This window comes from Malania oleifera, chromosome 5, assembly GCF_029873635.1.
Source record: "Malania oleifera isolate guangnan ecotype guangnan chromosome 5, ASM2987363v1, whole genome shotgun sequence".
Lineage (NCBI taxonomy): Eukaryota > Viridiplantae > Streptophyta > Magnoliopsida > Santalales > Ximeniaceae > Malania > Malania oleifera.
This window is the reverse complement of record NC_080421.1, coordinates 49,312,479-49,456,657: the sequence shown is the minus strand read 5'-3', so window position 1 is coordinate 49,456,657 and position 144,179 is coordinate 49,312,479. Positions and strand designations below refer to the sequence as shown.

At 35.9% G+C, this 144,179-nt stretch overlaps 1 protein-coding gene across 4 annotated transcripts; it reads right to left on the bottom strand.

The window, feature by feature from the left end:
• Positions 1-66,638: 66,638 nt before the first annotated feature.
• On the bottom strand, positions 66,639-124,334 carry LOC131155742 (uncharacterized). 4 transcript variants are annotated; one of them, XM_058109116.1, is made up of 11 exons: positions 124,217-124,334; positions 122,413-122,588; positions 121,909-122,090; positions 121,156-121,755; positions 120,925-121,002; positions 118,365-118,689; positions 118,056-118,255; positions 98,356-98,432; positions 70,243-70,344; positions 67,311-67,497; positions 66,639-67,226 (listed from the first exon to the last, which is right to left on the bottom strand). In XM_058109116.1, exons 2-11 carry the CDS (start codon positions 122,585-122,587, stop codon positions 67,140-67,142), a joined length of 2,013 nt encoding a protein of 670 aa, XP_057965099.1. In that variant the 5' UTR covers position 122,588; positions 124,217-124,334; the 3' UTR covers positions 66,639-67,139. The 4 variants fall into 4 exon arrangements, with proteins under 4 accessions (XP_057965099.1, XP_057965101.1, XP_057965100.1 ...); XM_058109118.1 differs by having other exon boundaries at positions 120,925-120,993; positions 124,217-124,312; XM_058109117.1 differs by lacking the exon at positions 124,217-124,334 and adding an exon at positions 123,607-123,684.
• Positions 124,335-144,179: the final 19,845 nt, after the last annotated feature.

Genomic DNA, 144,179 nt, shown 5'->3' with positions numbered 1-144,179 from the left:
TGAGCATGATGGGAGAACTTAGTTTCTTCTTAGGTCTACAAATTAAGCAAGCTAATCATGAAACTTTCATATGCCAATCTAAATACATGAGGGACTTGCTAAAGAAATTTAATATGGAAGATTGTAAAATTCTTGGCACACCTATGAACTCTTCCATTAAGCTTGATAAAGATGAGCAAGGAATCCCTGTTGACGTAAAATTATATCATGACATGATTAGGAGTCTCTTATATCTCATTGCTAGTAGGCTTGACATTATGTTTAGTATGTGTATGTGTTCTAGGTTTTAGGCTGCCCCTAAGGAATCTCACTTAAAAGCTGTCAAACGAATCCTTAGTTATCTAGTTGGGACTATAGAGTTAGGCTTGTGGTACCCTAAGCATACTACCTTTGAGATTGTTAGTTACACTGATGCTGACTTTGCCGGTAGTAAGGTTGATAGAAAAAGCACTAACGACACTTGTCATTACCTAGGACAATCTCTTGTTTCTTGGTTCTCCAAGAAACAAAACTCAGTAGCCTTATCCATAGCCAAAGATGAATATATTGCGGCTGGAAGTAGTTGTGTCCAAAATCTTTATATGAAACAACAACTTGTGAATTTTGGATTGCACTATGAAACAATACCGATTAAATGTGATAATACTAGTGCAATCAACATCTCTAAAAATCCTATCTCACATTCACGAACTAAACATATTGAGATTAGACATCATTTTCTTTGTGACCATGTGCAAAAAGGAGATGTGGCTCTTGAGTTTGTATACACTAATGAACAGTGGGCCGATATATTCACTAAACCACTACCCGAGGATAGATTCATACAAATTAGACGTGAGTTAGGCTTAATGCATAGTAGAAAAGCTTCCTAAACTTAAATGTGTCATAACTTGCATAATTTTAGGGGGAGCTCTCTCATGGGAACTTTTCAAGTCTTAGCAACTAATTCTATTGTTGACTTATCTTCTTGTTTGAGACTTTGTGAAAAGTTAATTATTGATTGTATGCACAGTTCATATTTCTATCACATAATTATATTGATTATCATCTGTGTTGCGCAACTTGTCCAATTCATGTTCATATTGATATTTTATTTGTTGTATTGGATCATACTGAACTGTTTGAGTAGTTGTGGATAAATTGTTAGGAAATTTAAACTCAAATAGGTTACATTTATACAGGATGTCTTTTGGAAAGTCCAATTTACAAACGGCACTCTGTCAAAATTTTTCAAAAATCTTTCCAAACCTCATCATGCATAAATGTAATAATCACCCATTGCCTAGGATTTTATTTCAAATTGCCATTTTTTCTGTTGCCAAAAGGGGAGATGGAAAAAGGGGCAAAAATAATGGGTTGGGTTTTGCTTAAAAAAAAAAAAAAATACATTAGATGCATATTATGAGGGGAAGCCGTCTTGGACTTAACCCTATATTTTGTCAATCGTATTTGTCATCATCAAAAAGGGGGAGAATGTTGACCTTATTGGTCATGCCCGATTTTGATAATGGCAAATACTCCTGTATTTAATAAATATCTAGTTCATGTACAGGTCTATATTAGCAGATTCATTGATGGCACGTGAAAGCTCAAAGCTTGAAGACAAATTTATGTTCTCAAATGTAATATTCAATAGTGAAATTTGTTTGTAATAGTAATTAGGATATTTGGTTTGTAATAAGCACACACAACACATGCATGGTTTATTTTGTAAGCTCAAACCAAATACGAACTAAAAAGTGATTGTAGAAAGACCTTAGGGTTTTACCTTTCAGTCGACCGAAGGTCGACAGACACCGGACTTTTTTGGTGTCTTAATTTTGGACATAAATGACCCTAAGACACATACATTTGCATATATGTTTGTGAGGCACTTGAATAGGGTCTGCATGTTTCAAGACGGGATCGAAATGCACACTTGGTGCACTTTCGGTCGATCGTCCAACACAGTTCATTTTGGTCTAGTCGACCAAACCGGACCTGGGTCAACAGTTGACCAAGATCCTGGTCGACCGAATCGGACTTAGGTCAACAGTTGACCAAGGTCCTGGTCGACCGAAACCTCCTTGGGTCAACATTTTGACCATCTGGTCGACCGAGCCCTCTTTGTACTCTAACTACCTGGTCGACCGAGGGTCTTCGGGAAAAATCCCAACGATCTGGTCTACCAAACCAGCCAGTTCAAAATGGCTCGATCGACCAAACCTTGGAAATTTGAAAAATCACCTTCTCCTGGTCGACCAAGCCTTTAGTTCAAAATCCCCCTCGTTGACCGAACCATATGAGACCTGGTCGACCGAAACATTTTCAATCGACCGGACCTCTCAGGTTGCACCTAATTTTTATCGCAGTTAATATTTTTAAACAGGGTTAAACTGCTTTAAACTTCATTAAACTTTTCTAACAATCCCTAATAGGTCCCCAACGGTCAAAAATTCTGATATGTCTATATATACTCTTTCATTTGGGAGAATTAAGTATCGATTAGAAAAAAAAAAAAATCAAATCCTTTCTCAAGCAAAATATTTCTCATTGCTCATACTCTTCCAAATACACTCTAACTTACATTCAAAACTCATTAAATCATCTGTAAGTATTCTTGAGTGTTTAGATAGGAATGTTTGCTCTCTCGTTGTTGTGAGATTGATCCATTTTTATTGAGAGCCAAACCAAAAGGATTCTTAGGGGACTTTGCTAATAAGTTCATCCGAAGAAGACTTTACTAGGTCTTCTGAGATTGCATATTCGTTGCAACATCTTGAGAAGCTCGTATTTTCTTTTGGTTGCGAAATATTTTCAAAATCATTTACAAATATCTATTGCTATTTATTTTAAAAACCATTTGAGGAGATATTTGTTTTTGAGGTGAAACATCTTTATTGCAATATTTATTCACTCATACACTATATGCTGAGAACAAAGATTATATATATTTTGCAGTCCAAGCATATACATATTTATGTGATTGAGATATTCTACTGGTTGATACTCTTGAGGCCTGCTTGATATTTTATGTGAGCCCGTTTGATTGAATATTTTGAAATACACTGATTGTCGTTGACACTCTCACGTACGTACTACACTAATAGAAAATATATTTGAGAGTTGAACTATTAAAACCACACTGAGCTTACATTTTAAATCATCTGTGATGTTTGTGATTGTTCGCATTTGGGGTACAAATCTGCTTTATGTGAAAGCACCCTTGTAATGTACCTTTTGATTGTATATCTGAGAGATTCCAAGCGTGGTTTGAGGGGGCAATAATCCAACCCGGTAAGGATTGGTGTAAAGGTTGAGGTCAGCCTTGTGCTGATTGACCTGGTTTGTATAGGTGCCGCTCCACCCGTTTAAGTGAGCAAGTTACTGTGATAATCCTTGTGCTGGTTAGCCAAGGCGGGGACGTAGGCAGTTGGCCGAACCTCGATAACATATCTGTGTGTCACCCTTTTCTTTACTGCTTTTTGGTGCTTATGTAATTGATTAAACTGCTTTATTTAACTTCTGATATTACTTGCACTAGATTGACCATAGGGTTGTGAACATACTGTTGTTAGGAGGAACACCTAGGGGATAGATTTTAAAAATACCAATTCACCCCACCTCTTGGGATCAAGGTAAATCTAACACCCAGCATCCTTATAACACACTGGGCATGCTAAGTAACCTTTTGTACTCTAACCCGATAGGTTACCGTAAGTAAGGAAATCATTAATTTTTCACAACAATGCAACATGCATCTGAAATGTTGACCCAGTTTCCACATTGAATATCTCCACTCCTTTTTCCTATAGTTCTTTCAACTCATCAATTAATGGCCTCAAGTAAACATTAATATCATTGCTAGGTGCCCTCAGCTCAAGAATAAGTAGAGATATATAAATGAAGGGTTCTTTCATACATCGCCATGGCGGCATATTGTATGACATTATCATAACTGGCCACATGTTATATGAGTTGTTTTTGTTACTAAAAGGATTGAACCCTAAAGTAAGGCCAAGTCTGATGTTATGAGGATCACTAGAGAACCACGGATGCATTTTATCAAACTCAACCCAAGCTTCTAAGTCTTCTGGATGGCTAAGGGTGTTTTCCTCTTAAAGATGTTTCTCTTTATGCCATCTCATATCTACAACAGTCCTTTTGCACATTTACAATCGTTGCAATCGTGGTATTAATTGACAATATCACAAAACTATTTGGGGGATCTTTTTACTCTTATTATGATTAGTTTTATACCTCGGTTCACCACATTCTAGGCACTCGTTCGCATTTTCAAGTTTACTATAAAAGAGTGCACAATCATACCTACACACATGTATTGGAGTGTAATCGAAACTCAATTCACACATGTATGTCTTCGCCTTAGAAAAGGACTTTCGAAGTGTTTCACCATTTGGCAATGCCTCCTTAATGAGGTTTAAATACATGTTGAATGCGCTCTAAGATAACCCATGCATTGTCCTTGCATGAAACAATTTTATCAGGAACTCTAATTTTGAGAACTTTGTACAATTTAGATATAGGGGCACTCGTGCTTCCCTCATGAGATTAGAAAATGGTTTACCAAGTCGATTTAACATACTAGGATCGCAAGTTATGGAACCTACTGAAGTAGATTCATCACCAGAACGCGACACACTGACATCATCCGTGTCCACTGCAATCCCCCTTTACAAATCACCTAACATTTCGATTAACCCTTTCAAATGTGTATCACCATGTACTATATTTTCCCCATCATCTTCATCTTCATCATCATCACTCTGAAGTCAATAATCTTCAGCGTGAAACACCCATGTTGTGTAGCTTTTCTCCGTTCAAAAGTCTAATAGATGTGTATGAACCACATCAATGTGTTTGAATGTTATGTTTTGGGATTTCTTGCACAAACACCTTATTCTACTGGCTTTGTCTGCATGACGACGCGCAAACTCTATAAAATCATGTACCCCTTTCACATATTCGTCCAAAAACCTACCTCAAGCCTTCATCCAACTCTTATCCATTTTCATTAATTACCCTTTAACATGTTTAAGTAAATGGTGTTGATTACATTGTTATAATGTCTATGATGCAAGTATCGTGAATCCTAAAATCAACCATCTTCTGTCTAAAGGGTATGGATCCTATCCCATTCAAGAATGTTGCATTTACATTGCAGTAAAACACTCAAATTCCTTCGTAATAGTCATTCTAAATTCCGGCAGCATCTCCCTGTGGCTCTCCAAGTACACGAGAAGGGGGAAGTGGACATGTTGCTAGTTTTCCATCACTAACAAATTGTCACGACACCCCACTATGCACAGAGAGAACACAAGTGGAGACGTGTTCAAAATATATAATGATAATGAACAAAACGTGAACAATGACAATAATGTAAGTACAACTTCCTAAACTTTCCACATTGGGCAATTCATGAATAATTGAAATACAAACATCACTAATCGTAAATGAAACAAATAATTAAAATGTTCAATTGATTATTAGTCTACATAGTATGACTAATATTCAATTGAATTTTAATAATTGATTTGTCTCACATGTACAATGAGGCATGAGTGTAAAGTAACCATCTTTGAACGAGTCTAAGTTTCAATAAACATATAAAATGTAGTTGTCAATTTGTTTAATTAACCGGCATGCAACATCCTAGTCAACTAGGCAGCGTGCATTTCATAATTTCTGCATCAAGCATGCAGATGCTTTCAACTCAACCAGCAAGCAATATCCTAGACATCTATCCAACATGCATTTCACAATTTCTGCGTCGAGCATGCAGATGCTTACAACTCAACCAACAAGCAATATCCTAATCATCTATCCAGCATGCAATTCTCAATTTCTGCATTAAGCATACAGATGCTCAGTTGTAAAGTCAAGTTCACTCTTTCAGTTACATGTAATTTAGGTATAGAATTAGATGCTTACATTTTCCAATAGAATCCAACACTTCTAACACCGAAGTTCTAATTAAAAATCTTAACTTTTGTGAGTGTAATTGAAAGTCTTAGATTCCAATCTTTTGAGTTGTTTTTAGGTAAGGGATGGGTCATCTTCGTTTTCGTTTTTTTTAAAAAGAAATTCTCCTGTATATGGCCTGATAAGGACATGTTCATAATCACATACCCAAGTAAGTTAACTAACTTGAATCCTTTGCAAGTTATAATTAAATAGCTCAACTTGAATTTTTTGCTTAATAGTATGGGTTTTAACTAATACATACACACACACACACACACACACACACAACACACACACACACACACACACACATATATATATATATATATATATATATATTATTCAATAACCTTGTGGAACTTAATTAACTTTACTAAGAAAGAAGGGAATTATTTCACTTTAATATCATTAGGAATAATTTTTATCCTAGATAACAAAAAAAATTACTAAAAACTTATTGATTTTCAAGGCACAAAAAGTTTGTACCTTGAAGTTTTACCTTTCATGTTATTTAATTGGTTCACATACTATTCACTAAAAGTTTCTAGGCATTGATGAAATTTCTTATTACTAGTTTATATTTAACTAATTAGTGGTGAACTTTGTGGTTTAAATCTTCTTTATGATTTCCTTGATTTATAAATTTTTTTTTGTGAATTCATTTATATTTTTCACATCATGTAATGTTTTGTAATGTTCTTCATCATGTTGTACGAGTTAATGAAAGATGATCAAGTCAAGTAATGTCCAAGGATTTTGCACTTTTAGAATGTCAAGTTTAACTAATTAATTAATGCAATAATTTAGAAATGAAACATGGAATTAATTATATATAAGAGACCATAATTGAACTTTACCATCCCTCTAGAAGTTGCACTTGTTAAAAACATGGCCAAAGCAGTTGTTCCAATAAAAATATCTAAATCCAAAATATTTAAAAAATAACAATGAATATTATGATTATAGAAGTATGAAGTTGAACATTTAAACCTTATATGTATCTAAGAAAGAAGAAAAGACAAAAATGAAGATGTTAAAAGTTGGTTTTTAATGGATCCCTTCGGAATCATTTGGCAAGGTTTACAAAAGTCATTTTCTTGTTTTTAAGCTAAAATGCGTTTGTTTTGGATTTTAAAAGGAATGAGGTAAATCTAGATCCTAACCAAACAACACCTAAATTTCAAATTCAGGTTTTTATCTTTTCGTTTCCCTCATTCTTTCAAAGATCAAAGCAAAGGCTAGCTTGGTAACAAAATTGTTCGAATAACCAAATTTGTTGGCAATCCTTTTTTGTATCAGATTGAACGAGGGGAGAAAAGTGTAAAAAAAAAATTCATATCAAATTCTCATGAGCATTTTATCAAAAACATTACATGCATTATAGCAAGTTCATTTTTTGTGAGCAAAATAACTAATTTAATTCTATCCTTCAATTTAATTCTTTAAAACTAATAAATAAAAATAAAATTTTTTTTTGCACATTTAAAAAGACTCCTTATATTCTACCTTTTTTAATATGAATCATGAAAAACTAAAAAATAAGCTAAGGTATATATAATTTTTTGAAAAGTTAAAAATAAAGAATGGAAAATATTTTACATTACTAAGCGAGTATTTTTTTTTTTTTTTTTTTTGTTCCATATAAAAAAAAATGAGAAAGTTCAATGAAAAAGATCTTTACTTTGCATGTTACTAACTCTTGATTTTTCTTCTTTGTAATCACATTTGTATAATTTTTGTTAATAGTATAATAGAAAGCTGGTCTCATTTCATTTTTTTTCTTCATTTTAGCCTATGAAATTATTGATCCAAACATAACCAAAGAACTACTGTGGAGAAACGAAGAACAAACACCAATACGTTTAAAATTCCCAAATCTCCAGCTAGGAACTAAAATACAAGAGTAGCTAAATTCAAAATACTAATGAGTCAACAACCATCCAGGAACCAAAATACCCAAAGCAGAAGCAACATAATAGTACCAATAAATTATCAAAATTGTAAAAACTACAATTTGCCCACTCCTTTCTCTACTATTCTAAGCAATAAATTATCAATGTATTTTCTAGATTTGCAAAGTTTGGTGGAAAAGTAGGGATCAAATATTGCACACAGTCACACTAATTTTGCAAACAGACAGACATACAGACACACACACACACACACACACACACACATAAACGGACACATGCATGCACCATGCATGCACACACGCACACACTATTAACCCATAGTTTGCAGAAGAAGAAGAAGAACTTGGCCAAGAGCGGAATGACCTCAGGTGAGCAGTAGCAGTGGGATGAGGAGCAGCACCGGAGAGCGGCGGCAGGAAGCAACGACGGCTGCGGGGATGGCCGAAGAGGACGTGCACAAGTTGGAAAGGAAGGAGGGAGGAGGAAAGGGGGGAGGAGGGAAAGGAGGGGGGGATCGAGGATGGGAGATTGGGAAAGGAGGGAGGCTCAAGGAGAGGACGCGTGCAGGAAAGAAAGGAGGGAAAGGAGGGCAATTGGGGAATAATGAGAAATAGGGTTTTAATTAGTTCGACTATTAGTGACGGTTTTAAAACTGTCACTAAAACTCTTAAAAACCGTCACTAATAGTTAAATAAACTCTTTTCACATTTTTTAAATAAAAAAACTATTAGTGACGATTTTCATAAAGCGTCATTAATACTATGCCATTTAAAATCGAAATTAAACATATTGTTTGAATTAAGGGTGAGCATAATTTGGGGAGACCCGAATTCACTGAATTAAGCGACCAATTTCAGTCGGTTCAGTTTGATTACGATTTTACCAATTTTTGATTAATCGGTTATCGATTTGGTTAATAGGAATTTGAACTTGATTAAATGAATTAATAATTAATTAAAATTTAAATATAAATTAAAGCTACTCTAGAGTGTTTTGAGATTGAGAGCGAATTCAAGAATTGATGTTGCTAATGATAGAAGAAAAAAATTAACAATAATCCTCTATGCTTTCTCCATATACTATTGCCATCAATGGCTTGATAACATCTTCAAGCTCATAAAATTCAATCTCTGGATGCTTACTATTTCTCTAGAGAACAAATAACATACAAAAAGCAGTAGCAGTTTGGGAAGGACCAAAGACAGAGGAAGTTACCCTTTCGAAGATAAATTGAAACAGAGATCCTATTTTAAATCCTACAATCTATGTCATCCCATAAAACACAGCATGAAAATGAACCATTTAGTCACTAATTTATATTTTATTAATTTTATTAATAAAATTAATAGATGAGTTGCTTAATTAATTAAGCTGCATGATTAGTGATGATTCTAAAAACTGTCACTAATTAATATAAAGACTATTAATAGTAACGGTCTTTCTCTTCAAGCATTTTACTTAAGGACATGCTATTCTCGTTATATTTTATCTTCAACAACTCATCAAGATTCTCATTTGTAGTGTCAAGCACACTGGCATCGTTAGTCACAACATGATTTCTATATATCCTGTTTTGCTACATATTTGGAAGAGGTTGCTTCTATTAGGAAAAGTGAGAAAAAATCTTTAGGATCTGATTCATTCAAAAAGCTAAAAATGACTTATGCTTCCGTGAAACTTTTACATAATACAAAAAAGTCTGTCTCAAAGAAACTGGAAAAATCTTCCGCAAATGATGAAAATGGGACTTCTTTGGGGGAAAAGCTATATATATATATATATATATATATATATATATATATATAAAAATATATAAATATATAATATGATGTGTAAGGGCTTTGGTCCCATTACACCTAGGACATGCTCTTTTTGTTGTATTTTATCTTCAACTCATCAAGATTCTCATTTGTGGTGTATGCACACTGGCTAGGCTAACCACAACATTATTTTTGTCTTATTTTGCTTCTTGGACAATATCAGCAACTGTTCCTATCTGTCCACTGCTACGAAGATAGCCTCCTACTGGCCCATCTGAATTATAATCATCTTCACGAGCAACCCCCATGCATAGATATTTGAACCAAGCTGTTTCTTTCATGCATCCCATTCCTTTTTAGTACTGTGATAATGAACACCTTCAAAATATCTCTCAAACTCTAATGCATTTAAAAAATTAGTCCAATCATTACAGAATTTCACCACACCTTCCCTAGTCTATACACAGTCATTCCAAAAGGTATGAACTTGAAAAAGTTTAAATTTAGAGAATCTTTTCAACCAATATTCACTATCAATGACAACTCTTCCATTTTTTTTCGTCCACTATGTTAAGAACAATCCCAGTCCATAGCCAGATATATAGATCTTTCCTTCATATTTGAAAGAGGTCACTTCTAGGAAAAGTGAGAAAAGATACTCAAGACCTAATTCATTGAAGAAGCTAAAAATGAGTAATGCTTCTATGAAGCCTTTGTACAATACTACAAAGTCTGTCTAAAAAAAAATTGGAAAAATCTTCCGCTGATGATGAAAGTGGGACTTCCTTGGGGGAAAAGCTATATAATATGATGTGTAAGGGCTCTGGTCCCATTAAACCTATGACATGCTCTTCTCGTTGTATTTTATTTTCAACTCATCTAGATTCTCATTTATGGTGTCAAGTTACTTACTGGACAATATTAGCAACAGTTCTTATCTGTCCACTGCTGTAAAGATAGTCTCCTAATGGCCCTTCTGAATTTGTAATCATCTTCATGAGCAACCCACCCATAGATATTTGAATGAAGCTGTTTCTTAATTTTATGCATCACATCCCTTTTTAATGTGATGAACAACTTCAAAATATCTCTCAAACTCCATTGCATTTAAAAAACTAGTTCAATCATTGCAAAACTATACCACATCTTCCTTGGTCCATACACGGTCATTCCAAAGGGTATGAACTTCAAAAGGTTTAAATGTGAGAATATTTTCAACCAATATTCACTATTATATCAATGACAGCTCTTCCATATTTTTCATCCACTATGTTAATTAAGAACAATCCCCGTTCCGAATTGGCCAGACATAGATCATTCCGCTTTGGAGTTTAAGAGGTCCAACTCATCAGCTATGTCAGTTTCGAAGTATACTGCCAAGATTCTCTTAATTTAATCATTTTGAAGTTGATACCTTTGGAATAACCGTGTATAGACCAAGGAAGTTGTGGTGAAGTTCTGCAATGATTGGATTGATTTTTTAAATGTAATAGAGTTTGAGAGATCTTTTGAAATTGTTCATTATCAAAGTACTAAAACAGAATGAGATGCACAAAATAAACAACTTGGTTCAAATATCTATGCATGGGTGGGTTGGTCGTGAAGATAATTACAATTCAGATGGGCCAGTAGGAGACTATCTTCGTAATAGTGGACAGATAGGAACAATTGCTGATATTGTCCAAGAAGCAAAATAGGACAAGAATAATGTTGTGGCTAACCTAACCAGTGTGTATACACCACAAATAAGAATCTTGATGAGTTGAAATAAAATACAACCAGAAAAGCATGTCCTTAAGTAGAATGCTTAAATAACAGGTGAGGAAAGAGAAGATGTTCCAAAAGGATCATTTGAATTGAACCGAACAACTTCTCTGCCTACCTACCTTGAAGAGATTTCTATTCTTGAAAATTTTGAGGCAGAGGCTTAGAAAGCACAACCCCAATGTTTGTGTTCTAGTGCTTTGGCAGATGAGATAAAGCCCACAATGGGGCACCAGGTGACTTAGAACACTAATGGAGCTGGTATACTTGTCTGGCATGGCGAGGTGATTCCTTGGCCATCTCTGTCTCTGTTGGAAGGCCTAACCTTTAGGTTTGAATTATTTGTAAGCTACACTACTAGTTTTAATTATTAGTGACGGTTCCATAAACCATTACTTATACAAGACTATTAGTGACGGTTTTCATAAATCGTCACTAATGATAGAGTATTAGTGACGGTTTAGAAAAATCGTCACTAAAAACATACTATTAGTGACGGTTAATACGCTATTAGTAACGGTTCTCATAAACTGTCACTAATATAGTTGACTTTTATTGGTCAACAAATGCATTATTAGTGACGGTTCTATAAATCGTTACTGATACCAGACTATTAGTGACGGTTTTTCTAAACAGTCACTAATAAAGTTAAATAAATTATTTTTATATTTTTTAAATAAAAAACACTATTATTGATGGTTTAAAAATCGTCACTAATAATAGGCTATTAGTAACGGTTTTAATAAACCATCACTAATATTGTTGACTTTTTCCCAGTCAGCAAAAGTATTATTAGCGACGGTTCTATAAACCGTTACTGATACGAGACTATTAGTGACAGTTTAGAAGAATTGTTACTCATAATTTATTATTAGTGACGGTTTTCAAGAACCATCACTAATATTGTTGACTTTTTCACAGTTAACATGCATTATTAGTAATCGCATATAGAACCATTACTAATATGATACTATTTGTGATGGTTAATTAACCGTCACTAGTAAGTGCCTTTTAATGACGCTTTAAATTTGTCACTAATACCCTATAAAATGTCTCTAATATTTCCTAGGATACTTTTCACGTGAAAAGTGGTTTCCCGCAATGGTTTGAGCAGGAAAATTGGCTTTTAGTGACAAAAGTATTAGTGACGGTTTTAATTTATTCACTCAAAGTGTCTTATTAGTGACAGTTTTGAAAACCGTCACTAATACTTACACTAGTAGTGACGGTTTCTAAAAACCGTCACTAATAAGGCACTTTTAGTGATGAAATTAAAACTATCACTAATAATTTCTTCACTAAAACCCAGTTTTTTGTAGCAATATCTATAACCAAACATTTTTCTTTATGATTATCAGCATTTATTCCAATTGTGAAGTTGGGATAACACTTAAAATATATTGGTCCGTTTGTTAAAGATTTTTCTGCCATTCCAATTAATTATTTGTAATATGGAATTTGATCATCTCTTAACACTAGGAGAAGAGAATTGTTAAGTCCGCTCTTTACCAATGGTTTGAGTCCTATTTGAACACAACCGACATGTAAGTCAGTAAATCCTAATTTAGTATAATTTTTTAAAGTCTTTTTTGATAGAATATTTTTAGAATGTCTTATCTACGAACTTAACATTGATCTCTTTTGTTTTTTGGCCAATTTTAGACTTAAAATCCAACAATTTTCCCTTTTTGCATATTGTTTCCTTATTGATTTCGGGTAGCTTCCAATTTGCCAACTCTTTGTCATCCCAACATGACTCATGACTAATAAATGTTTTACTAGTTTCACTTCCTTGCGTACTACTAGCACTTGAGACACTAGCCATAAGGAGACCTAGAACTAGTTATTTTATTCCGCAATTCTGTAGGTTATTCTGGACTTATCGCCCTCCAAAATCATCAAAATGGGACTTACTGCCTAACCTTAGAATCTCTAGGTCAAATGACTAATCTTGATATACTTATAACTTGGCTCTAATATCATTCACTCCCAAGAAAACTACGAATGGTAAAACAATTATAATGTTGTCGATAATATAAAAGATGAAATAGCATCATTCACTCCCAAGAAAAAGACTAATGGTAAAACAATTATAATGTTTTCGATAATATAAAAGATGAAACAGCAATACTTCTTTCCAAAGAAAACAAATTGCAACTTACAAATTGTTAACAAGACTTTAAGATGACTGGAAGAACTAAGGAGGTAGACAGGATGGACTTCATTGAGGATCCTTCCCAGCTTTTCCTCTCTCGAAGTAATGAATAAGGAAGTGATCCTTAATGAAGGAAGAAGACTCCTTATATAGGAAAATTGTTTAAGAAAGATACAAAACAACAAACAATAATTATTCGTTTGACAAAAGGAAAAGTAGATGCTCTGCAGCAATAGTTGTTCTTCTTTTTCAAAGATGCTCTACCAAAGCAGCAATAATTGTTCATCTTTTTTCAAAGTGGCAATAATTGTTTTTTCCTACCGGCCCCACTTCACATGTCTTCTTACTGAAATGATAAAGATTTCTTTTCAATAATTGTTCTTTTCTTGCAAGTGCCAAAATATCAGGGGATTCCAAAACAGTCATCTTCATTTTCAGGACCATATGCTTGAGATAAACTTGTTGTTGATGAGATTGTTTCTTTATACTCTCTGAGGATCTTCTTTGTTTCTTCAATTGATTTTGATTGGGCTAGATGGGTTTGGAGTTGGGATTTGTTTGTTAAAAACTCCGCTTGTTGGGGATTATTAAAATTTTTTTTCGAAAACTAGGGATTATTCTTAAACTATCTAATAAATTCTTCTTTTTGGAAAAGATCATTAGAAATTCCTTTCCACCATTGGACTTTAGGTTGGTTGTTGAAGAACATGTGTTGACTCTATGAGTTCAATCCAGTTTTGATAATGACAAATCACTTGGTATTTGATCTGTGCATTGAGATTGTGAATAGGAACTATATTAAGCATGCACGTAAGGATAACAAGTCATGGAAGCCATGAAGATTAAAGCATACATATGTTGGCACAATCCATGGAATCAAAGAGTTGGAGAATGAAGATGCAAGTAGCAAGTTCAAGAACGTCATGGGAATGGGTACTTAGAACCAATGTATTTTCATTTTCATATGATGTAATTTGAGGCTCAACATATACCCTAGAATGACTTTAAGACTCATGCATTTCATGAAAATCATTAGGGGACATTCATGGACATAAAAATATTTTTAAAACCCCGAAAAATATATTTATAAAAGAGCCAAGAAAGAGAGCAAAGAACTTTTTCAAAATAGAAAGAAAAAATTCAAGAAATTGGAACTTCAGTAGATCGAAGTCAACGGTCAGTCGCTTGAAGTTGCCACTTCAGAAGACCGAAGTTAAACTCAGTCGCCTGAAAAATTTCTTCAAAAGACCGAAGATATAGTTCAGTTGCCTGAAAAATTTATGGTGAAACACAGAACCTGACAGAAGCACCTCGGAAGACTGAACTCAGACTTCAGTCGTCTAAACCCGACACTTCAGTCATCTGGGCCTTTATCCTCAATCGTCTGACCAGGTCTAGGTTAATTTTTTTGAAACTCTAAGGAACTTCAGTCATCTGGGCCTTTGACCTCAGTCGTCTGAACTTGCGAGAAAACTTAAAAATCTAATTTTTAATGAGAGAACACGCAAGCTATTTCTTGATCCAACGGTTGAGATATATTCTAAGGGCAAGATACCTATATATTGAACATTTAAACCCTAGTACGCGAACTAAGATCAACAAGAAGAGAAGAGAACATCTTTTTGAAATAGAATTGAGAAACTTGAGCATATCGCTATACGATTGCACGCACCCCAGCTCATACTCATCAAGCTTGGGCAAATCAACTCAGAAAAACAAAGGGATTTCATATACACATCTTGATTTCTTTCTGATATTGAGGTTTGGTAAATCACACTACTTGTTAAGAGTTATTCTTATAGAGTTTCTTCATCTAAACTGATTTGCTGATTAATATCTAGTATTCAAAGAGCTTGTCATTGCAAAATCTACTTTTGAATATTTGTTAAGAGGTTGATCTTAAGTGTGCATATATTAAATCATTTTGATAAGATTACCACTTGAGAAAAGCTTTTGTTATTGATTAGACATTTTTTATTCAAGTGACTTTTCATTCAAAGACTTGATATTTTTAATATTCCAAAATCTACTTGATTGAAAAGTCTAAAGGTTATCTATATACACTTGATATAAATATTATTGTAACAAAGTGTGTTTCAAATCTTTGCAATCTTCAAAGTTTTTTTTTATGTATTCGAAGATTTAATCTAAGTTCTCCAAAGCATTGACTTATATAAATATTTTGGGGAGATTTGATAAAAGGGAAAGTTAGTGAATCATACTCTTGCATATAACGAATATATCGTTACATACATTCTGAACTTCAAGTTTCATCATATGATTATGTATTAAGAATTTCAATTGTACTCACTAGCTTTATTAGAAGCAACATTGAGTGTTTTGCAGATTATATTGTAATTAAGGTTTGGGTTGTGAACTGGGTTTGAGGAGAGAGTTGTATCTCTTGTAAGCAGCGGATTAGGAGGAAGTTGTACGTCTTATAAGCAGCAGATTGTAAGGGAAGCTCTATCCTAATTTAAGGAGTAGGGATTATAGTAGAATCCTTGAGTGGGTTGCTCAAGGTGAGGACGTAAGCCGGGTTGGCTGAACCTCATAAAATCGTGTTTGCCTTCTCTTTTCCCTTATCTTTTTAATTTTTGCAACGCACTTCATTACTTATATTGCATTTATGTTTATTGAATAATCTCACACGAACTTGATAAGTAATTGGTTAAATTTAGACATAGGGATTAAGTGGTGAATAAGTTTTAAAAAAATTTTAAAATACCCAATTCTCCCCCTCTTGGGATTACACCTAAATCAACATTTGGTATCAGAGCGAGTTTACTTAGACTTAATAGTTCATTTGTAGAAAGATCACATGACACGCATCAGTGTAACTCCTTTTGGTGAGGGACACTCATCCACTAGACCACCAATTTTTTGTGGTGTAAATTGCACATATTGGAAACATAGGATGAGCATATACCTGTTAAACGTAGATTGGAAGGTATGGAAAATAGTGACTAAGGGAAACCATGTTCCCATGAAAGTAATTGATAAGGTAAATGTACCTAAAACTGAAGATGAATATACTGAAGAAGATTGGAAATCAATACAAATAAATGCTACTGCTATGAACTTGCTTTTCTGTGCATTATATGTAAATGAATTTTATAGGGTAATGACATGTAACTCTGCTAAAGAAATTTAGAAAAAATTAGAAGTTACATATGAAGGCACTAAGGAAGTCAAGGATAGTAGGATAGACATGCTCACTAGTGAATATGAAGCATTTAAAATGACTGCTGATGAATCTATTCAATTCATGTACACTAGATTCACACACATCACAAATTCTTTAAAAGCACTTGGAAAGAATTATCCTACTTATGAGTTGATCAGGGAAATACTCAGGGGATTACCTCAAGTTTGGGAAGCGAAAGTTACAGCAATAGCAGAAGGGAGAAATCTCAAGGAGATGTCTATTGACGAACTCATTGGATCACTCATCACCTATGAGCTGGCAATAAATGAGAGGAAGAATGAGCAAAGTAAAGCAAAGAAAGCCACAACACTTAAAGCATCGTCAAATAACTCTAGTGAAGAAAGTGATTCAGAATTAAATGACGACATGGCCTTGCTAACAAAGAAGTTCGAAAAATTCTTGAAGAAGAATAAAAAGTTCAACAAAAAATTTCAGAACTCAAAATCAAAAAAGGAGATTCAAGCATGAAGAAAAAGAAGGAAAATCATCCAACTTGCTACAACTGCCGAGAGGTTGGACACATTGAACTTGAGTGTTCCAAACTAGTGAAAGCCTCAAATAAAAAGAAGAAGGCGCTAAAAGTCGGTTTGGATACGCACAACATAAACTGTTCAGAACCTGAACCAGTGATGACGAGATTGTCAATCTGTGTCTAATGGCACATGATGATATGCTTTCATATGATGTGAAACAAGAATATTTGTACTCTATTAAAATGCTTGATAAGAAAACAAAGAAAATTTTTGATTTGAAAAGTAAAATCAAAGAACTTTAAAGCTCAGTAGAACGTCAAAATGAATCTCATGCATCTCTTATGAAAGACAAAAAATTGAAAATTGACGAGTTAGAAAAGGATTTGAAAGATAAATATGAAATTATTTGTAAATTTACTGAAGGAAAAAATAATTTTAAAAAACTCCTAGGAGCTTAAAGAAATTCCCTAAAAAAGGAAAGGGTTGGTTTTAATGGAAAGGAAAATTTAAAGAAGAGACTTCTTTGTATGGGATATTTTATAAGAGAGTCAAAATCATATGTTCCTATCAAAGATTATCATAGAAATATTACATGTTTTAAATGTAAAAGGTTGGGTCACATAAAATTTAACTATCCCTTCAAAAATAAAGATGTCAAAATTAAGAAAGTATGGAAGACCAAAGGAGAATCTAGCATTAACCCCTATGGACCTAAGAAAATCTGGGTATCAAAGCTAGTTGTCTGATTGTGTCTTATAGATATGCTTAAGATCATCATCCTCAAAAGACAGATGGTATATGGATAGCGGATGTTCACGTCACATGACCGGGGATAAAGCGAAGTTCACATCCATCACACCCAAGGATGAAGGATTTGTCACTTTTGGAGATAATGCTAAGAGAAGGATCATAGGTGTAGGTAAAGTTGGTAATGATTCGTCATTAATTATAGATGATTTTTTACTAGTTGATGGTTTAAAGTACAACTTATTGAGTATAAGCCAACTGTGTGATAAAGGTTACAAAGTGTCTTTTGAACATGACAAGTACATTGTAGAACACAAAACTGATAATAAGATATTGTTCACTGCTAAGCGTCATAAAAACGTATATACCACAAGTTTTGATAACTTAACCTCACAGAGTGTGACATGTTTTTCTGCTATGAATGAAATTAGTTGGATTTGACATAGGAGACTAGGACACGCAAACATGGACTTAATATCTAAACTAGTTAAGGGAAACTTAGTTAAGAGACTGCCTAAGACAAAATTCATCAAAGATAAAATTTGTGAGACTTGTGAACTAGGAAAACAAGTAAGAACAAGCTTTAAGAAGAATAAAGAAATATCCACTTCTAGGCCACTTCAAATGCTACACTTAAACTTATTTGGTCCAAACCTAATACAGAGTTTAGGAGGAAAATCATATGCATTTGTCATAGTTGATGATTTTTCAAGATATACATGGGTATTATTCTTAGGTCACAAAGATGAAGCATGTGAACAATTCATAAACCTGTGCAAGAAAATCCAAAATGAAATGGGATATACTATCACTAAAATTCGAAGTGATAAGCGTAGGGAATTTAAAAATCAAAGCATGGAAGACTACTGCAACTCACTAGGAATAGCTCATAATTTTTCAGCTCCTAGAACACCACAAAAAAATGGTGTAGTTGAAAGGAAGAATAGATCTATACAAGAAATAGTCAGAACTATGCTTAACGAACATAAATTACCTAAGTACTTCTGAGCTGAGGCAGTGAATACCATCTGCTATGTTCTAAATAGAGTTTTGATTAGACCATCTCTTAATAAGTATCCATACGAATTATGAAGTGGCCATAGACCAAACATATCATATTTTCATGTCTTTGGCTGTAAATGCTTTGTGCTTAGAGACAATGAACATTTAGGAAAATTTGATGTCAAATCAAATGAAGGTATCATCCTAGGGTATGCCTTAGATAGTAAAGCCTATAGAGTTTATAACAAACTAATATTAATGGTTATAGAATCTATTCATGTAGTGTTCGATGAGTCAAATCCCTACTCCAAAGGAACTGATGAAGATGAAATTGAAATAAACAAGGAATTTGAAGAACTATCCATTAAAGATGATTTAGGAAAGAAAAGTGAAACTAAAGAACCATCCACTGAAACTAATCAAATTGAAAATGAGGTTAATGAACCACCTAGAGAATGGAAGTACATAAAGAATCATCCCATTGATCAAATAATAGGTGAACCATTACGTGGAGTAGCCACACGATCTTTACTTAGGAATATGATAAGTCATTTTGCCTTTCTATCTCAAGAAGAACCTAGGAATGTAAGTGAAGAAATTGAGGATGAATCGTGGGTGTTGTGCATGCAAGAAGAGTTAAACCAGTTTGAGAGAAACAAAGTATGCACATTGGTTCCTAGACTTGAGGATAAGTTAATCATTGGAACAAAATGGATATATAAGAATAAGAAAGATGAACATGGGATAATTGTTAGAAATAAGGCTAGACTAGTAGCTTAGGGATATAACTAGGAAGAAGGAATAAATTTTGAAGAAACCTTGGCACCTGCGGCTAGAATAGAAGCCATTCGAATGCTTTTAACCTATGCTGCTTTTAAGGATTTCAAGTTATATCAAATGGATGTCAAAAGCGCATTTTTAAATGGCTACATAAGTGAAGAAGTATATGTAGAACAGCCCCTAGGTTTTGAAAATCATAAGAATCCAGATCACGTTTATAGACTAACAAAAGCCTTGCACAGTTTAAAGCAAGCTCCTAGAGCTTGGTATGAAAGGCTAAGCATATTTATACTAGAGAATGGATTTATTAGAGGAAAGATAGATACAACTCTGTTCATAAAGACTAAGAAAGATGATATTCTCCTAGTTCAAATATATGTAGATGATATCATATTTGGAGCATCAAATAAAGAATTGCGTAATGAATTTGCTAGTAATATGCAAAATGAATTTTAGATGAGTATGATGGGTGAACTAAATTTCTTCCTAGGACTTCAGATCAAACAAGCAAGACACGGAATCTTTATAAATTAATTGAAGTATATTAGAGATCTACTCAAAAAGTTTAATATGGAAGATGGAAAAAAAACTAAGTACACCTATGAGCGCTTAATTGAAATTAGACAAAGATGAATAAGGTATACTAGTAGATGTCAAGCTTTATTGTGGAATGATTGGTAGCTTACTATATTTGAATGTCAGTAGACCTGATACAATGTTTAGTGCATGTTTGTGTGCAAAATTTCAGGCTACACCAAAAGAGTCACATTTGCTAGCTATTAAACAAATACTTAGATACCTGATAGGAACCGTGGAACTTGGATTATGGTATCCTAAGTACACATCTTTTGAGATTATCATTTATTCATATGCTGATTTTGTGGGTAGCAAAGTGGATAGGAAGAGCACAAGTGGCACTTGTCATTTCTTAGGACATTTGTTAGTCTCTTGGTTTTCCAAGAAGCAAAATTTAGTTGCTCTTTCCATAACTAAGGCAGAATACATAGAGGCAGGTAGTTGTTGTACCCAAACACTGTATATGAAGCAACAATTGACGGATTTTAGATTAAGTTATGAAATAATTCCTATAAGATGTGACAATACGAGTGCAATAAACATCTCAAAGAATTCCATATTACATTCACGAACTAAGCATATAGAAATAAGACATCATTTTCTTCGTGATCATGTGCAAAAAGGAGATGTGACACTTGAGTTTGTATGCACAGACGAACAATGGGCAAACATATTCACGAAACCACTTACGGAGGATAGGTTTATCCAAATTAGGCAAGAATTAGGCTTGATGCATAGTCAAGAGGTTGCCTAAAATTATAGTAGATGACATAATTTAGAGGAAGCAACGTTACTTAATTTTCACAATTGGTATCACATTAATTAACATTTTGTATCCTCACATTATCTTTGAAATTTGGCACACTATGTATGTTCACAATGCAATTTACATTCCGCAACACATATTTATGCATTAGCAAGGGGGATGGTTGATGTCAAAATGGGGAGAAGTTATTTTTTTTAGTCAAATCTGATGGTTGAAAAAGTTTAAAACTTTAAGACTTCAAAGAGGAGAAGATCAGGAGTGTTAAAATTCATGAGCAAAAACTGTTAAAATCAGGAGCAAAAGCAAAAATTGTAGGCAACCCTAATTATACAAAGGGGGAGAAGAATAATAGGAAAAATTATTGGCAACACTAGTTGTATAACGGGGGAGAAAAATCAGAATATAAGAGAAGAATCAGGCTAAACAACTTGTGTATGAACATGAACATATTTCATTTGGAATTAGGCTAAACAATGTATGTAAGAACATGAGCATATTTCATTTGACATGAACATATTTCACTTACTGAATATTTGATGCATTAATTAAGGGGGGGCCTTGTTAGGCGTAACCCATTTTTATTCTATATTTTTACTTGTGTATTTGTCATTATCAAAAAAGGGGGAGATTGTTGACTCTATGAGTCAAATCCGATTTTGATAATGACAAATCATTTGGTATTTGATATGTGCATTGAGAGTGTGAACAAGAACTATATTAAACATGCACAGAAGGATAACAAGTCATGGAAGTCATGAAGATTAAAACATACATATCTTGGCACAATCCATGGAACTCAAAAAGTTGGAGAATGAAGATGCAAGCAACAAGTTCAAGAATGTCATGGGAATGGGTACTTAGAACCAATGTATTTATATTTTCATATGATTTAATTTGAGGCTCAATATATACCCTAGAATGACCTTATGACTCATGCATTTCATGAACATCATTAGGTGACATTCATGGACATCGAAATATTTTTAAAACCCCGAAAAATATTTTTATAAAAGAGCCAAGAAAGAGAGCAAAACAATTTTTCAAAATATAAAGAAAAAATTCAGAAAATAGGAACTTCAGTAGACTGAAGTCAATAGTCAGTCGCCTGAAGTTGCCACTTTAGAAGACCGAATTTAACCTCAGTCGTCTAAAGAATTTCTTTAGAAGACTGAAGATTAAGTTCGATCTCCTGAAGAATTTATGGTGAAACACAGAACCTAGCAGAAGCACCTCAGAAGACTGAACTCAAACTTCAGTCGTCTGGGCCTTTATACTCAGTCGTCTGACCCTATGTCCAGGTTAATTTTTTTGAAGCTCTAAGGAACTTCAGTCATCTGGGCCTTTGACCTCAGTCGTCTGAACTTACAGCAAAACTTAAAAATCTAATTTTTAATGAGAGAACACGCGAGCTATTTCTTGATCCAACAGTTGATATTTATTCTAAGGGCTAGATACCTATATATTGAACATCTAAACCCTAGTACGTGAGCTAAGATCAACAAGAAGAGAAGAAAACATCTTTTTGAAAGAGAATTGAGAAACTTGAGCATATAGCTATATGATTGCCTACACTCCAGCTTATACTCATCAAGCTTGGACAAATCAACTCAGAAAAAAGAAGGGATTTCATATACACACCTTGATATCTTTCTAATATTGAAGTTTTGTAAATCACACTACTTGTTAAGAGTTATTCTTATAGAGTTTCTTCATTTAAACTGATTTGCTGATTAATATCTAGTTTTCAAAAAGCTTGTGATTGCAAAATCTACTTTTGAATATTTGTTAAGAGGTTGATCTTAAGTGTGCATATATTAAATTATTTTGATAAGATTACCACTTGAGAAAAGCTTTTGTTATTGATTAGATATTTTTGATTCAAATGAGTTTTCATTCAAATACTTGATATTTTTAATATTCCAAAATCTACTTGATTGAAAAGTCTAAAGGTTATCAATATACACTTGAGATAAATATTGTTGTAACAAAGTGTGTTTCAAATCTTTGCAATCTTCAAAGTTTTTTTTATGTATTCAAAGATTTAATCTAAGTTCTCCAAAACATTCACTTATATAAATATTTTTGGGAGATTTGATAAAAGGGAAAGTTAGTGAATCATACTCTTGCATATAACGATTATATCGTTACATACATTCTAAACTTCAAGTTTCATCATACGATTCTGTATTAGGAATTTCAATTGTACTCACTAGTTTTGTTAGAAGTAACATTGAGTGTTTTGCAAATTATATTATAATTAAGGTTCGGGTTGTGAACCGGGTTTGAGGAGAGAGTTGTATTTCTTATAAGCAGCAGATTATGGGGAAGTTATATCTCTTGTAAGCAACGGATTGTAAGGGAAGTTCCGTCCCAATTTAAGGAGCAGGGATTATAGTGGAATCCTTGAGTGGGTTGCTCAAGGCGAGGGCATAGGCCGGGTTGGCTGAACCTCGTAAAATCGCGTTTGCCTTCTCTCTTCCCTTATCTTTTTAATTTCCGCAATGCACTTCATTACTTACATTGCATGTATGTTTATTGAATAAGCTCATACAAACTTGATGAGTAATTGGTTAAATTTAGACATAGGAACTAAGTGGTGAATAAGTTTCAAAGAATTTTTAAAATACTCAATCCACCCCTCCTATTGGGATTACACCTAAATCAACAACATGATTTCATGATTTCCAACTATTTAAGTCATAAAGCTGTAATCTATCATGAGAATCCAAGTGAGACTAAAAAACCTAAAAAACAAATATAGATTGGGGAAATAAAGCCATTCATCAGGGAGGCTTAGATGGTCAAGCCAGAACTTATAATTTTCTTTAACCTTGTTGGGCAAAATTTCTTTGATTGGGCCAAACTTTTCCCACCAGTCATGAAACCAAATTGGAGCTTTTCTAGAAAATTCTTTACCAAAATAAATGAACCAAGAAAATGAGAAATTGTTGTTCTGAAAAAGGATTGCCTTATACCATGCATCTCGATAATCCTAATAATTAAAATATTGTGGTTCAAAGTCAATGGAAAACGTTCTTTTAGAGATTGGATCACCCCAAGATGATAACGAAATTATCTTATTCATTTTAAATTTTGAAAATGCGATTTTGGTAGGGTTATCCCTGTCTATATGCTCAAAAATTTCAACAAATTTGGTATCCACCAAAATAAATTCATAAAACATTTGAGTCTTTTTCAGATATTCAGGAATCCTATGAAACTTATAATCAATCATATTTTTGGCGAAATTTCTTGGATCTTGATCATTTTCTGATAAGGCATCTTCTACAACAAAAAATAAGGATGATTGTAATCTAATGATTGGCTGGGAGGTGGTAAAGCTAGTTTAGATGAAGAAGGAATTTCTTTTCCAAGAGCAGCTTTAAAAATTGTTTTTGAAAATTTGAAGAGATCGATGGGAAACTTCCTTTTAATGGAGAAAAATGGTTGGCTAATTCAATAGCTGATATAGGCCTTGAAATAGCCTGGGATTGAGGACTTTTCGGTGACACTGATTTTTGTCTTGTTGAAGAAATTGTTATAGGTAAACCTGTTGGGGAAATTGTTCCTCTGATATTGTTTGAGGGTGACTCTTCTGAACAAGAAGAGGGGCAATTTGATTTTTGCATTGTTGGAGAAACTGTTCCTCTGACATTGCTAGGATAATTCTTGTTGGCACACTTATCTAAGCCAACTTTCCTAGAAGAATCCATCACGAGGTTCCCTGTAAAAATTCTTTTGTTAGAAAATCTGGAAGATAATTATTTTCTCCTTTAATATGCTCAATATCGAAATCAAATAAGCTGAAAAGGGCTTGCCATCTAGCAAAAATCTTTTTAGATGCCAAGTTCTTCACATCTTTGGTTAAAACAAATTTTGTTGACTTCCAGTCAACTCTCAAAAGAAATTTTTATTTAAAAGGTCTTCTTGAAATTTGGTAACAGAAAGGACAATTGCAAAAATTTCTTTTTAAACTATTGAATATTTCTTCTATGTTTCATTCCATATGCAAGAATGAAACCTTACCAATTGTTCCTTACCATTCTTGACTTGTTTTAGATTTCCAGCAAAGTCGAGGTTACTTGCATCTGTCTCAACTATTTTGAAAGCATCTGGATCACAAATGTTCAAACACGTTAACTCTTAACTTGGGCTTTTATTGTTCTTACCGCCTTAATATGATCCTTGGTCTTGTCCGAGGGATTCTTTTTTAATCTTTCAAATAATGGTCCACAAATAATTCTTAAATCCTTATAATATTCAGAGATGTAATTTAAGTATCCCAAAAACCTTTGCAATTGTTTTTTATCCTTTATTTCATTTGGAAATTTATCAGCAAATTCTATGCTTATGTTAATTGGGGTTATTGTTCCATTTTCAATATTGTGTCCAAGGAACCTGACTTTTGTTTGGAATAAGATTGTTTTCTTGACAGAAACTACTAGTCCATTTTCCTTGATAATTCTAAAAAATTGTTTTAAATGTTTAAAATGTGGTCAATATTTTTTGAAAAAAATTAGAACATCATCAATATAAACTATTGTAAATTGAGTAAATGGTCTAAAAATGTCATTCATTATCTTTTGGAATTCACTAGGGGCATTTTTGAGACCAAATGGCATAACATTCCATTTATACTAACCAAATGGTACTGTGAAAGCTGTTTTGTATCTGTCTTTTTCAGCAACCTGTATTTGCCAAAAACCTAGATTCCATATCAAATTTTGAAAACACTTTTGCTTTGTATACCCTTTTAATTAAATCAGTCTTATTGGGAATTGGGTATCTTATCCATTTTAATGCCTTGTTTAAGGGCATATAGTTAGTCACCAAGCGGGGTGCTCCTCTTTCAATTTCCGAAGCCTATTTGTACGTAAAAAGTAGCACAGCTCCACGGTGATCTTGATTTGTGAATTATATTTTTATCCAATAAATATTGTATTTCTTTTTTATTTTTACAATAATCTAATATTTGGGGAGACATTTGGATGGGTTTTGCTTTTGTTGGAATATTCTTATCTGAGAAGCCTTGTCCATAAGGTAACTCAATTATATGTTTCTTTCTTTCCCAAAAGGCATTTGGCAAATCAGAACAAATTTCCTTTTTTATTTCTTGTTCTAATTCAAAGATTTTCTTTTTTATTAAATCATTCTCTAATCCTTTTTTTAATTTTTTCAAAGGCTAGATCTTCTCTAAGATAGTTTAACTGTTTTTCTTTTTCGCAGATTATAGATTGGTCTTTTAGCTGGTTTAGATGTTTTTCTATTGGTTCAAAATAGAATCTGAATATTATTTCCTTTTCCCCAAACTTTGTTACAATCCCTTCATTTTTTATTTGAAAAGGGGTTAAAAGATTCAGAAATGATAACCCTAATATTACCGGGTGCGTAATCATTTTTACCAAGATCAAACTAGTTTTGAAACAAACTCCCTAATTGTAGATTCGTGCAAAAGAAACTTTATATTTTATTTGTAACCTTTGCTTGTTGGCTCCATAAAGAGCTTCAAATGTTTTTTCAAAATATTTATTGGGAATTAATCCTTCTCTTATACAATTTAGATCAACACCTGAATCTATTAAGGCAATAAACTTTTGAGAGAAACTGGACTTTATTCTTAATTCAATTTCACACAACCATTTTTGTATTATTACTTTGTTCATTAGATTTATAAAGGCATCTTGCTCTTCTTCTTTGTCAGAAACAAATTTGTTACTCTCATCTTCTACACTTAACTCATCAAATTCACATGGAAGCTTTTCTTTATGTTTTTGTAGATCATTTGTTACTAGTTTTAATAACTTAATTTCTTGTTTTATGTGGTTTATTTCTGGTTGGAGGTCTTGTATAGTGGTTCTTTTAGGTTTTTAAAATTTCTTTAAGACTTGTTCATTAAAATTTGAAACTTGTGCTGATATTGGGATATTGTCGAACTTATTAAACCTTTTAGCATTATCTTGTTCCCTTAGATGTTTGAGTTTTTTCAAGAATGACTCTTTTTGATAAGGTTTGTCAACATTGTTTACCAGTTTTAAGAATAATTTATAATCTTCCTTTTCTAAAACATTAACTTCTTTATTGCAAAAACACAATTCTTTGCCACAACAGCTTCCTTTCGATTCTGAAGACGATGAAGAAGAAGATCCTAAGTCAATTATTAGAACCTCATTATCATTCTCAAATTCCACCTCACTAGAGGAGGATTCTGACTAGTTGTCTAAAAGGTTAAGAATTTTGTTTTTAAGTTCCTTAATATTAAGATCGTTTAATTATTTCTTAAATTTACATTTATTGGCAAAATGATTTTTATTTCCACAAATGTAACATTTCTTATCCTTTTTTCTCTTCTCTTTAGGGATGTTATTTGGTCTTTCTTCCCTTTTTTTTTTTGGGGGGGGGGGGGGGAGTTTTTTTTCACCTCATATACCTTTTCTAAGGTTTTGGTTTTGATGCTTTTAAGTCTTTTTTCTTTGACCTTTTATGACTATGCTGGGGTAGCTTTTCGAACCCGAATGGTTCACACCAATTTCCTATCTCTTTTCTTTTGGTTAGTCTTTGTTTTTTGAGAAGATTTTTGAATCTTAGGTCAGTGCACACTTCTATTACTGTTAGATTTATTTCGTGTATGATTTCACCATAAGTCCATTTGCCTAAATCCATTTGATTATAAGTGTCTACATTTTTATATTCAGCCATCTTTTTTCTAACCATATTAGCGAATAAAGTAGGCAATCCACTAATGAATTTATCTTTCCAATATTTTGCATCACAATCTTCTTTTAAAAGAACTCTTGTTAAAAAGGTATCCTTATAATACCTAATATCAGATAATTTCCTACACCTGAGATTTTGAAGGAATTCAGTTTGTCTCTCTTCAAAGAAAGAGGGACTCCCAAAAAATGTAACATAATTGAAAGAGCAAGGGTAGTTATTCCCGCATATTCAGCTTGTCCATATTCATTAAAAATTGCCCTTCCATTCTCATCCCCCTTTTGAGCAAAAATTATTTCATGTCTCTGTTCATTAGTCATATAGTTAAACCACCAAGAATGTAACTGTCCTTCCAATCCTATTACAAGAACTTTGACTGCTTCTAGAACTGTTTGCTTTTGTCTTAGAATATAAACATGTCCGACCATAAACATTTTTCCATAGACATTGACAATTTGATATTTATATAATCCATCAATGTTCCACTGGTAGCACATATTGCCTGAATATCCCTTATATGGGATAGGTTCTTTATATTGTAAATCCAGAGGAGATGGTTTAGAATAATAGTTTTTTGTTTGGGATATTGGTATTGTGTTATTATATTTTCTGTTAGTAAATCCTATTGGATTAAGGGATGTCATTTCAAATTGTTTTTTATGGTTAGAAAATTCTTCTAAAAATGATTCAAGATCAGAGAATTCTGAACGTGCCTATAAATCGCTAACTTGTTCATCTAAATTGTTGACTTGTTTTGAAGAAGATGCCTTATTTTGTTCCTCCACTTCCATCTTCCTATTTTGAATTTCTTCCTCCACTTCCTCAACCGGATAATTTGGCTTCACTTCATTTTTTTTTTTACTTCGGCTAACTTTTCCATTATTTCATTAAGGATATCATCATTGGCTGTGTTTAGGAAACTTAAAGGTGGCTGATATTGCTGATTCTTTGGATTCGGCACAGACATTTTAAAAGAAGGGAAAGTTGGTAAGTGATCTAAACGTATCTCTACCCTGTCTAATTTTTCTCTTAACGTAGTGAGATATTCATTTGAGAAATTGTTTTGTTTTACAAGTATTTCTACTTGTTGAGTAGCTGATATATTTGGGTTTTCAAATTCAATTTTACAAAAGGCACCCCTTCTACTTCATTATTCTTATATTTAAAATAAATTTTCTCTGGAGGACGATGGGTGTTAGCTATTGTACTGGTTGCTGTTTTATAAGTCTTTTTTGCTTGATCAATAGCACCGCAATTTTTTATCCTATTACAAAACCATTCAAAAAATCTAAGATTTTCTTTTCTACTATTCATTTTATCACACCATTCATGCTTGTATTTTTAAATCTTTGTTGTAGAGTTTTTTTGAAAAAAATTGTTTTCCAAGAGTTTCGTTTCTTTTTTAGTAGAAATCCTTGTTTAACCTCTTATTATCAATTATAAAAATATTCTATTCAATAACATTTATTTCATACATTTGGGATTTGGTTGGAGATGTGAAATTTTGCTCTTTAAAGACTGGTTGAGCTACTTAATTTTCTGTTCTTATTTCTTTTATTTGTTCAGACTTGGATGAGGAGCTTGATAGGCAAGATTGTTCAAATTCAGAAGTCATTCTTTTGGGCACAAAGTAAGATCTTGTCCTACAAAGTGAAGGCTGGGCTAATTGAAAGTCATCTACTAATTCAACATCCAAAAGTCTATTATTTCGATGGAATGTAATTCCTAGATCCCCATTATAGTTTTTGGTAGATCTTCCAAAATGACTACTAGGGACTTCCAATATTGGGGTAGAAACATTTGGTTTAAGCCATTGTTCTAGGAGATCAATTTCATCCCAATGTGAAACTCTTGGAACCATTGTATGACTTTGACTTCTTGTTTCAAAACATATTGTTTGTCCTGGGGTATAGTTGGGGGTAAAAATGATGGAATTATTCCTAATGTCATTATTCTATAATGAATCCAAAAAATTAGTTTATATGGCGAAGAGCCATGGTGGAAATTGTAATTGTGAGTTTGAATATCTATAACCAAACATTTTTTTTTTTTATGATCATCAGCATTTCTTCCAATTGTGAAGTTGGGATAGCAATTAAAATATATTGGTCTGTTTATTAAAGATGTTTCTGCCATTCCAATTATAGATTATTTGTAATCTGGAATTCAATCATCTCTTAATACTAAGAGAAGAGAATTGTTAAGTCTTCTCTTTACCAATGGTTTGAGTCCTATTTGAACACAATCGATATATGATTCATTAAATCCAAATTTAGTGTAATTTTTTAGAGTCTTTTTTATAGAAGATTTTTAGAATATGTCTTATCTACGAACTTAACATTGATCTCTTTTGTTTTTTGGCCAATTTTAGACTTAAAATTCAACAATTTTCCCTTTTTGTATATTGTTTCCTTGTTGAATTTGGGTAGTTTCCAATTTACCAACTCTTTGTCATCCCAACATGACTCATGACTAATAATTGTTTTACCAGTTTCACTTCCTGATAGTGAAAGCAACCATGGTGGTCGCAAGCTAAGGTAGAAGGGATAAGTTACAAATAGCAACAATGGTTGTGGATTAGGAGGCCACTACAAACAATAGTACTGGCTGCAGATAGGGAGTGTTTGTAACAGACTGAGAGCTAGAATAGAGGAGCTTTGGCCTAGGGTTTTTATCAAGCCAGCAGCTGCAAGCGATTGAAATGGTAGAGCCCTTGCTAAGGTTGGTCACAGGCAACAAGCAATGTCAGAGAGAGAGAGAGAGAGAGAGAGAGAGAGAGAGAGAGAGAGCTATAAATGGTTGTTTCCAAGGAAACCCTAGTCGTGTGTGTGAGGGTAGAAAGGTGGTTGAGGGCATGTTTAAGGCAACAAAAGGGTTGTGATGCCATGGTTTACTCATGGAAAAAGTAGCTATAAATTGGTGGTAGGAGAGCCTCAAATGTAGGTGGCGGCTAGGGTTTGCATGAAACCCTAGTGTGTGAGGAAGAAGAGGATGACATCCAATCGGCTTATGCAAAACCCCTCTTAGACTAGTTCAACTAGTTCTTCCTTACAACTTTGGTATATTTGTTTGTTGTTTTATGATTTTTAATAACTCTCCTTTATTTTTCTTATTATTTGTTTGATTAAATTCCGTTTTAATCCTATATGAGTGCATGAAAAATGCTATTGATAAGGAAGAATGGTAAAAAGGTTAGCCATTTGGAGAAAAAACATCTTCTTTTGAGAGTTTTAAGATGAATGCAGTTATGTTAAGATAATATGGTTCATTATTTGTTTTTTGGGGCCTCTTATTCATGTTAAATATCTTATTAAACGTCTCATCATGCAATTGCAAATTTAGAGTTTGAATGTAACCAAGTGGTAAATATGAATTGACGATGACTTACACAACTTAGTGTGATTTGAATGTTTGTGTGTTAATAATGCTTGGTAGACTCAGTTGTGTTAATGTTCTTTGGTGATTGATTCTAGTCATCTCCATATTCACCCTTTTAAATTCTCAACCATGCTTATGATGGGAGACGGGGAAGATTTCACTATATGGTGACCTTTTCCTTCTCATCCCTAAGAAGCAAGAAGCTCTCTTCCTTAAGTTTGTATAGGTTGTACCATAGGAATAAGAAACTGTGTAATCCCAAGAGGGGGGTGAGTTGGAATTTTAAAAATTTTTCTAACTATTTAACTGATTCACCAACAATATTATGATTAAATTTAAATGTGTATAACAATCACAACAATATAAATGCAAAATACACATGTGGAAAATTAAAGAGAGAAGGGATATAGAGAACAACATCAAGATTTACAAGGTTCGACTATCCCCACCTACGTCCTTGCCTCAAGTAAACCACCTGAGGATTTCCACTATCTTGCTCCTTTAAATCAGGGCAGAGCTGCCACTACAATCCCTCCTTACAGGCGAAGAAGCATCTCCAAGTGATATCCCCTCACTCGGTACGGTACACACCGTAATCCCTCCTTATAGGCGTAGATACCTCTCCAAGTGATATACCCTCACTTGGCATGGTTCAAAATCCAACCCACAAAGAAATGAATGAGAAATAATTTTTTACGTACAATGAATACTCCTTCAAGAGCTGATTTATACAATGAAAAATATTTCTAAAATGCACTCTCGAATGATTTGAAATATGAAGCTCAATATAGTTTGGTGGAAATTTCTCTCAAAAATATTTTTTGCAAGTAAATGAAAGTATGAAAATGATTTTCCCAAAAATAGACTTTTGAAAAATCGAAAGTAAGAAGCCTTTGATGTAATAGATATGAGGGTAAAAATACAAGACTAACTCAAAAGATTTTCTCCAAAGAGATTTTCAAAATAAGAGTAGGAGAAATTTGAAATTGATCTTCAAAATGAGTATACAATATGTTGAAGAAACAAAAGATAATCAAGTAAGCTCTCAAGATGGATTGCTAATCTTCTCCAAGTGTTTAAGTTTGGTATATATAGGCAAAACCAAGATAAATCCATTATATGACCGTTGTGGCTTTAAAATATATGTTTATTTTGAAAATTAGCTACTTTTCGGCCGTTACAGAGCTTTGCCTGAGAGGTTCGATCGAATGAGGCTTAGATCTGGTCGACCCGATGTCAAATCCACGAGTTTCAGTCGACTGAAGTGAAGATCCAGTCGGCTGGATTCTGGGTTTTCGCTATGGACACCCTTCAGTTTTTTTAGCATAACGTTTTCTATATAACTCCAAATTGGACGTTCTTAGTATCAACAAAAAGTTAAGAGAAAATCCCACAACTTTAATGTTAAACACTTTTTAATATGAGAAGTTATTGATTGAGAAAATCGCTCATCAATGAGGCGGCAAAAACATGAAGGGAATTTTCTACTATAGACACCTTTTAGTATTTTGGGCATTACTTTTTCTAGAAAACTCCAAATGGGACGTTCTTGGAACAAAAAAGAAACATAAAAGAAAGTCCCACAACTTTCATGTTGAATATAGTTTAAGATGAGAACTGATTGATCGAGAAAATTGCTTATCAATGCGATGATAAAAACATGAAAGAGATTTTGAAAAACTTGTTGTGGAGTTTTTCATTCCAAAAATGATTTTTACACTTGAAATAATTTTTGTACATTTGTAAAATGATTTTCCATGAAGTATATAGTGCCTATGTTAAGTCTAAGGTTATATAAGAGTTTCACATCAAATCAAATGATATATGCATGCACAATTGAAACCTAAATACATTACAACTGAAAAATACATGTCTTCAAGCTTTGCTCTTCATTTCTCCATGGAATGTGCCAAAATATGTGCTCGATTAAGTGCTTCATAACTTCCATTTTGCATTGGTCATTTGTGCTTTCTAAAACTTAAACTTGTTTAAATACTTAATGCACAAATGAGATGCTGTGATTTGTCATTATCAAAACAAGATAGGACTCAAAAAGTTAATAATCTCCCCCTTTTTGATGATGACATACATAGGAGCAAAATGAGGTCAGCCTGACAAGGCTCTCCTTTACAATATGCATACTTTCAAAAGAATAGTCAATATATTTCAGACGTATTTGAAATGAAGACTTTAGAATTTTTCAAGTTGAGAATTTAAATTCAATTTAGTTCAATTGCATGATTTAACAAAATGTTTAGTTAAGACAAAGTCACATGATACACATAAATGATTCCATTTTTATAATAAGTATCATGTCTAAGTTTTAGCATTAGTGTGAGTTAAAAAAATAAAGATAAGAACAAAGTCACGGTGGCTTTTTGCTTAAAAATCATTTCCAATTTTGAGAAACAAAAGGCAAGAGGACACAAGTTATAAATGAAAATATCATAATTCTGATAAAACTTCTCCCCCTTTTGTCATCAGTAAAAAGGCTAAACTTCTCCCTATTTCAAGAATATTATTTAAACAACAAGACCCTTAAGATTTTTTATTTTCATTACAAAAATATGAGTCGCATAACATTCCTAATACCATATGTTATGAATGCCTATACTTGCTATAAATTTCAAAATGATTTTAACACAAAGTTCAATCAAGCTTCATTTTTCTGGTAAGCATTTAAAGAGATCATGTCAATTTTTATACTTCAACCAGAATGAGCAACCATATAGATCCTAAATATATCAGAAAGTTTAATGCTAGATCATATGACGAAGCTTAGAACAATTGTGCATAAGCATCATAATTCCACCTAACATTATTGTGAGCAAACCGAACAAGTCATTATGCTTTAAAAACACATGCCACAGTATGCTCTAAGTATAAGTCTAAGCCAAAAGTTGGGTGAGTAAGAATCTCCCCCTTTTGATCTAAAGACTAGCTTAGATGCAATGAACTACTTATACTTATCAAGGATAGATTTCTTTTAAGTGTGCCAACCAGTATAAGCAACCATTTTTTTTTTAAACAAATATATCGGATATTGATCAAGCCATTTTTATCATGTAACCAGTATAATCATTCTTGAAGAACATAAATGCATCAGAACACTAATATTAAGGCATATATAGTGTTCATAAAACCTAAAAAAAATCCATATCTGTTCATAGATTCATAAAAGCAGGATATGATGTTGATGGTTTTCAGAAGAACCTTAATACTCAAAAACAAAATATGTATGATGCATGTGAGTCCATAAGATAGTTAATTTAATATCTTTTCTCTGAGGATGGAGCTCAAGCTCCCCTGTATGTTCTCATGCACACATATATGCATTTTCAATCAAGGATGAAGTTCATTTATCCATTCATCACACAATCATCCTTCACAATAAACTTTAGAATGTTGGTAAATTATTAACATTCAACACATAGTTACCTGCATATTGCATTCCATCCAGCATACGATAGCCAACAAGGCTATACTTAGTCATCATGCAATAACTATGTAGTTGGGGTTCAATATGAAAATGACACCACACAAATGACTCAATAAGTGTGTGTGAAATGAAACTTCCCCTATGTTATGCACTTTCTCATAGTTTATGGACTATAATCAAGGTATGTGACATTGAATTTAAATAAGGATGAATAACCATTTAGGTCCTAAAGGAAGTTCAGAATCTTTGGCTTAGACCAAATGGTGTCCATGAACTAGATTTTCCTAAGATTAGAGAACGTGTATGTGATTTAGAGCATTTTAGGAAAAATTCAAAGAGTTTGGACACTACAATGATTGTACATAAGACTTTTAAAGATGTTCGTTTATGAAGAGGAAAGCTTATGTAGTGCTGTGTGTTAGTATGTGTACATGTTCTCAATTTATGCCAAGTATTTAGCGTTTAAGAGTCAACATGCAACAAACTAGTTATTTCTACAGCATGCAATTCACAAAGTTTCTACATCAATCATGCAGATAGCATTGACCTCAATTAGCATGTAGTCACACATTATGCATCAACCATGCAGATGGTATTCAATTCAATTTGCATGTAATCACACATTCTGCATCAGCCATGCAGATGACATTCAATACAACCAGTATGCAACTACCTAGTGATCTCTACAACATGCAATTCTCAAATTCTACATTAGCCATATAGATGGCATTAATACAATCTAGTATGTCCCAATAACAGTTCATGCTATTATAGAAAATGATTTACCATCCATCAGATAAAATAAAGCATTCAGAAAATTTATGGACAGTAAATATTCAGTGTTGTATGAAGGCATAAAATATACACAAAATAAGATAATAAGTGTATTTAATTTACAGAGCCATAAGATTAAATTGTTTATGAGACAAAATAGATTTGCTGCTTCCCCTCACCGTAGCAGCCTAATCATCATCATCTTATGTTCTTCTTTTTCACCTTCTTTATGCATTAAATTCTTAGCCAAGAGTTCTAAATTTTTAATAACTTAAATTTGGCTTTGAATGCTTAGACTTAAATGACCAAAAAGTCTCAAACAATGTCCCTTCAATGAGGTAAGCCTATTTTGCTTCTTTGCAGCATGTGAAAGGCTCAAGTTCGAATGACTTTCTATTTTAACTAATTGTGCATAGGTCTCCTTGAAATTTATGCCTTCTTATAGATTGAAACCTATAGCAACCATCCTAGCTCAATTAACACCATTGTAAAGCTCTAATTGATTTGATTTATAGTCGAGAGCTTATAAGGGGAGTGTGCGTAAATACTCTTAAAAAGTAAGCAATAAATTCAGAAGAGTATTCAAACTAAGTAGGATATTTTTCATGCTAGAGATGAGAATGTCCTAACTACTTAGGCAAAGAGCATTAAGAAGTATATGAATCTTTCTTGACCAATGCTCATTGGTGAGAGAAAGTCTTTTCTCCTGATTTACTACTGATCGGAGGTATCCTTTCAATTTGATCATTACTTTAAGCAATGATACGAAATAATGAAGGGATAATTCTTTACCGAATATGATTGATGTTTGGTGAAGTTCTTATAGAAGAGAAGACTTTTCAAATTAACACTACCCAAGAAATTTATTGCTGATTAAGCACAGAGAAAATATTTGCTTTGATTTTATGAAGGTCTTGAATCCCTTCTTAGATGCTTCTACTTTTATTATGAAATGATGTTATTTAAAAAGAACTAGCAAATTAAGAATTGATGATAATTAGTGCTTATAACTAGGTTTTGGGAAGGAATCACTTAATAGAGTTTGATATGCTAAATTGTAAGTGATGACTGATTTTTCATTTTTGAATGTCTTTGAATTATGATCAAGCATTAAAGCTCCAAGGTGAGTTTAGGGTTAGATGATACATAGTATAAGATTAATTCCCTGAAACTCAAACTTGTGCAATGGACAAAATATGCTTAAATTTAGCTTTTCATATTTAAGTATGAATTAAGCATTAAGAATCATTTACCAAGTAAAGATACCTTTGTCCATTTGGAAGTGGATTTATTCAAGCATGCTTCTGAGAATTTATTTAAGAGTTGATGATTTATGTTATTCATCTTAGAAATATAAGGTTCCAAATATTGTAACCAGTTATATCCTTAACCTTTACTTTGAACATTTCAATGGAATGATATGAATTATGTGGAGATTAATGTCTCATTTAAGCAGATATTATCTCATTCCTTTTCAGTTCAAAGTTAGCATGTTATAGCCAATATTTTCATACTTTAACCAATCATAATGATATATACGTTAAGCGATTAGATTGGACATATCACTTCAATTTTTCATATTGGTCTGCTTCTCTATGGTTCTTAGTATAACAACAGCGTATACTAAGATTTGAAATTTTAAGCACAAACCACTTCCCAAGCATCTAGTAATCACTATCCCCTTTTATTTAAATAACTATTCCTAAGATCTAAGGAAGAACAATTCTATGTTATTCTTTTTTGTACCCATTCTTCCTTGGGTCCTAAGGGGTTTGTTTTCTTGACAACCCATACCATCTTCCTATCTTTGACTCTGGCACCTTTAAATGGGCAAATGTATTGAATGTGCCATTTCTTTTCACAATATGAGTAAGTTTTGTTTGAGGGATTTGACTTCTTAATCCTATTTTTATAAAAATAGTTATGACCATATGGTTTAGAAGATGAATCCTTTTTGAAAAAATTGTTTCTTTTAACTCCTAAGGATTTTTTGGAGTTATTCTTTTCACTTGTAAATTTGAAAATTATTCCAGAATAATCTTCCATTTTTCTTTCCAAGCAAATGATTTTCAAATCCTTTTCAATCTTTTCCTTTTCTAAAGTAGCATGAGATTCTTTTAAATCTTATAATTGTTTTGCCAAATTTTTATTTTCATTTTTCAAAATTGTTTTCTTTTTATACATCTTAACTAGAATCTTATGAGTCCTAATATATTCTTTTTGAAGTTCCTCATAAGAAGGCATGCTTTCATCATTAGATTCATCACATGATTCATCACAATATTTATCACAATATTCATCAAAAAAATCATTACATGAAACATAAATGAGGTAGAAGGCGAAGCATGTACCTCTTCATTGGTCAAAGTTATTAGGCAATAATTTGCCACTTCTTGATCACTTGAGCTTGAATCTTCCCAAGTGATGCTATTCTTCTCTATGGCTCCTTCATATGTCTTTTATAGTTCTTCCCATATTTCCTTTGCACTTTGACAAACCATGATTTTGTTAAACTCATTAGTATCAAAAGTGCAAAATAATACATTCATGGCACTATTATTGATTTGCATTAAATCAATATCATTTTCATTCATTTCATTTTCATGTTTGGGAATTTCATTATTACTGATAATTTTCATCGGTACAAAATTCCCTTTAACAATTACTTTCCAAACCCTCCAATCCATTGATTTGAAAAAAATGGTCATTCTTTGTTTCCAAGAGGTGTAATTTATACCACAAAACATTGGAGGCCTTGTAAAGGATTGACCCTCACAAAACAGGGATACACCAATATAAGCCATAAGATCTTTATACAAATATGGTTAAACTTATTGCAACCGGACTTTAATACCAATTCTGAGAATTTGTGTAATCCCAAGAGGAGGGTGAATTATAATTTTAAAACTTTTGCTAACTATTTAACCGATTCACCAACAATATCAAGATTAAATTTAAAAGTGTATAACAATCACAACAATATAAATGTAAACGTACACGTGCGAAAAATTAAAGAAAGAAGGGAAAGAGAGAACAACACCGAGATTTACAAGGTTCGGCTATCCCCGCCTATATCCTTGCCTCAAGAAAACCACCTGAGGATTTTCACTATCTTGCTCCTTTAAATCAGCTGCCACTACAATCCCTCCTTACAAGCATAGAAGCCCCTCCAAGCGATATCCTCTCGCTCAGTACGGTACACACCATAATCCCTCCTTATAGGCAGAAATACCTCTCCAAGTGATATACCCTCACTTGACACGGTTCAAAACCCGAACCGTAAAGAAATGAATGAGAAATAAATTTTTACGTACAATGAATACTCCTTCAAGAGCTAATTTGTACAATGAAAAATATTTCTAAAATGCACTCTCAAATGATTTGAAATATGAAGCTCAATAGAGTTTGGTGGAAATTTCTCTTAAAAATATTTTTGCAAGTAAATGAGAGTATGGAAATGATTTTATCAAAAATAGACTTTTGAAATATCAAAAGTAAGAAGCCTTTGATCTAATAGATTTGAGTGTAAAAATATGGTCAAAGGCTTTCAAGACTAACTCAAAAGATTTTCTGCAAAGAAGTTTTCAAAATAAGAGTAAGAGAAATTTGAAATTTGAAATTGATCTGCAAAGAAATTTGTTTGAGAAACAAAAGATAATCAAATAAGCTCTCAAGATGGATTGCTAACCTTCTCCAAGTGTTTAAGCTTTGTATATATAGGCAAAACCAAGATATATCCGTTTTATGACCATTAGGGCTTTAAAATATATATTTATTTTAAAAACAAGTAGTTTTTCAACCGTTACGAAGCTTTTCCCGAGAGGTTCTATTGACTGGGGCGTAGATACGGTTGATCGAATGTCAAATCAGTGAGTTTCAGTCAACCAGAGTGAAGATCCAATCGATTGGATTATGGGTTTTCGTTGCGGACACCCTTTAGTTTTTTTTTTTTTTTTTGCATAACTTTTTTCTATACAATTTCAAATTGGACGTTCTTGGTATTAATAGAAAGTTAAGAGAAAATTTCACAACTTTCATTTTGAACATTTTTTAAGATGAGAAGTGATTAATTGAGAAAATCGCTCATCAATGAGGCTACAGAAATATGAAGGGAGTTTTCTATTGCGGACACCTTTCGGTAGTTTGGGCATTACTTTTTCTAAAAAAACTCCAAATAGGACGGTCTTGGTATCAAACGAAAGCTAAGAGAAAGTCCCACAACTTTCATGTTAAACATATTTTAAGATGAGAACTAATTAGTTAAGAAAATCTCTCATCAATGCAACGATGGAAACTTGAAAGAAATTTTAAAAAACTTGCTTTGGAGTTTTTCATTCCAAAAATAATTTTTACACTTGAAATAATTTTTACACATTTGTAAAATGATTTTCCATGAAATATAGAGTGTCTAAGGTCAATCTAAGGTCATATGAGAGTTTCACATCAAATCAAATGATATATGCATGCACAATTGAAACCTAAATACATTACAACTAAAAAATACATGTCTTCAAGCTTTGCTCTTCAGTTTTCCATGGAATGTGCCAAAAGATGTGCAATTAAGTGCTTCATGGCTTCCATTTTGTATCAGTCATTTGTACTTTCTAAAACTTAAACATGTTCAAATACTTAATGTACAAATGAGATGTTGTGATTCGTCATTATTAAAACGGGATAGGACTCAAAAAGTCAATAGAAACTAAGAAAAATTTGGAATTCCTCTCATCAAAATATCATTTAAAAAAAAATCCTTCGATTGTTTCTTTCTATGGCCAATGATGAATTTAGTAACAATTTCAAAAATCTCCCCCGTTTTGTCAAGTACCTATCCTATAAAAGAAACTTCCATTTTTTGAAAGTCAAACATCTCTTTCATAATGATTGATTGCCCAATCAAATAGCCAATCCTCATTTTCAAATCCTAATTGGAAATCAAGAGATTTACCAAACTCTCATTAAAGGGTTGGCTTCAATTATTCAAATCTTGATTAACAATCAAGAGATTTACCCAATCACTAACTAAAGGGTTGACTTCAATCATTTAAACTCTAACTGACAATCAAGAGATTTTCAAATCTCTCATCAACAGTTGACTTCAATTACTTAAACCTTGATTAACAATCACGAAATTTTCAAATCTCTTTCTTTTAAGGGATGACCTTTAACCATTCAAACCCTGATTAACGATCAAGAAAGTTCTCAAATCTCTCATTTAAGGGTTGACTCTAATCATCATTTAAACCCTAATTGCCAATCAGGAGACTTTCCAAATCTCTCTATAAATGATTAATTTTAATCAACATTAAACCCTAATTTGCAATTAGGAGATTTTTCAACTACCTCCTCATTAATTGATTGACTTTAATCAACATTAAATCCTGATTACCAATCAAGAGAAGTATCAACTCTCTTGCTATTAAATGGTTGACTTCAGCCCTTATTTAAACCCTAATGTCAATCAAGATATTTTCAACCCCATCACTATTAAACTCTCAAATTTCAATCATGGAGTTGGGGACCACAACCTCTATTAATCTAAAACTCCCTTAATGATCCCATGTATCCCATCCAACCCCTTTTTGTGCTAAGATATTTTATTGTATACTTCCCCCTAATCATAACTTCTAAAGGAAAGTGTCATCTTTGAATTTGTTCATGGTAAGCAATCAAAAATTCATCATTTCCTTTTTTTTACTTTATTTTCATTTTATAAAAAAAAAATTAGGGTTACCTAAGGCCAACCCTTTTTTAAACAAGAGCATGTTAGGGTTTTCGAATCTATTGTTTGGGCTCTCGGACAGTGATGTTTCACTCAATGAACCAAAATGGGAATTATCCCTTTTTCCCTTTCTTTATCTCTAGTTAGGACATGTACACTATAACGACCCCAATTTCTGCTATATATATATATTTCCATATACTAATAATACTCTGATACCATAAAACGTAGTCTTAGTCAACCCAGACCCATAAGTAGCGGAAATTTACCTATTTATACATACATGTCATCTAAGCAGTGGAAACCATAATATACTTAACTAATATACAATAGCAAAGTTTTCCTATTTCGATACACACACACACACACACACACACACATATATATATACCCCAAAAATCCATCCTGATTTCGGCTCGACTACTTTCCCTGCAACTGAGGTAGTACCAACAAACTCCTCTATTACAGAGCTCGCTCCACTCGTCTATCAGGGTTTCCTAAAATGTTTGTAATACTGGGGGAGACACCTCTTAGTAAGGGAGATAGACTAATATCAGTGTGTGGCAATATGAGTTTTATTGTGTTATAAATATATACTGCAGGTAATATAACTGTAATATATATATTAAGTTGTAACTGATATCACATGGAAATCTGTACTTTTAAACATAAGTATACTATATCCTAATAAATTTTCATATCATTTAAATCATCTGTTAAATCCACATATTACTCTAGCTACGCACGATTGCCCACCCAACCTGGTCCGCTCATCCTACTTGCTGCAACACTTCTTGGGTCGACACACAGTGGGCATTGAGGCAACCCGAATAATAATGGTTTTAAATAATAGAGAGGAAGGGAAATGGAAATAAAAAGAGAAGAAAGCAGTAGACTTAGTCAGCTCCTCATCGACGAACACAGGGGATTTGTCGATGAGGATATAAGAGGGCCTCGTTGACGAGAAGATATCGAGAGAGGATTTTGGGAAGTCTGAAATTTGTCGACAAAGATATAAGTTCGTCGACGAATTTTTCACAGGACTCGTCAACAAGGTGATGTGTCTCGTCGACGAATACAGTCCTATAAATAGCAAAAACCCAGATTTAAATGCCAAAATTAAGAAAAATCTCTCTCTCTCTCTCTCTCTCTCTCTCTCTCTCTCTCTCTCTCTCTCTCTCTCTCTCTCTCTCTCTCTCCCCCTATGGTTTCTCCCTCTTCTCTCTTCTATTTCGGGCCAGATTTCCTCCGATTCGATGATCTGAAGCCACCACGACGCTCCTGGGGAAGTTCTCTCCAAATCTTCTGGAGCGGATCGTTGGTGAAAGCAAGTTGGAATTCATCCCTGAGTTGAGGTAAGACTTTTTATGTCGAATTTGGTCTTAGTGTAGTTATATGAAATGATATACACGTGAAAATACTGAAGTTTAGTACTAGAAGTTTTCATTTTCAGGGTATTGATCAAGAAATCCTACTGGTGTGAGTTCAAGAATACATAGGGGCTTTTTAGTTGCCAGATAAGGGAATAAACTAAAACAGTTATTTTTCCATACGTATTATTATTTTTATCAGCAAAGTAATCAGGGAATATGTATTATATTTGAATATTATTGAGAGATTGTATGTTATTGGGAAAATTCTACTATTTTACAAAAAATGTGATTTTAGAATGACATGTATAAAATTACTCAGCTTTGTGTGGCATGAATGTTATTTTTCATGAAAAATATTATGATGTGACAAATTTTATAAAATACACAAGTTTTCAGGGATTATGAAAATACAATACATTATGATTTTGAAATACATGATAATTGATTTATTTATTCAGAATGATATGTATGAGATATTCGGCGCAAGACTGTGATTGATAGCCGGGGTAAGGCCGTGTTTTACGTATGATTTCGGCGCGAGGCCGTATTTATGAAATTATGAAAAATGCTATAATATCATGTATTATATATTATCAAAACTCAGATGTTAGTTTAGTTCAGTTTCAGGAGCTTGGTACCGTAGCTGTATAGATCAGATATCTATGTTCAGACTTGTGCTAACCACTCCACGAGGGGGTGGGAGATGGATAGTCGATGTGGCTTTCAGTGTAGAGTTGTAGACATCCACCTGACAGCCCGGACCAGGGTGTGGCGGGCCCATCATACTTACAGACATATTTGACTCGATAGTGGTCGGTTAGCCATTGTCAGCTCCCGCCTTCAGGCTGCACAACCCGTCATGGGAGGTAATACATGACACTAGTTAGCTATTCATCTTGAGTATGTTTTTAGTATTATCAGATACAACAGACATTTTATATATGATATGATTTACTAGAAAATATGAAAGTATATGATGATTCAGTATGTTATGATGAATGTTTACAGATATATAAAATGTACTGTATATGTATAATTGCATTAAATGTTCATGTTGCCATACAACTGTATTTAGTTTATTTTCCCTTACTGAGAAGTGTCTTACCCCCGAACATTAAATGATTTTCAGGAAACCTAAAAAAATCGGCGGAGCGTGACCACCGTTGAGTTTATCGAGTTACCTCGTTAGGAGGGTAAGTCATGTACTAGGATCGGGATTATTTTGTTGTGGGATCCTAGATGTATTTTGACACTTTGAGGTTGTATATATAAATACAGTATTTTGGGGATATAGTAGACTTTGGTATTATGAATTATTGATTGATGGTTGTGATTTACATTACAGCTGCCTAGGTTCCGCTGTGTATGATGGGTGTCCCCGCTACCCATGGGTTTGGGTTGACCATTTTATTTATTATATTTCACTTTATATTAAGATAAGCAAGTCATTACAGGTATCCTACTCGCCACAACACTTCGAGGCTAATCGGCCTCCAACCCAATACTTTCTGAATAGTGTAGTTGCACTATCGACTAAACATCCAACTTGGTCCGCCCACCCTACTCGCCACAACACTTCTTGGATTAACACATAAAGGTACATTATCTGATCTGGCTAGCTAGCTACAGTACCGTGCTCGTAACATACGTAAACCATTTGAATTCTATTACTATGTAATTTATTCCACATAATATTTTATAAATAAATATCCTTTTCTGATTTCTGAGAAAAATCTAACATATACATATTTCTATATCGGAACTTGTCATTTCATAGTTTCTGAATATGTCGTCATATTAAAACTGATTACGGCATCTACGCCGACTGAATTATCACGACATCTAGGCCGGCTGTATTGTCATACTATACTAAAAATATCTTAATTTTTGTACTGATTATCATCTTTCTAAAACTATTGTCAAATCATGCTTGTTCTATGAAAAAGTAGAATATTCTGACATGATATAAGTTTGCAATAGAATTATCTATACTCACGCCACACAAGTGTGTATTACTATATTATATTATCTGGCCCGGAAAAACATATTTTACTGACAAAATAATATTAATCTGAAATCAAAGTTTCCTTAATTCAACATCAGTATTCCCAAAAACTATATTAATCACATATATATATTTCTGAATTAAATACTATATATTCAATAATAAATTTTCTAAAAATATCTGACTTAGTCTATCCCCTTACCTAATTCCTGTGAAACCTTCTAAAACCCTAAACCACGCCCACAGCGTCCAGAACTCCAAACTCTGAAATCGCATTAACCTCAGTTCAATAAATTCAAACCCCAGTATATTTATCATCTACACATTTTTTAGGTCCACATATACCAAATAATCATTTAAATCCTAAAATAACTCACTTACCCTGATTTTGAGATGGTGTCCAAGAATCCCAAATCAATAATCCACTCCGGTTATCTTGCAAAGAATCACCCCTAGATCATTTTGGTAACTTCCGAACGTTGAAACAGGGTAAAGCAGAGCCAAAAATGAAGAGAGAACGTGGAGAAACCGAATCCTAGAGAGAGAAAATAGAGGAGAAGAAATTTTTCTCGCTGAAATCCATTTTAAGCATATATATATATATATATATATATATATATATGCTGCTTGCCACGTGGTTTCATCGACGAGACATGTGTACTCGTTAACGAACTTCAGAAGGGTGTTCGTCGATGAAGAAAATGAGTTCGTCAACGAACCCTTAATAGCCTGAGTTTCATGCTCTCTGTATCTTTTCGTCGACGAGACACGTCTACTAGTCAACGATATCAATAAGGGCATTCGTCGACGAAAACTATAAGTTCGTCCATGAACCCCTACTGATGCCCTTTTAAATTTCTTTCCCTTTCTTTTCTTTATCATTTTCATTTTTTATTTTTTTGGGTCTCTACATCCTCCCCTTCTTATAAAAATTTCGTCCTCGAAATTTTTCATTCATCTCTTGCACCAATCCTTAAAGAGAATATTGAAATTTTATTAATTATCCTCACTTATAGCGGAGGAATATCGTGGTTACATTTACGGTTCTGCGATGTTATAATAGTCGAACAAAACTCTCCCAGAACCATGAAAACTAAAAACTATAACATACAATTGATTAACCTACACAAAATTTACTTACTTACATGATTTCTTACCTGAACATTTCCTTCTTCCGATCGATGCTAAATTCCACTAAAACATATGTGGGTATTTTTGACGCATTTCCTCCTCTAACTCCCACAAAACTTCCTCAACTGCGTGATTTCTCTAGAGCACTTTCACTAGTGGGATTTTCTTGATGCGTAATTCCTGCACTTTATAATCTAAACATGAACTAGTATCTCTTCATACAATAAGGTCTCACCAATCTCCAGTCTTTCATAACTTATTATGTGAGATGGATCTGAGATATATTTTTTCAACATGGACACGTGAAATACATTGTGAATTTTGGATGGTGTTGGGGGTAACGCTAACCTGTAGGCTACTGAGCCAACTCTTTCCAATATCTCAAATGGCCCAATAAACCTGTACGCTATTGGGCCAACTCTTTCCCCTTATTACAGCGCCTCTGCTAGCTACACTAAGAGGACCGATTGCATGGCCGGGTCAAATCATTTTTTTTTATTTTTTTCCTTTTTCTTTTCTTTTCTTTTTTTGTTTCTTCTTTTTTTTTTTTTTTTTTGTTCTCCGAGGTACAAGCCCGATTTTGACTATCCTAAAGCTTGTATCTCTCAAAGCTCAAAATATGAAAGTTGTAAAGCTCTTTCTTGACTTTCGACAACATTTTGAATCGTCTCGATCGAAGCTCGAACAAGAAAGTTACACCTAGAATACGAAGTACAGCTGGTTTTTAGCTTCCAATAATTGTTCTCAAAGCTCAAAATACGAAAGTTGTAAAGCTCTTTCTTGACTTTCCACAACATTTTGAATCGTCTCGATCGAAGCTCGAACAATAAAGTTACACCTAGAATACGAAGTACAGCTGGTTTTTAGCTTCCAATAATTGTCCTGTAGTTAAAACATACCAAAAATTCATAAATTATTCAATAAAACCCAAATATTATAAATAGAACACAATGTTAAAATATTTAAAATAATTAAGTATTTAATTAAAAATATAATTCTTAATGCATAAATTAAAACACCTAATTACACATTTTGACGTGTAATCACACCCTTCAACTAACGTTTTGACAGTTCCTAGCAAATAACGTGAATGCAATCAAATCAGGGAAAAATCAACCAAAATTCCAATACTTAGGAAAATTATATGCCATGAAATATGCTTAATGAGTTTAGGAACACAAGACACAGATTAATCCAAGTTAAGTATCAACTGAGAAATTTATACACTATTTAGTAAAATAACCAAGATAATGGAGTGCAACAAAGCTCACGTGTACAAGAGAGGATCAGAATTCCAAGATTGACCACCAGCAAACATTAACGGTTTCAAACACACTAATTAATCTAAGACAACCACATGGTCTTACTCTAATTCAAAACCATTGTACTGGCGATTTTCACACAATTACACTTTAAAAGGCACCCACTTTCTTAATTAGTTAGGACCCCGGTAGTAAATCATGCTACTACATTAAGGTGCCCACTTTTTGTTGAGTTAGGACCCTGGCAATAGGTAGCTCTTTCAAAAACACAATTGTTCCCGTCTATTTGATTTTTTTCTTTTCTCTTTTTTTGTCTTCTTTTTGCTGCTGATCCCTGACTTGTTTCTTATTTTCATTTGCTTCAAGTTTTTTTTTTTTTTCTAATCTATTAGGATATGGTTCATTAGAATATCAAACAATTGAAGTGTATATCAACCAGAAATGATCTAAGGTAGTCTTTCTAAGTCTTCTAACCTGTGTAGTGTGTGTAGCATTTCAACATCCTTCTCTTGGTTACAACTAAATGAAATGGATAAAATTCTCTTTTGATTCAAACTCTGATTGCACTACATCCTACATATTTCATATCCTCAAAAAGAAAGAAAAAAAAAAAAATTGAGCATGTAACGTTCACAAATAAGGAATTCAGCATGCTCTAAACTTAATACCAATATTTCTCAAAAGGTGGACCAACCAACATGCAAACATCACATGCGATTTTCACATTGAAATTCTATCACATGGAAGCACATAATTGCACATGCAAATTCTCTTCCCCCAACTAAAATATTGCATTGTCCTCAATGTTTGAAAAGAGAAGCAAAAGAATGATAATGAGGGAAGTAGAAGAGTACATGGGTGCAGCAGTAAGGGAAAAGAAAAACTAAAACTAAAGGAAAATGTACCTACTAATAAACTAAAATAAGACAAAATAAAACAAAATGAAAAACAAATGAAAGAAAAACATCACAGTATATCTGGTGGAGGCTCAGGAGGAATTTCATCTGATGGGTGCAGGTCTATAAATTGAATTGGCGAGTCTTCAAATTTGAGTCGTCACAAATAATCAGTCTATTATCTCCACAAAAGGTAGCCTCAATTAAATCAATACTCTCAAAGGTACCAGACAAAACATGTGCAAGTTGGTTTCCTTGTTTTAATAGGAAAGGATCCTTATTCAGTATATTTTCCAGGAAATTCAATTCTTTAAGAACCAAACTCTAAGGAAAAAGTGTCAGAACAGTTACCTTCGATTCTTCAGAAATATCAACATCAGAATTTTTACATGGTTTCTTAAAATTTAAGCTCTCACCATTCTGCACATCCTCTTTATTGGGTGTACTAATCACCTTACCACTACGGAGATTTGCTTTAGCATTACACTCCTTGACATTTACTCTAGTAGAGAGAGATGGTTCCACGACTGCCAATCTCTGAGAATAAGGTACCAAAGGTTGGTACTCCTTACTTGTCTCAGCCTCCTCATTAACTAACTTCTTCAATTCTGGGCTTGCTTCCTCTGATTTTTCTTTGATTTCATCCGTCTCAGTTGTAACTTTAGGTGTCGGGACAACTGTTTGTCTGTTAATGAGTATCTCAGGTTGGGAAACTTCTTTTCCACTTCTCGAAGTAATAATGAAATCTGCTGTCTCAAGAGAAACATTATATATTTGTTGTTGTTGTGCTGGTATTCTTGAAGATTAGGCTAAGGTTCTACCGAAAATTTTCCTTTCTTTAAGATATTCAACTCCGTGTTCATCTCATTAATGGTGTCCCGCAATTCATTTACGATCTACATATATTGCTGAAGTGTATCCTCAAGAGACTTCTCCGGTGGAGTAGGTGCTATATTAGATTGAAATCCTTGAGATGCATAGCTCTAAGAAATCTGTTGTGGCTGATACTGGTGCTGAAAAATAGTTTGATGATATGACGACTGATAAGGGGGTGCATACTTGAATAGACTGATCTGTTCCTACAAAAATTGAATTCTCTATGAGCAAAAAAATTTATATAAAAATTCACATTCCATATCAGGCCAATTAGAGATAGAATGAGACATCAAAGAACTAAACCACATCTTCGCTCTATCGTTCAAAGATGAAGTAAATAAACGAAGTCTAGTAAATTCATCAGTTCTAGCACTAGGAAAAAAAATATTGCAAGTTAACTCAAACTCCGTCAGGTGTCGATAAGGACACTCGAATTCCATTCAATAGAACTGAAGTATCAATGACGTCCTCTCACGCTGAGTTATGAAATTAAGTGTGTTATCGGATAAAACAGGGTAAGATGGTGCAGTGGTGCATGTAGGCTGCAAAAAATCCATAAGGTTGTGTTGTGCAGGTGCAACCATATTTTCTTCAAAACTCTTTTTTTTTTTTCTTTTTTTTTTCTTTTTCTTTTTCATGAGAAAAATTAAAATAATGGGAAAAACACTAGTTTGAAACTAAAACTAACATTCCCCGACAACGACGTAAAAAACTTGACTCACTTCTAAAAACTAGTAGCACTATGGCTATCCCAAGTACAAGAGTTACGTCGTGTAATAATTAACCCAAATAGGCCAAGCTGTTTACTCAGGGAATGCATATTAGTTTTAAACTAGCGCAAAACAAAAAAAAAAAATGAGAAAACAATTTTACTAAACATGGTTCAAATTCGAAATCTTGAGGGTTTTGAAAATTTGTGGTGAAATTGAAACAAGTGAATAAACTAAATTTAAACAAAATCCTAAACTAAAATAAATTAACCTACCCAAATTCTTAAACTTAACTAAATACTTAAACAAATTAAATCCACATTAAAAATAAGTTCATATGAAAATAAATCCAACAATAAAGTATTCAATACAATGCATTAAAATGAGCTTTAAACAAACATACTATGCATCAAATAAACGACAATAAATAACCCAAGCTTCAAATACTCAAATAACAAACCAAAGTGAAAATTTCATTAATCTACTATGAGCACTTAACAATTAAAATAAACTCAAACATTAATGCCTTAAACAAACATAAATTCAATCCAACATTAACTCTAAATAAAGTAAAGTAAACTTAACAATAAAGTACTTAGAACAAAGATTTAATTAACTCAAGATAAAAGAGAGAGAGAACTAAAAAATAAAATCTTTAACCATGAAATAAATTAATGCACCAACTAACTTAAATAAACATCTAAACTCAACACTAACTCTAATTAAAAGTATTCAATGTAATAATTAATTGAAACTGAATATTAAAACAAGTATTAAAATGACAAAATAAAATAAACTAGTTAGCAAGAGAGAGAGAGAGAGAGAGAGAGAGAGAGAGAGAGAGAGAGAGAGAGAATGTGCTAGCCGTGAGGAGCTTCTCCTTGGTTGTCCAGCGCCCCCCTGCCCCCCCAAATGCACACAACAGCTCTCCTCCTCAAAACCCTCAAAACCCTACACTCCTACTAACTCCAAAAGCCAAAACCCTTTTTACCCTACCCTCCCTTTATGCCTTAGCCTTTTATCTTCTTTTACTTATTTTATCTTCCCCTTATTACACCGCCTCTGCCAACTACACTAAGTGGACCCAACTGCATGGTCAGGTCAAATCATTTTTTTTATTTTTTATTTTTTCTTTTATTTTCTTTTCTTGTTTCTTCTTCTTTTTTTTTTTTTTTTTTTTTTTGTTCTGCAGCACACAAGCCCGATTTTGACCCTCCTAAAACTCGTATCTCTCAAACCTCAAAATACGAAAGTTGTAGAGCTCTTTCTTGGTTTTTCACAGCATTTTGAATCTTCTTAATCGGAACTCAAACGAGAAAGTTATGCCTAGAATACAAAGTATGGTTGGTTTTTAGCTTCCAATAATTGCCTTGTAATAAAAAAATACTAAAAATTCATATATTACTCAATAAAACTCAATTATTATAAATAGAATACAATGTTAAAATATTGAAAATAATTAAGTATTTAATTAAAAATATAATTCTTAATGCATGAATTTAAACATCTAATTAAGCATCTTTGATGCGTAATCACACCCCCCAACTAACGTTTTGGTAGTCTTTAACAAATAACGTTAAAGCAATCAAACCAGGGGAAAATCAACCAAAATTCCAATACTTATGAAACTACATGTCATGAAATATGTTTAATGAGTTTAGGTACACAGGACACATATTAATTCAAGTTAAGTATCAACTGAAAGATTTATACACCATTTAGAAAAATAACCAAGATAATGGAATGTAACAAAGTTCACGTGTACAAGAGAGGATCAAGATTCCAAGATTGACCACCAGCAAACATTAAAGTTTTCAAACACGCGAATTAATCTGAGACAACGCATGTCATGCCCCAAACCCCGAAATGGGACCCAAAGGTGAAAATGTAACTAACATGTCCTTGCATCTGATAAAACATCCAAAGATACAGTACAATGGATGAGGGTCTGACCCCATGGGGTTCCCAGGCACCCTAAACACATCCAAACACAAATATATACGCAGCGAAAAAACCATACATACATATGCAGTACCATACCAGATTCTATACAAGAGCAGACACAATGCTCTATCAAAACATACAAACGGATGCCCAACACATCCCAAAATGGCAACCCACCAAAATTACAGTCCTAGCACTTACCTAACGCTAAACGCGGTACACCGGCCACTATGCTCCCTACACCAGGACGCTAGTTCTGATTACCCGAAGGACCTATAAAAATGTATGTACAGCAGGGGTGAGACACCTCTCAGTGAGGAAGAACACAGGTTATATCGGTGTGTGGCATTTGAGTGTTATCATGATACACTAACATGCATGAATCAATAGGCAAAACATTCAAAACAGTTCTAGTATTTTCACAAGTCAAGCAATATAATCTGGTGTTGTCACACCCTTCAGCTCAAAGTCGGACTGTTTGGTAGTATTTCACACCCTTGGGTAAAAACCGGTGATTTGGTGGTATTTCACACCCTTCGGCTCGAAGCCAGACTGTCTGATGGTATTTCACACCCTTCGGCAAACGCCGGTGATCTGGTGGTATTTCACACCCTTCAACAAACGCCGGTGCCCCCGATAACCTGGCATAGCATCAGCATTGAACTGGTGCAGATCTAGTGTTCGGCTCAAAAGCGGTCAATCTAATGGTATTGCGCACTCTTCGGCAAAAGCCGGATTTTCAAACCTGGAACAATTCGTAACCCCATTCCTATTTTACCAAAATACAACATATGCATGCTCATATAACCAAACAAATCACACCCATTTGGTCATATAAATCATGATTTTTCAAACAAATACAGTTTAAATAAGTCAAGGCACGGTCATCCCAATATCACAGTATAAATCATACATATACTCGGTTTTCAACAAAACCCGGGATTCAGCCCGTCGCCCTTTTTTTTTTCCAAAACTGTAATAATGAAAAACCCATAGTTTTTCCTGTTAGATCCCCCCAAATGAGTAACCAAAACACACACAAGACTGTGGACCACAATTCCACCGAGTCCGATTTCAAAAATAATCAATATAAACATAGTTCCCCTTACCTTTTCCCCAAAAGCAAATCCCGAACTCCAAGGTCCCTAAACAACGAACCGAGTTCCAAAACCTACAAATCATAGTACAGAATATGCTCACGACACTGTTACCTACAAAACTACCAGATCAAACTTACCTCGATTTTATGCCAAAACCCGAAAATCTCCAAAACGGGATTCCGATCCGTAGAAGTTGTAGAGAATCCTTCCACAGTACTCGTGGTAACTTCAGATTTCCGATTCCATCAACGATTGGACAAGAAATGTAGAGAGAGAGTAGGGAGAGTTTAGAAAGAGAGAGAGAGAGAGAGAGAGAGAGAGAGAGAGAGAGAGAAAGATAGAGAGAGAGAGAGATGAGATTGAGATTTCTTGATGAAGAAGTAATGAAAATTTCTTTTTATAGCCCCTTGACCCGGCCCAATTTCATCAATGAAATGGTACCTTCGTCAACGAATCTTCCACTGGCTTCGTCGACGAAATAGTGGCCTCGTCAACGAATCTGGGATCTCCAATTTTCCCGAGACTCCTCGGCTTCTCCTCATCAATGAGTCTCTGAATTTCGTCAACGAGAAGAACAAAGGCTTCGTCGACGAAATCCGGCTTCGTCGACGAATCTGCTCTTTTACCAAAATGTCCCTCTCTTTATATATATAAACCCATTATCACGGTTCAGGTTCTTACAACACATGGTCTTACTCTAATTCAATATCATTGTACTGGCGGCTTTCACACTATTACACTTTAAAAGCCACCCACTTTCTTGATTAGTTAGGACCCTGATAGTAGATCACATTACTACACTAAGGTACCCACTTTTTGTTTAGTTAGGATCCCGATAATAGGTAGCTCTTTCCAATACACAATTGTTCCCCTCTATTTGATTTTTTTCTTTTCTCTTTTTTTGTCTTCTTTTTGCAACTAATCTCTGGCTTGTTTCTTGTTTTCATTTGCTTTAAGCTTTTTTTTTTTTTTTTTTTCTAAACCATTAGGATATGGTTCATTAGAGTCCCAAACAATTGAAGTGTATATCAACCAGAAATGATCTAAGGTAGTATTTCTAAGTCTTCTAACCTGTGTAGTGTGTATAGAAAGACTTTCAACATCTTTCTCTTGGTTACAACTAAATGAAATGGATAAAATTCTCATTTGATTCAAACTCTAATTGCACTACATCCTACATATTTCATATCCTCAAAAAGAAAGAAAGAAAAAGATTTGGGCATGTAACGTTCACAAATGAGGAATTCAGCATGCTCTAAACTTAATACCAGTATTTCCCAAAAGGTGGACCAACCAACATGCAAACATCACATGCAATTTTCACATTGAAATTCTATCACATGGAAGCACACAATTGCACACGCAAATTCTCTCCCCCCAACTAAAATATTGCATTGTCCTCAATGTTTGAAAAGAGAAGCAAAAGAATGATAATGAGGGAAGTAGAAGAGTAAATGAGGGAAGTAGAAGAGTACGTGGGTGCAGTAATAAGGGAAAATAAAAACTAAAACTAAAGGAAAATGTACCTGCTAATAAACTAAAATAAGACAAAATAAAACAAAATAAAAAACAAAGGAAAGAAAAACATCATAGTATGTCTGGTGGAGGCTCGGGAGGAATTTCATCTGGTAGGTGCAGGTCTATAAATTGAACCGGCGAGTCTCCAAATTTGAGTCGCCACAATGAATCAGTCTTGTTACCTACACAAAAGTTACCCTCAATTAAATCAATGCTCTCCAAGGTACCGGACAAAACATATGCAGGTTGGCTTCCTTGTTTTAACAAGAAAGAATCCTTATTCAGTATATTTTCTAGGAAATTCATTTCTTTAAGAACCAGTCTCTGAGGAAAAAGTGTCGAAACAGTTATCTTCGGTTCTTCAGAAATATCAACATCAAAATTTTTACCTGGTTTCTTGAAATTTAAGCTCTCACCATTCTACTCATCGTCTTTATGGGGTGTACTAATCACCTTATCATTGTGGAGATTTGCTTCAGCATTGCACTTCTTAACATTTACTCTAGTAAGGAGAGACGGTTCCACAACTGCCAATCTCTGAGAATAAGGTACCACAAGTTGGTACTCCTTACTAGTCTCAGTCTCCTCATTAACTAACTTCTTCAATTCTAGGCTTGCTTCCTCTGATTTTTCTTTGACTTCATTTGTCTCAATTGTAACTTCAAGTGTCGGGAAAACTGTTTGTTTATTGATGAGTATCTCAGGTTGGGAAACTTCTTTTCCACTTCTCGAAGTAATAACGGTCTCCACTGTCTCAAGATAAACATTATATATTTGTTGTTGTTACTGCCGGTATTCTTGAGGATTAGGCTGAGTATCTACTAAAAATTCTCCTTTTTTTAAGATATTCAACTTCATGCTCATCCCATTAATGGTGCCCTGCAATTCATTTACGGTCTGCATATATTGCTGAAGTGTATCCTCAAGAGACTTCTCCGGTGGAGTAGGTGCTACATTAGATTGAAATCCTTGAAATGCATAGGTCTAATAGATCTGTTGTGGCTGATACTGATGATGAAAGATAGCTTGATGATATGACGACTGATAAGGGGGTGCATACTTGAATTGACTGATTTGTTCTTGCAAAAATTGAGTTCTCTGTGAGGGAGAAAATTTATCCATAAATTCACATTCCATATTAGGTCCATTAGAGATAGAATGAGGTATCAAAGAACTAAACCACATCTTCGCTCTATCCTTCAAAGAGGAAGTAAATAAACAAAGTCTAGTAAATTCATCAGTTCTAGCACTAGGAAAAAAAATATTGCAAGTTAACTCAAACTCCGTCAGGTGTCGATAAGGACACTCGGATTCCATCCCATAGAACTGAGGTATCAATGATGTCCTCTTACGTTGAGTCATAAAATTAAGTGCATTATCAAATAAAATAAGGTAAGATAGTGCAGTGGTGCATGTAGGATGCAAAAAATCCATAAGGTTGTGTTGTGCAGGTGCAGCCATTAAACTCTTTTTTTTTTCTTCTTTTTTTTTTTTCTTTTTCTTTTTCATGAGAAAAATTAAAATAACGGGAAAAACACTAGTTTGAAACTAAAACTAATATTCCCCGGCAACGGTGCCAAAAACTTGACTCACATCTAAAAATGAGTAGCAATATGGCTATCTCAAGTATAAGAGTTACGTCATGTAATAATTAGCCCAAACAGGCCAGATCGTTGCCTTAGGGAATGCAGATTAGTTTTAAACTAGCGCAAAACAGGAAAAAGAAAATGAGAAGACAATTTTACTGAACATGGTTCAGATTCGAAATCTTGGGGGTTATGGAAATTTGTGGTGAAATTGAAACAAGTGAATGAACTAAACTTAAACAAAATCCTAAACTAAAATAAATTAACCTACTCAAATTCTTAAACTTAAAAAAATACTTAAACAAATTAAATCCACATTAAAAATGAGCTCACGTGAAAATCAACTCAACAATAAAGTATTCAAAACAATGCATTAGAATGAGCTTTAAACAAACATATTATGCATCAAATAAATGACAATAAATAACCCAAGCTTCAAATATTCAAATAACGAACCAAAGTGAAAATTTCATTAATCTACTACGAGCATTCAACAATTAAAATAAACTCAAACATTAATGCCTTAAACAAACATAAATTTAATCCAACATTAACTCTAAATAAAGCAAAGTAAACTTAACAATAAACACTTAGAACAAAGATTAAATTTACTCAAGAAAAAAGAGAGAGAGAACTAAAAAAAAACTCTTTAACCATGAAATAAATTAATGCACCAACTAATTTAAATAAACATCTAAACTCAACATTAACTCTAATTAAAAGTATTCAATGTAATAATTAACTGAAACTGAATATTAAAACAAGTATTGAAATGACAAAATAAAATAAACAACAATAAACTAGTTAGCAAGAGAGAGAGAGAGAGAGAGAGAGAGAGAGAGAGAGAGAGGATGTGCTGGCCGTGAGGAGCTTCTCCTTGGCTGTCCAGCGGCACCCCCAATGCACACAACAACTCTCCTCCTCAAAACCCTCAAAACCCTGCACTCTTACTCCAAAAGCCAAAAACCCATTTTACCCTAGCCTCCGTTTATGCCTTAGCCTTTTTTTTTTTCTTTTACTTTTTTTATCTTCCCCTTATTCCAGCGCCTTTGCTACTACACTAAGAGGACCCGGCTCCACGGCCGGGTCAAATCATTTTTTTTTTCTTTTCTTTTCTTATTTCTTCTTCTTCTTTTTTTTGTTCCGCAGCGCACAAGCCCGAGTTTGACCATCCTAAAGCTCGTATCTCTCAAAGCTTAAAATACAAAAGTTGTAGAACTCTTTCTTGGCTTTCCACAGCATTTTGAATCATCTTGATCAAAACTTGAACAAGAAAGTTACGCTCAAAATACGAAGTATGGTTGGTTTTTAGCTTCCAATAATTGCCCTACAATAAAAAAAATACCAAAAATTCATAAATTATTCAATAAAATCCAAATATTATAAATAGAACAAAATGTTAAAATATTGAGAATAATGGCATTTAATTAAAAATATAACCCTCAATGCATGAATTAAAATACCTAATTACGCATCTTTGATGTGTAATCAGGCTAAGCTTACCCTTCTTCCCGAATCTCATTATTCCTTTCATCGGCGCAATTTTTAAGAACACATTATTACCCTCATCAAATTCCAGCGCTCATCGACAGATATCTACATAGCTTTTTTGTCGACTCTTAGATAAGCTTGATTTTCTTATAAGCCCGTTGTACCATCTCAGGCCCCAATATCTGCTTCTCTTCATTTTTATCCCAATATAATGGAGATCGACATCTCCGACCATACAATGTCTCATATAGGGCCATCCTAATACTAGTCTGGTAGCTGTTGTTATACGAAAATTCCACTAATGGTAAATATTGTAACAAGCTATCCCAAAAATCTAATACACAGGTATGCAGTGTATCTTCTAATATCTAAATCGTCCTCTCCGTCTGTTCATCAGTCTGAAGATGAAAGGTTGTACTAAAGGCCAACTGGGATCCCAAAGCTCTCTGTAAGCTTTTCCAGAATTAAGACGTGAAACGTGGATCTCGGTTAGAAATGATGGACACAAGCACTCCATGCAGTTTGACTATCTCATGTACGTACAGTTCTACCAATCTACCCATGGAGTAATTTACTCTAATAGGAAGAAAATGGGCAGTCTTCGTCAGTTTATCAATGACTACCCAGATGAAATCTTGTCTATGCTGTGCGGACAGTAACCCTGATACGAAGTCTATAACAATATGTTCCTGTTGGGTTTTTGTGGAGCCTAGTTGTGTTTTAATTTGGATGACGACCCGACCTCTATTTAATTAGAGATTTCTATCCTAAGGCTTAATCATAAAGAAAAGTTGAGAGAGAGAGAGAGAGAGAGAGAGAGAGAGAGAGAGAGAAAGAGAAAGAGAAAAACAAATAAAGAACAAAGCTTGAGGGTCTTCGGGTGTTTGCAGTGTTGAGCAGCTACAACCTCTAAAGGACTCAGCTGTGTTGCAGAGTGGAGGTAGCCTCGGGGGTAACTGCTGTTGTGCATGGGAGCCTCGGGTAACTGCTGTGCCCGAGAGTCTGGAGCTGGTCTGAGATGGAGATCTGGCTGGTGTGGAATTGCAGAAATTAGTCGGGGCTATTGTGTTGCTGGCTGGCCAAGGCGGATATAGTGTTGGCGTTGTTGTACCTGTGAGAGAGCGAGAGGGAGAGCATTGTATCACTGCACTCTCTGTGTTTTCTTCTTGATAATATTGAAATCCCTGCAACTCCGTGGACGTAGGCAAAATTGCCGAACCACGTAAATATTGTCTTGTGCGTGTGATTGATTTTTCTTTGGCGTTATTTTTTCTCTATTTTTGTTTCTCACGGGTTTCGGGAATTTGTTCTTTTTTCCCAACAGTTCCCACTTCTATTCAGGAATGTGAAGTGGTTACAATGGCCCTGCTGATCTCTGATGCTCAGCATTCACCTGCTGGCACGTCAAACACTGCCCTACATATTCAGCAATCTCTCTTTTCATATTACGCCACCAAAAGGATAACCTCAAATCCCTGTATATATTCGTACTCCCTGGATGTATTGTATACAGGGAATAGTGTGCCTCATCCAAATTGGTTCTTTTAATCTCTGCATCTGCAAGAACACGGAGTTTGGTACGGAACCTAAAAGCTCCATCATCTGAAATACTGAACTCCGCCCCCTCGCCACTCTGCACCTTATCATAATCTTCATTAACTCCTCATCTTTCACCTAGTAGCTTCAATTCTATCCAGCAATGTGGGCTATACCACCAGATTAGTAATAAACACCTTATAATTTCCCTCTACAAGCTCTACCCTGAATCTTTCCAAATTTATTCTGATATGATGTGCAATTATTATCATTGATACGGACAAGCTCCCTGATTTATGGCTCAATACATCAGCTACCATGTTAGCCTTCCCTGGGTGGTAACTAATGGTGTAATCGTAGTCTTTAATCAGCTCGAGTCATCTCCTCTGTGTCATATTCAACTCCTTCTATGTGAAGAAGTACTTTAAACTTTTATGATCAGAAAATATTTCTCATCTCCCTTCATACAAATAATGTCTCCAAATTATTAGTGCATAAACCACAACCTCTAATTCCAAATCATGGGTAAAGTAATTCCTTTCATATTCTTTCAATTGTCTAGAGGCATATGCACAACTCTCCCTTGCTGTATCAGAACACATTCGAGCCCCTTCGGAGATGCATCATTGTAGATTACATATCCACCCTCTCCTGATAGCTCTGCTCACATTCATCATTCCATTCAAATCTAGCATTCTTCTTAGTTAGTCGTGTCAGAGGCCCTGACGGCCTAGAGAATCTCTCTACAAACCGGCAGTAATATCCCACCAGTCCCAAGAAACTTCTGATCTCCTAGACGTTTCTCGGCCTCGCCCAATTTACCACTGCCTCTATCTTGTTAGGATCTACTGAAATTCCATCCCCAGATATAACATGCCCAAGGAATGCAACTTTCTCTAACCAGAATTCACACTACTTGAATTTGACATACAATTTCCTTTCCCTGAGTATCTGAAGTACCAGCCTTAAATGTATCTCGTGCTCCTTGAAACTCCTCGAATAAACCAGTATATCATCAATAAGGACCACTGCGAACTGGTCCAAGTACTGATGAAAAACTTTGTTCATTAAATCCATGAATACAGCAGGAGCGTTCGTCAGTCTGAATGGCATGACAAAAACTCATAGTGGCCATACCGAGTCCGAAGAGCTGTCTTAGAGATGTCCTCTGCCTTGAGCTTCACTTGATGGTATCTAAAGCGTAGATCAATCTTAGAATAAACCCATGTACCCTAGAGTTAATCAAACAAGTCATCTATACGAGGAAGAGGATACTTATTTTTAACAGTTATTTTATTTATTTCTCTATAGTCTATACACATCTTCATCGTCCCGTCTTTCTTCTTTACAAACAGAACTGGAGCTCCTCATGGCAACACACTTGGTCTGATAAAACCTTTATATATTAAATCTTGTACCTGTTCTTTTAATTCTCTCAATTCTACTGGGGCCATTCTATAGGTAGTTTTAGAAATTGGTGCCGTCCCCAGAAGTAAATCAATGGAAAAATCAACCTTGTGGTGGGGAGGCAGGTAATCCGGGTAGCTCCTCTGGAAAGACATCTGGAAATTCTTTTCCCACTAAAGTATTGGTAAGCTTCAATTCTTTCTTTGTCAATTCCTTTACACAGACTATAAACCCCTGACATCCGTCCAGGAGTAGCCTCCTTGCTTGAATGATTGACACTAGCTATGGTGAGGAAAGCACGCGTGACTTTACAAATCTGAATTCCTGCTCTCAAGGAGGTCTGAATATCACCTCTTTCTGATGACAGTCAATGCTGGCATAATTAGTAGCTAACCAATCCATTCCCAAAATCATATCGAATCCATGCATATCTAACACTAATAGGTCAGCGGGTAATACTCTCCTCTGAATATCTACTGAACAACCTCTAAGCACCCTTTGACACCTCATTACTAACCCTGTCGGGGTGGCTACTAACAATTTGGTGTCTAATAGTTAAGTTTCAACCCCACATAATTTCACACAACCCATGGACACAAACAAGTGTATGGCCCCTGAATCAAATAATACAATAACTTTAATTGAAAATATATTAATCGTAACTGTCACAACGTCGCCAGCTGCTTCAGCATCTCCTGGTGTCAGTGTATAGACCCATGCCTATGTGGTATTTCTCTACTGGCCTCCTCGGGGCGCCTAGATGTTCTCTAGGAACGGTCTAGGAGCAAGAGCAGTACTATGTTGCGCATGACAGTCTCGTGCTACAAGACCTGATCTACCACATCGGTAACTGAAATTTCTTCCTACTCGGCACTCTCCCCAGTGTCTCTTCCCACATGTAAGACAAATTGGAAGAGCCTGCTCGCCCTAAACCTCTCGGCTCCTAATCTCTTGCCTCTATCCTTTGCTATATCCACCTCTCCTCCATGAACCTCGACTAGCACCCGCCTAAAATCCAAGAGGTGTGGGTCACTTCCTTTAGCCCTGCACCTCAGCACCCCTCTGCCTACTCACCTCTACCAGCACTGCTCTATCTACTAGCTCGGTGAAATCCTGCACCTTCAACACTGCCACTTGTTCATAAATTTCCTGCCTCATGCCTCTCTCGAATTTCCTCGCCTTCTTCGCCTCATCAGAAACGATGTACGAGGCAAAGTGAAAGAGTTCGATAAATTTTGCTGCATACTGTTGGACTATCCGATGCCCCTAGGTCAAGTTCAAAAACTCCTCCACTTTTGCTTCTCAAGTGGTGGCAGGAAAAATATCGATTGTAGAATATCTTCTTAAACCGGATCCAAGTCAGAGCTACAGGTACCGGTCTCTACTCCTTCAGGAGTCTCACAACCGACCACCAACGCTCAGCCTCCCCTGTCAGTTTGAAGATGGCATATAATACTCTCTGCTCATCGGTGCAGCATAGTACAGTCTGTATCTTTTCTATTTCCTGTACCCAGTTCTCTGCTGCAATTGAGTCTACACTCCCTGAGAAAGCTAGAGGCTTCATTTTGGTGAACTGTTCTATAGTGCAGCCCTGGTCTGCTGATGGGCCTCCCTGCTCCCTTGAGCTTTGTGCAATCTCAGCCATAACCTATTGAACTACACTGCGCAGAACTGCATCTAAATCACCGCTGACCATGCTAAAGAGCCAAGTACCATCATTGCCACTAGCGTGAGCACTACTACTCCCAGGGTCCATCCTGAAAAGATATTAAACGAAATCTGAGGACTCTATCTTCATAACATAACTATTATATTTATTTAACTGAAATCTTATATCATTAATTAACCTAACGTCCTTATTTTCAATTTAAGATTCAGTCCACCAATTTGGAAACACAACTCGACAATAGTTTACTATGACTTTCCTGAAATTGTCACCACAGGAAAGACACAGAAACCACTACGGAAATCCTGCTTCCCGATTGCATAACAAAACACTAAATCTTCCTCTTAACTTCCCAAAATCGACTCACTAAATTCCTCATTTATTCCTATACTCTGGTATTATTTTCGTTGTACACTAAAGTCTATAAAACCTAATAATTTAGGCTCCGATACCAAACTGCAATGACCCCAAAATCTATTGTATATTTTATTTTTTCCCACATACTAATAATACTCTGATACCATAAAACGTAGTCAACCCAGACCCATAAGTACCAGGAATTTACCTGTTTATACATACATGTCATCAAAGCAGCGGAAACTATAATATACTTAACTTATATACAATACCAGAGTTTTATTGTTTCCATATATACACATATATACCCCAAAAATCCATCCTGATTCCGACTCAACTACTTATCCAGCAACTGGGGTAGTACCAACAAACTCCTCTATCACGGAGCTCACTCCACTCGTCTGTCAGGGTTTCCTAAAATGTTTGTAATGCTGGAGTGAGACACCTCTCAGTAAAGGAGATAGACTAATATCAGTGTGTGGCAGCATGAGTTTTATCGTGTTATAAACATATACTGCAACTAATATAACTGTAATATATATATATATATATATATATATATATATATATATAGTTGTAACTGATATCACATGGAAATCTGTACTTTTAAACATAAGTATACTATATCATGATAAATTTTTCGTATCATTTAAATCATCTGTTAAATATGTATATTACTAAAACCATACCCTTGATGAATAAATGTCTATCATGAGTTAACCCGCATGATTCGGGTTGTGCAACCCGTGGGCTGGACTTAACTTTGGCTGGCCTACCAAGCTAAGTCAAACATGACATAGCTACATACGATTGCCCACCTAACCTGGTCCGCCCATTTTACTCTTCGCAACACTTCTCAGGTTGGTACACAATGGGTATCCTACTCGCCGCAACACTTCGGGGCTAATCAGCCTCCGACCCAACACTTTCTGAATAGTGTGGTTGCACTATCGGTTAAACATCCAACCTGGTCCGCCCATCCTACTCGCCGCAACACTTATCTAGTCGGCACACAGGGGTACATTATCTGATCTGGCTAGCTAGGTACGGTACCGTGCATATTAACCATCCAGGTTCTGTTACTATATAATACATTCCACATAATATTTCTGTAAATAAATATCCTTTTTTGATTTCTGAGTAAAATCTAACATATACGTAGTTCTGTATCGAAACTTGTCATTTCATAGTTTTTGAATATGTCGTCATATTAAAACTAATCACGACATCTGCGCCGGCTGAATTATCACGGCATCTGGGTCGGCTGTATTATCATACTATACTAAAAATATCTTAATTTATGTACTAATTATCATCTTTCTAAAATTATTATCAAATCATGCTTGTTCTGTCAAAACGTAAAATATTCTAACATGATATAAGTCTACAGTAGAATTATCTATACTCACGCCACACAAGTGTGTACTACTATATTATATTATCTGGCCTGGAAAAACATATTTTACTGACAAAATTATATTAAATCTGAAATCAAGGTTTCCTCAATTCAACATCAATATTCCCAAAAACTATACTAATCACATATATAAATTTATTAATTAAATACTCTATATTCAATAATAAATTTTCTAAAAATATCTGGTTTAGTCTATCCCCTTACCTGATTGTTGTGAAACCTACTAAAACCCTAAACCACGCCCACAGTGTCCAGAACTCCAAACCCTAAAATCGCATTAACCCTAGTTCAATCAATTCAAACCCTAGTATATTTATCATCTAACACATTTTTTGAGTCCACATATGCCAAATAATCATTTAAACCCTAAAATAACTCACTTACTCTGATTTTGGGATGGTGCCTAAGAACCCCAAATCAACAATCTACTCTAGCTATCTTATAGAGAATCACCCTGAGATCATCGTGGTAACTTCTGATCGTCAAAACGGGGTAAAGCGGAGCCGGAAATGAAGAAAGAAAGTGGAGAAACCGAAGGTTAGAGAGAGGAAATGGAGAAAAAATTTTCTCACTAAAATCCGTTTTAAGCATATATATATATATATATAGGCTGCTTGCCACATGGCTTCGTCGACGAGACACGTGTACTCGTCGACAAACCGCAAAAGGGTTTTCCTCAACGAAGAAAATGAGTTCATCGACGAACCCTTAATGGCCTGAATTTAATTATCTCTATATTTTTTCGTCGACAAGACACGTGTACTCATCGACGATACCAATAAGGGCGTTCATCGACGAAAACTAAGAGTTCGTCGACAAACCCCTGCTAATGCCCCTTTAAATTTCTTTCCCTTTTGTTTCTTTATCATTTTCAAGGTCTCTACACACACAATGGTGACGTTCTTAAAACAGATGTTGATAAGGATGCTAGTTGACTATCTCCCTTAGAATGGTTGGTCCACAACCTTTCCTACACGCAAATGTACTCCCAAACCCTTGCTCTTTGTGTCGTAAGCCTCTTAGGTTTTTTTGGGGGATTGCCATGCAACTCTCCCATTTTTTGGAACTCCCCCAGATCGGAATCCGATTTCAACAATTATCTTTGAAATTTAAGTGTTCATATGGGTTGATTATTTTTTATTTCATAATCTCCTAATGATAGGATAGTTGAGAGAATCCTATTGGATGGTGCTTTCTCTTATCTCTCCTTAGGCACAATGATGGTACTCTTTATAAAGACTGAATGTTCGAGGGAAGTAGGCATTCTCATCAACAAGCATAAGCCATGAAGGGGCTAGCATGAAATCCTTCCTTTTTTTCAAAATTATCTTCCTTCTCTAAAAAAGCTCTCATTTAAATCCTTACCTTTTTCAATCGATTTCAAATTTGCATGCAAATTAAATTTTCTATTCAATACTTCTCACTTTCCAAACATGTGTTCACTTGTATCAGTTTCAAAAGCTTCCCACTTTTAAACATTGTCACTAAAATCCCTACCCTTATAATAGATTTTTAATCTACATGCCAATCAAATCTTCCCTTTCCATACTTTACCCTTTTCAACCATTTCTTTAACATTATCAATTTTCAAATCCAATCTTCTTCAAACTCATTGATTTCAAAAAAAATAATAATAATAATTTCTTCTTCTCTTTCCACCTTTTCAACTTTAAAAAACTCAGTAATACCAGGGTTTCTAAAGAACCCTATCTCTTGAACTCTGATGGTGATTATCTCATTAGAAGATTGTAAGGAGATTTGTTTCTGCTTTTTTTTATTCTTATTATTTAAGAAGCATGCACACACAACATTCAGTGATTATCATCCATAGAATACTTGATGATAGAGGTGTTAATTGACTAGTTACCCTTAGGGTAGTTAGTAGTTAATCACATTCTCTACACACAATTGTACTCCTAGACCCAGTCTTTATTTTGTAGTATTTAGAGTTTTGCTTTGTTTTTTTCTTTCCTTAAAAAAAATAAAATAAAATAAAATGGCAGCTCTGCTTTGTAGCTTTTGTGTGTCATAATTAGATATTCTATTTCCATAGATTCTCTCATTCGGGAGCACCACCCAATCCCCTCATTAGCACCCCTGGACAAAATCCAACATCAACAATAAACACAAAGTAAACATGAGTCATAAGGAGATAGCAAAGCAATATATATCATCTTATTACCTCCACAACGAATATAAGTTTGATGAGGAAAGCAAGTAGGCTAAACATGTTTTCAATAACTAGTAAATTTTTCATGAACATTTATCCTCTCCTAAAGAACTTCCTATCTTGTTCATATTTTAAAAAAAAATAAAAAATCATAATTTATGCAGAGTCATACTCACTTTCTTCTTTAAGGTATTGCACAACCTAAAAGATAAACTCTGCACTACTAATTACATAATGATTACCCACCAAATGAGCACACAAACACCCTCAACAGCTTTAGCCATTAGCCATAGAAAAACATAAGGCTGTAAGCAAGCTTTGCCATGACACCGCTTGGTTACTATAAGCACCCTTAATCTATTTTTGGTACATGCAATAAGTGTGAGATAATATTGTCCAAGAGGAAGGGATGGCTGGCAAGTTCCTTCTTCCCTCCACCCCCACCCCCACCCCCACCCCTCGGTGACCACTAGCCGATATTGTCTAAGCAAGTAAGCAACCCTAGTCTTGAACTTCAATATTAGGAACAACACTGTATTGAACCTTTAAAATCTTATGCATACTTAAACTTCAATATTGGGTGCAACATTGTATTGAACCTTTATGTCTAAATTAGTTTATTTTCATAATAACTAAGATTTAATTGATTTACAATTTTATTTATATTAGTTGTATATAAATTTGTTAAATATGTTTATTAGGCCACAATTATTACACCTTAAACATTTGTTGAAGTCCAATCCAACATAAAAAAAAAAAAAAAAAATTGTACTTTTTAACCTTGAAATTTTTATAAGTCTAGAACTTGGGGTCCATTCAATCATAAATGAGGCCCAATCAAAGTAATTAAATTAGAGCACTCTTTAATGCTGGATTGAATTATGCCATCATGAATTGTCTATTGAGTCGCCAATAAAAACTATGTTTAGCCAAGTCCATCAAAGTTTAAATCTTATGAACAGTTATCTTAAAAACCTCATTAAGTCTTCAAAACTGTAACTTTGATTATCTATGAAAAAGCCTATATACTTCTACACCATGCCACATGCATTTACGTGCAATCATTTTTGCAAAGTGGTGAAACCTTTTCGTTGCGCTGGACATGTAATCCTTGGAAAGAAATACTTCCAGGACCAAAAATGGAGTTTCGTAGAAGTTTGACATGCAGAACTAGAAAGAAAATTAGGAACCACAAAAAGAGCAACGCTGTGGGGCACAAGCCCAAGTGACAGCACTAGAGAGGGTGGTGTGTAGGATCCACAACCTTTTTCTTCCCTGATGCTGCCACATGCGCCCGTGACCCAAGTATTTTGCTTGGCCACCAATCACTTCAATACCAAATCTCCCAGAAGTTTAGATGTGGAATTAGAGATCAGGAACAATAAAATTGATGACCACTAAATTGATTCCAAGGTTAAAAGATTCTGCATGGAACACTACCCGACTGTCAGCGAATGTCCACCAACAGCTGCGATAATAAACCCTTTCCAGGCGGGCATCAACCTCAGAACATACGACTTCGTAATTTCTGACATAGCGACTGCACATACCTCCATCCCATGCGCTCATAAAGCTATAGCTGAGGAGAAGCATCTTTTTCCAATGGCCCTCGGGTTCCTTTCTAGCCAACGACAACCGTCATAGCATTCAATCTGCCATCAGATGGAAGTAAGAAGGAGATGAAATCATGCACTGGAAAATTTGCAATGAACTATTATGTTAAAAAGAGAACATACGGTGTCTACAATGTCAACGCCATCTTTCACCCCTCCAATTATGTAAATGGAATCCATAACAACAGCAGTAGCTGAATATCCCCTGGGCTGGTTCATTGGGTCTCCGTATACCCATGATCCCATACGAGGATCAAAAATTTCAACACTTGGAACCATGTCCCTTCCATCAAAACCACCAAGAGCATATCTGAATGCGAATTGTTCATGTTAATCCATTGAATGAATGCACCACGATTTGAGAGCAAGAAAAAAAGCAGAGTGAGGTGTCCCTGGCAATCATAGTGCTCTAATTCACTCGACACTTTTGCAGTCAGGAGAATCAATTCTTTATTTAACATCATTACCCACCGTTGATCTTGTCAAGCAGGATCCTTCAGACTGAAAACAATCTAAGCCATTTGTCAATGGCTCAGCAGCTTGGCTCAGTATGGGCTAGTCCATTTGCATGAGTAATTTCCAAGCATACTTATGAGGCTCATTTATTAAACACACAGCCTAAACAAGGCTGAGCTCAGGTTGCTCGAGCTTGTAAACAGTTTGATAAGCTTGTTTTGAGCTTCTTTAACAGCTCAGCTTAATTGGCCATTTTGTGAACGGCTTAACATTCAACTCCTTTACAAATGAGCCAATCTTGAACAAGCACATTTAGGTATTCATGAACAACTCATTTGAGTATTTGTCATCCGTAATGGACCTGTTGTTTGCCCACTTCATATTAAATCAAAATGGTTTAGACTAAAATGCAATTTTGAACTAAACTTTTAAGCTCATATAATAACATTGTTAGATTTCTTTTAAAAACATGAACAATTTTCTAATATCCTTAACTCTATTAAATTCTTTTTTCATAATATTATAATATGATAATGTAAATGTCTCTACAATTGTTTGTATTTGATAATTTTATTAACATAAATAATCTTTACATAGATTCATTTGAGAAATTTATCAGATAAGCTCTTCTTTAAATTAAAACTAACTAAAGCCTAGTAGTGAACCTGAGCGCAGCTCAAGTTTGGTTAATACTTTAATCAACAAGCTATATGCAAACTCAATTTAAGCTCCGATCTAACTTGAGCTTGGTTAAACATCTATATAGGTCCTGGAAAGGACTTCAGATGCCAGTAGGCATGAACTTCCTTATCAAAGTCAATAGTCTTAAATCATAATTACAGGAAACATCATATGCTAGATAATGCTCCTGTTTGGAATCTTGATTTAGAATTCTTACACAACTTTGATCAAACCTGCTCCAATCATGATAGGATGTTGTTCCCACCATGCCAAAAACCTCGCTCACATTATCATAACTCAAAACATTTTTAATTGACCTCTAACTTTTTTTTTATTAAATAGGAAGAATAACAGTGTAATTTTGTGACTTGATAAGCATTTTATTTGATGAAAATACAGCCTTTAAGCAATTCGAGTTAGTTTGTAAGTTTGAGTAGGAGGCATAATAATTGCATCAATAATTTTATACATATATCTGAGAATATAACGCATGAAGCACATGCGCATGTGCACACTATACAGTGTCTTTCACATCTTCCGGCTTTCCATTCTCACTTCCATAAGCAGTTAAGCACTCCTACTTCATGTAACTATGGTCTGATCAAAAGAAACTGAATTCTTTCTCTTGATGGGGCAACCTAAAGTGATTCTGGAAAGAGGTCAAATCCACATCACATTTTCAGATTATTTTGGTCAAATCAGTGTATTGATGGCACACTCTTTCATAGATAAATTATTATGCAGAATGTGTACATGTTACAGCATAATGACTAATGAGATGAATACCAATTGCTGCCAGAAAGCTTAAAAATTCTAGCAAAGAGACTTGAACCAGCACTTCAAAGAGGAAAGACACAATTCTAGCTACTAAGGATTAAGGAAGAGCAACTGCTCTGTTAATATCTTAGATATGCGTGCGTCTACCAAATAGTGTTTTTGTAGAGTTTTAGCCAACTTATTTATTGATATGGATTTTGTTTATATTAGCTTAAGATATATTACAGAAGAGGAGCTTAGGTGCAACAGTAAGGTTGTTGCCGTGTGACCTGGAGGTCACGGGTTCGAGGCGTGGAAACAGCCTCTTGCAAAAATGCAAGGTAAGGCTGCGTACTATAGACCCATTATGGTCCGCCCCTTTCCCGGACCCTGCATACGTGGGAGCTTTGTGCACCGGGCTGCCCTATTTAGCTTAAGATATATTACAAGAACAAATCATATACTAATATTAAAATAGACAAATGTTATTCTATACATACTCTGGAGGCAATCTCAATTCTTATGGCTCCTTAAAACTAAATGCTTTCACGCTCTCACTTCCACTGTTTCTCACACTCAAGAAATTGATTGCCTAGGTCTTAATTTAACAATTCGCTTTCTTAGAGAGCGTTTTTTTAATCTAAATAGCCTCTGAATGAAGGTTTATGTCTGAATCAACTTACTAAATAAGTGAGCTGATCACACATCAGAGCACTTAGTGGATGTTCTTAATTTCTCTCAAATTGATCTTTATCATTTTCAAATGTCTCTTTCCCATTTTCATCCCTTCTAGAGATTTAAAAAATAAATAATAAAAAAAAAAGAGGCATAAAGCCAACCCAAATGTAACTCTCTCTCCCTCTCGCCTACCTTTTTCATGTCTTTTAGATACTTTTCAGTAATCACATTATTTTATATTTATAAATATTAAATATATATGACAAGAAAAATATTATTTCAATTTTTAAATTAATTTTAGAACTTTATTTGTTCAATTATCTCTCAAGTCTATTAAATAATTTTGCTCTAAAAAATTAGATTAAAATTGAAAAATAAGACATTATGATATCAAATACCAAACGGCTAAAATAATTCAATATTCAAAATAGGTATGAAAACAACCACATAGTTACTTGAGACAAAAGAAAGACAATTAACTTACAACTTTTCATTCAAAACAGCTATGGAATGACAACCCCTCTTTGTGTTCATACTTCCTATTTTCATCCAAGAATGTTCTCTAGGGTCAAATCTTTCTGCAGATCTGCGATAGTAAAAAAAATATATTCCATGGGAAAATTTAATTCAATAGATGTAATAATTCAGGCGATGAAATAGACATTAACCAACTACACATAGAGAGATTAATTTTGTATATCGACAGGAAAGAAATACGCATCAGATCCCATACAACAACAACAAAACCAAGCCTTAGTCCCACTAAGTGGGGTCAGTTACATGAATCATTTTCCGCCAATTTATGCGATCGTGGACCATTTCTTTTGATAGATTCAAGGATATTAAATCCTTACTCACTATCTCCTCCCAAGTTATTTTAGGTCCACCCCTACCCCTTCTACTACCCCCTATAGTAACTAAGTTACTCTTCCTCACAGGTGCACTATGTGGTCTACGTTGCAAGTGTCCATACCATCTGAGTCGTCCCTCCCTTATCTTCTATAGGAGCTACACCTAACTTACAATGAATATGTTCATCCCTTAATTTATCTTTCAATGTTATACCACTCATCCATCTAAGCATTCTCATCTCAGCAACTTTTACTTTTTTGGATGCATCAGATCCCATATCTTACATAATTTCAAAGCTTCTATTTCCCCAAAGCAATAATAACCAAATGCCTAAAATATTTCTGAATCAATATAACCAGAACTTCAGCAGTGAAACAAGTCACCCATTGGAATAGCATTATTATAACATACACACACACACAAGAAACTTAATAAAGTTGGAGTCCGCTAGACACAAACAAATTCAGTGAAATCCACAGACAACCCATGGCTTTAAAACCCAGATTCACCTGGTAAACTTATGGGATTGGTTGAACCAGTCGGATTAGTGGGTCAGCCAAGTGGTTGAACCATCAACTTTAAAATAACTCTTAGACATAATTATTTTATCATGTGAGTGTGCTCAAAATTCAAATGTAAATAATTTATTTTGAAATATATTAGATTTAATTGCATGCTAATGTAATTTAAAAACAAAAAACAAAAAAAAAGAGTATTCAACCACAACATTTAACTACAATTAAAGCATGGGACTGTGGTCACCACACTCCTCTCCACGTTGGAGGTTCAGGGTTCAAGCCCCGCTGCCTTCACAGATTTCTCTGATTTTGTGACTGAGTCAGGTAACCCACTGGGTCTGGCTGGTTTAGGCCGGAAACCAGAATACTCCCTGCATAAAGTGAGTCACTCCTCTGTGCCAAAAGATTAGAGGGTATTCAAAACAGATTCTTTTGGGAAAGCATAGGTGAGAAGTTTAAATGCCATTTGGTCAAAAGAGGTGGAGATTAAACCAATTCAAATGGGTGGTTTGGGAATTAAATCATTTACCCTGTTCAACCAGACCCTTCTCATAAAACAGCTTTGGAGATTCATGGAGATGATTTGAAGGAAGGTTGGTACTAAATGTGATTCCAAACATGAGGAACAAATCCATAAAGAAAGAGAACCAATGGACAGGGGGTCAAAAAAGGAGATAAGATTTCTCTGGTTTGATTCATTTTTGGGCAGGGAATGGTGGCAATACTATTTCAGCGTGACCATGGGAGGTGAGTACCCCTTCCAAAGCCCTATTTTCTTGATATCTTCTCTCTTTACCCCAAGCAAGGAAGCTTTGGCTAATTCTTGTTTTGCCGCCCTTTGATGCAATGACTTGGACCATCCCTTTTGAAAGAAATGCTTACAACTGGACACTAGAAACTTTCTGATGGAGAACCACACTTTTGGATTATTCCAGGTGACAAATATTCGACTCAGAGATTCTGAAATTTTTCTCTGTTTAGGAAATTTGATATTTTAGAAATTTTAGTTAACTTAAGGTTGTTTTAGATATTTTAGTAATTTTGGGGTTTCTTTAGATATTTAATTACTTTGTGGTTAATTTATAATTTTTTAAGAAATTGAATGTACTGCAAGGAAGCTATTGTCTGCTGACATATTTTCAGAATTCAGAAACATTTTCTTTCTTCTTTTTTTTTTTGTTTAAAAGAGAAGATATAATAAAGGGAAAGGAAAAACAATCAAGAGAGGACAAGAAGTCCTCAGCAAGAAAACTGAAAAAATAAACCTAAATGGAGAAAAAGGCCTAAAAGAAGCTAACTAAGAAATTCCCTTTTCAACCCCTTGCCAAGTCAATAGAGCACTACGAACTCATCAATTCCTAAAATCCCTTTTTTGTTGATTTGAATGCTGAAGCATCCAAATGCTTCTCATTATAATCCCCTGTACAAGAACCAGGATGGGTAAAACACGAGCTTCAATCTGCTCATTCCTGTCTTTCCTTGCCTGTTCCATCATCCACGAATATAGAAACCCTTGTCAATGATTCATTTTGACCTAAGGACCAAATACTCTTTAGTTTTCCCTAATTTTGTCTTTTTAAAAATTAGCCAAATTTGGCACAAGAAAAACAAAAATTTCACTGAAGAAAAATCCTTAAAATTCCCATTACTTTATCCAATCACATGCACCTTTCCCATGCATGTGCACACACCCTATCACTATTCCCATGTTGCCCACATCCCAACTAAAATGCACCCTTCCTCACCCTATAATTATCTTTTCTCTCCAAAAACCGTTTTTTTTTAATTAGAAATTCTTTTATTTTTGCCAAAGCCATATTGAGCCATGTGTCACCTTAAGGGGCAAGGATAGAAAATTCCCCTCAACCCCCCCCCCCCCCTCCTCTCCAACACCCAACATAAATTAATTACCATCACTCTCCCACGCAACTCCCCACCCCTTTAAACCACCCCACTCATCACCCACGCAACTCCCCACCCCTTTAAACCACCCCACTCATCACACAAATCATCCACTCTACTAAAAGCAACCCCTTCTCCATTTAAAGAACCCCCAAGTTGGCCATACGTGGGATTTCACTCCCCACCCCTCTCTATTGTAGTTTGTCTTTTTTTTTTCCCCCCTCACCTCCTCTCCCATTTGCTTAAGCCTCCGCAATAGTTGTAAAAGAAAAATTTGAAGGAGACGAGTAATTTTGAAGGACAACTAACTCAATAAGGTAAGAAGAACCTTCTCTTTACTGATGGATTTCCATATGATATGTTTGATACTTTTGAAGCCCAATTTTTGTACGTTATATTGATCGCATTCATGGTTTTACGTAACGGAAAATGAGGGGCCAAAACTGATGCAGACTGATATTCCGGGGAGGAACAAAATCATGGCCGTAACAGCCGTTACGCCACTATGATGGTCCATAACAGATGTTACGCAACGTTACACTTCGTAACGACCGTTACACTGGCCGACAGTCTGACAATCCCATTCTCGGCCACTCTGCTTGTCTCCTTCGAATCCACCCACGAGTCCCGGCTTTCCCCCTCTCACAACCACTCATCTTTGGCAAATCTACCATTCAAAAGACTGAAATTTTAAAATGATACCTTCGATTTGTTGTTGGAACTTGGAAGCTGAAGAACACAAAGGATTGTTCGTTGCAGTCAGCCTTCACCTCCTCCATTTCTACGATTTTGATCTTTGAAGCCTCAGATCTGCCCCCTCAAGCAGTCACAGCCTTGCAGCAGCTCTGCGAGTCACCGATAGCCCTGCAGCAGCTCCCTCCGCCAGTCGTCGCCACTCCCCAGCCTTATCTTCGTATTCAAGACTCGAGAGTTCGAGAGGTGAGACTTGAGAGAGAGACTCGAGACTTCAGGGAATCTGGTCCAGCACATGCAGGAGAGCTAGATTGGAGATTTGGAGTCCAGTGCACACAGTCGCAGTCCTTCGATTTCAACTTTCAAGTCTTCATCACTTTGAGACTCCTCTAGGCTCAGCAGTCCAGCACCCAGCACACGCAGTAGTGCAGTACCCAACTTGGTACCTCGGTGATCCTTCTTAATCCCTACTTTCCTTAATCCTTATCTCTCACTTTCTCTCACTCATTAATCTTTACTTTTCAAATTTCTTTTTTTCCCCCCTCTTGTTTACTTAAACAGTTAAATCTTAAATAGTATATAATTTATATATTATATTATATTAATATATTATTTATTATATCAGTTTTAGATTTATTTATATATTATATTTTGCTTTAATTATTTATATATTATATGAGGTTTACATAAAATCCTAAATTTCTAATTGCTAAGATTTGAGAAATAAATTTAATGGTCTTCAAATAAATATTTTGAACATAAATAATTAATTTTTTTATTTTATGACTTATTTTACTAATAAATAAAATATCTAATATTTTAAAATTTTAATTATTTAAATATTTCAAATAAAAATTACTTTTTATTTTTAATCAAAGATTACATTTATTTTTATGTATATTTAAAATTAGGACTATTTAGTATTTACTAATTATATTATACCTTTCATTTTTTTATAAGGACTGTAACTTTGTATTTTCTAAGATGCCACATAAAGGAAACGAGAACTTACCAAGTGAGGACATTGGATGGCATTTTGGTACTCCGGTGGACAGTAACAGTCATATTATTATGTATAAATTGTGCGGGAAATTAATAAAAGGAAGCATTACACGCTTGAAACAAAACTTGGCACATAAAAAGGGTCAAGTGGTTAGATGCTCAAATGTGACCACACAAGTAAAAGAACAAATGATGAAACATCTACAACAATTTTCTAAGAAGAAAAGAGATAAACAAAAAAGGCAAAGCAGAAGCCCAAATTAGAGGAGATTTTGGGAATTTGAGCGATGAAAAAGACTTGGAAGAAGAAAGAATGAGATTGTCTTGACAAAAAAGCATACGATCACAGCAGCAATGGGAGGTGAGACAGAGATTTCGAGCAAGAACAACTGGAGGGGGTAATATTTATGAAGAGGGAGATCGCTCTGGCAGTGGTGGTGCCAATGGTTTCAGTAGAGCTCGATCTTATAGTGTTCGAGAAGCTGGAGGTAGTGGACGACAATGGATCAATCCCGATGCCCCTGAAGCTAGACTAAGGGCAATGGATCCTATTTTAGAAAGAACCAAGAGTGTAAAACAACCAAAAATCAACACTAAATTACTAAAAGGTTTAAGAAGTAAATTAAGAAAAGCCATTGGAAAATTCCTAATTTATAATCGGTATCTAGCAAATGTAGCTGACTCTCCAATTATGCAACCTATGCTTGATGTTGCTACAGAGGTTGGAAAGGGGGTGAAAGGTCCATCACCCTATGAGGTATCTGAAATTTATTTGGAGCAAGAGTATTAAGAAATGAAAGATTATATAGGCATTTGGAAGGAGAAAGGTGTAACTATTATGTGTGATGGTTGGTCAGAACTAACTAGAAAACACATAATAAACTTTTTAGTTTACTGCAATAGAGGCTCCGAGTTTCATAAGTCAGTTGATGCCTCTGATGTGCCAAGCCGAACAGCTAAATATTATTTCAGGTGATTTTCTAATTTGATTGTATATGAAAATAGTATTATGGACTTGTATGTTTTTAATTAAGTAGTAGTAATTATTAAATCTATAATTTCATTTCAGATTAATGAGCGAGATGGTTGAAGAAATTGGAAAGGAGAATGTTGTTCAAGTTGACTAATAATGCAGCTGCAATAAAGGCAGGAAAGAAATTATTAATGCAGAAGAGGCCCAATCTCTTCTTGACAGCATGTGCAACTCATTACATCGACCTTATTCTCGAAGATATTGGTAAGAAAAGTAACGTGAAGAAGGTTTTAGAAGATACAAGAACAATAACCTCCTTTATTTACAACCACACATAGACAGTGAATTTCATGAAGAAATTCACAAATAATAGAGAGTTACTTCGCCCTTCCATCACTCAATTTGCCAACAACTTTATTGCCTTTGAGACTATTGTTAAGCATAAACAAGCATTGAGAGAAATGTTCACATCTGATGCTTGGAAAAACTCAAGGTTTAAGATGATAAAATCAGGCCCAACATATTATGCGAAGAAGATTATCTTAGGTATATAGTTTTGGCAAAAGGCCTTCGATATAATTAAAGTATAGGAATCCTTAGTGAAAGTTCTTAAATTGGTTGATGGTAATGAAAAACCAACCATAGGTTTCATATACGAGGCAATTGATAGGGCGATAGGTCGAGTTTTCGATTGCTTCAAGATTTGCACGCTACTAGTAAGTGTAAATCAAATACAATTTCTTATTTTTTAATTTTAAAATTCTGCATAACTGCATTAAAAAAATATTATTGATTAATATTTTTGTAAATTTAATTTTAGGATATTTTTTGAACCCCCAATTTCTTTATGGTGCCCCACTCTCTCCTAAAGTTGCTAAAAAAGTCATGGATGGGGTTCAAAAAGTGATAACCAAATTGGTACCCGATATAGATTCTCAAATTCAAGCAATCAAGTAAGTATTGGTTTCATTAAATTAAATAATTAATTATTTTAGTATTTTGTAATACTTTATAGAATAATTATTAATATATCAAATTAATTAATTATATTTCATAATCATGTTTTTTTAGTTGTTGCTATATCGATGTAGGCAGGAGACATTGGAACCCCGTTGGCTCAAAGGGCAATGAAACAAACAAATCCTGGTAAATATAGCTAAATAATGGATGAATGGATCTATTTTCTCTCTTTATGTTCAAATTTGATTTTTGAAAAATACGCTATACTAACATAAATTCTCTTTAATTATTCATGTAGCCGAATGGTGGATTTATTGTGGCATGTGTGCTCCTGAGCTCCAAAGAATAGCAATCAGAGTTCTTAGCCGGACCTCATCAACTTCGAACTATGAGCATAATTGGAGCATCTTTAGCCTCATCCATACGAAAAGAAGAAATGGATTAAAGTACATAAGACTACAAAAACATATTTTCGTGCATTACAACATAAGGTTAAAGTTAAGACACAATAAGAAGAAGCTAACAGGAAATTGAAGATAGTTTCACTCCTATCAATTTGGACTACATTTTCGAAGAAGATGATCCTTTGACTCTTTGGTTAGAGGAAAGAAAGACACCATTACTCGACGGTCAGGACAATTCAAATTGGTTAGATGAAGAGGTTGGTGGTACTGTAGAAGGAGGTGATCAACCATCAATAAACATGCATGATTCAAGCTCAAGTCCTGAACGTACACAAAGTGATGACAATCTTGATTTGAGCCCACCAAGTGATGATGATGGTGGTAGTGGTACTAGAGCTGGGGTTGGGGGTGATGGTAGTGGTGGTGGTGGTGGTGGTGGTGGTGGCGGCGGGGTAGAATATGATTATGGGTATAACACAGGAACATCATTTGTAAGGGATAAATATCCTTCTAGTCATTATAGACTACATGATATACCCGAAAATTATGACTGGAGTATTACTCCAGGGTACCAATCTTCACAACCCAAGAGAAGAAGTGCTACTAGTGGTGACCCTAGTGAAAGTCATAGTGCACAAACTAGAAGAAGTCACCAACACTGAGATCGTGATTCTACTGAAAATTCATATGGTGTGGTTCGTAATTTTGGCGACTTTGGTTTAGATGATTCATCATCACAATCATATGGATCTCATCCAGCATATCCACCATCTCAAGATTCTCAACACTATGATTTAAATTATGCGTCTCATCTTTATCCTAGTGGGTCAGGAATATCAAGATCTAGTGAGTCTTCTTCTACACACTATCCAAAGCCAGTCTCAGCCCCAACTTATGGATATTATTCAGGATATGGTCAAGGAGGAGATTATGCACCTCCTATATCAGTTGAATTTTCACCACCAGTAGATTTTCAAGAGCAACAACGAAATAACGTAAACATGGGTTTATTTAGCTATGTATTTCTACAAGGGTGGAGAGATAATTCCCAATCCCAATCTCAAGATATAGATGCAGATTATGAAGACCCTCCACGTCATTCTTTTTGGTGGTGACATGCGCTATATTATAAATTTGTAAAATTGTATTCATGTATTCAACTATTGATATTTGATACCAATCATTTTTCAAATTCATGTATGTGTATATTGATTATTGAGTATTAACTCATTTTTAGTAACTTTATGTCTTTAATTAATTGATTCTTTATTTTAATTACATTTCTGCATCTTTTTACCCATTAAAGTAATGCAAACTATAAAAAAAAATGTCTTTTTTTTGTAAATAGCGTACTAAAATTAATATAAAAATCATATTGCCTATTAAAAAGCATTTGTAGGTTGAATAAAAGCTGTCAAAATTCATTAAAAATCATATATTGATGGATTTTATGCTTATTTTTCAATTTTGGCATGGTTGTGCATACGTGAAAAAAGTCACGACCGTTACGCCCGCTTCTTGTTACGTAACACCCGTGTCTCTCACATCCCACGACAACCGCGACCGTTGCGTGACGTTACCCGCAACAGTGATTTCGAACCATGATCGCATTATAGAATAGATGTTTGTAATTAGTTAGATATGGTGAAAAATGAAGAGAAGGAATACATGATTATTAATCAAAGACATAGGTACATGTTTGTTTCATGCATGCAATTTATGAGTGCAGGGAACTGGAAAAGGGAGATTTCCTCGTGGAAAATTTGGAAAGCTTAAGCCAAGGGCTGAAAGTCCTTTCAAAGTTCTCTAGCAGATTAGTGAAAATGCATACAAGATTGAATTTCCAGCTGATGATGATGTTTCAAACACTTTCAATGTTGCATTTGTTCCTTTTAATGATGATGATAGCATATAAAACTCGAGGGAAAGTCTTCTTCAACTAAGGGATCATGACACAAGAGCGTGCTCAATGAGTTCAAGTGAATTTGAGCTGTTGGGAGATGGTTTAACAATGCATACAAATTCAATTTTGGAAGTTGTGGACCAGCAGGTTTTGGCCTACTTCTAAGCCCATTTTTTAATGGGTTCTAGAGGTTGAAAATGTGCACAGCATGCATGGAATTAAAGTTGAAGAAATGCTCTTTTCAATGTATTAAATAAGAAATTAATTGAAGCTTTCTACTATAATTTATGATAGTTTGAATTTTAGTCTGCAATCTGTCAGCTTAAGTTTATGTGTCTGTTTGTACCAATGTCAGAAAGCAGTCTAGCCCCTTTGGAGTTTTTTTTTTGGCCAAAATCAATAATTTATATCTAGAAAACATGGAGTATCATTTTCCTAAGCTTGGAGGGCTGTTCTAATTCTATAAAGGCATCTGAGGAATGTATTAGCTTTGCCTTTGCCTTGTTTCTCTTCAGGCCTGTATCTCCTTGTGAGTGGTGAACTTTATTTTTAAAACTCTGCATCTTTGGTGGACTCCATTGAGTGGTGAGCAAAGCTACATATTGTGTGTGTGTGTGTATGATTTTCTAGTTCCTCATTTCGAGCAACCCAGCATCAGTCAAGGCCTTCAACCATCAATTTGTTTGGGGTTTCCTCAGAAAACAGAAAATAGAAATTAGTAATCTCAACTCCGATCTAAGATTGACCCCCCACGCCTGACCAGAGTCAAAACAACTCCTTGATAAAGCTCTTCCTCCTCCCATTTGCTACCCTGTGGAAATATCCAAAATTATAGTCCTCCTCCTTAACCTCTTTCACCCTACACTTTTGATGCCAAGATGTCTTCTATCAATAAAATGATTTCTACTCCTTTGCTAAGGTTGGCCCTCCTACTCCTACCCTCTTCTTCGAGAAGATTGAACTCTTCTAACCAATCTGAGGCAAAAATATCAAAGAGCATACTATTTTTTGCAACTAGGACATTCCCAAAAGCCTCTGTATTCCAACCTTTCATATTAGCTTTCAAGAATTTCAGATTCTTCATGAACTTAAAACCATCTCACCCCTCTACCCGTCACTTACTCCACCAACCTCTGACCTTCTCTCAAAAAGAAGGATGAGTCAACCAAAAGTAAAATCAAAAAGGAATTCGCCCCCACTTCACAAGGTGAACAAGATGTGGAAACACATCCTCCCATTCATTTGTAAACAGAAATCTATCAATGCAGGAGCAAGTTCTTCTGACCCAAAAACACCCTAAGTGAAACAACATTGTCAATTGGCATATCTCTAATCCTACAACCCAGGATAAAGAAGTCAAACTTTCTCTTACTGGTCCCATAGGATCTCTCTAGAACTGCAGGAAACATTGAAGTATTGAACCCAACCCCCCCCCCCCCCCCCCCACCAAAAGCTAGTAAGGACTACATAAATGAAAAACATCCCAAACTCTTCAAGAAAATGACTCCTCAAAAAAGACAACATTGGACCATACACCGAGGTGAACCACCACTCTCCTACACCATTAATGTCAAGGAGAACAAACAAGGAACAGCAACCCTCAAGGTTAGTCTTAAAGGATGCTACTCTAGTATCCCAAACAATAATTTAACCACTAGATGCCCCACCAACAAAGGAATGCACACCTAGTTCTTATATCTGTTATCCCAGAAAATTATGATGATGAAAGAATCAATTTCCCTCGGCTTTGTCTCCTGGAGGAACAAAACATCTAGGGAGACCTTAGACGAGTTCCTTAACCACTCGCCTCTTGCCCCAACTACCTAAGAGTCCTAGACCTTTCACAATCCAAGAAGGAGCTTCATTTTGCAAACAAAAATGCCTTGGATGGATCCACCCTTGTCACATGCAACCCCAAGTCCGTCCTAAGTTTCTTAGCCTTTTTCTCTATCAAAAGCCTGATCCTCTCACCCCTTGTGTTAACCAAAGCAAGGTCTAACTCTTCAACGAGATCTTGGGCATCCAGGTTATCCCTTTCATCTTCTAGTAGGCCCATGGAAAATGAAGAAACCTTCCCCAATGGTCCCCTATGGCAAAGAGGTGCATCCAAGCTATTCTGAGAAACCAAAGAAACAAATGGGTTATACACTGCAATGGTATGCCAATCCTAAATGTCATTAAGAGCGTCATGTTCCATATTAGAAGAATGCTGCCTAGGGAATGAATTTGATACAGTAGGTGACTTCAAATTTTCAACTAAGAGATTATAGTTTGAAAAGACTCTCGAACTACGACACTGAAGAGAAAAGACCTTGACTCGCAACACCCTAGTAGGAAGACTTGCAAGCTTTATCAGAAGATGGAACCCCAAAATGGGGCTCTCCAAATCTATGCACTGATTGAATTCCTAGATTTCACTCTTCCTGTGGAGGCTATCAATAAGGAGTCCTTTGGTGTCTGATGAAATAGTGCTGAGGTCTTCTTCTTTATCCTCCGAAGATTCTCCCTCCAATAGGACAATTTGTTTGTCCATGTTCTGATAAAAAACCAACCCCCCCCCCCCCCCCCAAAAAAAAAAAAAAGCAAGTCAAAAATTGAAATTACAAATAAAATTTCAAAGCTTCAAAAATATGAAAATTTCTATGGATATTTGATTTTTCAGAAAATGATGGAAATTTGTAGTAAAGCACATTATTATTTTATGAAACTTTAGAAATGGTTCATACACATAATAATGCAAGTTTTAGGAATAATCTATAAATAAATACGTCCATGATGGTTATGTTGTGTATGAGGTGCAGTAACTATAATATAATATTCATATTAAACATAATCAGCCAATATAAATCAGTTAAATATTAGTTTTATTCAAAAAAAGATAACATAGACATAAATAGATAAATTATATGTTGTTGCTAATATCAAAGTTTAATTTTTCATAGAACTTCAAATGCCTTTGTAATAATATTTGGTTTCAATAAAAAAACCAATAAGATAAATTAAGAAAGAAATTTCACTTCGCATTTGAATTCCAGTGAATTTTCTTTCTATAGTTGAGACTTCAATAAGTTTTGCCAAAATTTTGAGATTTTGATAAATATCAAACAATTCGTTGAAATATCAACTAAGAATTTTGTAAGATGGAAATCGACTGCTATTTTCTTTTCAAGAGTGATGGAAAGTGCAATGCGGAAATTTAAAACCATGCCCCTAGTTGGAGCCCTAATCTTCCTACAAGCTACTAAGAGCCTTTTGAGGACCTCATCCCTCAATCTGATTCTGGCGACGACAAAGGAGATTTATTCCCTTTCCTCAAGTAGCTAACCATCAACATTGGATTTTTGAAGCTCATGCAGAAGTTTCTTCAATAGTTTCTTTGTTCTACCTTGCACAAATGCGTATTTGTCAAAGTGAAAAGCACCAAAATGTTCCTCTGTGTCATGCTCTAACTTAGGCCTTTTGTCGAAGGCTTTGTGGGCTTTGTCTTGAATAGGCCCAATAGATAGAAGCCTATTACAACAACCTCTATAGTCCTTTAGACTTACTTGAATGAAATGAAGGAAGGCCAGCCCTTGAGCTTGAACCCTTAATCAAATTTGAGAATTTCCATGAATAGGAAACCTAGTGCACCTTATCTTTCCCCTAAACTTCTGCTTACCAGAAGTAAACTACCTTTCATCTAGAGTTAGTTGTCAAAGAAATGCCCTCTACGATTTGCCAGTGTCCTTGCCTTGAAAATACTGATTTCTTTGTGTGATAGCTTGAGATACTATCAATGTTAGTCAATCCACAATGAAAGCATCTCAATTGCTGGTCCTTGGGAGCTTTTCCTCTACCTTTGAGCAAGCCCCTTGCCGCTTCGCAAAAATCCTTTTAGCCAAATGTCCTCCAAACCATTTAGGATACAAACATAACTCAAAACCACCTTGTGGGAAATTTTCTCGAATGATATGAATCTCCTGAAGTTTTTCACCTTCATGAGAAGTAGTAGGATGTAGTTTGGAGCTTTGCAATTTGTCGCCCAAGGGTCCAAAGTCTTCTTGAAGAGGAAAAGACAAAGTTCCTGCTATAGCCATCTTTGGTCGTCTTCAAAAATGGAGATTGAGAATCGACATCGTTTGGTTCTCTCCATAATGTGTCAAGGTCTACCTTTCCCCTCAAAATAAAAACATTTATTATGGATCAAGATGGTGAGACCAATCGGAAAGCAAATATGAGTGATGTGAAGAATCCGGAGTGGGTTTTAGGGATTTTTGTGACAAGGCAAAAGGGTGACAATAACAAAGAGTCTAGTGTTTTCTTGGAATGGAGTTCAAGTTGTTCAAAGTAGGCGCAAAGGGTATATGGATTAGTTTTTTTGTGAGTGGATGATATAGCGATGGGAAATTGTAGGTGGGAAGTTTGTGGTGGCAAAGGGTTAGATTAAGGATGAGGAGAAAGACATCCACAAAGCAGAAAATAGATCTTGATATGAATCAAGAATGGAGTTCAAAGAGCTAAACTCAATCAACTTCTGAATAGCATAGGAGCAAAATAAAAAATATATATGAAAAAAAAAAAAAAGTTCCAACTAGAAATGTGATGGTCTCTCTCGCATGCAAAGGACTCTTAGTCACTCTCCTAGCTATTTCGATTTGAGACCATAGTGTCGTTAGCTATTGATGATGGGGATTTGTTCAGTTCAAATCAAAAGGAAATCCTTAGATTTAAGATTGGATAAAGTAGGGAAGGTTGGAGCTTTGTTCATTCTCAAGAAGAATTGGCCGCACAACCAGTGGATTCAATTTTTTCCAATTGCAGCAAAATGGTTCTCACGGGGGCTCTCATCTCTTTATGGAAGTTTAAGCAAGGGTTTTTGTAGCTTTTAGGTGGGTTTTTTTTATTATTGGACGGTGATTCATGTGGGTAGGGAAGTTTATGAAATTAGGGTATGGGTGGAGAGGCAAATGATACTCCATATTTGTCCTTGAAGGATCCGAAGGCTTTGCTGAAGAGTTCGATGCTTTAGTGAGCTCTTGCTCGGTAGGCATTGATGGAGTTGTTAGTAAAAAGAGTCATGCGAATCAATCTTGTAGTCAAATAGTATCAAGAACAACTAGTGCTAATGGAGTTTGTTTGATTCCTAAGGTCGATGCTTGCTCAATTCCTAACAATGAGTTCATTTGATTGTTAAGAATGGAGTTCACTCAATTGTTAAGTTTAGAGCAAGCTATATCCCTAAGGATGTGCCAAAGGTGGTGTGTGTTCGATGCAGAGGGAAGGTGAAAGAGGAGATCCTATTGAAAGCTATGTACAATCAATCTACATCACCAAGGGAGAAGGTTCCAATGGAGGAGGCTAAACTAGAGTCCAAAGGCGGCTAGGGTTTTCTTCATGGGCAATGTAATGATGGTTAGGTGGGCTAGGCCTAGGTCTTTGATGATTAACATAGACCTAGGCTGGCTATTTAAGAGCAATAAAGGCCTTTTAAATTTTTTTACAGGTATGTTGGTTAAGGAGGCCCAAGAGCAAAATTTTGATTCTATATTGGGCCAATTTAGAGAGGAGAAAATTCAACAAGAAAAATCACAATTGGACCATTCAAATGGGCAGGCTCAAATGTTTAGTTAGGTTTCCAATAAAAAACAAGGCCTTTTTATGAAAAATTTGTGAGGCTATAGGAATTAATCTCTCCGTAGAACAGAAGAAAGATGCGTGCAGGTCAGCACTTCAATTGTCTTAAAACAAGATCTTTGGTGGCCAAGAGGTAAGAAGCAGTTGCTCAGAAAACAAGAAAGAAAAGAAGGTGGAATCAAAAAGGTGGGTTGCTAAAAGTTATACTAATTTTTTTGAGTGGTGCATACCCTATTCTACAGAAGAATGATAGTACACAGGGTTCTAGGAATGAGTTTGGGTGATCTTCTTCTAAGAATTTTAATTCTTGAGGAGTTGAAAATTAGGACTTATTGTTGATTTAGAAGGGAGGGAGTCAACTCAGATAATTTGAAGAGTTGAAAGGTTTATGCTCATCATAAGGAAGTGCAATTAGGTTTTGAAAGGAGAAAGCATTTTGAAGATAATTGGGATTTGTTTGGAGATAAAACAAATATATATATATATTCTGAAGAAGAATGATAGTACACAGGGTTCTAGGAATGAGTTTGGGTGATCTTCTTCTAAGAATTTTAACTATTGTGGAGTTGAAAATTAGGACTTATTGTTGGTTCAGAAGGGAACTTAGATGATAAGGGTGATAAGGGAATCAACTTAGATAATTTGAAGAGTTGAAAGGTTTATGCTCGTCATAAGGAAGTGCAATTAGGTTTTGAAAGGAGAAAGCATTTTGAAGATAATTAGGATTTGTTTGGAGATAAAACAAATATATATATATACATATGTATATATATATGTATGTATGTATGTGTGTGTGCGTGTGTGTAACTTATTATAAATTCTAAAGGTGTTTTAAGTACAGTGGAAGAGCCAATCGTTGAGGATGTTAATACAAGTAAGGGTAGTAAGAGATGAAGGGATGTTACAGAGGATGATAGCGTAGGCAATAGTTTTATTTTTTAATCAAATTCGAGAGCAGTGAGGATATTCTTTTGAATCTTCTTTTAAATGTCTAATTGCCTCAAAATTTACCTAATGTGTTGCCTCCTCCTCAAGAAGGCTTAGATGGAATTAATATTTTTGAGGTTGATGTTTCTAAAGAAGAGCTGAAGGTAAAAGATGGAATTTTGCCCACTCTAATTCAAGAATGTACTGAGAAAGACATTCAAACTCAGAATTTGTTGGATAGCTTGGACCTTAAAATGTCTGATCATGGAGGGACTGGCATTAGGCTTGATGGTGGTTAATCTAAGGAGATGAAGGGTCAGAGGGAATTAGCAAATTTGAAGTGTTTGGGTAATTATGATGGGAAGAGATTAAAGAGGGGCTTTCTTGGATAATTCTAGCCTTTTATTTTTACATGTTTATTTTTTAATTTTGTTCTTTGCTTCTGTTTTTCCTTTTTTTTTTTTTTTTTTTTTTTTTTTTTGAGAATTTAGTATCCTCTAATTTTACATTCTCTTTCTTAATACATCTTCTTTTGTAATCAAAAAAGAAAAAAACAATTAAGGGAGGAGGAGTAGACCACCATGCTCATGAACTCAATGGAAGAAGACAACAAAGGGAAAGCATCACAAGAGCAGTTCAATCCATCTGATTGTTTTGCCTCTTCAAAAGCTTTGAATATTTTTTTAGGTCATAAGAGAAGTTGTTCCTATCATCATAGTTTTGGGGTTCCTACTAGGATCGTAGAGTTTTCTGCAAGAAATTGACTGTTTGATGCACAAAATTGTGTGATTTTTTTTTTTTTATAAAATGCAGAAAATGATAACCTATGTACACTTCTAGAAACTTGCTAAAGCTAGCTGGACCTTGGTGTGGGCTGTAATCCTCTGAGAATTAATTTTGTGTCTATTATCTAATTGGCAAGTGTGGGAACCTGTACAAGGTCCACACTTTTGCGCATCCTCATTCTTGCTCTTCAAATCAAGAAAATAAAGAAAATAAAATTATTTTTTTCGTTAAAAGTACTGTGTTTCCTTCTGCATCAAATCCAAATTTTGTGTCCTTCACTCTTATCACTATAGAACCATCCTCTATTGTTTGTTTCTTCCAAGGAAAAAAAATGAGTGATTATTTGGTCATCAAGTGTTTGGAAATTCTCAACAAGTGACTGTTTAAGTATTGAGTTTGATGGCCAGTCAAACCCTCCCTATTTCTGAACAAGTTCTAAGCGATCAAGAGATAACCATAATCTTCTCGTCCAAGTTGTTCAAGAGAGGACCCAACCCATTGAAGGTAACAACTCCACTATTTCAAGCCCTTATGTGAATTGTTGTGTAATTGAATGTCGCAATAACGTTAATAATTTGCAAGTTGTTACTGCACAATTTCCTCACCTCAATGGACATGTCATGGGTCTTTTTTTTAGATGATAAAAGAGAGAGAGAGAGAGAGAGAGAGAGAGAGAGAGAGAGAGAGAGAGAGAGAAGTTCCAAACGAAGGAGACAAGAAGACCACCCAAAAAAAATTAAAAAATAAAAATAAAAATAAAAACAGAAAAATGAATATAGACAAGAAAAAATAAAGCAAAAAACAAAAAGACAGTAATCAAAAAGAACTATTAAATAAGGAAACCCCTTTTTAAACCCTTCCCATCGTAATTCATTGAGCCCTTCAGATTTGCTAGCTCTCAGAGACCCTTCTTCACTTTGAATTTACCCCCAATAAAACGAACTTTCATTCCTCCAGCATCGTGCATTTTTAAATCCAATTTATCCAATATCTCTTAGGCTTCTAAATCCTTCCTAGAAATCACCACCTCTGGTGTAGGTAAAATACCATCATTGCCCTGCATGCTTGTCCTCGAACCCCTTATTATCAAAAATATAAACCCCCTCCAATCCTTCCAATGGTGCTGGATGTACATATGAAAGGTCCCCAAGATCATCGCAGGATTCAGAAACATAACCATATTGTTCCCAAATCTCATCCAACAGCAAACACCATCACACTTAAACTTACTAACGTCATCACTGTCATTATCTGAAAAATCCCCCCATTTCTTTACGTCATTTTCTTCGCTAGTTCCATTACTTCCTATATCCTTCATCTTAGCAAGTGCATCGTCCACAATACTCAAATCGCCTGTGAAATCTCTTCTTAAAATCTTGACCTAATCTCACCAGAGTACTCTCTTCGCATCATAAACTTTCCTAATTTCTGCACCCATAAGAGCAGCCTTCTGATGCGCATAGACTTCAGGGCCCTTATATTTTTCAGATTTAAAACATAAGTATCAGATTTTGTTGCCAAACCAGCTTCTTTTTTTCATTACTCCCAGATATACCAGTCTCTAACCCTTCAGCAAAACCAAAATCAACAACCAATCTGACACTTCTATAAAAATAATCATTTTCTTCCCAAACAGTTCTTGAAACCAAGCTACAATCTTCTTGATAACATACTGAATGTTTATCCACTCTAAATTTTTCTTGTATAATTGTAGAGAGGCCTTTGACTTTGTTAACAATTGTCTGACTTCTGTGAATTTTGGCCAGGGGAATGGACCTGATCACTAATGGGATGGGACATGAGATGAGACTGGTCACCCATACCCTCACAATGGGCCTTTTAAGAAGCAAGACCCAACTGAGAAAACCCCTGTTGAGAAGAACCCTTTAAGACCCATAGAAAGGCCCAAAGAATTATTATTTAAACCTTGGGCCTGTTCTAGCCCAGTTTTAGTAAGAAGGAAGAACTTCCTTTCTCACATACCTGGCCCAAGTCCAAGATGAAGACCAGCCAACCCAGCCCAGCCTCCGTGCCATTGTCTTCCCTGACAGAAACCCTAGCCGCCTCTGGCATGCCCACACCAACCACCGGAGCCTTGTGCATTTTCACCTTTTGGATGTTCTCCTCTGGGCATGATGTGAAGTTATCTGAAATCGTCACTCCAGAATCCTTCAATTGCATATCTCCTACACAATGAAAACATAAATGATCTGATTTCAAACAACTTACATCACCTTCGCCTGATTCACCCTCCAGCACCACCTTACTCCGCGACCTGGGATGTGAAGAGCTTGCAGCACCAGCTTCTTCAAGAACAAGATGAAACTCCGAACTCACGGAACTCATTGCAAATATTTGCCATTCATTACATTTTACACCTCCGGGAATAAAGATCGAATAGTTCTACCCTTTCGCCCTCAGCTGTAGCTCCAGAAACTTCCCTACCCACGTCCACCTAATCGCCAACCAACATAGCTGACTTACCTTATGAGCACTTTTGGATCCCCCATCCAAACAAATGGAGGAGAAGCCATCAGCAACACAAAAAGCTACCTCCTTTGAGAGTTTAACCAACTAATTTTGAGAGACGTTGCTCCCGAACACGCACAAAAAAGGGGTCTCCCCCTCCTCCAAACTTAGATCAAAAGACTTGCCTTCGATGCACCAAGCGCCTTAACATCTGCTATTCATGCGGCCATGTTCGATTTTGAGTGAGGATGAGAGTCGTTTCACGAGAGATAGAGAGACCCATTTGCACGAGTGAGAAATTTTTACTTATTTTGGAAAGTTTAGGTCATGTGTCTTTTTATCAAGATGAGTTTCTAGACTTGTCTTTAATGACCCTAGACACAATTGAAGCTTCTTCTAAACTAGGCACAAACCTTGGCTTGTTTCCATACTTGTTGTTGAGACGAGTAAAGAATACAAGATGAAATGTCAACCATAAAGACTGGAATGATTGTTAATGACTCAATTTTAGAACTAATCGCCCATACCTAACACAATGAAAAACCACAACTGGTTGCTTTAGAATTCATTCAAGATTCCTTAGGAGCCATTTGGTATCACTGTCAAAAATTAAAGAAACAAAAACCAAAAACCAAAAATAGAAACTAAAAACTAGAAACCAGCAACTTGTTTAGTTAACATTTATAAAACTAATACAAATTGAAAAATTAATTATAAAAAAAGCCCATTTCCATCTTTAAATCAAAATAATAAAAATATGATTAAAATAATAAAATTACAAATAACAGAAAATAAAAAAATTACTATAATAAAATAAATTTTATTATAATTATTTTACTTAATTGTTTTACTTTCAAAATTTACTTCACAATAAAAATTTTATTAGACATAACAATTGAAAAATGATAAAAGTATTTTGTAACTAGCTTTATTATTATTTTTTAATATTTATGTATATTTTTATTTTAATTATATTTAAATTTATACAATCATTTAATTTTGATTTTAATTTAGAAGTGTATAAAAATGAATAATTTAATACAAAAAAATTATTTTTGGATATTAAAATTCCTAGCAACAGGTTGCCAAAACAACTAAAAATCATAAAATCTAGTTTTCCGTTTTTGGGCAAACAGCTGTAGACCAGCAACAAAAACAGAAAACTAACAACGGAAACAAACATGTTTTTATAATCTATTTTTTCACTGTGGAGAAACAAGAATAGAAAACAGGAAACAATAGCAATACCAAACAACCTCTTAGTTATTGAATATTTCATTAAAATATCCGGTTGTGATGATTTCTTTTCCATCCAATGACATGCATTCCCATCACCTACTTCTTTTCCCTTGAATATGGATTAAATGCATATATACTTTATTCTCATTAGATTTGGATATTAAATTCTTGTCTGTGGACTTTTTACTTTATTGAAGGATGTTGGAGCCTTCTATGCTTGCAGGTGACTACACCAGATCAATTAGTGTTTTTCAAGTTCAATATTTATTTTAGTAGTTTACAGTGTTGTCACATACGAACCACGATATCAATGATTTGAAGCCTTCAAGTGATGAATCTTTAGTTTGACAACTCATTGCTACCCTCTTATGGTGCATGAGGATGCCAGACATTACGCACTAAGTTCTTCATTGTGTTGATTGGTTCAAGTTGTTTTAGACTGCCGAGCTATTGCTACTACATTTCAAAACTCGGGGTAACTGGGGGAATTTGATGCAAAACCACCTATGCATAATTCTAGGCAATTGAAAGATTTAGAAATTAGAGATTTTTCTTTGTTTAAGGAATCTGACACTTTAAGAGCGTTTTTTAATTTAGTTGTTTTGGATATTCTAGATATTTTGGGCTTATTTTGATATTTAATTACTTTGAGTTTATTTTACAACTTTTTATTACTTTGAGGGTTATTTGGTAATTTTCAATTGTTTTATCTCAAGGCTTGCTTGATTGCCTATGTATATGAACCTATGATGAATGATAATTAATTGAACCAAAAGTTTTGTTGTCCACACTTCTTTCCTTATTTCAACCCACAATTATTTCCTTATTTCTCCATTCATTATTCTGTACAGTTAGCATACATTATTTGCTTTCTATTGACAGTAGTTTACATATCGTGCAGGAACTTATTTGCTTTCCATGTATAGCATTCTTGTGAAGTCTATATATAATATATAGAACTCAAGGCCAGACAATTCGGCCATTCATACAATACTTTGACATGGTATCAGAACCAAATGCCAATTTTTTTTTTTCCCTCGAATTTTTTGTCTTCCTGGTTTCGAAGGTGTCTCTCATGCCTTTCGGTCAAGTTTGTGTTGACTAGTGTTGCACCCAACAATTTTTTCTTTTCAGTATTTCTGTGGCTGTTGTGGGTGTGTTCTCTTCTGGGATTTTTTTTGGTTTTCGGTATTTCTCAGGCTCAATGGCTGTCGGCACAACCTTAATCTTGATTTTTCGGCAACTCTGTGACTGAGTGGCTGTCGGAACAGCCTTCTGTTGTTGTTTCCAGTGACTCTCTGTCCTTATGATTCTCGGAACAGTAGTCTGAGGGTATTGGAGGTGTTGTGCAATGTCCCTCTGAAGTTTTCTTGGTTTGCGATTTACTTTTTTAGTGCAGGCAGGTCGATGACAATTTTTTTTGCACCTGTGTTGATTTATTTTTAGGCTTCTCGATTTTCTAGTACTATTTGTCTTTTAGCACAGTTTGTTTTTTGGTTATTTTGTTTCTGTCTCAGCCTTTTTTTTTCCCTTTATTTAGCATGGACTCCGCACCTGTGTGCACCAAGTTTACAGGTAACAATTATTCTTCATGGGCTTTTCAATTTAAACTTTTCTTTAAGGGAAAAGATCGTTGGGGTCATATTGATGGCACGAATTGTGCATCTCATCTTGATAAATCAAAGGATTCAGCATTTTCACCTTCATGGGTTGTGCTTGATGCTCAAATTATGTCTTGGCTTTTTTACTCGGTTCCCCAACTTGCAGCCTCATCTAACCGATTAATCCATGTGGACTTACTTAAAGAAAGTATATCATCAAGATAATGGTGTCCGTCGTTTTCAGTTAGAACATGCGATTGCCATGTTTCAACATGACAATCGTTCCATCCAAGACTATTATTCGGCATTTCTGACTCTTTGGAACGAATATTATGATCTAGTTACCACGGATGTTCCTAATGCATCTCTTTCCATTATTCAACGTCTTCACGAGACTAGTCGTCCTGATCATTTTTTTACGAAACTCAACCCAGAGTATGAATCTGTTTGCTCTTCTCTGCTGAATCGCTCTCCCGTTCCTTCTCTTAACGTTTGTTTTGGTGAGTTACTTCATGAAGAACAACGACTTAGTACTCAAGTTACTCTAGAGCAATCTCATGGTAGTTCAGGGTCCGTCCCTGTGCCTTATGCTGCTTAACGACGAGGACCGCCTTCGCATTCTAGCACCTTGCACTGCTTTTTCTACAAGGAATTTGGGCATATTGTTGCTAATTGTTCCAAGAAATACTGCTCTTATTGCAAGAAGAAGGGTCACATTATCAAAGACTGTTGTATCCACCCTCAGAATCATCAAGCCCGGGCATTTCAGACTTTTGTCATTGTACCCACCCCCCCCACAGTGACTTCTATGGCCTCTGGCTCTTCTTCAGGTGACTCCTTTATTCTTGCACCTCCTGCAACGAGTTACTGCACACCCGAAATGGTGCAACAGATGCTAATTTCGGCATTATCAGCGATGGGGTTCCAAGGTAACAATTCTACTAAACTCTAGTACGTGGAGTCGGGTGCCTCTAATCACATGACAAATAATCCCATTGCTTTGTGTCATGTTCAGCCCTATGCTGGTCAATTTGCTATTCAGACTGCCAATAGCAGTTCTTTTGTGAATAATTGTTGTCAGAGATGCCTCTTCTAAGTTCACTGATGTGTTTCTTGCTCCCCGGCTTTCCACGAATCTTATTTTTGTTGGTCAATTAGTTGATAACAATTGTACTGTTAATTTTTCTAGTGATGGTTGTGTTATGCAGAATCAAGTAACGGGGTAGCCGATTGCGAAGGGACCTAAAGTGAGGCACTTGTTTCCACTACTTTAGCTTGTTCCAGCACTTTCTTCAGTTTCTTCTATTAAGTCTTTTGCTAGTAATAATGTTTCAAATCCTAGTATGGTGTGGCATCGTCGTTTAAACCATCCCAATACTCAGATCTTATCTCATATATGGTTTACTAGTAAAGCCTCTCAGTGCTTTGATTTTATCCATAGTGATGTTTGGGGACCTTCCCCAATTAGTTCACATGAAAAATTTAAACACTATGTGACTTTCATTAATGATCATAGCAGATTTACTTGGGTCTACTTTCTTTGCACTAAATTTGAGGTTTTTCGTACTTTCACTGAGTTTTTAGCGCATGTCGACAATCAATTTTCTGCTTCTATTAAGACATTACACATAGATTCTGCTGGTGAATATTTGTCTACTGAGTTTCAGGCATTTTTGGCTTCCAAAGGTATTATTCATCAACGTTCATGTCCCACTACTCCCCAACAGAATGGAGTAGCCGAATGCAAAAATCGTCATCTCCTAGATGTGGTACGTACTCTCTTACTAGAATCCTCTGTTCCATCCATGTTCAAGGTTGAGGCTCTGAAAACTGCTGCTACTTGATTAATCGTTTACCTTCTCAAGTCCTACTCATGGAGTCTCCCTATTTCTACTTATTTGCTAAGCAACCTAGTTACAATAACCTCCGTACCTTTGGTTGTGTATGTTTTGTTCATTTACCTCCTCATGAGCGACACAAACTATCTGCTCAATCTGTTTTATGTGCATTCATGGGATATAATGTGTGTCAAAATGGATTTGTTTGCTATGATCCTACATTACATCTTACACGCATTTCTAGGAATATTATTTTCTTTGAAAATCATCATTTCTTTCCTATGTCCTCTATGACCTCCTCTTCTACTGTGGTTCTCTCCCCTCCTTTGAGCAACAGTTCTCGAATCTTCATAAAGTCAATTCTCACTTTAAACCAGGTATTGTGTACACAAGATGCTCCTGCCCACAATCTTTTCTGATGGCTCACCCGATATCTGATCCTACCATGCTCCAGATTCAGTCAGTTGTAGCACCTCCAGAGCCTTTGGTACGTCGCTCTCCTAGAGTGTTTGTACCCTCAAATAGGTATGGGTTTCCCTCTTCTAATTCTAGCAATTCTATTTCAGCTCTTACTGCTGCATTGTCCAATTTTGATATTCCCATGTCCTACTCACACGCTGCCAAGGATAATTGTTGGCGATAAACTATGCAAGAAGAAATCGCCGCTCTAAAGGCCAATCACACCTAGGACATTGAGCCTTGTCCTCCCACCATTGTTCCTCTAGGTTGCAAATGGGTTTACTTTGTCAAGGTCCGATCTGATGGAAGTTTGGATCGTTACAAAGCTTGCCTTGTTGCACTTGGGAATAATCAGGAATATGGTGTCAATTATAAAGAGACCTTTGCTCATGTGGCTAAGATGACTACTGTTCGTACAATTCTAGCTCTTGTTGCTTCTAGTGATTGGCCACTACAGCAAATGAAGGTCAAGAATGTTTTTCTTAACGAGGATCTTAAAGAGTGTATTTATACGAAGCCACCCCCGAGTTTGTTTCCCTCTCTAACTTCACATGTGTGTAAGCTTCATCGCTCGCTTTATGGTCTCAAACAAGCTTTGAGGGCCTGGTTTGATAAATTCCACACCACTTTATTACAATTTTCATTCAAGCAGAGCAAGTATGACACTTCATTGTTTCTTAGGAAATCAGACATGGGTATTGTTGTCCTTTTGGTTTATGTTGATGATATTGTGATCATTGGTTCCGATTCTGCTTTACTTGGTTAGCTCAAGACTCATCTCTCAGAGTATTTTCATATGAAAGATCTTGGGTCTCACATATTTTCTTGGTCTTGAGGTGCGTCGTAGTCCCTCTGGTATTCACTCAATCAACACAAGTATACTAGTGACATAGTGGCTACAACTGGCTTTCAGGAGGCTACTTCTATTGATACTCCTATGGAATTAAATGTCAAGCTTTGCAAAGAGGAAGGTGACTCACTTGTTGATCCTAGTTTATACCGGAAGTCGGTGGGTAGCCTTATTTATCTCACCATTACTAGATCGGACATTTCTTTTGTTGTACAGCAAGTCAGCCAGTTTCTTCAGACTCCTCGCCATTTCATTTGGTTGCTGTCCGTGGATCATACGCTATGTGCAGGGTACTTCTGCCCGTGGTTTATTCTTACCTGCAGGCAATTCTACTCACCTTGGTGCTTATAGCGATGCTAATTGGGCTGGTTGTGCAGATACACATCGCTCCATATCTGGTTGGTGTGTGTTCTTAGGTGATGCATTGATCACTTGGAAGAGTAAGAAGCAAGAAAGAGTTTCTAAGTCGTCTAAGGAATCTGAATACCGGGCGATGTCTCTTGTTTGTTCTAAAATTATTTGGCTTCAAGGTTTTCCTTCTAAGCTAGATTTTTCTGAGACCGATCCTACAGCTCTACATGCCGATAATACGAGTGTTATTCAGATCACGGCCAATCCTATCTATCATGAGCGCACGAAGCATATTGAAGTTGATTGTCACTCTATCCATGAAGCATTTGAAGCTCGTGTTATCAATCTTCCACATATTTCCACTAAATTACAAATTAATGATATCTTCACCAAGCCTCTCACTCGTCATCGACATTGCTTCCTAAGTAGCAAATTGATGCTTGTTGATCAACCCGCATCAATTTGAGGGGGGCTGTCAATGGACATCAAAAGCTTTGCTGTCCACACTTCTTTCCTTATTTCAGCCCACAATTATTTCCTTATTTCTCCATTCATTATTCTGTACAATTAGCATACATTACTTGCTTTTCATTGACATATTATAGTTTACATGTATAGGGCTAGAATCATGAGGGAACTTATTTGCTTTCCATGCATAGCATTCTTGTAAAGTCTATATATAATATGCAGAACTCAAGGCCAGACAATATGGCCATTCACACAATACTTTAAGACTTGGTGGCCCACACTAGGCCTAAGCTACACAATAGGAGTAGCTCCTCTCCAATTCCAAACCCCTTCCAACCCCTCACAAGATTTGAATGCAAGACCTCCAATATGGAAGTCCCAAACTATAACCATCAAGATGTACCCTAGAGGACTTCCTCTCTTCCCCACACACCCCACCTTGGTTAACTTGGAAGGCCAAGACATGCCAAAATGGACTTCGAACTTCATGGTTAATTCGTACTACAAAGACCTTGACACAAAGAATCTTGTTAGGAGTAGGGCAAATTTTCCTCGAACCTATTTGGAAGAGAAATGCTCCAACTAAAGTAAATTTTTTTCCATGGGAGAGCAACATGGAACAAGGAAAAAGTAGCTACATCAATGAAACACATTTTATTACACAAAAAATTCAGCCAACACTTTATTACACTATCCTTGAACTAGAAACTTGTGGTAGTTCACTTTTGTCTCTTGTTGGCTTATCATGGGCAACAACTCTACACAGAGCAACTTTGGGCTTCGGGGAGTATAAATTCCTATATATATAATATTAAAAAAAAAAAACAATTAATATATGCAGGTACAATCAGTTTTTGCACTTTCCAAACCACAACCCGAGCTGAACCATAAGTTTGTCAAAATTTTTAAGGCAGTTACTGAATCAATAATTTTAAAACTAGGCCAAATGGATCTGAAGTTCTGAGTTTGTCAGTTTACTCATTTGATCCAAATTGATGCTCAACCCCGGGGGTAGATCTAATAGGAAAGAAGATCTGGATCAGGTTAATTTGGCATCCAAAATAATTTCCTTGGTGGGGTGATTACTCTTACAAATTGACTTTGGCATGAGGCAAATTGGTGCAAGTTTGGGATTCAACATAATGTGGGGGATGCTAAAGTTGGAATTTGTATTAGCTATGAAAGTCCTTGGAAATTGTTTCACGGGCATATAATCTTTTTACCCTCGTATTCATTATAAAGTTGGCAAGGTGGAGGATTCACTTTTAGGAGGATCATTGGGTTGGGGATGCTTCTTTGGTTCAAGCAAACTCCATCTTTCTCATTTATCAGTTCCTCATGATGAACTAATATCTAAATTTCTTTTATTCTATGCGGGTGTGCAGGTCTTGTGGATTTTACTTCGCAGGGAACATAAATGAAGGAGAGATGAATGTTCTTATCCTATCGTTAAATGTGCCTGATTCTTTTCATGCATCTTTGGGGAAGGATGAAAATATGTTGTGTTCTGGGTTCCTCACAAGGGAAGTCTTTATTTCATTGGGCAGATTCATACTCTTAAGGCTAGTATTTCTTCTTACATTATTTTGTCTGGAAAGCTAAATTTCCTTAAAAATCAAGAGCTTTTACTTGGACTGCAATCCTAAATAAATTCAGAACTTATTACCTGCTTCAAAGGAGAAGGCCGAATAAGGCACAATCACCAGATATGCCTGTCCTTTGTTTAAGATGGGGGACTTGTCCCATTTGTTTCTACGTTCTCCTTTCTTCATGGAATATGTGGAATTTTTTTTTTTTTTCGAGTTATAATTGTGAGAATTGGGCTTGTCTGCCTTCCTTGATGACCTTTGTACTATTATTGTTAGAAGCTTTGGGAAGGGAAAGGAGAGGAAAGCTTTGAAGAGATGTATACTTTCTTGCATACCTTTGGTCTCTGCCAATGACTTTTTGACTGTTTCCCTAGATATAATGCAATGAGATTGGAGTGTGTTGCTTCATGAGAGTTGTTTTGCAGATATTCTTTCCTTTCATTTTTCCCTTTTCTTTTGTTGTTTCTTTGAGTTGTTGGAGTATGCCTTGTTCTTTGTGTTGTATTTATAATTTTCTTTGTTTTTTAAAAAAAAGAGATTATTTGAGCAGTTATGCAATTCACTTGGTGGAACACACTGGATTTGGCATTTCAGATATCCTGTAGTTGATGTTTTCTCTTTTGTACTTGCGGTAGCATCCCCATGACAGTGCCGATCGGCGGACAGGGATTCATTCTAGTGGGACTTAAGGCCTGGTTGTGATGGTAGTGGTTGTTGTGCTGCTGCTGCTGCTGCCGCCGCCACCACTGCTGCTAGCATTCCATTGGTTCCCTTGAATGATGAACTATTTTACTTATCCACAAAAAGAAAGACCAGTGAAAGTTACTTCAATCATGATATTATCATTAGCAAATCTATTTTCAACTTCTCTTTTTTTTTTTTTCCTGTTTATGAGTATAAATTATAATTAATTAATCATAAATTTATTCCTTAAAATTTCAGTTACCAATAATATGCCAATATGTTTTCATTTGCAAATTTTGTGAGAGGAACAAAGCAACTACTAACTAGCAAACCAAATAATTAGAGCCGAAGCAGTGTTAAATCAAACTATTTATAAAAAATAACTTCAATTCAGAAATAAAATAAACCCTGTGCCCTTTATAGTCTCTATGGAAACCCCACATATACAATAGATATATATTCATGCATTTACACCAATGTACATGCCTATGGGAAACTAAAGGCCAGGAATCTTACTTCAAATAGTCTTTTCCGTCGTATCCACCCACAGCATAAAGCACGCCATTAAGTTCCGCTGCAGCAAGGGCAAATCGCTGGACCAGAAAAGAAAAAAGGGTGTAGCAGACAAGTGGACCAAATGATAACCAATACAACCGAAACCAAATTTAATGAGCATCTTGCTTGTTCAAATCAAAATATGATCTATATCAACAACAAACAAACCGTCAAGGCATACAAAACCAAGGAACTAGAAACAAATTAACAAATTCAGAAGCAGATCAGCATGAAAAAATTAAGGAAAGAAAACCTGGTAAAATTACTTTCCCAGAATATTGCAAAAACTATGATCTATGATTCTATAAATCTATCTTGGCTTTGGCATTTGAACAACTTCTGACTCTTAAAATTCTAACAGAAATAAAAGAAATATTCCTCAAAATTTTCGTCAACTAAAGCTGCAGCGTTACTAAAAAATGATGGCAGCTAGATCACCTAGCTTTGTCATCATATGAAAACAAAAAGGTTTCACACCATGTATTAAAAAGACTCCATGTGTAATATTTGTTCAACTCCTGGTCTTAAATTTGTCGAAATTTTCAGAGAAATTTCCGGTTTCCGTCACCCTCAAATCGAAATGGCAGTCAAATTCCGTCTTGCATAATTTGAGTCGAAATCTCAATGAACATCAAAAATTTATCGAAATCTTGATATTCTAGCGAAACTTGTCGAAATTTTAACTACATAATGAAGTTTCCTCAGAATTCAAATAAGAGATTTAAGAGTGAAGTAAATTTTCTCTCTTAATTTATTTTATTTATTTTTATTGAAACAAAATATTATTAAAAGTGCTTTTAAAATTATATGAAAAAAGTAAACTTACAGCAACATTTAATTTAACCATTCATGTCTAAATTATCATTATTTGTTTAATAAATAATATTTAAATGATTTATGAATTTCATTTCTGTTAACTGAATATGTTTAATGTACATTATTTTACAAATATGTTTGTTACACATACTATATTACAACTTTTCCACCTCATACACAACATAGATGTATTTAACTTGTAACTTACATTATTATGTCTATTAACCATTTCTAAAGTTTCACAAAGAATTCCATGTTTTACTACTGATTTCCATTATATTTTCAAATCGAAATCAAAATTGACATCGAAATCGAAATTTCCGTATGTTTGGAGCTTCGAAATTTGAGTCAAAATCAAATTTTAAGACCTTGGTTCAACTATACATGAAAACTAAGAAAATTATTTCCATTTCTTTGATAAAGGTTGTCTAAAAGCTTAAGCTTTAAGGTTGTGGAGGAAGAGTGTATATCAAGCCTTAATATTCCACTGCGCATGCAGACTGATTGCATGTGGTGAGGTAAACAAGACAATAAATAACACCTATTAGAAGGGTATTGAATTTTAACAAATCAACAATAAATTTAAGCAACAATAATAGAACCAAGGACCTCCTGGCAACCATGGCTCTAATGTCATGTTAAGCAAACACTTTACATAAAAGCTTAAGCAGCTAGGTTGTCTGCCAACAATGCATACCAAGCCTTCATACAACAATTATGCTTAAGAAAGCTTTGCATGCTTTAAAATAGATGCCAAACAGAAATTGACTTTTGAGAATGAGATGATGTTGTAGAAGGAAAAATCAACAGAGTTGACAAGCGGCCATAACATAAAAAAGGAAAAATGAACTAATTATAACCAAAATTTGATGGGACAAAGCCTTTTATCACTAGAAGTAAATATTTTTCAACCTAATGTCTGCCCTTATCCTGTAAATAATCTATAAAAATCAGGTTGCCCACTTGTCTCAAGGTAGGAAAGCCTAGGAATTCAAGAACACAAGCAGTTTATTCGGAAATTTAGATTATAACATGTTGTCAACAGTTGGCTTAAGAGAATAGTTTAAATTGACATTTTTTCCTCTTTCTGCACTAACAAATATATTTTTTGATTAAAGAATTAAATAGGCAAACTGACAGAGGCCTGCCATCATTATTTAGGCTTCCTACACAGCACACATATTTTAGGCATATATTTAGGACATTAAAATGCATGCCTTTTATACATTGTTGTTGTGTAATTTTTCTGTTATGCTGGGGTTAATTTGTAGTTATGTTTTTTAGTTGAATGTAAGATATAAATACAATTGGTAGCTGTTTGTTGGGAGTAATCAGGCTGTACGTTGGAGTGGCCAAATCGAGATACGAATGATGAATTGAAATCCCAATTTCCAGAATATATAATCTAGAATTTAATTGAATTGTGAGATTTAGTGCGAATTCCCAAAGTCAATTCAAAATGACATGCATAAATTAATAAAGGTGCAACAAACAAAATAGTAAAATACATTTAAACAATAAAAAAAAAATCATATTTTGTTTATGCTTTCTAAACAATAGAAGGGGATGAGTCGAGAAAAATTAATAAAAAACTGAAATTTATGTTATTTAAGGGATGAAGAAAAATTAATCGAAAAATTGAACTGTTGGTGTTTACAAACAGGTAAAAAATCATATCCCATGCACATACTTTCTCCAATAAAAAACAAAAATAAAAAAGCAACTCAAACAAAAAATAATAAATAATTAGACAAACTTCCAATTAAAAAAAACAGCCTATGAGTCTTAACAACAGAGGAAACATGAGTACCACCCTAGCCGACCAGTGTTCTGCCCTGTGATGGTACAATACTATACTCCTCCAAAAGTGAAAAATGGTTTTATGAAGGCAACAGAAAGCCTAAAGTTCTGTTTTTCTTTTTTCTCTCATTAATAACCAACGCAGAAAAGAAAAAAATGCAATCTTGTTGAAAAAAAAAAAACAAAAAACAATAAAAAAAGAGTTTTTTTAAAGGTTTTAAACCAGTAAAGTTCATGTGAATCGATCAACTCAAATTGATTCGTTAGATTCAAGGAATGAATCAACAGATTCAGCAACGACTTGTTAGTTTTTGATTCTCTAGTAAGATTGGACTCGATTTGGTATGGAATTGATACGAATTGAAATTGTGAATCAACAAATTCTAACTATTTATTTAGGTAAAAAGGAAAGAACATAGTTCTTAACCTTGCCAAGCCCACACACTTGAATCGATTTGGTTCTTGGAGGATCTGCATCAATGTAGAGCAATTTTAAGAATACCTTTTTAAGTATAGGTTTCATACCAATACACTTGAGGATATGCATGATAAGATAGTTGGTTCTAGTTACTCTAATACTTTTCTAGATGCCACCGGATTAGAATTAAACAAGGATATGATTGAAACTTGCACTTGATACCTAGGGTGGTTTATTGAGTGGTTGCTCATGTCCTTTGGATTTTTATTGCCCCAAGTATCTTTTCAAGGGTTCTTACTCGTTGCTGGCACCAATTCATAAAAAACTCCTAGTGGTCCATTTTGATGACATATTGTTGTATAATAAGACTAGGATAGAACACTTGGTACATCATTAAGTTTTAATCACTCTCAAGGAAGCAATGTTGTAGCTTTACCTCAAGGAATGCAACTTTCTCCAAACTCCAACCCAATGTGCTTTTTCTTGTTTTTGTAGTTTCTATGCAAGATATAGCTACAATTGAAACGTTTGATGGAGAAGCTGAAAGTTTGGAATATGAAGGTGTTTGGGGATGTTAGAGTTTAAAAATGTAGACTCTTAAGAGAGTTGGTTTCCCAAGATAGGAAGGAGGAGTCTTTGCTCTCGAAGTGAGGAGACTAGAAGAATTTCTTCGAAGAACAAGTTGGAAGAGATGATTTTGCACAAATTGAGGAGTTGGAGGCAGAAGACTAAATTCAAATGGGTAAAGAAGATGATTGCAATTCTTCTTTCTTTCACAAGTTAGCTAATGGTGAGAGGAGTAAAAATTTTATTGAGGTAGTCACCAATGATCAAGGTTAGATTGCCTAATACCAACTTCTTTCGGAATTTGTACCTGGAGGAGGAGTATTGTAGAATGATGTTAGAGGGGTTGGATTGGAATCCTATTTCTATTGATCAAAAAACTTGGTTCGGGAGACCTTTTGAAGAGGAGGAATTGAAGAGGTATTGAAGGGGGTGGTTTTTGGCATGCATAGGGATAAGTCCCTAGGCCTAGACGGGTTTAACATAGCTTTTTCCAAGATTCTTGGGAGGTTGTTAAGGGTGATTTGTTGAAAGTTTCTACAAAATTCTTTGAGAATGAGATTTTGAGCAAAAGCATCAACTCCTCTTTTATTGCCCAGGGGCCTTAAAAGTCCAAATCTATTAACGTTGAGGATTTTAGAACTTTTAGCCTTTTTTATAGTGTTTATAAATTATCATTAGTCTTAGCTAATAGGATGAGTAAGGTGCTTGTTGATACCAATTCTATTGCCAAAAGTGCGTTTGTGGCGGGTTTTGGGTTTTTGGGAGGGGGGGGAGGCAAATAGCAGTAGATGCTATACTTGTGGCCAATGAAGTGGTGGAGGATGTACGTATGAATAGGAAGATGGGTTTTGTCTTTAAATTAGATTTCTACAAAGTCTATGATAGAGTGAGTTGGAGCTTCTTGGATAAAGTCCTTAAAAGGAAGGGTTTTGGTGAGCATTGGCATCGGTGGATTAGGGGTTGTTTGTCTAATTATGGTTCACGATGATCGTTAATGGTGAGCCGAAATCTTGGTTTAGAGCTTCCAGGGGCATTAGACAAGGTGACCCTTTACCCCCCCCCCCCCCCCCCCTCCTTTTCATTTGCCCTTGTAGCTGAAGTGTTGAGCAAGATGGCCAATAGGGTTGTGGAGATGATGTAGGACGGGAAAGGGTGGCCTGGTCCTACACTTCAACCCTCACAAGCACATACACTGAATACACTTTAAATTAAGAATTTAATTATTCAAACATAAACAAAATAAATCAGAGGACGTTACACATGCTTTGGGAATTTTAAAGGATGTATGATGCTGTTCAAAAATAAGTCCCAAGAGTTCTTTCACAACGGAATCGAGTTATATGCAATAAAGATGTTATTCAAAATTTCAAGAATTTAAGTTCTATTGCTAGCAAGCAATATTCTCACAATTGATTTTAAAATAGCAAGTATTAATATTGCAATCTATGGATTCAAAGGCATATTAAATATGGAATTTCAGATTTCCAGCAAAGGCTTACAAAATAAAATAAGGGTTCAAATAAAGGTTGAGATTACCAAGAGAGTTGTTTGGATGATTTTGACACTTTTCAACACAAGTGGGATCACACCTAGTGTCCTTTGTGCAAGCTTGTGAAATACCAATTGAACGCAGCAATGCAAAGGATTGATGGTGTCCGTGTGGTGATATGAAAGTGCTGGCCGTGTGGATGTAAATTTGGTGGTGACCGTGAGAGTGAGGGAGGGAGGATATGGAGATGGAGTTGCTGGACAGGTTAGTGGTCTCTCACCACCTGATCTCCGGAGAGAACGACGCAGCCTCTCACTACACAATCACAAAGATTGGACAAAGCTATGACAAGTTTCAGCAAAGGAAAATCCTTTCAATATCAATATTCAAAACTTAGCTTTTGTTCTTACAATGAAGGGATATATATAGCTAGCATGGGGGAACAAAGCATTAACAAGCTTAGCTAGCATGGGAGGACAAGGACATTAAACAACTAACAATTCCCACACAAGCATGGGAGACACAAATAATAAAGACACCAACTTACTAGACACATTAATTACTCTTACAAGTTACTAACAAAATAAATGCTCCCACTTTTTAGACACATTGAATATACTAACACAACTTACTAAGGACAAGCACATGCAAGCAAGTTGTCTTGTAAGATTACAAATTAAATAAAAAACAAAAGTCACAGGGAGGCCCAATTCGTGTGGGGCCCAATGGAGCCATGTGTGGGGCCCACAAGACCGTGTGGGGCCCACATGTGTCTTGAACTCGGCCTTGCTTCGGTATCTCTACTGGGGTCTTTCTCACACTGAAAAGTCTCCTAGATACTCTATGTGTTCTTAAAATAACATATAAAGTCAACATAATTATAAAGTCTTCAAATGAAGTCTTGCATCAAAAGTCTTCAAATCAAAGAATCTTCAAGGTAATCCATGTGCTTCTCCAAAAGAGAGTTATGAACAATAGGGGACATCCGGCGGTCGTCCATGTGTCAACATATCAAAAAAGTAGTGGACATCAGGAGGTTATCCATGTGTCACAACATCTGAAAATGATATAGGTAGGGTATGTTGTTCCCCATCATCTCTCCCAGGCCCAAAAAAATTCTTCTCCGAAGAATTAGAGGTGAAGTACTGGGAGTAACATTCCCGGTTAAGATGAAGGAGGACTTCCTTAAAATTCCAGCTCCTTTTGGGAAGTGGCTTATCTCTCCACTTGACCCAGAATTTTTTGTATGATCCTGCCTGTGTGAACTTTACCTTGTCATCCAAGATTACATCAACGTTCTTGGGCATGGGTAAGGGTAGAGGCAAAGGAACTTTCGGGTTTTGAGGTTCAAAAGGAGTGGGAAATGGAGTGGGGTCACCTGCAGGGTTAGAATTTGAAGGTTCTACAACAGAAGATGCTACAAGAAATGGGGTTAGATTTTCAACATTAAAAACATTGCTTATGCTAAAATCAATAGGAATATTAAGCATATAAGCATCAAAACCAATTTTCTTTAAAATTTAGAAATGATCCATCTTGTTAGCATGTAACTTCCTCACCTTTCCTAATGGAGTCTGCTTGGGACGAATAAGGACTATAACCATATCACCCTTTGAAAATTCTTTCAACATGCAATGTATATCGGCACTAGATTTGTAATGTTCAATTTTCATATTAACCTTCATTCTTATTTCAGAGTGTAGATTGTGTATATGCTTTGCAAAAGCATCAGTCGGCTCACTCACTCTAGACTTAAGTGGTAGTGGAATAAGATCTACAGACTTTCTAGGACTATATCCTGTGATAATCTGAAATGGGCTGAGTATTACGGTCCTATCCACTGAACTACTGAATGCAATATTGGCCACGAGAAGGCATAAATCCCAAGCTATGATGTTTTCAACTACCAAATATCTCAATAGGTCCCTAAGGCTCCTATTCACTACTTCAACTTGCCAATTAGTTTGGGGGTAGTAAACACTAGAAGACTGATTGGCACTAAAATACAAGCCTAGCATAGACCATAAGGCCTTCAAGAAGTAATCTATGAGTTGTTCATCTCCATTTGAAACAATGGTTTTGAGAAATCTATTCTTGATGACAATCTTGTTGGTTGCTCTGTCATTGATGCATGTGCTCAAAGTGTTATCTTCCTTGGGATTAGGGAAAGTAGGGTAGGCAAGTGGACCTAAACTCTTCCAAACAAAGTCATGTTCCTTCAATTCATTCACTTGTTTCAGCTCCTCATGTTCTATCGGGTTCACTCTATGATGTAGTAAATGAGGCAAAGATGAATTAGGAACAAGATCCATGACATGTGGAATCTTTCTCACAGGAGGTAACTCACTAGGTGGCTTAGAGATGACATCCTTAAACTCAGAAGGTAGGGATGATACTTCTAGTGGTGTTTCTTTCTCAGGAAGGGGTACCACATTCACTTCCTGTGTATCTTGACTTTTCAGCTTACACAGCTTTTTACTTATGGTGTTTAAGGATTCACCATGAGTTTCTTTCTTTTTCTCACCATCTTCCCTATCAAGCGCCAAGTTCCTAGTGGAACATTGTTTGGAAAAGTGTCCTTGTTTATGGCACCTGAAGTACACTGCACTACCAAAACTCTGGTGAGAGGATCCAACCAAGGGTGCTTTTTCTTTGTCCATAGGTTGTTAGACTGTGGAATTGCTCCCTCGGGAGATAACTTGACTTGATTGCGCTAGTTGGGGCTTGTCATAACTCTATATCTTTCGAGAGTATGACTTAATTGAAGAGGTGTCAAACCGTTTTCCTATAGGCCCTTTAGTCATTTGCTCAAAGTCATGAGCTTAATTATAGGCCTGTTCACTAGACTCAATGTAATGGGGAAATAGTTTTCTACTCAGTTCAGTCTTTAATCCTAGGCAGAATCGAGAGATCTGCTGACAAACAATCGGACACCACATCTTATAAACAACTCATCAAATTGACTCATGTATTCTGAAACAGTCATACTACCTTGACGCAGGTTGTAAAGCTGATCTATAAGGTGCTCTCTATAACAAAGGGGTACATACTTCTCCCTTAACCTATCCTTCATTACATCCTAATGCTCAATGGGTCGATGATCTAACCTTGCTTCCTACCTCTCGACATTCATACAATGGAGTTTGGCTTGCCCCGTTAACTTCATTTTTGCAAACTTAGCCAATAAGGGTCAGTCATCTTACACCAATCAAAATAGGAATCCATCCCAATCAACCAATCTTGGAATACTTTAGGATCCATCTGCCCATCATAGGTGGGGGCTTCTATCCTCATTACATCCTTGTAAGGATCACAATGGTCCCTATGGTAAGGTCTCCTAATGTGAAAGTCACCAACGTCATAGTCCTCATCATTCCAATGTTGGCCATAGGGCTCATGACGTGGGGGTCTCTTAGCAAAGTCATCTTGACGATTCACTCACCTTTGTGGAAGGAGGGGAGGTCTTTCTCTAGGAGGCATAGGTGGTTCTCTTTCATCATTAATCCTACGACCTCAGTAAGGATTCCTCACTTGAGTAGACATCCTAGGGGTTGGGAAAGGATTCGGACACAATAAGGAAGCCCTTGGAATGGTGTTTGGTCACACAAAGTAGGGTCAAGTGTAAACCTAACCAAACTAAGTTCCAAATATCCAAAATTCAGAATATAGGTGGGCTGTTCTGGGCAAAATACTGCGGCTGTTTCAGTGTGAAACTAAAATCCTGTGAGCTAAGGAAATGAGACTTTAAGGTTTTAGTCTATTCTAACTTGGCTCTGATACCAAGATGATGTAGGACGGGAAAAGGGGGCCTAGTCCTATGGTTCAACCCTCACAAGCACATACACTCAATACACTTTAAATTACGAATTTAATTATTCGAACATAAACAAAATAAATCAGAGGACATTACACATGCTTTGGGAATTTTAAAGGGTGTATGATGCTGTTCAAAAATAAGTCCCAAGAGTTCTTTCACAAAGGAATCAAGTTATATGCAATAAAGACGTTATTCAAAATTTCAAGAATTTAAATTCTATTGCTAGCAAGCAATATTCTCACAAATGATTTTAAACTAGCAAGTATTAATATTGCAATCTATGGATTCAAAGGGCTTATTAAATATGGAATTTCAGATTTCCAGAAAAAGCTTACAATATAAAATAAGGGTTCAAATAAAGGTTGAGATTACCAAGAGAGTTGTTTGGATGATTTTGACACTTTTCAACACAAGTGGGATCACACCTAGAGTCCTTTGTACAAGCTTGTGAAATACCAATTGAACGCAGCAATGCAAAGGATTGATGGTGTCCATGTCATGATATGAAAGTGCTGGCTGTATGGATGTAAATATGGTGGTGGCCGTGAGAGTGAGGGAGGGAGGATATGGAGATGGAGTTGCTGGACAGGTTAGTGGTCTCTCACCACCTGATCTCTAGAGAGAACGATGCAGCCTCTCACTACACAATCACAAAGATTGGACAAAGCTATGACAAGCTTCAGCAAAGGAAAATCCTTTCAATATCAATATTCAAAACTTAGCTTTTGTTCTTACAATGAACAGATATATATATATAGCTAGCATGGGGAGACAAAGCATTAACAAGCTTAGCTAGCATGGGAGGACAAGGACATTAAACAACTAACAATTCCCACACAAGCATGAGAGACAAATAATAAAGACACAAACTTACTAGACACATTAATTACTCTTACAAGTTACTAACAAAATAAATGCTCCAAACTTTCTACACACATTTAATATACTAAGACAACTTACTAAGACACAACTTACTAGGGACAAGCACATGCAAGCAAGTTTTCTTGCAAGATTACAAATTAAATATAAAACAAAAGTCAAAGGGAAGCCCAATTTGTGTGGGGCCTAATGGAGCCATGTGTGGGGCCCACAAGACCGTGTGGGGCCCACATGGGTCTTGAACTCAGACTTGCTTCAGCATCTCTACTAGGGTCTTTCTCACACTGAAAAGTCTTATAGATACTCCATGTGTTCTTCAAATAACATATAAAGTCAACATAATTACAAAGTCTTCAAATGAAGTCTTGCATCAAAAGTCTTCAAATCAAAGAATCTTCAAGGTAATCCATGTGCTTCTGCAAAAGAGAGTTATGAACAATAGGGGACATCCGGTGGTCATCCATGTGTCAACATATCAGCAAAGTAGTGGACATAGGGAGGTTGTCCACGTGTCACATTATCTGAAAATGATATAAGGTAGGGTATGCAGTTCCCCATCAGAAGAGGGGGTTGGTTAAAGGTCTAGAAGTAGGGAGAGAGGAAATGGTGGTTTCTATCTTCAATTTGCTGACAACACCAATTTCTTCCTTGACAATCATAGCCCTTCCTTCAGGAAAAGTTTAGGAATTCTTCAAATTTTGAAAGGGTGTTGGGCCTTAAAATTAATAGGGAGATTGGATTAGCAGCTTTGGATGTGCCTGTGGAACGAGTAAAGGAAAGGACCACTGAAGTAGGGTGTGGTATTCTAGATTGGCCAATGACCTACCTAGGGGTTCTCTTGGGGGTAATCCTAGAGCAATGGATTTTTAGAATCTAGTAGTGGAAAGGGTTACAAAGAGGTTAGACGGTTGGAAGGGGGCTCTTCTCTTTAGGGGGTAGAATAACCTTGATCCAGACTTATTTTTCTAGCATTCCATTATATTTCCTATATATATTTAGGATTCTAATAGGGATTGCTAACAAGCTCGAGAGAATCATGAAAGACATTGTTGGGGGGGGGGGGTCATTGGGATCACTTAATCAGGGTAAGGTTTGTAGGTCTAAAAAGGAGGAAGGGTTGGGTCTAGTCAAGTTGGTATCTAAAAACACAGCTCTTTTAGCTAAATGGTTATGGCACTTTCATCTAGAAGAATCTTCATTTTGGCATAGACTAATAAGAAGTAAGTTCAAGTTGGATGAGAATGGGTGGGATACCAAAGTTAGTTTAAGATGATCTTTGGGTAGTCCATAGAGATCCATTTCTTATAATTATCCTTCTATCATCCCTCACACTAAACTCAAGGTGAGAGGGGCTCTTGGATGTTTTTGGAAAATCCCTTGGTTGGGTAATAAATCAATCCACTTCATTCCCTTGTCCTTTTTGACTAAGCGCTGAGAGCAAAATAAAGCTATATCTTTCTTTGTTGGGGATTTAAGTAGCCTATTGGTTTCTTGGAATTTCCATTGTATGAGGCTTCTTAATGATAGGGACGGTGGAGTTGTCTTCTTTGTATCGTTATTGGATGGGAATAATCTTTCATCAGGGAGGGTTGTTCGGTCTTGGTCTTTGGATCAATTAGGAGTGCGTTCGTGAAAATCTTTTTTTTTTTTTTGAATTCTTGACTCACTCCAATTCTTCTTTCCCACTCTATCATTTCATCTGGAAGGCTAAGGCTCCTCCAAAAATTAAGGCTTTCACTTGGTTGGTTGTGCTCAATAAAATTAATACTAATAACTTGCTCCAAATTAGGAGACCTTTGAAGACTCTCTTTGTCGATGTATGCGTGCTCTGTTACAAAAATTTTGAGACGACTTCTCATCTTCTTTTGCACTGTGAATTTTCTTGGAGGATTTGAAACATGCATTATGGCATTTCTGGAGAGAGCTAGGTTTGCCCTTCTCCAGTTGATGAATTGTTAGATATTTCTTTCAAAGGCTTCAGTAGGAAAAAGGATAAGGCAGTCCTATGGATGTGTGGAATACTCACAGTTTTATTGGGTTTATGGTTGGAGCGTAATGCAAGGATATTCAACGGGAAGAAATAAAATTGGGTGCTAGTTTGAGATAAATTCAGTATTTGGCCTCAATGTGGTGCATTGATTTGGGTTTTTTCAGAGAAATTAGTTTCCAGGAGTAACATAGAGATTGGAAGAACATTTTGGAATGCTGATCTTTCATTTTTTGGTATTTTAATATTTTTTAGTTGCTCTTTTTCTAGATTTTTCCAGGCCTTTCTTGGGAGATGTCTCATTCTCCCTCATGTAAATTCTCTTTCTATTAATGAAATATTCTTTTGCTATCAAAAACAAAAACAAAAACAATTCCTCATAAGATTAGAGCCAATTAGGGAGTAGCTTGAGCATAGGGCTATTTCTGAAGTTTATAGCTTTTCCAGCCATTTTTTATATGCAATTTATAAGGGGTTTGGCAGCAGGAGCTCCATTGGACCCTTTTGATAGAGCTTTTAAAGAGATCAAGTAGAAGATGGATTGGCATTTAGTCATCCATACTTTAGTAGTCTTTGAGGTAGCTTGTGAAGCCTTCGGTTGGTATCAATAGAGTTTTTGAGTCAGTAGTGGCAAACAATAGCATTTGCCAGTGAAAAACTCTAAAAGGCTAAATAGAAACACATCACATATGGGAAAGAATTTTATGTGGTGACCTCACAACATTGAAGATACTATCTTTTACCCCAAGAGTTTGTCTTTTCAAACCACATTGCTTTGCCATATTTGAGTTTCCAAAAAAAGTTGAATGTTAAGAATACTAGGTGGCCAGAGTTCTTGAGTGCTAAACCTTTATCTCCAAACATCATCCTAGTGTTTAGAATAAGGTGGCTTATTATGGCCATGGTCGGGTTCAAGTCATTCTTCGTATCATGAGTGCTAAGGTCATGGGATTTGAGTGCTTAAAGGATTAGTCTTCTACTTTATTTTGAACTCGTATTTCAAGAGGTAACTGTAATTGCAAATGGTTTACAGAATTTTTCATCCACGAGGGTTGCCTAGCAATTAGCACTAGGTTATTCATATCTTGTACTTCTGCTAGAGATTTCCAAGTTTAGGGATTGATTAGTTGGTCATTGGTTAGTGATAAGACCATCATCTTAGTAGAGGATAGGTTTTGTCCTTCTTTGAAGACGAATGTCGCTAAGATAGTCTTCGAGTGTTGTATTTGTCAGCTAGCTACATCTAGGAAACGTCCTCCACTACATATGCCACGAGATAGACTTAAGTATGGATTTTGTTCTTTGGACTCCCAAAAATTGTTAGGATGATCTCCATTTAAGTCATGTTGACTTTTCCTTATTTTCCTTGTCATTTTAGGAGTAGTTATTAAAGTGCATTAAGGACTTGGATTGGGGTTTTAATGTTTTCACACTCCTGAGAATAGGATTCTCTACAATACATATGTGTAACCCTATGGGGCTTTTTAATTTAAGCAATAATATAATTTAGAGCCTTTGGCTAATTTGGAGGCAAATTCACTTGAAGTGATCAACCCTATTTTCTCTTCTTATTTTCCATCCTTTCAATTTCCTCAATTTCTCTACAATAAAACCTAGGTCGTATCAAAAACATCCCAAGGGCAATATCTATTTTTGCTATATTTAATTTGTTATCCAAAATGGCACATTTCACTCGTGTCATAAGACTTTTAATGCATAACATGCAACTAAGTTGTTCTTTTGGGAGGTTGTCAATTGCATGGCTTGTCAAATTCCATAGCGACGTCAAGTTTGTTAGTTGCTTTTGGAATACATTTTCAATACTTTCATTTTCTTGTCATTCCCAAATTGATGCTAAGGCTGATTTGTTAAGAATCCTTTTCAGTGCTACAAACCTAGTGTGCCCATTGATCCTATCCTTTTTACAACCAAATGCCCTACTGCTTAGTGTTAGGGGGTGACAATGTAATGGGGATTTAATGGGGGAGAGAGATGGCTTTACATGTATTCTCCAGGGATTTGTAAATGAATATCAAATTACTTGTGTCATGGCTTGTATTGTGTTCTCTTACTTGAATAAAATAAGTAGTCTTTATGTTATCATTGAGCATGAATGTCTCTTGCCTGCCTGTTCCATTGCTGTCTATGATGATATTTCATGATTATGAGTGGCTGCCGAGACTTATGTGATGCTCACGTTTGCAGGTTTGAACGAGTGATTATTGGTTGACTCTGTTGAGGGAGAGCCTCAACGAGTGCCGCACGGCCCCTTAGACGAGTCTAAATTGGGGGTCTGTGACAGTTGGTATCAAAGCACAGTGTGTGTGAGCACCACAAATGGCAAGATGAAATCTGCGAAGTCAGGAAAGACAGAGCGTGTTGAGGCTCTGGAGGCAAGAGTGACAAACCTTGAAACCTTGGAGTCGCAGTTCTTCGAACTCCAAGCGTTGGTGACAAAATTTTCAAAAAAGAGAGGCGTGCCAATAAAGCTTGAGACCGCCCGAGAGAACACTAGAGGAAACCTCTACAATGTATCTGAGTTTGAGATGAGAATTGTGAAACTTGAGAAATTCATTCCATGTATAAAATCCCCGGAGAAAAGACCAATAGAGCTTGAGGTCTTCCAAAGGAACATTGAGCAATTGGAAGCCTTCGAGAATAGGGTGAAACACATTGAGGGCATAATGCCATTCCTGAAATCCCAAGGGAGAGAGCCAATAGAGGTTGAGGCCTCCCTACAGGGATTAACTGATGATTTTTATGTGCTTGTTGATAATGTCAAAGAATCTATTAGCACCATGAAAGAGGATGTGAAGGAGGTAGGTAATCTTAGAAACATAACAGATCAATTTCAGAATGACTTGCGAGAGGTGAGTACTAAGCTAAATGCAGTGGCCCAGATGTCTCGAAGGCCAATAACCGATACTTGTGGGGGAATTCGCATTAAGGTGCCAGAACCTAAATGTTTTGGGGGCGCTCGAGATGCAAAGGAGTTAGACAACTTCGTCTTCGATCTGGAACACTACTTTAAGTGCTCAAGGATTGATCTAGAGGAGGACCAAGTTAACATTGCAATGGTATATCTTACCAAGGATGCTAAGTTAATGTGGAGAACCAAATGTGAAGACATGCAAAACAACCGGTATACCATCCATACTTGGGAAGAGTTTAAACATGCTTTAAAAGAACAATTTTACCCAAGAAATACAGAGTACATGGCGCATTGCAAGGTATATGAATTACAACAGACAGGCTCGATAGGGAGTTATGTACGGGAGTTCCAAACCCTAATGCTCGACATTAAGGATATGGCGGATTCTAACAGACTCTTCCACTTCCTTTGAGGACTCAAAACATGGCCGAAGAATGAGTTGGGAAGGCAAGGGATTCGTGACCTTCCCTCGACTCTCGCAGCAGCTGAACGGTTGGAGGATTTCTTAAGCCGAACCCTGGAAGCAGGGGATGACTACTCAAATGGTTCTTAGAAAAGGAAATACCCAACATCTGACAATCACGAACAAAGATCTTCTCGGGTGTATAGATCTTCAAGCACGGAGAGTGACAAGGGATCTAATAGCTTCTTGAGCGAGAAAGAACCCCGAACAATGAGAGAGTGGAATGACAAAGATGCGAGGAATGGGGTGCAGCGACCGCCACTTGCTTGTTTTCTATGCATGGGGCCCCATCCTGTAGCAGAATGCCCTGAGCAGAAGGCCTTGAATGCCTTGAAAACAATCCAAAAGAAAACAAAAGTCTTGAACACTGATTTGGGAGAAAAGAATTGTATGGTAGGCGCCCTAAGGCTTTTGGGGAGTCCTCAGAAGCCCAAGTAAGAAGTGAAATGGGGGAAAAATACTAGCAACTTTTTGTGAAATTATGTTTCCTATTAAGATGTATTACTTTTGCAGTAATTTTTGTAAAATATGTTGCAACTAATCATGTCTTGTTGAGATGGTGACAGATGAACAATCAAATTTGTGAGGATGAACATTTGCTAGAAAGCCTACAAACTCACAAAGCCTACATGACCATGACAATTTGAAGCTAGAGACCTGGTTCTTGGAAAGCCCCGTGTCAATGAAGAAGATCAATACAAGTAGAAGTGCAGGAGCCCCAACCCTTCCGTAAATGAAGATAGTAGCCAGAGACGTAGAGAAGACCCTTACAGATAGAGTCAGCAATGATGAAGGTCGTCAACAACAACACTTGGTTAAAAGAGGACCGATGGTGACAAGACAGAAGACTTCCAGCATCTCAGACAGAAAATCCAAGAATTTACAAACTTCAAGACAACAACAGCAAAACCTGAAGATTGAAGACTCTTTACAACAACTCGATAAGGTCGTCGATAGAATGAGTGGGGGAGAATGTCAGGGGGTGACAAAGTAATGGGGATATAATGGGGGAGAGAGATGGCTTTACAATTTAATGGGTGACAATTTGAAGCTAGAGACCTGGTTCTTGGAAAGCCCCATGTCAATGAAGAAGATCAATATAGATAGAAGTGCAGGAGCCCGAACCCTTCCGTAAATGAAGATAGTAGCTAGAGACGTAGTGAAGACCCTTATAGATAGAGTCAGCAATGATGAAGGTCGTCAACAACAAAACTTGGTTAGGAGAGGACCGATGGTGACAAGACAGAAGACTTCCAGCATCTCAGACAGAAAATCCAAGAATTTACAAACTTCAAGACAACAACAGCAAAACCTGAAGATTGAAGACTCTTTACAACAACTCGATGAGGTCGTCGATAGAATGAGTGGGGGAGAATGTTAGGGGGTAACAATGTAATGGGGATTTAATGGGGGAGAGAGATGGCTTTACATGTATTCTCCAGGGATTTGTAAATGAATATCAAATTACTTGTGTCATGGCTTGTATTGTGTTCTCTTACTTGAATAGAATAAGTAGTCTTTATGTTATCATTGAGCATGAATGTCTCTTGCCTACCTGTTCCATCGTTGTCTATATTGATATTTCATGATTATGAGTGGTTGTCGAGACTTATGTGATGCTCACATTTGCAGGTTTGAACGAGTGATTATTGGCTGACTCTGTTGAGGGAGAGCCTCGACGAGTGCCACACGGCCCCTTAGACGAGTCTAAATTGGGCGTCTGTGACTCTTAGCCTATTGAATATTCTATTCACCAAGTCACTAAGTTGCATGCAAAGGTTAGGCATGAACTTGCAATGATGCATATGGAATATAAACTTGCTAGTGATGTACATTGAAGCCTAAGGGCTTGAGAGTTTAATATGAGTAATAGTGTCCTTTTTGCATTAGACCTAAATGCTACCCAAAAATTCCCTTAATAAGCTCCGTGCTCATGCCATTGGCCCATGCTCCGCCCTTAAGAACTTGGACCTAACGCATATTTGCTAGATTAGCCTAATCATGGGAACATCAATCATGTTTTCAATGTAGAGATCTTGGCACATTACCAAGGAACCTTTGAGCCTCCTACTTTATCTTCTAGTGCTCATATCGGCTTTGCAATTTCTGAGGCTCCTCTAATTTCTAAAGACACAATCGAGGCTATTCTCAATAATGAGTTTATGGATTATCCTCACTTGTTTTCGACGAAATGTGGATTAGTGGAGAGATTGGCTCACTTCAAATGCTTTATGGTTTGTTGAAGATTATGTTCATTAGATTGCTCTCAAGCAAGTAGAGTAATTGTAGTCACTCTCCGGAGTCAAATGCCTTTCAGCGAGTTAGTATGGCAAATGAATGCCATCATCATTTAGACTACCTATTCGGCGTACATATTTTAGGCATTGATCTAGGACCTGAAGAATGACGATGCAAGTATCGGACCTTCTTGTTGTGTGGTTTTGCTGCTATGCTGGGTTTAAGTTTTATTGTGAACTTGAGTTAACTGTGGAGTATAAATATATTACTTAGTTGTATGTTGGAATTATAAATTTGAATACAGAATCTGTGTTTTTCTTCTCTCTCTACATAAAACATCTACCTTCCTCTTCTCTTCTTCTCCCTTCTTTCTTCCCTCTTCTTCCTTCATCCCTTACATTCTAGCTCTCTTATTTCTTTTACTTAAGAAAGTGCCATCCAGCATCACAGACAGGATATTACTTCCCACTAAACAGTCTCTCAATTTTTAAATTAAGCCATTTCAGAATCAGGCAAGTTAGGACCCATGTGACATAGGATGGTCTGAACAATATTCTGAGAAAATATTTTAGTCATGAATTTAGAATTAGAGGTTTTGTTAGAATTTGGGAAACTAATTTTTAGATTTTTTTATAAACAAAAGAAGATATCATTAATAGAGAGAGAATTTACAAGATGGAGAATGAGAAATCTTCCAAGACAAATTGAGACACTCCAAGACTAAACAAGAAAACATGGAAAATGCCCAAGAAAAAAAATCATCCAGTCAACATGTTCCTCCAACCTCTTTGCAGCTCCTGAAAGCTTGCCTCTTTAAAAAATCCATATCCAACACACCACAAAGTGGCTAAATACTTTATTTTTTTCCAAACCAACATCTGATTTGATTTTTTCCTAGAAAATATCCGAGAATTACATTCCATCCATAAACCCCATAATACTAAGAAAAAGCCGCACTTCCATAAAGTTGCCCTGTCCTTTCTTCCACCAAAATCTGCGAACGTTATTTCCATAAAATCTTCCACCAAGTGAGGACAAACCCAGCTTTCTCCCATGACGCCAAAAAGCATAATTTCAAATGCTCAAAGCAAATTCACATTGCAAAGGAAGGGAAGAAGTTGTCTTAGAGTTCTTGTAATAGAACACACATGCATCAGGGAAGGGAGCCTTCATAGGTCTCCTAATTTGCAACAAGTTATTGGTATTTACCTTATTAAGCACAACCAACCAAGTGAAAGCCTTTATTTTAGGAGGAACCTTAGCCTTCGAAATGGTGTAGTATAGTGAGAAAGAAAAGTTGGAAATCAAAAATTCAAAAAAAATATTTTCAGCAAAGCGCACCTAACTGATCCAAAGTCCAAGAATGAACGTTCCCCCTTCCCCCCCCCCCCCCTCCAAAATAAAGATTACTGCCACTCAATAAAGATAACAAAGATGGTAATTTGACCATCTCCCTATCGTTCAGAGGTCTCCTAAAATGAAGATTCCAGGAAACCAAAGGACTAATCAATTCACCAACAAAAAATGGAATGGCTTTATTTTGTTCATAACTTAGATGAAAAGTTAACAATAAGACTTGGTCAAGACTTCTAACATCTTGAGCAAGTTAACTTCTAACAATTAGCTAGAAGCGTCATAGCCATTTAGGTAGAAGAGCAGTGTTTATGAGAGTAAGCCTTGACCAATTGTTAACTGCTGTGCTACAATGAAAACTGAAAATCTGAACGTCATAATTCAAAGTTATGGCAACAGCCTATCTGAATGTGGAGGTAAGGTTGCATACATCATGCCCTCTACAAACCACATTATGACATGGTTGTGCTAGGCACTAAAAGACTGAGTGTCACAATTTTCTTTACAACTGTTTCCAAAATTATAGTTATTTTGGGGTTGTTTTCTAATTTTTAGTTTTTTCTTTAATTTAGGATTAATTTATACATGGATTACACAACTACATGATAAGTTTTGACAATTTATTGAGAATCTGGAATACCTGAAAAAAAAAATCACACAAACATCCAAAAATCTCAAATACCTTGAATTTGAATCTCTTGCTATTTCTCAAACCACATCATCTTGCCAAGGCTTCATTTTTTTAAGTGAATGAACAAAACAACAGTCTGCTTTTTCTTTTCATTCATGGCCAACAGTGTCAACCATAGCAGTTATTAAGTAAATGTTCAACTCTTAATCCTTGTGAGCAAGTTCAGTTATCCACTATAAGACACATAAGTCAAGCACCAAACAAGAATTACCTTCTGTAGCATTGAACGTGTTGTGATCCATCGTCCAACATCTAAATCAAACATTTCAACATCTGAAAAGCATTCAACGCCATTCCCACCACCAACAGCAAAAATTTTGTTGTCCAAAGTAACTCCAGCTAGGCTACCCTTTTTTCTGTTTAAAGATGGGCGGGGAGTCCACTGATTATTGGCTGGATTGTATGTTTCAACTTCACAGTTCACACAAGGAGCATAACAATTTTAAAAATAAATACTTCGGTGAACCAAAAAAATAATAACAAAAAATAAACCAAAAATAAAGAATGCAGGATCTAATACCTGAATCATACCATGAACATCCATTTCCACCCCCAAATACATAAATCTCACCATTCAACTTTGCTACTGAGGCATAAGAACGAACATAGTTCATTGACTTGAGAGATTTTAACACATCCCTTGAAGGTGAATAGGCATCCAATGCTGCTAACCATGATACACCATCATATCCTCCAACTAGATATATGAACTCATCAACATCTAAACGCAGCTCATCAGATGTCTCAATTAAAGCCTCATTAACATCTGTTGTAGTAGGATTTGACATAGACTCGAACATCATACAGCGATCTTTGAGGTATTGAATTTCTCTTTCTGCCTCAATCTGAAATGCTAGAGTGAAATCAACCATAATCCAAAACATAAATTGGACAACTATTTAAATTTTAGACAAATGCAAGCATGTACTCCTGTACCAATATCCAATGCCTAACAACAGGTACATACCATTTCCAAAGGCAATTTTTTTAAGTGGTAGATGAAACCTAAGCCATTTATGAGCCAAATTAGAAGCCAAAAGCCTAGGGTACAAGTGTCATGATTTTGAATTTATTTTAACACTGAATAAAAAAGGATAGTAACGATTACAAATTACAAAGAACCACTACCTCAACACCCCCATAATACTTTGATAAATTCTTTAATTCAAAACATGTAGGGGAACCAGCAAGAATCTTATCATATAACTATGCAGAAAATTTGAGACAAAAATTAGAAAGAGCAAAAACCTCAAGGCTCCATTGAGTTTTTAATGTTGCATTTGGAAGGAGGAAAGGAAAAAGAAGAAAAGAGAAAAGGTGCAAGGGAAAGAAAGGGAAGGAAAGAAAAAGGGGTTTCTCATCCCCTCCTATTGTTTGGTTGAGCAAAGGAAGATCGAGGAGAAGAAATGATAATAATTAATTTTATGGGCCAGTCTTCCACCCATTATCCAAAACTTTTGGGGAATTGGTTGTAGGACTGAGAAGATTCATATACATGTCCCTCTATTTTCTTTCCTGCCTTAGTTTTCCAACCTACCAAACAAGGAAAAAGAAATTCTTCGTTAATTTCTTGTTCCAACACATTTTCTTTCTTATTTTCTTCATACTGAACACAATGCAAGAAAAGTAATAAAAGAAAGGGATTAGATTCCAAGCCTTCAATATTTCATTATCAGCCCACTTAAAAACACAATTAGTTGAGTTAACTAAAGTTTCATTCTCAAAAGTATGCAATTCAAAACAGTCAAAAACAAACACAATTGTCAAAAAATTGTTAAAGTACAACTGTTGTCATCCACAAAGAATACCTAAACAAATGCAATAGGCACCATCATGATATGATTTTTTTCCTTTTTAATTGTGCATTCTCTACAGCATAATGAACTAACCAAAATATATATATTCTGGATCATAGTTACCTGGGTGGAACCGTGCGAATCATAGTTACTTGGGTGGAACCGCAATCCAGATCGTACATACTGATTCATAGGTCAACAATGTCCCGGATTGATGGGGTTGGGATCCAATTCCCCACAAGTGGCAACCCAGATTTGTCGACCATTTTCAAATAAAAATATGTGAAAACATTCACTGTTGCTGCGAAACCTGCTAGGGAGAGAGAGAAAGAGAAGAGAGCTTTCTGTGGCTGCAAAGATTGCAACAAGAGAGAGAAAGGGGATTCCTGCTGCTATGAAGCCTGCAACGAAAGAAAGAATATGGGCTTCTGCTGCTGCAAAGCCTACACAAGAGAGAACAGGACTTCCTGCTGCTGCAAAGCCTGTGATGGAGAGAAAGAAAAGGGCTTTTTGCGGCTGCGATGGCAGATGGATTTGAACAGACGAAGAGAGAGAGAGAGAGAGAGAGAGAGAGAGAAATGTTTTGAGTGTCAGAGGAGAGTGAGAACTGTTCGAGTGACTGAGAATTTTCTTTGAGTACAGCTGATAATTATTCCAAATGTTTTGAGTGTCAGAGGAGAGTGAGAACTGTTCGAGTGACTGAGATTTTTCTTTGAGTACAGCTGATAATTATTCCATCCAAAGTAAATAATTCAAAACACTCAGCGACACAACATGCATATTGACTAATCAACCAAAATAAGTGGTTGACACATACCATGATCTGAAATGGCAGTCTACCTCCCCACCCCAACCCAAAGAACTACGTACGTCTTAAGTAGCGTACTTCATTACCATACCTGTACCATGACCCAAAAAACATCGTGATCCAGGTAACTATGTTCTGCCTATCAAACCAACAAGAGTTTCCCTTTGTCATTTTCTTCCCCCCACCAAAAAAAAGGATAAAAATTGTCTATCAAACCCACAATGCTTATTTTTAGTCCCTCAACCAAAAATGGGGGAAAAACAAGTCTAAACTAGTTACAGCAAGCATCATCTTCGAAAACTATCTAGGTAATGTTTCTATCTGAAACTATTCTTTAATCCAATTGAACGACTGTAATTACTGTTGAAAATCGTACAGCCCAATGCAACTTAGCCACACTGAAATGAAAACCAGAAAATGTAGGGGGACATTATACGGATTGTAAAGTTTAAAATTATGGGCACAGCAACTCATACCAGTTTCTGCTCCAAATAACCCATCCTTTCAACTTGTTCAGTTCTAAAACCCTTTAACTCCTCAATTTCCTGAATCAACTTGACAAACAAAGAATAATATGAGGACAGAAGAAAATAGGACCAAAACTAACAGAAATTCCCATAATCAAAATTTAGTGACCGACACACAATAGACATTGTGTGCCTGTATATAAACTTCAGGACAAATGCAAAACATACATTCACATCTACCTTAGTTACAACAGACTGGATATCAGATGGAGAGTCAGGACTCTTTTCATTCTTCTCCTCTGACAAAGCTTGAGCTTCCAAAATAACTCTGTCCTCCAACTGCATGTCATTCACAGCAATGGTGTTGTCCACATGATTCACTAATGACAAGCTCGAATATTCACGATCAAAAGACAATTTCTTCAGTTTTCTGTACAAACGATCCACTTCATCTTTCACAAACTGCACATCTGAGTGAGCTTCCAATGGTGGGTTTTCTCTGTCTAAACACAAAGCAACATCTGCAGAATCCGGATTCCCATTTGACTGATCCAAACATGAAAAAGCAACCTCTGAATCAAGTGGTTTGGAGACTTCATTTGTCTCTTTTGAGTCATCCAATAGTGCAGCTTGGAAAAGAGTTCTCCACTTCGCTGTATTTTGCAGTAGAGAAGTACTTGAAGCAACCGCTTTGGAGGATAGCAAGTTTATCAACTTACTAGTTTGAGCATGGTCTAGCTCAAACCAGAAACGATTCTGACTGTAATAGTTGTCAGCAATTATTGGTCTAAACTGATCTTCAAGCAGCGGTTGGCACTGCAGCTGGACACATATTTGAACCTAGGCTCAGAAAATAGCATGGTATCAGTACTACAGCCAATTTGTGACCAAAACCCAGCATGTTACAAATACAATCAAAGAAGGAGAGAACGAAAGAGAACTTAACTACGTGAGAAAATGTCCAAAAAACTGCACAAAAACTGTACATTATACCTGTGCAGGATATTGCGTCCTATCTGAACCATCCATGGTCCACCCATAAGGATTTATGTTCATTTGACCAGGACTAGCAGCTTCAAATATGCCATGAAGTTTCCTATCACTGTAGTTGAATAAAAAAAGCGGCAACCCTGGATCAATATTCTTCACATATAAGAAGTGATGAGCTGGCAAGCCTGTTAAAATTTTGGAAACAAATATGAGTTAAACCAAAGTTAAGAAAGGGACCAAAATCAGAAATGGATAAGCTATTGAAAATGTAATGTGCTCACAAGATGAACACAAGATGAATGGAATATGTGTACGGCCTCTGAATTAGATTGAAGATCTATACGAATGTGGATGAGAATATAACACCAAATATTCATAGACCATAATTTACAAGTATAGAACCAATAAAACATCAATCAATATGCTAGAGAAACCAAAAACATATTAAAACAGGGAAAAGGAAAAACTTAAGTTGTTTAACATGCAAAGGGTATGTGGATAACTAACCAAAGAGTTGTTTGAAAAGGCATTCTTTTATAGTGCTGCTTTTGCAGCCAAATATGACCCCACCAAGATGACTCTTCTTCAAATTCCTAGCGCATGCATGGGCAGTTGTCTGGTCAGGCGTAGAAGGTGCACTTTCACTTCCAAGAAATGTGTATGTTTTCCTTCCTGCGCCCATCCTGCAATCCAAATAGACAAAACTATTATGATCCAGAGTTAAAATATGTCATTCTAATACAATTAGGGCTAAATAAGTCACTCAACAACGGAGCAAAGTGTGTCAGGAAAGAATGAAATAATTATCAATGTCTTAAAAGATACATGTAGCAGCAACATGCCAAAACCTCCAAAGGCCAGCATAAGCCTGGAGGCATGAGCATGAATTCTTATATTGTCATAAATGCAAAATACACACACGTAGATATAGAAATAAAAGGTGTTGACAAAGATATAAAGAAGGTTATAATGACAAAGTTTAAATCATTGATCCCAAACAGCCAGGTAGTTAGAAGTGCCACAAAAACTTAATTACATCATCTTAATAAGAGCCACCAAGGAAAATGGCAATCATCTCAAAAGTAACAAAAATTTTGGAATATGATTGCTTCAAGTACGTCTAAAAATCAACAACACATACTCCCTTTCCATATGCTAATTTTTCCACTTCTAAAGTTATGATGTGGGGAAAATGAAGGGGATACACATGTACCCCCTCCTGGAACCTGGAACCTGGAAGGTATATCCCACAAACTACTCCACAAACTTTAGAAGGTATATCCCAAACCTACTACCAAGAGTGAGGCGAGAGTTAGAATGCCGACCAAACCATCAGGAGGGACAGCATAAAAAGGAAAGTGGGAGAAATCGTGAAGGAAAGCCACTCATAGCAGTTTTCTTTTAAAAAAGCCTCCTCTTGATCATCTAGGCATCAAAGGGTTTTCCAGGAGCCCAGACCAACGCACACCAGTACTGTTCTGCTTTTCAAAAACCCAAGTTTAACCAAGATCAACAAACAACTGAGGAAGCAACCCATCCAAATATTGCATCAACAAGTTGCATGAAGAAATTCAATGGACAACTCCATGATATATTCAAATGCAGTTTATATGTGCCTGTAAACCAGAACAACCAAACACACGCACATTGTTAAATGAAAAGGAAGGAATTGACCACAAACATTTGATTAACCATATTTACCATCAGCAACAGCACAACATTGGCCACAGATATAATTTGCTTCTGGTTCCTTGTTTATGCAACATGCACTGGTCCGGTCTAATTGTAAGTTCAAAAAACATTACACGAATAAATAAAGAAATAAATAACCCCGCGGGGGGGTGGGGGAAGGGTTTTTTTAATCGTCTTTCTGTTCAACTGAGCTTCCTATTCAAATTCACAATAAAAGTCACGCAGAAAATGACGAAAACAATTAATTCCTATGAATTCCTAAAATCAATTCCACAATTCAAAAAGCACTACCAATAGTTCTAACTATTCTAGTACTTTTATTCAAAAAATTTCTTGTACGAATTACAATGGATAAACCATAGCCTATATTAAACATAAAAAATGGAACTTCTTGCCCAAAATTTAAAAAAAAATAAAAAAATAAAAACGATTCAGTTCTTGTTTTTCGGTAACACGAATGCCACATTAACCTAAAAAAGAATGACAAAGAAGCAACAAGCAAGCGAAAAAACAACTGTGTTGCTCGAAACAAAAACAAAACGATTGCACTACGATTGCAGTTTTCGGTCAAGAAAAATTGGAAGAAACTGAACCAGTATCGATTGAGGTAGATTCTTACAGAATATGAGATGTAAGGATACGATCTTCGTTTCTGGGAGAGTCGGAGGGAGTGTTTAATTGAAGCCAGAGAAGCGCGAAATGGTGCCGAAACGCATGAAGTGAGTGTACAAATGGTTCGGTTACTAATAAAGTTGCCAGAAAAATACAAACGAGGACAGGTCACGCACGGCTTTAACTGTTTTTTTTAAAAAAAAAATTATATTTATTTTGATGAAATAACTCCAAAAAAAAATGAACAAAAAAATTGAAGAATATTTAATATTTAAATTTAATTAAAAGAGTAGTTATGTTATTTATTAGGATATATAAACTATTACATTAAAAAGATCGGAATACTTTTAGAGGCTTCCAAAAGCTTGTTTGGATATTTTTGAATTTTTGAATTTTTAATTCCTTACAAATTTTTTGATTGCCTAATCTTAAGTGAACTGAAATATTATTGGTTTGGAAAATCACTTTTAATAATACCTTTCACCTTACCGTCCAACATTCACACAAAAATTATGCATAGTCTCTCACTTTCTCTCTCTATGATTGTGCGAATGGCATGCTCTTTGTCTCTCACACAAACTCATAAACAAGCGAAATTTTGTTATAACCAAGTCATTGATATTCTCTTTCTCTCTCTCTCTCTCTCTCTCTCTCTCTCTCTCTCTCTCTCTCTCTCTCTCACACACACACACACGACAACAACTTCACACACAAGTGTGAAATCCTGTTATGATCAAACCGTTGGGCTACTTCCTCCTCCAATAGCTACTTCGATCGTGATTCTTTCCTATTCCACGGTTTCTCCCTCACACTCCTTATTTCCTCCTCCAACAGTGGCTTCAATTCTAATTTTTTTCTCATTCCATGGTTTATTGAATCCTCCCACCTCACAGATACCTCCACACCTTCTTCCCACCTGTCTTCCAAAGATTTGTCAATTAGTCAACATTTTCCTAAAACAAAAATACACTTTCAAAATGTGGACTCTATTGTAAAACATGTATATTTAAATGGTTGACTATCCAGATAATAAGTTACAACTTTTGAAATGCCCACATAATAGTTCATTATGTGGTTAACCTTTGGGATACTGATGTATTTGTCTATATAAGGACATGTTTTACAAAAAAATGAGATAATAAGATAATTAGCAACATCTAGTTCCTAAAGAACTAGACTGTTGAATTTCTATAGTTCCAAATTTTTTCCCTATTTTTATTTCATTTACAACACGTTATCAGTACGATTAAATCTCTAATGGTATAGCAAGTTTCGTTGTTATTATTTTAAGGTAAGAATCTTATTTCGTTTAACATTTGTTATCTATATAACTTTAGTTTTTCGTCAAACTATATTTATATGTTAACTATATCTCTTATCTTGAATATGTGTCCTTAAATATTTTTATGTTAGGATATATGTGAGAATAACATTTCCATTTATTATTTACCTAACTTTGAATTTTTATTTGTTTTCAAAGTGACTTTATGATGTCAAACCTCATAAAGCTTGAATTCGTTGCCCTTGATATTTATGGAAGAAATTATCTGCCATGGGTACTTGATGTTGAGATTCACCTTAATGCTATGAATCTTGGAAGTACAATTGAAGAAGGAAATCAAGCATCCCTACAGGATCGCACAAAGGCAATGATTTTCCTTCGACACCATTTGCACAAAGAATTGAAAATTGAGTACCTTACTATTAAGGATCCATTAGTCCTTTGGAACAACTTAAAGGAGAGATATGAACACCAAAAAATGGTAATTCTTCCAAAAACTCGATATGATTGGATACACTTACGACTACAAGATTTTAAAACTATAAGTGAATATAATTCAATCTTGCTCAAAATTAGCTCTCAATTGAAGTTATTTGGAGAAAAAATTACCGATGATGATATGTTAGAAAAAACACATTCGACTTTTCATGCCTCGAATGTGCTCCTACAGCAGTAATATCAAGAGCGTAGATTTACAAAATATTCTAAGTTAATTTCTTGTTTACTTGTGGCTGAACAAAATAATGAGCTTTTGTTGAAAAATCATCAATCTCGTCCAACTCGCTCAACATCATTCCCTAAAGTGAATATGACTTTTTCTCAAGGTTGTGGTTAAGGTCGTAGTGGTAAAAGTGGTCGTGGTAGGAAAAATTGTTGGACCCGTGATGATCATCCTTCAAAGTTTGAAAGCAAAGGTGCTAAAAAGACTCAAAGGAAATGGGCAAAAAATAAAGAAAGCTCTGAAAAAAATAACAAAGTGCAAAATAATGTCAATATTTGTTGGAATTGGTATATTCCCAAGAGAGGGGTGAATTGGGTATTTAAAAGTTATTCCTAGGTATGTCCAAATCAGCAGCAGTAATACTCAACCTAGGGTCTGTCTATATACTCATAAACCCAAATACGCAGATAAACGTAAGATGCGGAAATTAAATCATGCCAACATTCTCAATATAACATACACTTGCAGTAAATAATTTATGGAAATGTAAAGTGCACACATGATATGTTATCGAGGTTCGGCCAATTGTGCCTATGTCCCCGCCTCAGCTCGCAAGCCTGAAGATTACCACTATTGCTCATTTAACGGATGGAGCGGCACCAGTTACAACCAAGTCAAATTACCGGGGCTGATCTCAACCTTTACAAGTTCTCCTTATGGGGCGGAGAAGACTCTACCGATCCTTACGAGTTAGATCAACACCCCCTTAGGCCAAGCTTGGAATACAATCAATAAGTATAAATTTTGTGTACAAATAAAGATGCTTTTAATATAAGTAGATTTGTACTAATACACACAAGCAGTAACTAATGCACTTCTAGATGATAGGAAATATAAGGTCAGTGAAGATATGTGAAATTACTCTCAAGCTAATGTCAATATGCAATCAGAGTGTGAGAGTGTACTACAATAATATTTTTGAAACAATATATGTAAATATTTCAACCACAAGTAGGGTTTCAAAGATTTAGAAAATATAGTCAAATATCTCAAAAAGAGTTTCAGGAACTCAAGCACAAGAGATATTTAAAATCGAGTTTGTCAAAAATATTTTCTCAAAGCAAATAATATAAGCTAGAGAGTCTTGCAATAAGAATGCAAAGACTCACAAGCTTAACAAGTTTCCCCAAAAATGAATTTATGAACTAAATCACTAGGGAGAACTTTCTAGGCTTACTCTCACTAAAATCAAAAATCAAACTACACAAATGAGAGTATAAGCTTGTATAAACACTATGGAGTAGTTCAAGATAATCTCACTCAAAATGGTTTTTCAAGGGAATGAGTAAAAGTGAGGAGTATATGATTGAATATGAATGTGGAGCTCAAAGGATTTTAGAAATAAAAATATGTAATCAAAAACCCTAATCTTTCTTAATTTTTGCTAATGAGCACATATATATAGAGATGGGAAAAATTATAGTCGTTGGGGACACGTTGGGTATTTTGGAAAAAGATTAATTGAGTTTAATTAAAAATAATTTAGTTTAACCTCAGTAAAATTTGCGCAATCCGAGAGGTTCGGTCGACCATTTTTAAGGTTTGGTTGACTAGGTTGCTCAATTCGGTCGACCAGGGTGATTTTGAACTAAAGAGTTGGTCGACTAGACCTAAGGCGATTTTTGAGCCTACGAGGTTCGGTCAATCGGGCCAAGTTCAATTGACCAAACTTGCATCTTCGGTCGACCAGGTCATTTTTCTTCTTCAAGTTCGGTCGACCAGGGCATTGGGATTTCCCCATGTGCCAGTTCGGTCGACCAAGACGTTGACGTTCATTTTCAGGATGGTCGACCAAATGATTAAACTTTTGACCCTAGGGAAGTTCGGTCGACTGAAGTGCTCTATGTGTTGGGGTTCAATCGACCAAACACACCAACTTTTTGCAATTCAGTCTTATTTGTAGACACCCTAATTTTTACTAGGCCTTCCTGAAAAGACCTGGTATAGTATAGTTGACTTTAAGTCAAATTAGAGTCTCGCTAGTTTTAGTTTTGAGTCCTTTTCAAAATTAAAAGTCCTATTTTGAAAAAAAAAAAAAAACCAGTTTTCTCAAAGTAATCTTGCAATTTCAAGTCGAGTCTCGGTGTTCTTTTCACTATGGTTTTAAAAAGAGTTTTAATAAGATTTATTTATTAATAGTTAAGAACCCCACCTTTTTGAAAAAAATAATAAGTCCTAAATATTTTAAGTCGAGTCTTGGTGTTTTAGGAAATTTTCATTCTTTTAATTTTAAAAAACTAATTTCTTCTAGTATATTCACAACACAAATCAATTGATCTATCTAGTGTCGTCACACTCTTCGGCCTAAGCTAGTCGCATTACACGGCGCCCCCAGTAACTTGTCCTAGCATAAGCTTCCGCAGCGATCAACCGGTGCGAATATGGTGTCTCACGCCCTTCATGATAAACCGGTATAATAAGTGGTATTTCACACTCTCAACCTCAAGCCAGATATTTGACCCTACGGTAGTTAACTGACTCGGCTACCTATGATAGTATTTCGACTTGGCATTTTCAGCCTACAGTATTATGCCAACTTGACATTTTCACAAAACCTAGAACAATTTGGAACTCATTTTCCTATATCTCAGCTTAACAATTCACAACTCAACTCCTTTCAACATACAAGCTCATGCCACACTTATTTGGGTAATTAAATATCACATCATATTTGCTGAGGATACAGTTTAACATAAATAAAGGTACGATCATCTCTATATTATAATTTATTCAAATATGTGATTTTCTAACAGAAACTGAGATGATACTCGATAATCCCAATTTTCCCAAAAAAACTGTGACCCGAAAATCCCGTTATTTCACTCAGTAGATTTTTCCAAATAAGTAACCAAAACATTCGTATCATCATAAACCACAGTTTTACTGATTTAGATTTCACAAATAAATAATATAAACAGAATCCCCTTACATTTCCCTGAATCCTAAAACACGAACTAAATGACTCCAAAAGTGCGAACCGAGTTCCCAAAACCTTAAAACCGAAGAACAATACTTCATTACAACTCTATTTACTACTAATCTACAGAACCAAAAATGGATTTAGACCCTTACCTCAATTTTGGGATAAAACATGAAAATCCTCAAAACGAAGATTTGATTTGCTATAATCGTAGAGATTTTCTCCCTGATCCACGTAGCAACGTCGGATCGTTCATTCGGGTAATAGACGGCCCAAGATCTCAGAGAGAGAGAGAGTCTCCTTGGAGTTCTAGAAAGAGAGAGATGATTTTTTTTCTTAGCAATGAAGTAATGAATAAGATATTTATAACTTGGTTGACCCAGCCAAACTCGTCGACGAAGTGGAGTGCTCGTCGACTAGCAAAATAAAGGCGTTCGTCGACGATGGAGTGGCCTCGTCGACAAGCCTGATATTTCAAAATTTCCAAAAATCTCTCAGTATATTTTTGTCAACAAACCTTTGAATTTCATCGCCGAGTCATAGAAGAGACTTAGTCGACGAGAGAAGGAGTCTCGTCGAAGAGCCCTACTGATTTCACCTTTTCAAATTCCTTTCTCTTTTTCTTATTTATTTAACCCACATTTCTTGGGAGGGGTTCTTACAACCTCCCCTCCTTACAAAAATTTCATCCTCAAAATTTTTAATCTCTCATTAGCTGATTCATCAATATACCCAAACATATACCCAACTCTAGGAAAGCCGATGGCCAACCACATAGCAACCCCATCCCAAATATATATCATGCCCTCACTTATGGCGTAGGAATACCGTGGTTACTTACACAGGGTCTCGAGAGTTCACAATGTTACAAAACTCCCCTAGAGACTAACCACACAATCACTCTAAATAACAGAAACATCACACCTACCTAATCGACTCTGCAACTCTATTCCTCATAACAATTGTGGATATTTTCGGCGTATTTCCATCTCTAATTCCCAAAAAACTTCCTCAATCGTGTGATTCCGCCACAGCACTTTCACTAACGGTATCTCCTTAGTACGTAACTTCTGAACTTTCTAGTCCAGAATCTGAATTGGTATCTCCTCATACGCCAAAGCATCTCCAATCTCTAAAAATTCGTAAATAATCACGTGTGACGGGTCCGACACGTACCTCCTCAACATAGATACGTGGAACACTTCATGGATCTTAGAAAGCACTGGGGGTAGTGCAATCCTATAGGCTACTGAACCCACTCGCTCAAGTATCTCGAATGGTCCGATATACCTAGGGCTTAGTTTTCCCTTCTTCTCGAACCTCATCACTCCCTTCATCAGAGCGACTCTCAGAAATATCTTACCCCTTACCTCGAACTCCAACTCACGATGGCAAACATTTGCATAACTCTTCTGCTGACTCTGAGCTGATTTAATTCTATCCCTGATCAATCCAACCTTCTTAGATTCCTGTTGTAGGAGTTTAGATCCCAATGTCTACCGTTCATCGACCTCATCCCAGTATAGAGGAGATTGACACCTTTGACCATACAATGCCTCGAACGGTTCTATCTCGATACTAGCTCGGAAGCTATTGTTATAGGCGAACTCCACCAACAATAGAAACTGAATCCAACTATCACCGAAGTCTAACAACCAAGCTCATAACATATCCTCCAAGATCTGTATCGTCCTCTCTAACTATCCATCAGTCTGGGGGTGGAACGTTGTACTGAAAGTAAGCTTCGTCCCTAGTGCTCCCTATAAGCTCTTCTGGAACCGAGAAGTGAACCTTGGGTCTTGATCTGAAACAATGGATGTCGGTACCCCGTGCATTCTGTCTATCTTCTGCACGTATAGGTCTACTAGCCTACTCAAATAGTAGCTAACCTTTATCGATACAAAGTAAGCAAATTTAGTCAACCTGTCAATGATCACCCAGATTGCATTTTGCCCATGAAGTGGTGGTGGCAACTCGGTGACAAAGTCAATGGAGATATGCTCCCATTTCCACTCCGAAATGCTCAATGGCTACAACGGCCTTGCCGACCTCTGATGTTCAGCCTTTACCTACTGACACACCAGACATTACTCCACAAATCAAGCAATCTCCCTTTTCATGCCACTCCACTAGAAAAAGATCTCGATACATCTTCGTGCTACCCGAATTTACCATATACAAAGAACAATGCGCCTTCTCCAAAATCGTTCTCCTTATCCCCTCGTCGTTTGGAACACACAGTCTGGTTCCAAACCTAAGCACACCTCCCTCGGAGATGTTAAAATCTGCAGCCAACCCCTACTGTACTTTCTCCACAATCTCCACTAACTCCCTCTCATTAGGCTGCACAACTTTAATCCTCTCAAATAATGTTGGTTGGATCACCAAGCTTGCAACGAAAGCCTGGTGATTACCATTCACCAATTCCATGCCAAGACTTTCCAGATCCCGTCTGATATGATGCTGATCTACCGCTGTAGATACGGACACATGCTCTAACTTCTGACTCAATGCATTAGCTACCACGTTAACTTTCTCTAGATGATAACTAATGGTGCAATCGTAGTCCTTAATCAGTTCAAGCCACCTCCTCTGCCTCATGTTCAACTCCTTCTGTATGAAAAAGTATTTGACGCTTTTGTGGTCTGTGAAGATCTCACACTTCTCACAGTAAAGGTAGTGTCTCCGAATCTTTAACACATACACCACTGCCGCCAACTCCAAATCATGTGTGGGGTAATTTTTCTTGTACTCTTTGAGTTGCCAAGAAGCATATGCAATTACTTTTCCCTATTGCATTAGCACATATCCCAAGCCCTTCAGAGATGCATCGCTATAAATCACAAAACCACCATCCCCAGATGGGTGGTCAACATCGGAGCAGTGACCAGTCGATGTTTCAACTCCTAGAAGCTCTGCTCGCACTCATCAGTCCAAACAAATCTCACATCCTTCCTTGTTAACCGTGTCAGAAAGGCAGATAACTTAGAGAATCCCTCTATGAACCAACGATAATACCCTGCCAGTCCAAGGAAACTCCAAACTTCTTGCACGCTCTTTGGTTTTATCTAGTCAACCACTACTTCGATGTAGAGACCCGGATAATTTTCATAATAAGCGAATGAGAGAAAAGGAATTAAAATTGGAAAAATTAAACAAAGTCTCGTCGATGAATACATGGGATTTGTCGACAAGCACAAAAGAGGGTCTCGTCGACAAGGACGTGTCTTGTCAACAAGAAGATACCGAGAGACTATATCTTAGTTCTAAATTTCATTGACGAAGGTAAGCATTCATCGACGAACTTCCTTCACAACCTCGTCGACGAAAGCCAGTGTATAAATAGCCTAAACTTGATTTTTCAGCTGAAATTCACGCACAGATTACTCTCTCTCTCTCTCTCCTCAGTTCGTCCCCTCCCCCTTCTCTCTAAGTTTCCAAGCCGGATTCTTGCCAGTTCGACGATCCAAGGCCACTACAATGCTTTTAAGAGAGTTCTCTTCAAGTCTGCTGGTGTGGATCGTTGGTAGGGCTGACTTGAATTTCATCCCAATTTCAGGGTAAGACATTTTATTTAGTATTTGTCTTTCCCACAGTTATAAGGAATGTAGTATATGAAAAAATACTAATATTTTTTTATAGGAGATGTTATTTTGAGGGTGTTGAGCGGGAAACCCTGCGGGTGTAGGGCCAGATACAATAGGGGCTTTTCAGAAATTAAGTAAGGGAAATATGCTATGCTAAGGATTTTAGAATGTATGTCAAAAGATTATGTTTATGTATATATATAAATCAACTTATTGATCAGTTTTTCTAGAATATTATTGTTATTAGCATTACAGTAGAATTATAGAAATTGAGCATGAGATTTTGATTCCTCAAATGAATGGCATGAGTTTATTACTGTATAGTATGATGATTAAACAATTTTTCAAATATTCAGTTATACAGTATATTAGCATAAAGTACGATTTATAATATTTTTCAAAATGACATGATTTCTAAAACCATAACACTCAGATAGATGTTACAGATATTTCAGATAGATATTACAGATATTTTAGAAAGATATTACAGATATTTCAAACAGAAATTATAGATATTTCAGAAAGATATTACAGATATTTTAGACAAAAATTACAGATATTTTTGACAGATATTATAGATATTTCAATCATATATTTTAGATATTTCAGCTCAGATATTAGTGTTATGGTTATTTTGAAACCATGTTAAAAAAACAAGATAAGTATATTTATATATATTAGTATTACACAGTATCAGATCCTTGAGGAAATTTCGGATAGATTCAGACAACAGAGCATGGTACTATAACTATTTTAGATAAAGTGCAACCACATAACTCAGATAGTATGTGGATTCCGTCTAACCATGTGAGGAGAGATTTTAGTCTCCCCAGCAAGTTGGGTTGAGGTGGCCGATTAGACGAGATAGATTTGGAGATTTCCAAAAGAGATTGTAGTGGGTCAGATTGGCGGATGATAGAGATATAAATTGACTTGCCTAGTAGGCCAACCAAAGTAAGTCCACCCTACGGGCCGCACAACCCTGTCATGAGGGGTTAAATCATGACATACAGATCTCAGGGTATTAGTAGAAGTTCCTATGTATATATAGATATATCATACAACAACAATTTATATTATCATACTAGAAGTATGTACAAATAGAAAACTCAGAAACATAGTTATATTTTAAACTATATATTACGTGTGTTTTGTACAGTATACCAGCATGCTTGTTTTATAGTATTAGTTTGTATTTGCAAATTAAATGTGTAACTCAGCCGCTACACACTGGTAATAGCATATTTCCTCTTACTGAGCGTTGTCTCATTCCAGTGACTTACTATTTTTTTCAGGAGATCCGGTTAGGTGAGCGGATTAGGTTCGCGGGTAGAAAACTGCTTATGCTACCCTTATTGGAAGGGTAGGTGTTTCTATGTTACCAGTGGTTTGGGGTTGAACCCAAGATTTTGATGATGGCACCGGGTACATTGTGATATGTATATATGCATTTTGGGAATCATAGTTCTCTAGTGTTGTATAAAAATGTTTACAATTTCTTGTGAACCGCTGCCTAGGAATGTATGGTGTATAAAGTTTCCTTCGTGCTCGTTTGGGTCGGAGATATCTTCAGTAGTATTTCAGATAGATTGGTTATATGTTATATATATTTAAAAAAAATAAGAAATGAAAATGACGTAAAATGATATAAGTAGCAGGTCATTACATTCGATCTTACTTGGATTAACTGAGATACCACCTTTCGACACAACATGGCCTAGAAATGCAACCTATTCAACCAGAACTCACATTTCCTCAACTTAGCAGACAACTTCCTTTCCTGCAATACTTGAAGCATCAACCTCAGAGATGGTTTTTAATGCTCTTCCGTACTCCTTGAGTATACTAGAATATTGTCAATAAACACCACCAAGAACTAGTCCAGGTATTCATGAAAAACCATGTTAATTAGGTCCATAAATACCGCCGGAGCATTAGTTAACCCAAAAGGCATGACTAGGAACTCGTAGTGGTCATATCTGGTTCAGAAAACAGTCTTTACCACATCTTCATACTTAACCTTCACCTGATGATACCTTAACCGTAAATCGATCTTCAAGAAGACCTGTGTTCCCTATAGTTGGTCAAGCAGATCATCTATGCGAGACAACGGGTATTTGTTCTTCACAGTTACCTTGTTGATCTCACGGTAGTTAATGCACATTCTCATTGACCCGTCCTTCTTCTTCAGGAACAATACTAGAGCTCACCAAGGCGAAATGCTGGGTCTAATAAAGCTTTTATCCATTAGTTCCTACAACTGCTCCTTCAACTTTTTAAGTTCTACTGGAGCCATCTGGTATGGAGTTTTAGAAATCGGTGCCTTACCTGATAGCAATTCAATAACAAACTCCACCTCACGATCAAGAGGTAAACCAGGTAAGTCTTCTAGGAATACATCCAAAAATTCGTTAACCACTTAGATATCTTTGAGCTTTAGATAATCCCGAGGTGGTTCCTTCACACAAGCTAGGTACCCCTGACATCCGTCCAAAAGTAACCTTCTTGCCTGCATTGCCGACCGAATCTGTGGCATCGAACGCACACACGATCCTATGAACTTATACTCTTGTTCTTTAGGAGGTCTGAACAACACGACTTTCCTATGACAGTCAATCACAGTGAAACTGGAGGATAACCAATCCATCCCCAATATGATGTCAAACTTGAATATATCCAATACTACCAGATTCACTGGTAGCGACCTTCCCTGAATTACCACTGGACATTTCCCTAACATTTTCCTACAGATCACCACACTCCCAGATGGTGTAGCCACAGACAACCCCTCATCCATCACTTGGGTTTCAACCCCACATAGTTTCACAAAATTTGCAGATATAAAGGAGTAGGTTTCTCCTAAATCGAATAAGACAATGACTTTATTTGAAAGCAGTAACATGGTACCTGTCACCACATTGCTAGCATGCTATGCATTGGCTGGAGTAAGTGAGTACACCCTCACCTGAGTTGTGTTTCCCTAAAAGTTTCCTCAGGGTTCTTGATTCTTTCCCTGGTTCAGACTAGGTGTAGGCACATCATCCATCTACGTATGACAGTCTCGAGACTTGTGGCCTGGTTTGCCACAGTGGTAACAGTCCCCCTCGAATGATCGCAAGCAGGATGGATCCCCCTGTGGACCCTGTGGTTCCACACTCTGGCGATTACCCGAATCATAGTTCCTCTTCTTCCACTACCTCTAACGAGAACTAGTCTGAGAACCAGAAGGCATTGGCCTCTTCTTCTGATCCTGTACTACTACACCTCTAGGAGACCAGCCTTAATCACGGCAGCTTTATCCACCAAAATAGGAAACTCCCAAATCTATAGCATTCCCACCAACCTACGTATATCCTTCCTCAGACCCTTCTCGAACCTTCAATTCTTCTTGTACGCGTTTGAGATCAGACACGGCACAAAGTGAGATAGCTCAATATATATGGCAGCATAACTCTGCATCGTCAGGGTCCCCTGAGTTAGACTTGAGAACTTGTCTGCCTTCGCATCATGGGTGGAAGCTAGGAAGTATCTCTCAAAGAATACCTCCTTAAAACGGCTCCACGTCATCCCTGATGGGTTGGCCCTCTACTCCTCAAGTAGACTTGAGGAGCCATTGAGCATCCCAGAGTGGAAATGGGAGCACATCTCCATGGACTTTGTCACCGGATTACCACTAGCACTACACGAGTAGAACGCAGTTTGGGTAATCATGGACAGGTTAACTAAATCTGCTCACTTTGTATCGATGAAGGTTTGCTACTCCTTGAGTAGGCTAGCAGATCTATACGTGCAGAAAATAGTCAGAATGCACGGGGTACCAGTGTCCATTGTTTCAGATCGAGACCCAATGTTCACTTCTCGATTCTAGAAGAGCTTACAATAAGCACTGGGGACGAAGCTTACTTTCAGTACAACGTTCCACCCCCAGAATGATGGACAGTCAAAGAGGAGGATACAGATCTTGGAGGATATGTTATGGGCTTGCGTGTTAGATTTCGGTGATAGTTGGATTCAGTTTTTACCGTTAGTGGAATTGGCCTATTAGTATGGCACCATTCGAAGCTTTGTATGGTTGGAGATGCAGGTCTCCTTTGTATTGGGATGAGGTCAGTAAACATCAGATATTGAGTCCCGAACTCGTATAGTAAACTTTTGAGAAAGTCAGATTAATTAAGGATAGAATTGAATCAGCTCAGAGTTAGAAAAAGAGTTATGTGGATGTTCACCGTTGTGTGTTGGAATTCGAGGTGGGGGGTAAGATATTTCTGAGAATCGCTCCAATGAAAGGGGTGATGAGTTTTGGAATGAAGGGCAAGCTAAGTTTGAGGTATATTGGACCATTCAAGGTACTTGAACGAGTGGATCCGGTAGACTATAGGATTGCACTATCCCCAACGCTCTCTCGGATCCACGATGTGTTTTACGTATCCATGTTGAGAAGGTACGTGCTAGATCCATCACATGTGATTAGTTACGAATCCTTAGAGATTGGGGATGCTTTGGCGTATGAGGAGATACTCGTTCAGATTCTAGACCAAAAAGTTCAAAAGCTGTGTACGAAGGAGATATCGTTAGTGAAAGTGCTATGGCGGAATCACGCGATTGAGGAAGCTTCTTAGGAATTGGAGACGGAAAAATGCTGAAAATATCCACAGTTGTTCTGAGTAGTAGCTTTGGTAGTATGATCAGTATGGGTATGTATGTAATATTCTATTATCGTAGTAATGATGTGTGGATGGTCTTGGGGAGAGTTTTGTAATATTGTGAGCTCCCGAAATGGTATGTATGTAACCATGGTATTCCTCCGCCATAAGTGAGAGTATGTATGTATTTGGGATGAGGCTGCTATGTAGGTGGCTGATGGCTCTTTCTAGAGTCGGATATGCATTTAGGTATGTTGTTGAGTTGGTAAATGAGAGATTACAAATTTTGAGGATGAAATTTTGTAAGGAGGGGAGGTTGTAAGAACCTGATCCGTGATAGGTGTATTAAATAAATAAGAAAGGAGAAAGAAAATTAAAAAGGTAAAAATCAGAAGGGCTCATTGATGAGGCTTCTTTTCCCGCCAACAAAGTCTCTTATATAGCTCGGCGATAAGTTTCAGTGATTCGTCAATGAGAAGATACCGAGAGATTTTGGGAAATCCTGAAATCTGAGGCTCATCAATGAGTCCACTTTGACATCGATGAACCTCCTTCTGCGGCTCGTCGATGAGGACGGCATCTCATCGACGAGGCTGGCCTGGTCAACTTGGTTATAAATATCTTATTTCACTTGCTTAATGGAGAAGAAGCCAAAATCCTCGCTCTCTCTCTCTCTCTCTCTCTCTCTCTCTCTCTCTCTAGAACTTGAACTCTCTCTCTCTTTCTCTCTCTAGGATTTTGGGCCATCTTTTGTCGGAGTCAATGATCCGACATTGCCACGTGGATCAAGAGGAGAATCTCTTTGAGAATAGCAGATCGAATCTTCGTTTTTAGGATTTTTGGGTTTTGGCCCAAAACTGAGGTAAGGCTCTAAATTCATTTTCATTTCAGTAGATCTGTAGAGAATAGTATTGTAAGGAAGTATTGTTCTTCATTTTTTAGGTTTTGGTAACTCGGTTCACTGTTTTGGAGCCGACGAGTTCGGGTTTTTGGTATTCGGGGAAAGGTAAGGGGATTTTATTTATATCAGTTATTTTTGAAATTGGAATCAGTAAACCTGTAGTTTACGATTGAATGTATGTTTCGGCTATTTATTTGGGAAAATCTATCGGGTGAAAATATGGGATTTTCGGGTTACAGTTTTTGGGATAATTGGGGGACACAGGTATCATCTCTGTTTCTGTTGTAAAATTGTATATTTGTATAAAATGTGGTATTGAGATGACTGTACCTGTATTTATATTAAAATGTATTCTCAAATTGAAAACAACATGTTTTGTTGCATACCCAAATAAGTGTAGAATGAACTGTTGTATGTAAAATGTTCCAGGTTTGTGAAAAATAGTCGTGACGGCTAATTATAGTAAGCTAAGAGGTATAGGAATATGAATTACAAAATGTTCCAGGTTTTGTGAAATTGCCACATCTTGGCTAATTACCATGGGTAAATGCCATGTCTCGGCTAAATATTGTTGGCGAGAGTCTTCAGTTCTATATTCGAGGGTGTGAAATATCACCTGTTTGTTCTGATTGGTCACCGATGGGTGTGAGTGGATACTGTATTAGCAACGATATCGCTGTGGGGCTTTGGCTAAAGCCAGGTTATCGGGTGCTCCATGTAATGCTGCCGGTTTCGGAGACAACACTGACCGTATGTTTTGTATCGTATGTACTGGAACTAGGTTGTTAAAATACTAGAACTGTATTGTGTTATGTTTTATGTCGAAATAACACTTATGTGCCATACACTAATATAACCTGTTTCTTCCTTACTAAGAGGTGTCTCACCCCGAATATACAAATGTGTTTCAGGTCCTTTGAGTAGCAGAAACTAGCGTACTAGCCTTTTGAGAGCGTGGTTATCGGTTAGCTGCGTATACTACTTGAGTAAGTACTGATTATTGTAATCGGATGGTCATTGTTGGGTTTTGTAGACACCCGATGTATGTACTATATTTTGGAGCGTAGACTTTAGTTATGTGTAGACTCTAGTATGGTACGTTGTATGTATTAGAAAAAACATTTCCACTGCGTATGTGATGTGTAAGTATGTGTATGTGAATGTGTATAGGGTATACGTGTACCCCACGAGGTCGGACCCTCATTCAATGTAGTATTTATGTATTTTTTAATTGATACAGAGAGAGGTTAGGTTACTAAATTCACACTTGGGGCCATCCGTGGGTTCGGGGCATGACACAGATGATAGGAAATATAAGCTCAGTGAAGATACGTGAAATTACTCTCAAGCTAATGTCAATATGCAATTAGAGTATGAGAGTGTACTACAATCATATCTTTGAAACAATATATGTAAATATTTCAACTACAGGCAAGGTTTCAAAGATTTAGAAAATATAGTCAAATATCTCAAAAAGATTTTCAGGAACTCAAGCACAAGAGATATTTAAAACCGAGCTTGTCAAAAATATTTTCTAAAAAAAAAAAGAGATAAGCTAGAGAGTCCTGCAATATGAATGCAAAGACTCACAAGCTTAACAAGTTTCCCCAAAAATGAATTTATGAACTAAATCACTAGGGAGAACTTTCTAGGCTTACTCTCACTAAAATCAAAAATCAAACTACACAAATGAGAGTATAAGCTTGTATAAACACTATGGAGTAGCTTAAGATACTCGCACTCAAAATGGTTTTTCAAGGGAATGAGTAAAAGTGAGAAGTATAGGCTTGAATATGAATGTGGAGTTCAAAGGATTTTAGAGAGAAAAATATTTAATCAAAAACCCTAATCTCTCTTAATTTTTGCAAATGAACACATATATATAGAGATGGGAAAAATTATAGTCGTTGGGGACACGCTAGGTATTTTGGAAAAAAGATTAATTGAGTTTAATTAAAAATAACCCAGTTTAATCTTTGTAAAATTTAAGCAACCCAAGAGGTTCGGTCGGCCATTTTTAAGGTTCGGTCAATCAGGTTGCTCAGTTCGGTCGACTAGGGTGATTTTGAACTGAAGGCTTGGTCGACCAGATCTAAGGCAATTTTTGAGCCTCCAAGGTTCGGTCGACTAGGCCTAGTTCAATTGATCGAACTTGCATGTTCGGTCAACTAAGTAATTTTTCTTCTTCAAGTTCGGTCGACTAGGGCGTTGGGATTTCCCCACATGTAAGTTCGGTCGACCAGGGCATTGGCGTTCATTTTCTGGACGGTCAACCAAATGGTCAAACTTTTGACCTTGGGGAAGTTTGGTCGACCGAAGTGCTCTGTGTGTTGGGGTTCGGTCGACCAAACACACCAATTTTGTGAAATTCAGTCCTATTTGTAGACACCCTAATTTTTACTAGGCCTTCTTAAAAAGATATGGTATAGTATAGTTGACTTTAAATCAAATTAGAGTCCCGGTAGTTTCAGTTTTGAGTCATTTTCAAAATTAAAGGTCTCATTTTGAAAAAAAAAAGAAAGAAAGAAAAAAGACTAGTTTTCCTAAAGCAATCTTGCAATTTCAAGTCGAGTCTTGGTGTTCTTTTCACTATGGTTTTAAAGAGGGCTTTAATAAGATTTATTTATTAATCTCCATAGTTAAGAACCCCACCTTTTTGAAAAAATAATATGTCCTAAATATTTTAAGTCGAGTCTTGGTGTTTTAGGAAATTTTCGTTCTTTTAATTTTAAAAAACTAATTTCTTCCAAAATTTCATTTAGAGTCCTTTTCAATCTAAAATTCAAAATTTCAAAATCTTGAGTCAAATTTCAAAATTAAACATTGTGTTATTGAAAGCCGAACTTTAATGTTTAATTTGTGAAATCGGTTCTTCCAATCTTTTAATTAGATTTTTAACTGAGTGAGTCCTTTAAATTCAAAACTGGGGTTTTTGTTTGATGTTAAGGTCAGGTTGTAATAACCAGTTTCTTTTAAGTCAAAATTAGTCAAATCCAGATTGGGAAGCATACATCACCCATTTTTATTAGGAAAGTGGGGCACATGCCTCTAGTAGGGTGCAGGTGCACGTACAGGTGAAGTCCACATAGGGAGAGATGCACGTACGGGAGTTTACAAAAGAAAGTTCAAAAAATAATAATATAGGAAATAAAGTGCAGGCATACATAGAGAAATAAAACAGGAAAGTAATAATAGTGTACAAACTATTGTTGCAGGAAAGAAAACCCGTGGGTACGTACGGGCTAAAACTATACAAAATAAAAATAAAAATGCAAGAAATTAATCAGATGCTACACCCTCCATCCCTGAGATGACACCTGGCCAAGAACTTATGCCCTCCACTCTTGGTTTGCCAGTTGGACTTCCCCATGTCACCTGCGCACAAAGAGATACGACAAATCAGTCTGTTAATAGAAAAACTAAAAATAAGATGAAATGCAAAATACCAATTCATATGTGCACAGAAGAAAAAAATTGGTCAGAGAATTATTCCCTACCAAGGAAAATCTGTTCGAGGGGAAGGCCATTTGGCACCAAGAGGCCAGCCAGACTCCCTATAAATAGGAGTTATTGCACACAGCAAACACGGATAGAGTGCATAGAGAAATGCTGGGGAAAAAAAAAAGGAAAGCATATAGAAAATTTTTGTTGAAATTGGGGGAAATAAGAAAATGAAGGGGGGTTTTGCAGAAATTTTGCAGATTTAAGAGAGAGACAAAGCACTACAGAGAAGCTCTGTAGAATTTGATAGCCGAGAGCAAAAGCAGAGGCAGAGAACCTGCTGCAGAAGTTCAAAACCACTTATTCAGAGCCCAGGAAGCAAACACTTAGGAGTTCACTTAAAAGAGACATTCAGACAGACGCAAGGAAAGGAAGAGAAGACCAAAGGAGGAAAGAAGGAAAGGTAAGACTCTGAAGCTGTAATTGTTCAATCTATTTTATGATTGTGCATGTATGAGTAGAGACGCAGGTACTCCTGTTCGAGTTTCAAGTTCATCTGTGAAATTGATTTAAAGCCCCAAACCCGAACTTGACTTCGGGTTCAAACCTAAGCTCTGCCCTGATCCAAATCCAAACCCATTGTTCCCTTGACTAGAGTCCAACTCCATTTTTAAGATAGCCCAAGACCCAACCCACTCGTTTAAAGCACTTGAGACCCAAACCATGTCCCAATTGGGTTCCAACTGCTTAGCCCAAATCACTTTAAAAATAGAATTGTGGGCCTAGTTTAAAAGTGAAAGTATGCTGGCTCATTCATTTTAAAACGTCAATCGGGCCTCGCAATCATTTTAAAAATAATCCTAGCCCATTCTGTTCTTTAAACAAGCCCATTTTGTTTTTTTCTTGCCAAGCCACTCTGTTTTAAAAAATGATGAGCCCAATGACTTATTTTTCAATCAAAACCAGCCCACTCATTAACTCGGGCCAAGCTTTTCTTTCAAAAAGCCCACACCCTTCTTTTAAACAAGACCCAAGACCCATTTCAAACATAACCGGCCCACTCGTGTTTCAAACCAAAGCCCAATTCATCTTTTAAAAGTCCCCGACCCATTTCCTATTTTCAAAGACCAAACCCTACTTTCAAAATGTAACTGGGCCAACCCATTTTTTTTTAAAGAAAAAAAAAAGTAATAACCTAGGCCCCATGTGACTTACCCGAGTACCAAACTCACATAGGTTGACTCATGCGAGTCAACCCAACATTCGCCCATTGAGTCAAGATGAGTTATCTCGTCTTCCATCTCGAACTAAAAATCTAACACTCACCTAGTCAAAAGACGAGTTAACTTGTCTTCCCAGAAACTCCACCCTGGGATTGGAAATCCACAAAATCCTGGAAATACTCTTGATAGATGTAACTAGAGCACAACACATTACGAACTAAACACATCACAGAAAGGAAAAAAAGGTAGAAGGAACTGACACTTATATGAAGTTGGAAGCTTAGAGTCATCTCGCCTAAACCTTTCACAATCTACCCCTAGGATCTAAGATTACCATGCTTTGAAATGAGAGGGCTCCAAAGGGTGTACACGGACAACAAGCTAGGGTCTTTAACCCCTTTAAGTCCATTGAATCAGGTTCGAGTTGATCTGTGATAGGGTTAGGGTTTGGAGAGCCGCGGGGATCTGAAAGGAGAGAACGAGAGTTTAAGGAGGTCTTGGGAGAACTCAAGGAGTGAGGAAGAAGGCTGCAGGTTAGGGTTTTGGTTCGAGGAAAGAAGGAGAGCATAGGGAGAGAAAATGTTTGGGAGAGGAGAGGGTGAAAAATGAAGAAGATAAAATTTTTTGGTTTAAATATGAAAAGTTTCAGGACCGTAGGATATTGACACGCGGCATGCTTCGGTGCACTTGATTGAGCAGTGTACGAAGCCCTTCCGTAGCTGTTGGATCTTTGATCATCACCAACGGCTAAGATCGCCCCAGGTCAGGGATCATTAAGAAGCTCTGAACACTCCCCCTGCACACATTGACACGTGGCCTGCAATCTCCCTCACAATAAATGCAAGAAGCCATTTTATTTTGGACTGTTGGATCCCCACCACCAATGCATGCTTAGGATTGTGCCACATAGCCAATCCTTACCTGCATGCAAGCACCACTTTAGGTGTGACATGTGGCGCCAATGGTCTTGACCAAGACCTTAAACTGGTTGACCTATATAGGACTGGTTCTCCACCAAATCGGTTTGGGTCCATTGAACCAGTACAAAACCGGTTCAGTCTTTTTTTTTTTTTGGCCCTTTCTCACATTTAAATATTTAAATAAATCCCCAAGAATCTATGAAAATCATTAAAATTCAGAAAAAACACATAAAAATTTAGAAAAAATTCTCGAAAAATTTCAAAAAAATATTTTAAAGTTTTAGAATTGATTTTCACTTGAAAATATTGAAGGAAAATATAATAAAGACAAA

What these genes read in the sequence shown, in the direction of transcription:
- LOC131155742 (XM_058109116.1), bottom strand. Translation starts at nt 122,587, where the DNA reads ATGGGCGCAGGAAGGAAAACATACACATTTCTTGGAAGTGAAAGTGCA. An exon ending in CACGTTCAATGCTACAGAAG is followed by an intron (nt 98,433 to 118,055) that starts GTAATTCTTGTT and finishes TTTCTGGTCCAG; the next exon opens with CGATTTGCCCTTGCTGCAGC. An exon ending in GACGGAAAAGACTATTTGAA is followed by an intron (nt 70,345 to 98,355) that starts GTAAGATTCCTG and finishes TTACTATCGCAG; the next exon opens with ATCTGCAGAAAGATTTGACC.